Here is a 106,829-nt window from a genome sequence, read left to right as displayed (position 1 = left end):
TTTGACCCCTCGCTCCATTCTAGGGGTGGCCTCAGGATTGTGGTACCCATCAAATTTCGTATAAATCGGATGAGCCGTTCATGAGATATAAACTTTTTGTAGTTGTACCCCCCTAGTGACCTTTTCGGAAAACTCATGGAGTACCCCCAGGGGCATGGCAAAGAATAATCTAAAGTTTGGGGTTTAGCATTTATTTTGGCTGAGATATGGCAAAGTTGGTGTTTTCATAGTTTACAAAAAATATGCACAATTTGTATCGAAAAAATTTTTTCCATAAATTTTAGTCCGGTTCCTACGGTCCAAGTTTCCTCGGTCGCTGGTCTAGGAGGAGTTCAAAAAGTAGGTTTTTTGATAAATCGCGATTTTTCATGCATAAAAGTCTAGGCGGAAATGGGCGTGGCCTATATCACGTGATTCAGTTGGATCCAGGGAACTCGGGTGTGCGGTGTGGAGTTATAGGGCCAAACGCTTTTTGTCTGCTATAGCGCCACCTAGTGGTGGAAATGGGTCAATTTTGCGCCTGAGGTCCTTGGGGGTTTTGGACCAGTCCTGAAAATTGCAACCCCCATTTGCAGTTTAGGCTGCAGTCTGAGTTTCAAAAAATTATTACCACAATGACAGCCCTTTATAACTATTGCTACCGCCGCTTCCAGACTCACTTGGACCCCTGTTCTTCAGACTCTTGGACCCCTAAAAAATGTACATTTGCAGTAGGCTTCAGGTAATTATTACCACAATGAATTTATAACCTAGGCTTAGGCTCACCTGTGTCCTCAGACATTTGTCTGGACTCCAGCCCGGCCTCAGACAGACGACATTGAACGACAAACTAACGTATTCATCCCCGGCGTCATCCACTTTTATGGCGAATGAGGACGCAGTCAGTTCCCGAGTGCCCTCCCTGCCTCGCCTCGCCAAGCAAAGCTGGAGGTCAAACCAAACTTTGGAAACTAGACCTAACGGGGTGTCCGGGGAGAGAGCTGTCGATTCACGCAGCAATTTCAGGTCAGCCTCGGTGACGTGGGGATGGTGTTTCGCCTTGTCTTGGCCATTCTTTCGATGTGTTTTTATTATGGATTTGAACACCCTGTTGCTGGTGGTAAACTCTCTGTCCGCATAGAATTTGAACCTTGAGAAATGACGGTTCAGTGAGGCTCTGATGCCGGTCATCGTTGCCACACTGTACGGCTTGCCTACCGCGCTTTGAACTGTAGCATAAAAACGTCTTAACAAATCGTTTAGTTCTTGGGCGCTGCAGGTGTCCGCGTCAGTTGTCACTGTCAGCCTATCCTTCTGCTGGCTCTTCCACTCGGTGAAAACCTTCATAGCAAAGGCAGTTGCCTTTTTTGTGTTTGATTCCAGGGCCCCGTCTTCAATTGTAAGCAGCTCCTCATCTGTCAGATCTCAGAAACGGGTACCCTGGGCCTTGTCTTTTTCTTTTGTCATGTCATCCTCGTCGCTCTTCAACCAGTCCTCAAATGTCTTCCCTACTCCAAATATATTAAAATTGACAATGAATTTGTCCATTTTAAAGACAATGTAATATTTAGAACTAGTCTACAGCGAATAATGTTAGCTTAACTGTAGCTGACGTTAATAGTTTCTACAGTGACCACACCATGCTGCATCTGATCACTAATGTTAGTTTAATAAGGTAGTTGCTACATTGTATCTTGCTTGCAAAACTATGTATCGACTGACCCTCCAATAGATTTCAGACACGTTTTAGAAACTTTTTTAAACAAGGTTTATTTTTACAATGGACCTCATGTTTGAAATTTCTGTGATAGAAAAAATACAAGTGGCGTATTGATCTACTATTTGATGACGCTGTGCTCAGTCAGCGGGCAATACAGAGCGGGCAATATGCCGGGTTAATGCCCTCCTCCCAGCCAATCAGAATGAAGCATTCTTAAACGAAGTAGAATAAATAGTATTAAGTTGCTGTGAGCTGTAGCCAACATTCACCACTTCTAAACAGAGGCAGAACATAACGGAATCTCTAAGATTATTCCTTAACAGTGCTGTGCAATGCGAGAAGATCTCAGAGTTGAACTGGGCAGACACAGCAGTTTTTATCAGACTTTTAATAGCTTATGGTTTTGGAGATTTGCTGTGTAGTTTTTTTGAGTGAGAGATTTCAAAAATCGTGTGACATGACAAGTTTTTGTGTGTAAGCAGTTGGAAAAAACTGTAATATAAAACATTGCTCATAAAATGAGCTCCAGCTGCCTTTTTTTGTAGTTACCGCGGCAACTATTGCAATTTCCTGTTGGATGGAAACCAAGCTTTACAATTGTTTAAAACACACAAGCGCTTCAGGGCTGGATTTCATCAATCCTTTTGTTTTTGTACACTGAGACAGCAATTATAAACTGTTTAGATATTCTAATGACATGGCCTTAGTTGGTCTCTTTCGTGAGACTGATGCTGTCTCTGATTTGACTTTGACTTTTGAAAAATCAAAAGTAGCCCTCAGTATCTGGTGTGGCCACCAGCTGCATTAAGTAGTGCAGTGCATCTCCTCCTCATGTACTGCACCAGACTTGCCAGTTCGTGCGGTTGTTTTTGCCATCCTGTACCTGTCCCACAGGTGTGATATTCGGATGTACCGATCCTATGCAGGTGTTATGTGCATGTTCATTAATTGTTTATGATTCATTGAACAAGCATGCCCAGAGGAACATTTTATTGCTCAATGGTTGCTATTCTACAGCTCAGGAGACAAAACTGTGATTCTCAGTTCAGCCTCGTTTTTATTTCAATTTTGTCTGACCTATTTCTTATATGTTGCTCCTAAAATTCACTAGGAGAAATAGGTGAGACAGAGCAATATTTGCAGGAGTCATAGTTGAGACGTGATGGAGATAACTTGCTCAGTCTCGTTAATGGCTCATTTTGTTCTCATTTTTGTCCAACCCATGTCTTATATGTTGCTCCTAAAATTCACTAGGAGAAATAGGTGAGACAGAGCAATATTTGCAGGAGTCTTAGTTGAGACGTGATGGAGATAACTTGCTCAGTCTCGTTTTGTTCTCCTTTGGAAAAGAAAATGAGCAGTACCAGAGCTAATATTGAGCAATATATGAGTCATACATTTATATATCTATAAATAAATTTAAAAATGTCTTATATTTTAGATTCTTCAAAGTAGCCACCCTTTGCTTTTTTTGATAACTCTGCAAACCCTTGGTGTTCTCTCAATGAGCTTCATGAGGTAGTCACCTGAAATGGTTTTCACTTCACAGGTGTGCTTTGTCAGGGTTAATTAGTGGAAGTTTTTCCCTTATTAATAAAAAAGCAAAGGGTGGCTACTTTGAAGAATCTAAAATATGACATGTTTTTAGTTATTTCACACTTTTTTGTTAAGTACATAATTCCATATGTGTTCATTCATAGTTTTGATGCCTTTAGTGAGAATCTACAATGTAAATAGTCATGAAAATAAAAAGGAAACGCATTGAATGAGAAGGTGTGTCCAAACTTTTGGCCTGTACATTAATTTGCATTAAATATTCTATAAAATTATATTAGTTTGAACTACTTATACAGATTACATTAACAGGAAATGTTTTCCCCAGCAATGAATGTTAAAAGCGCTAGTCACAGAACAAATAATTAAGTTTGATTTATTGTTTTTGTAATGTCATTTTGTGGAACATGATGGAACATGACTCAGTTTCTCAGAATGATTTAAGGTATTTAAAATGGTTGCCAAACAATTTGAGGTGGACATTTGCTTGAAAGCTTTTTTTCTACACTATTTGATGGTCAACACTGGAGTTTTAAGTTTCAGAAGTCCCTTACAACTTCAGATTACAAATGTTTATAGATTTGACACTTGTAATAACAGCAACATGGAAAATAATAGCAGGCCTAACAGGTCATCTGTACTAGTTCATTTTGAAGAACCAATTCCAACAATAACACCTGGAAACCACAGAGCCAGTTTCATCAAGGCTACTTCAAATTTCTGAGGTAAAATGTGTAATTCAAATAGTTACTAATCAAATTAAAAGGAAATTGCTTTGCATTGATGAAGTAATCAAAATAAAGTAATCCAAACCACATTTATAATGGTTAACTTATAACAGTAAGCATTAACATTTCCAAAGTAACCTTCCTAACACTGAATGTAAGTGAGATTCAACACATTCTTTCTGTTGTGTGGCTGTGTGGAATTTCTTTGAATTGCCATGAATATAATTCCACTTCCTGTCATTCAAATTCAAATTCAACTTCCGGTGGGGCAGAGTCCATTCAATTCAAATTGCAATTTATGAATTGAATGGAGGCCAATTCTGAAATTCTGAATTTTGCACAAGCCTGGTGTGAACTTGCTGATTATGTCATTTCTTTTTTTTTTATTGGAACAAAGAACACAAAGTTATCATGGATGCTCAAACAGTATCACAACATAATTCCAACATCTTGATATACAATATCACACTTTCCTCAATGGTTTACATACATAATCCATTTTTCCCACAACTTGTTACATTTGTCAAATTTGAGCCTTAATATAAATGTAAGTCTCTCCATACTGTATATTTCGTTTACGATCCCTAGCCATTGATTGTTAGTTGGAGGGTCAACCTGCAACCATTTACGGGTTATTGCTTTCCTACTGCTTGCAAGCAATATTTTTAATAAATATTTATCCTTATCTAAAACATTTCCTGGTATTTTACCTAATTATATAGTATTGAACGAAAAATCAATCTCTACCCTCAATATTTTCTCAATTTTTTTTCCCTGTCAGGGAAATATGACTTTGGAGCAGTTTATATACAGTAAAAGGCCTAAAACCAATAACAAATAATAGGACAAAAAGAAATGCAACCAAATTGCAACTGTTGTGATTTTAAGTTTCTTATGCAATTTGGAAATTATTTTGTGATTTTTTTTTTTAGATTCTTTTTTGGGCTTTTCTGCCTTTTAATGGATAGGACAGCTAGGTGAGAAAGGGGGGGGAAGACATGCGGGAAATTTTCACAGGTCAGATTTGAACCCTGGACCTCTGCGGCGAGGCATAAACCTCCACGTATATGTGCGCCTGCTCTACCAACTGAGCCCACCCGGCCACGATTCTGATAATTTTATTAATCTGATCATTTATACTCTTTTCAGGCTTGAGAAAATATAGCCCATTTCCCGTGCTCCAGGAAGAGGTCTTACTCTACTTACCCTACATACTTTTAGCCTGGGGAAAACCCTGATGAACTTCCAGCAAATTTGAGATTTAGTCTGCAAGTCTTGGCCAAAAGCCCATTGAAGCCCTTTCCCATGACCGTTTAACAGATCTGGCCCAGAAAGTTATGGAGGCTCGGGGCCGGTGTTACAGTTTAATTAGTTTTTGATTTAACTGGTGATATGTGTTGCAGGCGGGGCTGCACCGCTGCAATAAACAATTCTGATCAGTTCGCCTCTTTTTCACATTCATTTGTTGGGGTCTTGTGAAACACGGTAGGATCGGGTTACTGGGACAGTCACGGTAGTTTTGGACCCAACAGACATACATGAACAAATGAGCCGTTTTTGTTACGAAAATATCACTCGTTGTCTGGAGAGTGTGTTAAGAATTCTCTAAAAGACGTGTTCTTTCTGATTTCTGGAGGAGGAAGGAGAGGCTATGGTCGAATTGAAAGTTAAGCAAAATGTTTAATGAAACTGCATGAAAACGACAAGACAAAACACAATCAAACATAAAACATGAAAACACTGCAGCTGACAGCGGACTGATCTCATGCTTCTCCTTGCGGAGTTACAGAAGAGCAGTCATGTGACATGACAAACAATACGCTGTAAACAGCGGACTTCAACATGCTTCCCCGGTCGGGGTCACAGATCGAAGTCCCGAATCTTTCTCCTGCTCCCACATTTATTCCTGTCTCTCAGGATAAAGACACACCTCTGATTTTAGGTTTACCCCAGGTCACAGACTAAGGTTGATTATCATGGAAGTGTTGATCCCACAGTAATATGCATTTCCTTTGTTCTAATCACGGCTAGCTCAACAGTTACTTTTCCTGTGGGGACAATGAGTCTCCTACAGTATGCTAAATGTCAGCAATGACCTAAACAATTCTTTAGAAGCTACAGAGGGTGTGAGCCAGACCAATGCTAATCAGTGTAGTTATTTGATTAGATCTAGCAAGTACATTGTTTTCAATACATAAGCCGGGTTTTAACTTTTTAACTTCAACAATCCCTCATTTTTCACACCTTTGGTGTGAAAACACTATGAATGTTAAATGAAAACAATGTCATTACATAAACATACAACAAAAATGTAGACATTAGCAAAATGTGTTTGATTTATACAAGAAATTATTTTTCATCTCTGACCTCATCTTATCTGACTCCATATATTGTATCAAGAAGGTTATTTTCTCTTAACAAAATATGTTTTGCTGGTTTTACTCACAGTGATTAGTGACTTGCATTCCATTTGAAACAAAAACAGAAACACTTAATTAAATCAGAAGATATTAAAGCTGTTGACCAGGTAAAGACAATGGAAGGGAAAACATTTTAGAAATCAAAGAAAACAAAACCAAATTCAAGTTTCCACACTGCACTTCAAATACTGCACAAGGAATAACTTGTCTCAAATCTGTAATGCAATCAGGTGGGCTGAAATCTATTCTATGGCAGAAAATATCTTTTATCTGGCTCAAGGAAAAAATGCATTAGGTTTGATCTTAATCTCAAAGGAGCTAAAAACTGATACACACACACTTCAATATATGCTGTCAGTTCAGATGGAGTGAGCACAAGGAAACAGTCTTCATCAATGACCTTTCTGTAGTGAAAGATGCAGACTTGTGATAAAAGTCTGAAATACAGATTTTGACAGTTCCTTATTCAATATTATCCAATCTGAAAAATTTGGGACAAAATCTCAGATCGCTGCTGGTTCATTCTCATGCACCCAGCACAGGCGGCAACGTCACCAAAAAACCTTAGCAGGCTATGGCGCACTCTTGACGTCACATTTGCGCGCCTAGCTTGGCTGCAGCTGCTGTAAAAAATGCTCTTATCCTCCTGAGCATGCTGGCCCTTTAACTGTTGAAACATGAAGGTGACAGATCAGAGGGGAGCCCAGGGTCTCCTTACTGCTGACCCAATTCTCCTCACTCCGCTTATTGGCGTTGGTGTCCATCTTACTGTGCTGGCATTCAAGCGTTACATCCTGTAGAAAAAAGCCATCCTTAGCTTTTTTGGTGTGTCAGCAGGCCCAGGGTCAGGGGGTGGGATCCAGTTTCCTTGCTCTGTCAGGAAACCACCGCAGGAATTCAGCAGCAGTGAGCACCGCTGGTTCTCTCCGTCGGCGTCTGAACCCGGACTGGGTTCCTGTAGGCACTCTGCTGGGCTGAAGTTGAAGTGCGAACATGGATCCTTGTGATGCGTCTCTCCCACTCCACTGCAGCGCTGGTGTCCAGCAGCACCTTGCATGAATCTGACCTGGATTCCTTGATCTCCTCGATCAGATGTAGTCATCAGGCTGAATGGCTTTATCAGCAGGAATCTGGAGGCTGCTTTCACCTATGAATAAAATTACTGACATGCCAACACACTGCCTTGCGAAAAGTCATATTATTGATAGTTTGTCCTTGATTTGTCCATTAATTTCTCATAGAGGAGAAATTTCCTTTGTCATCTGTGTTTTCCAAAGTCCTTAAGACAATGGGCAAAAAGATTTAGTCCATAACATAATAAATGATCCCCAAAAAAAAAATCATGAGTCCATTGTAAACATACAGTACAGATCATCAATTACAAAAACACAAAAAAACAAAAACAAAAAATAAAAACTCCTCTTCTCAAATGGGGGAATGGGCTGCGTGATTCATCTTTTACTATTACTTCAAACATTTTTAACAAACTTGATCAGCAAATTGCTATTTTTTGAGCAAATCAATTTCTATATAAGTCCTGTGTCATTCTTTTGTGGCACATTTAATACCCTGAGAAGAAGATTTGCATAGCACTCTGCGTGGCCAGCACAGAGGCTTTACAAATCCTCTGATCTCCCCCCATTTTTTATTTATTTTTTAACAAAATATTTACAACTAGGGAATAAAAATAATAAAAAATCAACAAACCATGAAGAAATATCAATGGAAAAGCTACTACCTTGATTCTCTCAACCCAATGATTTCTCAGAGACATCAGAAACATGAAAAAGAATAAAAATCAACAAAAACAAAAAAATAGTGGAAGATTAGCTACAGTAAGATCAGAATGCTTAAAAATACTATTAATTTATCTCCATGTGCCTGTTATTTATCATTTTTAGTGAAAAACAAACCAATTTTGAGTCAAGATGCACAAAAATGCCAAATATGCATCTACCAATTTATCCATTTGAAAACCCCTAAGGATCTTAAATTATGTTTGTTACAATTGTAGCTAATGTTAAATTGCTTAAAAGTAGCCCAATTTATTTCTCCTTACTGCTGAATTCATCACCACCCCCCATTGAACTCTCTTCCCAGGTAGAATGGGGGATTCACATCGGTGAGAGTGTAAATTCAAACAAAGGCACCTTTTGTCTTGGTTTTGTGTGAAATAAGAGAATGTGTGAAAAAATTAAATCTAACAGCTGCTGTTTTGACTTGCAATGGGCTTATCAATCATTCAGACACAATCCTACTCAAGGCAAAAACCGAAAAGAAAATAGATGATTAAAAATGAAATGCACTTATCTCAACTACCTGAACCATTGAGCAACAAACATTAATTCACAAAAACTCTGAGCAGACATTTTGCTCCCATTTTCAACTGCTAGCTGCTCTTTCATGCATTCACTGAGAAACTCCATTCAAACATTTCCACATCTTTCATACTTGCAGGGTCGACGCCCAACTCTTCAAAGACATATACCGATTAATCCATTTCCACTTTTTCAGCCATTCTCACTGCTTGAGTTTGCACGCTTTTTCACAAAATTCAAACCAGTCATCCAATCAAGAATATACTGTACTGCATTCACACTGCAATCTCCTCAGAAGATAGTTCTCTAGTTTACCGTATTTTCCATAGTCTGACCCCTGGTTTTAGTAGACGCTCTGTTGTAATGATTTACCAACCAGATGGAGTCGCTGTTCGTTATCAGGAAATGGAATTTCCAATGCAAAACTCAACACAAACGAACATCCGCAACCCCCACCGCTGAGCTGCTGCACGCTCTCAATTTAAACAAAACAATCTTACAATGAAATTATAACCACACTGCGCTTTCAATTTCAACACATCTTATTTACACAATGAGTTATTTTACAATCACAACCAACGCTGCTGAGCTGCACGCTCTCGATTTAAATAAAACAATCTTATTTACATTTTTCTACACAACACACACAGCGCAGAGTCGCTGCCGCGGACTCAAATCCCAACACCACAATTCTTTAAAATTTGTATTTACAGTAGGCCTTTCTTTACAATTCCTAAGTGTTTTCACACAATTCGACTATACCTATTATTAAATTGATTTTCCTATTCCCATACTATGGGCACGAGAAAAAACTGGGGGGTCTTCCAATGGCGCTTTATTTCCGCCGTCGCCGCAAAATCAGCTTTACCAAGTCCTACTTCCCCACAGCTGTTAAGCTGGCTTTGAAAAAGTCTTAATGTTTTCCTCCGTGCCTTCACATAAACTAATTCTCTGTCGCCGTCCCCCGGCCTTTTTATTTAAAATGTATTCTTTGGTTCTGACCCGGCCGATTCAAACGGGCTCCTACTTGCACACGACTCAAACGATTTCAACCTAATGTTGGTGCATCTTAAATTTTTAATTTATTCTTTGGTTCTAACCCGGCCGATTCAAACGGACTCCTACTTGCACGCGGCTCAAACGCTACCTCAGGTCTCCCGTCCTGGTCGGTTCCTTGTGCATTTTTCCATGGACCTTCTTTCAGGCTTTTTAAGCTTTAACCCATACAAATTACACAATCACATACATTGCCCTTGACTTATCACTCTCAACGCAGTTCTCAATTGGGCCTTACTTTATCAATAGCCTACTTGTACAGATTTTAATAGACTTACGAGTTTGACGCTGCTGATCTCTCCCACCTAAATCTTTCTAAATTAACTATTGCAGATTTTCGATAAAAACAGGTTCTGGCTCACCTTTCAATTTCGGGCCCTGTGTTAGAGATCAGCAGTCACACTCCAGTTTTTCAATTTCGCCTTTTTTTTTTTTTTCATCCTCCAAAGATCCACGTCAGCGGGGTCATCTGTTAAGAATTCTCTAAAAGGCGTGTTCTTTCTGATTTCTGGAGGAGGAAGGAGAGGCTATGGTCGAATTGAAAGTTAAGCAAAAGCTTTAATGAAACTGCATGAAAACGACAAGACAAAACACAATCAAACATAAAACATGAAAACACTGCAGCTGACAGCGAACTGATCTCATGCTTCTCCTTGCGGAGTTACAGAAGAGCAGTCATGTGACATGACAAACAATACGCTGTAAACAGCGGACTTCAACGTGCTTCCCCTGTCGGGGTCACAGATCGAAGTCCCGACATCACCTCATTTTCCAAATTATATTCCTGTGGAATTGTGGGTCTCTGATTAAAGACACACCTTTGATTTTAGGTTTACCCCAGGTCACAGACAAAGGTCGTTTCACATGGTAGTGCCGATTCTGTCTAATCGCGCCTGGCCCTGCAGGGAGTGGCTCCCCAAAACCAGAAACAATAGTTACCTTTCCTGTGGGGACAATGAGTCTCCTTCATATGCTAAATGTCAGACATGACCTGATTAATTCTTTAGAAGCTAGGTTTTAGGTGAGACACTCAAATGCTGTATTAGTGTACTTGATTAAATTTAGCTGCAGGCCCCATTAAACATTGTTTTCAAAACATGAGCTGGGTTTTAACTTTTTAACTTCAACAAGTGTAACGTTGTGTGTCTCTACCACGGTCTCTGACTGTAAACCACTGACACACCGGACACATCTTTTTGATTATCTAGTGACATTCACGCTTTAGTTAGTTATAACGCAGTGTCCAACCTATAGGTAGGCCTATTATAGATAACAAACAAGCTAAACCTGACCTTTCACCTTTCCACACATGCGCCTAACTAATATCCAAATCGCTATAAAATGGGAGTTTGACAGTCCTGTCCAATGATGAATGAGTAGTAGTGTGTAGTGTAGACTACCATAGTGATGAGAATGAAGCACATCCGTAGAATTCAATATAAAACACAATCAACGGGATAGAAGTTGTCACAAATGAATCTGGTATCAGTCGTTGCTATCTCCACAAACATTACGTGCGAACACCTCAGAAAGTATGTTTCACTTATCCCTGTATGAAAGCGTCTCAAACCAACTTGAAGTCAGATTAATAACGGAATGATAGGCTACAAATATAACACTGATAACGGAAACGTTTTGGAAAACACACTGACGTTTGCGGTAGCCAATTGTGAACAGGCATCGACACAGCCACCTACGTCGTCAGTCTTCGTTCTTGCAACGGCATCACAAGTTAATTCAGTAACCGTACAACATGGATTACATGTATTGAGATCTGTTAATATTTCAATACAGCCTGTAAGTAAAACATAAGCTACATATGAGGTTTGTACACCCAGCTGAATGCAGCGTGGAGACAGCTAAAATGTGATCCGCTCAGATTAACTTGTGATACATAGGCATTTAAAATTGAAATTTAATTATATTTCTGTAGGCTACGTAGATGTGTTATGTTAAAAGCTACAGGCTCATCACAACCACATTATTTAATATTCATTATGCCTACTCATTCATCCAGATAAGACAGCATCTCTATCATATTGCAACAAGTGCACATTACATATTGCACCACGTGGGTCGGAGAGAAACGTATTTTCAATTGCTCTGTATGTCTGGCACATATTGCAGAATTGACAAATAATGTTGACTTGACTTGAAGTGGCAGGAGTTTGATCCAGTGTGGGTTCAATAAAGTCTATCTTATGTTAATGAATGTCTGAATATCTGCAATATAAGTATTAGGAAACACTGCAATTACAGATATCTGCAATCCAATTGTTAATAGTTATCTTAATTTTAGATATCCACAATGAAAAAACAATATTCCAGATATAGTGTAATTTGAAATATTCAAAACTTCACTTTGCCTAGTAAAAATATTCACAAAGTAGAAGCCAGCTTCCAAATTCTTCTTTTATTTTGTTGACATGTTTGAGTCAAAGGGTTTTACAGAGGGGATTTTATTTTAGATATATCCTTTTATCACTGTATTTATCAGAATATGGTGTCAACAGCCATAAAAAGTCCATTTTCACCACGTTTGTAGGTATAAAATGTTACAGAAGTTAGGCTATGAAGGATATCTGAACAAACCTCTCTGTAAATGCCTTCAGAAGTACATAGGAGTGAATCTGGAAAGCTTGGTGTATGTAAGTGCTACTGAAGTTGAGTTTTCTGACTCGAGTATGAGGAAAAACCCATTTCGAGAAAACGGCCTTCAAAGATTATAAAATCCCACACATTTTGCAAGACATTACATGTAGATACAGTGTTGTTGTTTTTTAAAGATTATATTTTTTGGCATTTTAGGCCTTTATTTTGACAGGACAGATGAAGACATTAAAGGGGAGAGAGAGGGTGAACGACATGCAGCAAAGGGCTGCAGGCTGTATGGCGAGTGGATAGTGCCACGGATAACCTACCGAAGGACACTGTCGTGTGACTCTAACGTGTGGATTGTGTTATGGAAGTTTCCTTTGCAGCAGGGGAAAGAGTTTGAGAGTTTAGTAAATTGAAACATATAAGACAGACTGAGACTAAAACCAAGTTGGGTTTTTGTATTTTATTAAAAAACATATATATTTGCAAATAGGATCAACATGATTTCACAAAAGGCCGCAGCCCAGTGTGGAGTCAGTTTCTCAAATGAGTGCACAAGAACACTAGGCTTATATGCATCTTCAGAGTGATAACACACACGCACTTGGATTATTATGACGCTACAATTTTGACAGGCAATCTGATACAAATGAAGACAATCAGATGAATACAAGAGACATCTTGGAGCCATCTCACCTCCTCCTCCCTGTCGACTTTCACCCCCAGTTACATCTTAACTGGCATGGGAAAACTAGAGATAGTTTTAGGGTGACCTTGTACTTTTATCGGTTCAGGCTCACATAATGTTCCAGACTGCATGTCTCACAAAGTTAGAATGAAAATCTACATGTGGAAAATGAGATAAACTCTTTCAGCATTTGTGAGAGCAGTAAAGTAGAAATAAAACATAAAAATATAAGGAATTGTGCTTAAATGTAATTTTGCCATTACATTCCACCCTTTTGATTACAACCTAATCACAATACACAAATTACTTTAATGATTACATATATTTTTTGCAGATCGCGTCGTCCATGTCTTCTATTGTCAGAGGTTGCTAGCACTTGACAAATCGTTGGAAACAATCTTTACCATTGTTTCGTGTGTGTGTGTGTGTGTGTGTGTGTGTGTGTGTGTGTGTGTGTGTGTGTGTGTGTGTGTGTGTGTGTGTGTGTGTGTGTGTGTGTGTGTGTGTGTGTGTGTGTGTGTGTGTCCCCTTCTTGGCTGTTTTGAGCCTCTGTAAGAAGGAGCATTTAAACACACTGCTTTTCAAAGTTTGATCTATGTCATCATTGATTCAAAAATATTGCTTAAATGGGGTTAGTCAATTAAACAAGGTTCATACAGATAGTTATAGTAAACATTTTCTGTTACCACCAATATTCCATTAAAAATATGTACTTAAGGTACAAAAAAAACAGCAATATCGAAAAGTCCTCACATTTTTTGAAACTGGAAACGATCAAAGCAGTTTTTCTGTCAATCAATTAATTGATTTAGCAACTAATCATTTCAGTTGGACTTGTAGGCCTATATATTGGTCGGGCAGTTTGATGACAATAAAACATATTTCACAAACCTATGTTTGTGTACAAAAATCCTAATTCTTTTTAACCCAAATATGTCAAATTACAAATAGCATCTGTAAGCATTTGACAAAATTCTGATACTAACTTTTTTGTCTTTGAAATCCAAATTAGTTATTCCTAAAAATGACATAATTTGTCTTTGAAATCAAAAACCAACTGTTTGTTTATCACCTATATGAATTTCCCCAGTGTGAGCTAAATTCCCTCAGATGAAAGCAAGAAGTAGATCAAATATAATTGACTTCCGATTGAAAGTAACTGTTAATTTGAACTCCTATACAATCCATCAATAGGAAACCTATTATCCTAATTCAAAAGTACTTTTAGCTCTCTGGTACCAGCAGGAACTGGCCTGAAAGGCAACTTCTTGTTTTTTCTAAACTTTTAGGCATTTGAGTCAATTCAAGTTTTTATGTTGGTGTGCTGAAAGCTCCGAGACACAAGGCCTTGTGTCAGACTCCTCCTCGCTGGACACGCCTGCTGTAACCTGAGCCAGGCATCCAGTGCACTTCTCTCTAAAGCTCTTGTTTCCTCTAAGCTTTTCCTGACTGAATTGTTATCCCTTCTATTTATAAAGTATACTAGTATATTATATATTATTATCTTTATGATATAAAAGTATCATCTTTTACTGTTTATAAGAGTTATCTTTAACTTATATTATATTTTACTTTTCGTGTAAACATATAAATATGAGAGTAAATATTAAATGAATATGTGTATACCATTGTCTCAGTACATTATTCATAATGTACATCATTAAGCAGTCACATCAACCTTAAACATTTTCATTTAGATATTTAGTCTTAATCATATCTCCAAGTTGTTGATACATTTAATCATCATGGTTTCAAACCCCATTTCAGCACTCACACAAAAAATAGTTTACAGATGTTTTATGTCAGACTTTACCTAAAGCCAAAGTTATTTCTATCAGATTTTCATCAATCCAATTCAGATTCGAACAATGAAACGTACTTTAAACATTTCCTGACACATCAACTGAATACTTATCTTAAAAGTAAAAATAAGTACTTCTAATTATCTCCTCCTAATAATGCTTGTATTTTCAGAATGTGAGTCAGTGTGCTACTTAACTTCACAATGCGTCAGATGTGTCAGAGCAGAACGGTGCTCCCCCCTCTCTCAGTCCGTCTGCTGGTCCGAACCTCCAGACAGTTTTTACTGGTCCTGCAGCTGGAGGGGGGGTGAGATGGACGCGACTGACACAAATGAGGCGCCATGTGGCACAAAACAGAACTCCAAAAAGCATTATTTGTTCTTTTATCAATATTATCACCTGGAAAAATATCAATAATTATAAAACCGCATTTCTTTCCCTCATGCTGGTTTAACTCTATAAAATCCATACAAATTGTGCTAAAAAGGAAACACTGCTTCTGTAATTGTTCTCTTTTAGATTACTTTAACACAACCTTTAAAGTAAATAGTGAAAGTCAATCAAAACAAAACTAAATTTCCTTTTAGAATAGTTTTCAAATTTAAAAAAATTATGTGAACACCCCATTCATTAAACAACCAATTTATTATTGCTACTGTATCCCTTCTATTTGAGGCATGACAAGCTCATGACTCAAAACAACGCAGCACATATAAATCTGTTCAGTGGTTTAGCCATTAACACTGTCCTGTGTTACACAGCAAAACCTGAATAAAAGCAACACAAAATTCAATAAATCATTTCTTTTAAAAGAAAACCATTCACCAAAGTGTTTTCAACGTCATCAATTAATTTAGTTTTAACGTATTTGTGATATAGCAAATCAAAATACAAACAAAGTCTTTAGTGCAGTTTTACTGAAAAAAAAAAAAAACAACTCACTAGAGTACAATATTAAATTAACTGTTTTTAGGCTGAAATCTCATATCAACCTGTATTGGTTTCAATATAACCAATAAACTAAGACGAATTAAACAAAAATATGTTGTTTATTTTCTTTTTATCTTTAGTTTGCAACCCAAAGTTATACTAACCGTTGTCTGGTAGTTCTAAAAATCATTATGAATTAAAGTTTTTAGGCCTATAGAACAAACCTAAGTACTTCCAATTGACCTCTATTTATCCAATTTGTTACCTGATATGGGAAACATATCACATTCTATAATTTATGACAAAAACTATATCAAAAATCATTGCTGAACCATTTACTGTACATGCAACTCCTATTTTTCTCTTATCTCTGAGTGTGTGTGTGTGTGTTGCTATGGCCTTGCTGCTCTGTAAGTTTAGTCTACAGTGAGGGTTAACCAATCAGCTCACTGAGTGTCTCTGCTGCTCTCATTGTGGTTGTTAGCATGTCATCAGGAATTTGTGCCTTTTGCACTGAGACATAATACGTTACCAGTTGGTCCTCACACAGTGGTGTGTCTGGTGGGTGTCCTCTTTACCCAAGTCCAATGTGTGGAGGTGCTGTAAACAAAATCTCAAAAGGGTGACAGGTTAGAGTAAACTTGCTTGCGTGCACATTCTATACCTCAGTACAATAAGCAGAGCTTTTGTCAAATGTAAACATTTTGCATTTTGAATGCAAACCACTATACTTGAGATTTTGGTAGGAATTCTCCATTTTGGAATTATTTCAGTAAGTAGGGCTTTGGCTCCTACACTAGCTGACATTATTCTTGATCCAAAAAGAAATCATTTGTGAACCAATGTTGCTTCACCATTGTGAAATAACTGTTTTTCCCTCAATTGTATTTCCGTCATGCTAATCATACTTTTTACACCTGGTTTTAACCCATGTGTCAACTTTGCAAAATTTAGGAAAGAAAAAGCTGGATAGCTTTCTGTTAGGAAGAATGAGCTCTACTGCTTGTACTGAGAGATAAGATGGCAGAGGTCCAAATCAGATAGCATCAGAAACACCTACAACAGAGATGCCCACACGGTTAGAGTCTCTGAAAGAAGAACTGTTAACCTAAAAAAAAAATGAAATCAGGGTTAGTGAGAGGTGTGTCAGAGAGGTCAGGTCATGGTATTCAGACCACCTGTAGCTCTGCAACACCATTGTTTCTCTCGGTCAGCTGGTGTGTGGAGAAGAAAATCAGGGTTAAGAACAGTGCATCTGTTAGAGTGACATTTAGCAATCTAACAGAGTAGTAATATCTAAGGTACCTGGCCACAGAGAGTTTAATTCTGTTCCCACAAAATGTGTGATACAGAATGTGGAACAGGGCGTATTTAATACTTCGAGTTTGTACGTGCTAAAAGACCCATTTTCAGGAAACCCGTAAGTTTTGGACCAATACGGCAGACACTCCAGGCTTTTTTTTCGCACCATGGCACCATGGCATCCACCACGGTTCCCTTAGGGACGTGTGACCCGGATCTCCCCGACCCGTTACCCATCCTACTGGGAAGAAGTACTTCTATCCTACTTACAATCGTCACTGTAAGGCCCGGTTTCTATTTTATCTCGGAAAAACCAAACACGAAAAAACCTAACAGTTTCTGAAAAACTGTTTATTAGATTTACTTCAAAACCTAATTAGATTTGTCCCCCGAAAATCTATAAAGCAAGTCACACCCGTGCGTAGATCAGTTTTATGGTGTAAAAATACCACTGGAGTTCTCACAATTAGGTATTTTTCCCAACCCGTTAAAATACCACCAAAAACACACTCTATACCTATACAAACAACCCAAATGTTTATCCTATCTCAGTATCCAAAGTCAGTAGCCTATTTGTTTCTGGAAGTTTTACTTCAGCCAATTCAAATTACTCTTAATTCAATTTAAATTAGAGTGTGATCTTACCCTGCTGCGTGGAATTGCTTCCGTCTTAATAGATCAGTGTTGGGTCAGTAGAGCCCTCCGTGGTTTCTGATCCTCTCTCTCTGAATGCTTTTTGGGCGAGGTAGAGGCGAAGATCGTTGGATCTCGGATCGCGAGTCCTCAGTAAACCACGGAGTCCCTTTTATCTGACTCCCGCACATGATTATCCCATCCTCGTCGCCATTTGTTATGGAAGTTTCCTTTGCAGCAGGGGAAAGAGTTTGAGAGTTTAGTAAATTGAAACATATAAGACAGACTGAGACTAAAACCAAGTTGGGTTTTTGTATTTTATTAAAAAACATATATATTTGCAAATAGGATCAACATGATTTCACAAAAGGCCGCAGCCCAGTGTGGAGTTAGTTTCTCAAATGAGTGCACAAGAACACTAGGCTTTTATGCATCTTCAGAGTGATAACACACACGCACTTGGATTATTATGACGCTACAATTTTGACAGGCAATCTGATACAAATGAAGACAATCAGATGAATACAAGAGACATCTTGGAGCCATCTCACCTCCTCCTCCCTGTACGACTTTCACCCCCCAGTTACATCTTAACTGGCATGGGAAAACTAGAGATAGTTTTAGGGTGACCTTGTACTTTTATCGGTTCAGGCTCACATAATGTTCCAGACTGCATGTCTCACAAAGTTAGAATGAAAATCTACATGTGGAAAATGAGATAAACTCTTTCAGCATTTGTGAGAGCAGTAAAGTAGAAATAAAACATAAAAATATAAGGAATTGTGCTTAAATGTAATTTTGCCATTACAATTGACTACACCGTCGCCAGTGTACATCGTAGCTGATAAGTACGCCGCCACACCTAGCGTCGTCGCCAGACGTGCCCCTCCCCCCGAAAAAAAAAATTTATTGAGTGAGTTCAAGTTCAATATACAGCCTATAGGTTTAAATGTATTTCAATTCATTCAATATATGTTCCAGGCCCTTTAGCCATTATACAAGTTGCTCTAAAAGTAGCCTACTGACAGTATAAAAATAATACGATAAATTAAATTGTAGTATCTCATCAGCTTATGTGACCTGCGCACTGTTGGAAGAATGCGTAACTCTAACATTGATTGAACATCGGCGCCATCTACTGGATCATTGGCACTAATTGCCTTACTGTTTATAAGCTTAATAGATCTATTTACATGTAACTTTATGTACGTATGTGTATGTATGCATATATACACTTTATTATATACAACTTATATATGTAGCCTATAGTAGTGAAACGTTCATGTTTAACGTTACCTTGTTTATCTTTGTTTTTAGCCATAACGTTATGTCTGTTTCTGTGTTGAAAGCAACACCTAGCCAGACTCAAATTCCCTTGTGTTTACTTGGCCAATAAAGCAGTTTCTGATAAAAATCCGAAAAATACTGTAAGTTCTTTATTTAGTATCTTTGCAGAGACCCCCAATTTAAAAAAATTCGATTTGAGTCAAAGGCACCACGGTCTCGCTGTGTGGGCTGGCTCTCTGTTCTTTATCTAGCTAGTTGGCCTAGCTAAGACCAGCCAAATCACTGACTTATTTATTATGTAATGGGTAAATGTCAATCAAGCACCTTCATATTTGTTTTAACGTTGAATACCCTTAATGGTTAATTTGTTTGTATTTTTTGAGTGAATTGACGTTCATTTTGGGTAACAAGTGGACGCAACTATCACTAAGGCTGCAAGCTCCCCAGCTATATCAGCTGTTATTTTTATGATTTTTATCATATATCTTGTGACTATACCTTCGTTACGGTCCTAAGGAGGCATAAGACAGTTGCTGATTGTTGTTGATTTTGGTTAAATATGCCAAATTGCTATTTTATTTATGATTGTTGTTCAAACGGCATCTGTCTCTTGTTGCTATGGAGACATTTCGAGTGTTCATTCAGCAGTTTAATACTTTTTTTATAAGCATGATTATATTATTAGCCACACATTATGAGTAACACATAAGAACCAGAAAGTAAGCAAAAGAACACTAACAAAATGTGAATCTAAACAATGATAATATACTTTACTCTAGTTCAATATTAGGGGAAAAGTCACCCTGACGACGTAGACGTCTTTAGATAGTGAAGGCGTGTGTTTCACACGTTTGTAAGGCGACGTACTTAGTTTAGACGTCTTTAGTAGGCGTAAATTTAATGGGAATTCTAAACATACGCCGTCGCCACGTCGCCGCCGGAAAATGTTTGTACATGCACTCGCCGCCTAGTCTCCGCTGGTCTCTCGTCTGCAATCCCTATTAAATCAATTCCAAAATTCCACACGGTTTGGCGACGACGGGGAGGTTAACCTGCTCCTTCTCCTTCTCCTTGTTATCCTTTGAATGACACAATCCACTCGCCTTACAGGCTGGAGCCAAACCCAGGCCCGCTGCGTCAAGGAGTAAACCTCTATATAAGGACACCTTATATATACCAACTGAGCTATCTGGGCGCTAGTGTTTACTAATGTAAATGTCACAAATCAATCTGGGTGTCTCCACGGCTTGCAGTGAGTGCACACTCGCCAGACAACGGATGATATTTCGTAACAACAACGGCTAATGTTTGCATGCATGTCTGTCGGGACCAGAATTAATGCTCAGCAACTCGTTTCTATCATCAAGTTTCACAAGACCCCGACAAATGAATGTGAAATAGAGTTGAAGCAATCAGCATGTTTATTTCCTGGTTAGTCGGGAATGTGCCGCCCCCCTCCCCCTTTCGAATGACTGCAAAACTATTGCCACAGTGCCGGTCCTGATGAAGTCTCGGAGCCGCATGGTTTTTGCCATCTGGGTACTCACTGAAGCTTTAAATGTCAAATTACAATAATTTAGGATGAAGTGTTTTCGTTGCCAATCCACGCTGTATTACTCTATGTAAAAAACACAGTCAGACGAGCTCCTTCAGCATATGATGTTGTCATGTCAAGTTCTACGTCACCACATCTTCTGCAGTACATGATTGATAGGTGCAGAGACAGTGAGTGTAGCAGAGTCTCAGCTGGGTCAACTTGTCTCCTCTGCAGCAGTCGTCCCGCTCTCTGGTTCTGGACGTCGGAGAGGACCGCCTGGTGGTGACGGCTCGGCCCTCACTCTTCCATCTGGACATCTTCCATCCCTTCATCATCCACCAGGAGAACAGTGTGGCCCAGTACAACAGCAGCACTCAGGTACATTACACACACACACACACACACACACACACACACACACACACACACACACACACACACACACACAGTATACGCTAGAGATGATCTGATACCATTTTTTGCTTCCCAATTCCGATACCTGAACTTGGGTATCACCCGATGCTGATTACTGATCAGATACCAGTGTGTCATATATTTTATTATGTTTTAACAGCTGTATACTTCCATCCCTGTATGGATATAATATATGTTGACCTGGCTCAAGTTAAACTCTTTGTGAAACATGAACAAACCCAAACAATGAATGCCATAGAACTTTCTTTTATTATCCAGTTTGACAGTCAGTTATAACAGGAAAGGAACATAAATAAACTACTGTAAAGATTTTCTTCGGGGCTACATGGTTTTGATTGGCACATGAACTCCAAAACTTACCGATACCAGCCTTTTAGGCAGTATCGGAAGGCTTTTCCAATACTGGTATCGACATCAGAACATCTCTAGTACGTACTGCACACAATTTGTTTTCATCCGAGCCCTTATGTCCCCAGCACTTTTAACACACATCGACGGCCTTGGAAATGCTCCAGTACAAAACGGTTCAAGAGAGTGAAAATTCTGCATCTGTTCAATGTTGAGAACACAAAACCTTTCGAACCCAAACACGCACGTTGTAGCTTCTGTGCATTATCATGACTGTGCAAAAAATAAAACACACACATATACACATTAATTGCGATTAATTGCATTGTCATAGTTAACTCGCAATTAATCGCACATTTTTATCTATTCTAAATGTCCCTTGATTTCTTTTTGTCCCATTATTTTTTTTTTCCTTCTTCATTTTAATGCTCTTATCAACATGGAAAAGTGGATCGGGTTGCTTTGTGCAAATGTTTTTTTTTATTGAAAACAACATTGGCATATACTGTAGTGTTCAATTTCAACATTCTTGTATTGCATGTGAAAAAACTACAAAGTTTGTTAGGCCAAAAAGAACTTTAATCTCACGATAAAAAAAATTACGGCGTTAAAATGGGTTTGCGTTAACGCCATTAATAACGCGTTTAATTGACAGCACTAATATATATATATATATATATATATATATATATATATATATATATATATATATATATATATATATATATATATATATATATATATATATATATATATATATATATATATATATATATATATATATATATATATATATATATATATATATATATATATATATATATATATATATATATATATATATATATATATATATATATATATATATATATATATATATGTATATATGTATATGTATATATATATATATATATATGTATATGTATATATGTATGTATATGTATATATATATATATATATATATATATATATATATATATATATGTATATATATATATATATATATATATATATATATATATATATATATATATATATATATATATATATGTATATATATGTATATATATATATATATATATATATATATATATATATATATATATATATATATATATATGTATATGTGTATGTTACTCTTTAACAAAAAGGTCTATCTCTGTAGGGATCTTTTCCATAAGGTTATCAAAAACATCACTTTTAGTGGACGAAATCGAACATAAAAAACATATATTTGCCCTGTATGATAACGTTGGAGCCCGGTTCGTTGCTGCCGGTTACAGCGTCCTCGTTCAATACTGGACCATTTTCAAAGATTCTGTATATTGGTCACCTAGACACCAATGCATGGGGAAATAGGGTCCAGGTTGAAAAACTACAACGAAATGACCCTTTAACTGCCTCAACTCACCAATGGTCCGACTCATTTGAAGTTATTTTATTACGTGTACAGAATACAGAGAAGCACTTGTTGGTTAACGATGCTAATTAAGGTAGTATGTATAAAATCAAAAGAAAATCACGCAAACAACAAGAACGTCAGTTTTTGTGAGGCGCACAAAACATTGTTTTCACATTTCCAAGGCAATGTTGCTGCCAGTCCCACCACGAGCATTTACAGTATGTTCTTGTTCCATGTGAGCATATGCGCAACACTAGGACTTTAAAACTCCTGTATGTCAGGCAGCAGTTGAAGTGCCTCTCGGCAATAATTGTTCCTAGCTGCTTTGTTTGTAGTGAAGCAATTTGAATTTCTAGAGGCAGATAGTCCTCTGTCCATCACCTTACACGATGGAATCCTCGAAGTCCCGTTCTAGTCAAGCTAGTTTAAGGAACCCACTAAGAGTCCATCTGTATTTTGACTGGCCTGGTCTTCAGCAGGGCAGTTTCACTCCAAACTGGTCCAATACCGGCGTTTGGTCAGTGGCCCTCAGCGTCTGATACAGACGCACCATTTAGTGCCTGTATTAGACGCACCCGGCGTTCAACTAACTAACTAATTAAAACCCACACAGACTCATTGCCTTTCTCTATGGGGACCGATCATGCTTACTATTGTGCAAAGGCCTATTCTGAGCCAGGAAAAACCCTGGCAACTACTGTAGTGCAAAACTCCTGATTAGTGGGAGAGGTTGGGGTTGGTGGATGGGTCAAACAAACAGACTTTTACCCAGGAGACCGCTGTTTGCGTCCCGCATGAAAGCCAAAAGTAAACGCTGACTTTTTAAAAAGTTATGGAGCCTATGCAATAACTTTATTACCTTACGTTCCTTAGGTAACGTAACGCCACAAACGCAAGTTACATAGCAAAGGTTTAACCCAAACCACCATCTTTTCCTGAGCCTAACCAAGTACTTTTTGTTGCCTAAACCTAACAAAGTAAACATAAAACCAAAATAAACTTGCGTTTTGAGGTTTAATTTTTTTTTCAAGAACACTGCATGTAACAAGCGGAAAGTGACTTGCGGTCACCGACATGTCCATAGCGGACGCTAAAGCGGTTTCTAGAGCACCATAGTTTGAAGCGTGGGGCCACTGAACAAGTGTCGGCATTTGACGAGTAAGGAGTGAGAATGTCTCGTCTTCAGCTGTTCGGGGTAAGTCTAATAGTTCTTTAAACATGTTTTGTTTAAAATGCGTGCGGCCTTTGAAAGATTTCACCCTTGCAACCATGAAAATCACAAGTCACGGGTGTACTTTGTGCCTTCATCTCTCATTCCCCTGTCTGGCATTGCCATATTATCAGTCATTACATACATGTAAACAATATCAGGGAAGCGTGTGTTGATCCAGCGAAGCTACTCTGAGTCAGACTGGAAGGTTGCAGGTGAAGGGATGTCTGGTTCATCTGATACGCCTGTTGCGTCTGATGCGTCTTTGTCTGGTTCGTATAGTTCGCCTAGTTCGCCTATGTCTGGTTCGTCTGGTGTGTCTGATACGCCTGTTGCGTCTGATGCATCTGATGCATCTGATGCGTCTTTGTCTGGTTAAATCAGCTATGTCTGCAGTTGGTGCAGTGTCCCCATGTCCATGCTGCGTGTGCTCTGGTGACATCCGTTTTCAGTGCTGTCCTGTGAACACATGAAGATAAGAAGAACTATGTCACACGTGATAGAATTTTGTCTTTAAAAGGGCAGCCTCAAATGACATAAAAAATAAATACAGTATAAGAACATAAAAGATACCTATAAAAACAATGACCGTACAAACAGCGCAAAAACAAACGTAAAACTGAAAAAGTAATGGAGCAGGATATGTGGCTATTTATTTATATGTTCAGAATGGGTGGAAAGAACAAAGAGTACAAAAATGTTTAAAAAAAGTACTACTACTTTCATGAACTTTTACTTAAAAGGACAATTCCGGCGCAAAATGAACCTAGGTGTTAATAACATATGCGTACCGAGTTGAACCTTCTCGGATACTCGCTACTTGGAAAACAGTCATGACCAGACGAACGCCATGCAACCAGTAACCAGTAACCTAGCTCAAACACAGCGTTCGTGATTTGACTGCTCATGACTGTTTTCCAAGATGGCGTCCGCATGTAAACATTAACACTACTGTCTTTATAATCTAACTTTTTAATAAACTGTCTGTACACTTACAAAGTTCTCAATGTTTTGGTTTACATGTAGGGACCCTCATTATGCTACAGTTGAAGTGTGTTGCTATTTTGAGCCTTGTTAGTGATACAGAAATAGTGATTTACCCAAAGGGGTAAGCCAGCCTCCACAAAGCGTAGCTCCTATGGAGCCATTTTGTTGCCAACAAGCCGTCACGGCGTCACATTGTCCATTTCCTTAACTGTCTATGGATTTACCATGTGCCCCGAAAGCTACCGTTAGCAGCTAACCTTTGCGGTAGCTTGTTTAAAGCTAGAGATGCATTTGATTAGCATGAAAACATGTCCTAGAGAATGGTCGATTTGGTACACGTTATTAACCCCTAGGTTCATTTTGCGCCGGAATTGTCAAGTACAAGTAAAATTACTGGTATAAACATTTATTCAAGTAAAAAGTAAAGAAAAAATTTTTTACTCAAAATTAACTCAGAATAAAAGTTACTTAGTTACTTTTTAAAAAACCTCTGCTGGGGATTAGGGGGGATGGGGGTTGGATTGTACTGACTTTTTCCGGGTGTAGAGTTCTGTTAGGGGGGGCTTGGGGAGAGCCAATTATATTACCAGTCTAATTTATTATCCGGGCAAGTTTTGTTTTGTGTCCGATGGTGAGGACATCGTACCAGGTTGAGTAGATATAGTAGAGGTTGTTACACAGTACTGACAATGTTTTCATGTGGTGTACCGACACAACATATTTTTAATGTTTTCACTTGCCTGGGATTCATCTGAATCCGTGTCTATCGGCGGTATAGTGAACGCTGCGTCTGCTCCTTCAGAGGCCGCCTTTGATGCTCTGTCTTTGCATACATTCTCTGTCCATTGGAAGAAGGTTTTATTGTCCCATGCCGGTCCCATTGCTTTCAGCTTTGCAAGAGCCATCCCGCTAGTTATGCACACACCCACTCGATTTAACCATTTAAAACGTCTTCTTGAGCCACTATGGCACATAACCAGAGCATTCGTGTACATATGTGCTGACATTGACTCGCAGCGTGCGTTCAGGAGTATCGCCCCAGCCATTGGTAATCGGTATTTATTAATCCTTCTGGGGGGGTTAGGGCGTATTCTTGAAGTAGCGGTAGCGGGCTCAATGGAGACAGTGCTCGCGCACTGTAAAAACTTGAGAAAGGTCGGTGCGTTTGTCCTCCACTCTTCAACAACATTCATCCATTTAAAGTTCTTTAGGTCTTCGATGCTGGTCCGTCGGAGAATAGATGTGAATTTCCGGCTTGTTAGCTTCTTGCACTCGTTTCTGATAATATTAGTCATCTCGTGGACCATAAAATCAAACATTCCAGGGACAGACAGAAGTGCGTGTGGGATTCTGTGCAGAGTTCCTTGAACAATGTGGTGGAGTACCCTCTCCATGGGTCCACAGACAATCCGACTTTTTAGGGATTTTGCTGTTCTTATGGTGACCTTTTTGAAAACAAAGGATTGGAAACGTGTCAATGATTAGGCTGTACGACTGTCACCATTTTCTTTTTCAGCACCAACAAAAGATTGACACATGATTTCCATAACTGCTTGTCATTACATGTCCAACATTGGATGTTCAGTGTTGTGTCTGCATTTCCTTTTAATAACAAACCTTTGATTGCTTTTTCATTGGAGGTTTTGTGCTTGCAGACGGTGTTGGTGCACCACGTCCCGACGACCCGGCTTTAGTTGTTGCAGGGAGAGGCGACGGTGTGCTTTGACCAGGTTGTGTCGTGGTATAGCTGCCATCCAGTTGAATCTAAATAAGAGGGAGGAAGACTCTGTTATTATCATGGAAATGGTAACATCAACCCTCATCCTACCACTTCGGGTACCTGCAGACCCCAGAGGAATACTTTTTTGTCATAGCTCACAGGTGCTTTATTCAATCATTCCAATTGTTCATGAGTCTGTCAGGCAATTTGTTCCTATGGACCAAAAAAAGAAATAAAAGTTGCCTTGCCTAGCCCTACAACCTCCTTGTCTGTTACCAGGGCATAGATAACCCTGTTGTACCTGTCTGTTTTAGAGGAAGTCTAAAGTTAACTTAAACGCAGTGTTGTGGCAAAGTCATCTTTACTCAAGTCCCAACTAAGTCTCAAGTCATTTGGTCCAAGTCACAAGTTATTTTCTTTGGGGCAAGTCAAGTCACAGGTTATGTTAAGTTGAGTCCTTAGTTAAGGGAAGTCAAGTCCCAAATCAAATCACTTTTTTACTGTAGTATCAGCTCTTTTAGGGTTAGAGATAGATTGAGGCAAGATATTAGTAGGATCTTTGATGTTACGTGTTGCCATAGCAAGGAGTTGGACTGACAGCCAGTCATCCAATCATGACAAACGCATATCAGGGAGCTTTTTGAGTCGTCCAATCACGATTCACAGTTTGCGCTGCTGCCACTGCATAGCGTCTCAAGTCCCCATCTCTGCTTAAACGCACTACGACAGCTTTCAGCTCTCCTTTATATTCTATCGCAGCGGACGTTGTTTGCATGGAGGTTTGAAAAGTGTAACCACACTTGCGACTGCTTTACCGGCATTGCCGTGACTTACTGTGACTCTAACAAGCTGCAGAGGCGATGTAATGTTAGTTTTTGTCCTCTGTAGTTGCAACGTAATTTGGTCGGTACCCTAAAAAGTACAGAGTTTGGTACCCAACCCTAATTGTAATTGGGATAAAAGCTGCATGATGGTGGTTTCTTACAGGAGTTTGTTCTTGTATGTTAAATATGTTGGTAGGATGAGGGTTAACGTGTGGGCTAAAGTAGATTGAAAAGACAAATTAGATTCAATTGAAAAGGAAATGAATGAGTTACTATGAAGGGGGATGAAATAATACAAACCAGCAGTGGTTGTAAATTCAGGGCGGGGGCTCCGCCAGCAGAAGTCTGGACAGTAGGTTGCATCTGAAGCTGATCAGTCTGGACCAGCCTGGTCACACATTCCTGGATTGTTAAGGCAGACTGTAAGCAAACAGAACAGCTATTAATTAATTAATGGCAGTGTCTACGGAGTTAGTACATTCGTGGATAATTTTAAAAAGGCAGAGTAAAGACTGATCTAATCAACACAAAGTGCTTATTGTAAAATAAAAACACCAGCGCTACCCATAGATGCTTCTCCTGAGTGTAATTAATTTTTCCCAAACGTGGAATCACAATGAACTGCAGCACGGGACTTGAGTAAGATTAAGCTTTCCATTAAAGGAACAGTTAGATTTATATCTTGTCATCATCTACTCACCCCCATATCAGCCAAAGCTCCATTTGAGGTTTGGGTCTACGTAACATACAGCCCTTCGTTTTTGCCCTTTTCAGAACACTAAAGAAACAAGTGGGGCTGTAAGGATCTGGTATACAGTAATTCAATGATTAATGATCCAACAGCATCGATGCAAAGTGAAAATTGCTCCCACTTTCTGTTTATTCTTTTTATTTAAAGAATAACTTGTTTTTCATTTAAATGTCTAGAAGAGTTTAGTAATCAAATTGTAAAATCCTTCTTGAGTTGTCATCTATAAATGGGCATATTGATAATGTCTGGTATCGATCCCAGGACCCTGAATTGAATCAAACCATATCGTGGCAGATTTTGTGATATCAGCAAATATCGCATCGTTCTCCAATATCGCATCGTTCTCCAAAGAATTGATACAATACGGTACTTGGATTTATACCCCTAGAAAGATCTATTGGCTTCAACTTGTTTGCTCGCTAACTCAATGTGTGTTATGAGTAGAGCTGGATTTGAATATTCAGAAATGTGTTCGATGGATAGGTATGCGATTTTCATTTTTGGAATTTGAATATCAATTTTTTGGAGAAAAAAAAACGTGCATGCAGGCTGAAATTTTTGCTGTGGTGTTTTGTCGGCTAACTTATGCAGCGCTATGTCCTTCATCTCAGCCAAGAACGGAGAAGGAGTTTGTACGGGTCTGTATGGTTACACTGCATCAGCCTAGTGTCGTTTTCAGGCAATTTGAAGCTTCCAATATTTGCTGTTTATAAGTACCGAAGTGTCGAGGCTCCAAAAATTGGTATTCTGTAAAGCCCTAGTTACGAAGACACACAAACTAAGAGTTTTAACTGATATGTGGGGGAGTAGGTCATGATGGAATATTCATTTTAAAGTGAAGTTTACAAACCAGAACTGGCTGTGAATGCGGTACTGCTGGGGCCATGGTAACAAGAGTCTTCCTCACTGCTCCGTCATCAGACGACAGGGCCGTAGGCTGAGGTAGAGGCTGGGGCTGAGACCCAGGTTTCAGACTACAGATGGCAGACTATAGTAGAGAAAATGAAAGACATGACACGGTAACACATTTTAACTCGGCTTTGACAGTCAATACCAATTTCCATGGCATTTTATTTTGAACTGAGATGGTCTTGTTGCAATTTAAGAATATCTATTAGCTCATTACTTGGCAGGGTTTCTACAGGTGTTGTAAAACTGTAGGCTAACCTTAACTGAATCTGCAGACCAAACTACTGGAATGGTAGTTGCAGGTTTCTTGCCAGCTGCTTCATCATCAGTAGTCTGAACAGTTGGTTGAGGTGCATGCTGGTACTCCAGGTGGAGCTGGGATTGGGGCTGTGGCCTGCTACAGCACATATCCACAGCTGGATTTCGTGCTGTCTGGCTCACAGCTGCCTACAGTTTACAAAAAAAGAACTTCAGCATAGACAGAAGGATGTGACAGCTATTTTTGGTATTTGTGTTACGTGTTAACAACACATGAGATCAAATTGTACAAAGTGAGACGGAGAGCGTTCAGTAAATATAGTAAAAAAAGTGAATAAGCAAAATGTTCTGAGTGGCAGAAAATGTTTCACAGTCTGAATTATTTGGTAGTAAATGTAAGAACATTTGTTTCTCAATTAAATATTAATAAACGTCCGTAACATTCAAGCCATTGCCAAATGAGTTGCTACAAAGCTAATTTTGACTATCAGCTGCACACAACTCTCTCTGGATTTCTCAGTACGGCTATGTCCGGTAAATTTTGCACGCAGAAACTCAAGTGAAGATAATTACCTCTTCTGAAGAGTCCATGTTTTTTTAAACCTCTGTGTCCTCCTTGGCTACTAGCAACTGTGTGGAGAAGGGGTGGGGGTGGCGCGCGGTCATGGAAGGATTGTATCATAATGTTGTTGTCATTACTTAGAATTCCTCACGGGGGAGACAGAAACAACGCACTTTAGCTTTAATTATTGCACTTATGTTTCAAGGGCCCCACATATGCCATTTTCAACGCATTCTCATGAACGGGTTTGTACGATATTGTACAAAAATGTACGCACAACAATTAAGTTTGGGAAAAAGATTGTGCTTTGAATTTAAACACTCTCTGGTAACAAACACGTGTTTTCTGCTTATTATGTAATGGGCCTGTTTCACTTGATGCAAAGGTTTGTTTTTGTGATTAAAATAAATTTAAAATATTAACCTAACATCCGTCTTCCTGAGTGCAGAATTGCGGAAATGTGTTTATAGCTTTAATTGACAACGAAACACGTGCATATCAGGCAGACTGCATGCCGCAGCGCATTGAGCGCTCAGAGCGCAACAATGGAAGTCTATATTTCCACATAGTTGTCAAGGCCGATAGTGATGAACCTGTTGGTTATGTTCAATGTAGGGGTTGCGGAGTTATCATAAAATATGATAGCAAGAGGACTGGGAATTCCGCCACCCAGCGGCATGTGGATAACCTTTGTAAGTCACCTGGGCTACAGCAGCCGAGCATTGCTGCCTTTGGCATATGTTAATTTTATTTCAATTATATGATTGGGCCTATTGTGTGCGCCTGTGTTAACGTGTGCTTGTTGCCCCATGTGCGCGCTCACTCTGCTGATGCGCTCATCTGTTGAAATTTCTGAGTGCCTTACAGTTGCTCAATAAAAGCGGGCTTTCCACACAAACAAACGTAGCCTACATGTGTCATTAGTATGAGAAAAAAATTTGATTTTAACGGTGCCGGGTCGGGCTCGGACATAAATCTCTTGATGCCTGTCGGGCTCGAGCCGGGTTCAGTCACGGTTCTGTCGGACGCGGGCCGGGCTCGGACAGAAAAATTCGGCCCGATCCCACCCCTAGAAGGGAACTCCGCTCCCCAGCTTTACAGCGCTCTGTTTTATAACCCACCCATCCACCCTGACCTCCTCCCTACGTGGTCCACAGCATTCTTATGCGCCACACTGGCAGGTGTACCAGAATAGTCATGTAATAAAAAAATAAAAACTATGCTGAGAGTCTCTACTGTGCTTTTTTTTTGTCATTTAAGGGCACGCTGATTCTGTCCACTGCTGTCAGTGTCAGACTTTTGACAAGATTCTCTGCAAGACTTCTACATGTGTGGTGAAACTGTTGGCTCACCTTAACTGAATCTGCAGACCAAACTACTGGGACTGTAGTTGCAGGTTTCTTCTTCACTGCTTCATTATTAGAAGCCTGAACAGTTGGCTGAGGTGCATGCTGGGACACCGGATTGAGCTGGGATTGGGGCTGTGGCCTGCTACAGCTTGCCTCAACAGCTAGATTTCGTCCTGTCTGGCTCACAGCTGCCTACAGTTTACAAAAAAGAAGAATTTTAGCATAGGCAGAAGGACTTAAGTGACAGGTATTATTGGTGTTTGTGAAACTTGTTAATGACACATGAGATCAAATTGTACAAAGTGAGACTGGGTATGCAGTAAATATGTAGGTGGCAGCAAATATTTCACAGTCTGAATTATTATATTAAAAACTGTTGGAAAATTTGTTTCTCAATGTAATTCTTGCATTTAAAGGTGCACTATGAATTCCTGCATGACATCACTTCTATTGACGTTCCAAGTAAATATCAAAGAAAGCTTGCCCCTCCCCCATGTTTCCGTAACTGTCATGACTAACTGACTAACTGTCACTAACCCCACCCTCTCCCCCAACCATCTTGTCGGTGATTGGCTGGAGTGGTTTGTTGTATTTTGGTGCACAGCCTGTGCCCCTAGTGTTTGTTTGACGTTTACGACCTCTGTGTTTCTCCCGAGACCGGGATTTTTCACAGTGTATTCAGGGGGCAGGCAGCTAGCGGATCAAGGAGAGATGCCTATGATTTGAGACAAGAATGAAATTGCGCTGAAATCATGTAGGAACTCATAGTGCACCTTTAAGTTTTCTGGATACACCATACTCAAACATATGCATACATACTGTGGCTGAGACCAAGGTTTCAGACTACAGACTGACGATTACAGTACAGACAGAAAGAAGAAAGAAATATTAACACATTTTAACTTGGCCTTGACTGCAGACACCAATTTCCATGGCATTATATTTTGAACTAGGATGATCTAGTAGCCATTTAAGAATAACTATTAGCACATTTCTTGGCAAGATTTCTACATGTGTGGTGAAACTGTTTGCTCACCTTAACTGAATCTGCAGACCAAACTACTGGAACTGTAGTTGCAGGTTTCTTTTTCACTGCTTCATCATTAGAACCCTCAACAGTTTGCTGAGGTGCATGCTGGGACTCCGGGTGGAGCTGGGATTGGGCCTGGGGCCTGGTACAGTTCGTCTCAACAGTTGGATTTCTTGCTGTCTGGCTCACAGCTGCCTACAGTTTACAAAAGAAGAATTTTAGCATAGGCAGAAGAATGTAAGTAATGGGAATTATTGGTATTTCAACTGACATGATGGGTGAGCAGGTCATGACAAAAAGTGAAGTTAACAAACCAGAACGGGCTGTGAATGCAGTGCTGGGGGTATGATGACAAGAGTCTTCCTCGCTGCGCTATCATCAGATGACAGGCTATTTGGCTTAGGTAGAGGCCGGGACTGAAGCTGAGGTAGAGGCCGGGGCTGAAGCTGTGGCTGAGGCCGTGACTGAAGCTGTGGCTGAGGCCGTCTCTGAAGCTGTGGCTGAGGCCGTCTCTGAAGCTGTGGCTGTGGCTGAGGCTGTGGCTGTGGCTGTGACTGAAGCTGGGGCTGAAGCTGTGGCTGTGACTGAAGCTGAGGCTGAGGCTGTGGCTGTGGCTGTGGCTGTGGCTGTGGCTGAAGCTGTGGCTGAAGCTGTGGCTGAGGCTGAAGCTGTGGCTGTGGCTGAAGCTGTGGCTGAGGCCCAGGTTTCAGATTGCAGACAGCCAACTACAGTAGAGAAGATGAAAGACAAAAAATTTTAACAAATTTTGTATCTTTGCTTATGTGCTTTTAAGCTTTGTATGTGCTTTTTTAAGCTTTTTTTCTCTGTGTTTATTTACTTCTTGTCTGTTTTCTATTCCAACCCAACCTGCCAGGGACTACAGACTGAGATGGTCTGGTAGCAATTTGAGAATAACCATTAGCATACTTCTCTTCCTACATTTGTTTTGAAAATATTACCTACTTAAATTTCACACATGTATGCATGTATGCATGCAAGCTTGCTTATGTAACCCATAAGCTAAGTTAGGCTGTGTCTTTAACTGCTTGTTAATGTTCGCGTAAGCTAAGTAAGGCTGTGTCTTTAGCTGCTTGCTAATGTTACCGTAAGCTAAGTTATTCTGTGTCTTTAGCTGCTTGATAATATTACCAATAAGCTAAGTTAGGCTGTGTCTTTAGCTACTTCCTGATGTTACCGTAAGCTAAGTTAGGCTGTGTCTTTAGCTGCTTGCTAATGTTCCCCATAAACTAAGTTAGGCTGTGTCTTTAGCTACTTGTTAATGTTCCGCATAAGCAAAGTAAGGCTGTGTCTTTAGCTGCTTCCTAATGTTACCGGTAAGCTAAGTTAGGCTGTGTCTTTAGCTGCTTACTAATGTAACCGTAAGCTAAATTGGGCTGTTTCTTTACCTGCTTGCTAATGTTCCCGTAAACTAAATTAGGCTGTGTCTTTAGCTGCTTGCTAATGTTCCCCGTAAGCTAAGTTAGGCTGTGTCTTTAGGTGCTTGCTAATGTTACCGGTAAGCTAAGTTATTCTGTGTCTTTAGCTGCTTGATAATATTACCAATAAGCTAAGTTAGGCTGTGTCTTTAGCTGCTTGCTAATATTACCCATAAACTAAGTTAGGCTGTGTCTTTAGCTACTTGTTAATGTTCCGCATAAGCAAAGTAAGGCTGTGTCTTTAGCTGCTTCCTGATGTTACCCGTAAGCTAAGTTAGGCTTTGTCTTTAGCTGCTTGCTAATGTTACCCATAAAATAAGTTAGGCTGTGTCTTCAACTGACTTGGTGGTGAGAGATCATGACTGAATGTTCATTTTAAAGTGAAGCTAACAAACCAGAACTGGCTGTGAATGCAGTACTGCTGGGGCTATAGTAACAAGAGTCTTCCTCACTGATCCATCATCAGATGACAGGGCTGTTGGCTGAGGTAGAGTCTGTGGCCCAGGTTTCAGACTACAGACTGCAGACTACAGTAGAGAAGATGACAGACAAAAAAAATACATTTTAACTTGGCCTTGACTGTGTGTTGTGAAACTGTTCGCTTCAATGATTTCCATGTACTATCTTACATTTTACCATTAAATGAACAATATGCAACTATTCATAAAAGCAAAATAAAAACACTGACTTGAAATAGGGAGAATGGTGCCTCGGTTACTCATGTTGCACTATGTAACTTTGGTGAGCGCGTACGATCTCCCAGAAGAAATGCATAACACCTCACTGCACTAAGTCAGACACCGCCAACTGATTTGGGTGGGGTTTGGGTTTAATTTTAAGTGAAGTTTACAAACCAGAACTGGCTGTGGAGGAAGTTCTGCTGGGGTCATGGTGACAAGAGTCTTCCTCACTGCTCCATCATCAGACGACAGGGCCGTTGGCTGAGGTAGAGGCTGGGACTGAGGCTCAGGTTTTAGACTACAGCCAGAAGACTACAGTAGAGAAAATGAAAGACAAGTAACACGTTTCAACTTGGCCTTGACTGCTGATACCAATTTCCATGGCATTCCATTTTGAGCTGCAATGGTTTTGCTGCCATGCCAGACCTATCGCCACAGCACTGTGTCAGTCCTAGACTATCGTCTAGTAGCAATTTAATAGGGGTGTGGAAAAATATCGATTCACATTTGTATAGCGATTCAAGCTCTACCGATTCAAAATCGATTCATAGAATTCCAAAAGTATTTGTTTTTCTTTTTCGTTTAGTTTGTCCATCACCCAGAGATAAACATTAAAGACATGGACGAACAACAACCTAAAGTACTTAACATGCCAGTCAACCAACGCACTCTTTCAATGCTCTAAACTCACACCGAACTCAAAACTTTGCAGTTTTTAGTTGCAAAAGTTTTTATTTTTGTATGAAGACCTATAAAGTAATATCAAACTACATTTAATGTGTTGTGTTTCTTTTCTTTTAAATTGTATGTGTACTGCAATAACATGGGAAAAGTAACTACATTTACATACTGTGAATAGTTTGTTTTTTTAATCGATAATCGAAAAAAATATGAATCGAGACCTACCAACTCGATTATTAAATCAAATCGATTTTTTTTTTCCCCAAGCCCTAATTTTGCTTCTCAGATCTTTACATGCAACGTTAGGCAAAGAGGTGATGTAGGTAAATCGAGACGGCCGATATAATCTCTGGACAACTTTTGTATTAGGAAAGTCACAGAAAAGTTGTCATAGAAAACAACTTTATAGCTGGCTTACGTTATCCAGAAACATGATTATCAATGGCAGGACAGTAGGAGTCTACATTTAGCCTATATGTATCGAATCTTATTTTACAACAGTTGCAGGACCACAACAACTTGTGAACGCACCTTGGGAAAGCCCAGACGTCTCACAAGACTCTCGATGTGGAGCTTTTTTCCCACACCGCCATCAGTTGGAGTTGATTTCCGTTTTCTGGCTCGACCCCCAGTCGCAGTTGTTTTGGTATGCGCCACTGACATTGACTTGACCAACGTACCGATCCGTTCCGCTTCACATGAGCTTCTGTGGTATCGGTTTAATAAATTTCTGCAAGCTCCACATACGGCTAATAGGTCGTCTGTGGTTTCAACGACGAGTCCAGTGAGCTCCTCCAGAGCTAAAGTATAGGGAGGCTTCACCTCTCGGGCACCGATAATCAAATTATGTTTGTCTTTTTTAACAGTAAAAGGCTTCTCACATACTCGACATACCTCCTTTAATTTTTTATGTGTCGTTATGGTTTCGTTTTCTTCTTCTTTTATGTGTTTTAATGGCGGTTGGCAATCAACCGTATTCTTTTGCTGGGAGTTAGCATCGTTAGCCATTTTGCTTCTACTTCGTCTTCTGCTTCTATGGATTTATTGGTGGATGGCAAACCAACTTTAAAGGTGCACACCGCCACCTACTGAGTCGGAGTGTGTAGGATCATGGCATTAGATTTTATATGGATTTACCCATAGACTAGTCTCACATACCTATCTTCTCAACGCTGATCTAGTAAGGAAACAATAAAAAAAATATTTAATCAATAAATCACACCCTATTTCCTAATCCTGTCTGTATTAACCTACCAACCCCCTTCTGATTTCCCTAAAGTCCTGTCCTGTGCTCGGTGGTCCTTGTCTCATTTAATAGCCTTCTAATGTCTCCCTCTCTGAATTATATTATGCATGATGAGTTCTACATCTTCCGGAATGCTACACCACTGACAAGGATTTGATAGATTTTTCCATATACGTGGATTGAAAACCTATGTGTATTGCCCATATCTCGCTTCAAATGTTTTCAGAAACATATTTTAGTGCCTATACCATACAGCTGAAAAATCCAACAGTTTAAGAAGGCAGGCAAGCAGGCTGGCCCCAGCAAGTGTATATATGTGTGTGTGTGTGTGTGTGTGTGTGTGTGTGTGTGTGTACATTCCATTCAGGGCCACCATACCTCACGGGCCACCTCCAGGTGCCCCTTTATCTGAGATGTGTACAACGGCCCCTTGTTCAACACTATAGCCACACCTTATCATCCCTGTCCTTTTTACAGGATTTTTAGTTTCTCCAGATCTTCAAACCATGTTAGTGGAAGCTGTGTCATCTGTGAGTAATCCTGCAGTGAATTTCCTCCATGCACACATTTTGGGCCTGTATGGCACAGCAGCAGTCTGCAGATGTGAGCCAGTGAGGCACATTACCTATAGTAATTTGCTGACAGCACCATCTGAAGCACAGCATGAACTAAAGTAGGCCTATAGCACCATTGTGTAATCTGATGTTCCATTGGCACAACAAAGCAGTGTCAGAAAACACTATACAAATACAACGGCTGCTACAGAGTCAGCTCAAGGCTCTTGATATATCATGTCAGTGCTGGGGAGATACATCTGGCTCTAAGTTGATCTCTAAGAGATGGGTGCTTTTATTTTGAAAGTTACCGTATCGGAAGTGTTGTTGCTACGTTGAACACCGGTGCGACATCTCACTTCAACCAACTGGCACTGGTGGAAAGCAAGGTAAACACATTTTGTGTGTGTGTGTGTGTGTGTGTGTGTGTGTGTGTGTGTGTATAGAGAGGAAGGACACCGTAGTAAACACGCATTACCCACAGCAGCTAGTGAAATGGTTATAGAAAACAAAGAGGGAAGCCAGTCGTGCTAGTATGCACTGCTATTAAGGTAGCTATGCTAACTTCTCAGAACATGGACAAACCTCACAATGAGACACCGTGGTGAAGTTGGTTTTATATTGGACGTTGGCTATTCGACACATTAGAAAAATGAATTCTGCAGCTTTCCCTTTTGACCTATTGATGTCAAACCACTTTTGGTGAACTCCAACTGTCACGCATTGGCCGTGAGACACACGCATTTGAAAGGTTTCACACGCTCACACGCCACACCCCCGATTTCTCACGCTGAAGTGTCAACTCGGTCGCAAAATTACGAATCCCACTATGGCCACGCCAAGACCCGCCCTACAAAGCAGCTCGATTGGTTGGGGTTAGGACCAGTATGGACGCCTGGCCAATAGTATTGTGTGAATGCTATTGAAGAGCGGGTCTTGGCGTGGCCATAGTGAGAAAACATTTTTGCAACCCGGTCGGTCAAATGCCTGAAATATGAGTTTATCTATAGATCTACCTATTGAGCCGCTCGTGATCGACTAGTTATGTTTTGAGAGACGCTGAGGGGGTTCAGGAGCGATACTGGGAAACTTTGGGTAACTATTGTGCATCTCGAACCTCTGTGCATCTCTAAATGTAACTGTAAATAATTCATTAAATGTTTTGTAAAATGTACGCATGGCACAGAAGACGAGGGCCAAACATTACTGGGCCTTGGCACAAAAAAAGTTTGAGAAAGGCTGAGATATGACACATGCACAAAATGAGCCATGCTGTGTCTTTTGTCTTGCTGTTGGTATTTTTCAGTCTATTTTCTGCTGCACCTTATGGTGGGGAAAGAACTTGATTGAAGAATGAATTTCCCTCACTGCCTAATCTAATGAGATTTGGTCTTTGGCCACCAGTCCCCCTGGTGTCCAAAAAAATGGTTATTTCTATTTATTTAGTTTGAAAGGATTAGAATGTATGTAAATCAGTGGTTTTCTTTCTTTAGAATTCCAGTGGTCCTAGTAGATCCCTTTGGTAGACCAATGTTAATTTAACTTTGGGTCCCTGGTGCCTACACTGAGAATCACTTGTGTGTGTGTGTGTGTGTGTGTGTGTGTGTGTGTGTGTGTCTGTCTGTGTGTGTGTGTGTGTCTGTGTGTTGTAGTAGTAAAGAGAGAGAATGGGAGGTGGACCTGGTCACCACAGACCCAAATCTTCTCAGCTGTTGCTATTGTCATATGCTGCACTGTCTCTTCATGTGGCACATTATGTTTGGCACATTGTATGGGTCACTTCTTATATCATAACAAGGTAATATAATGTGTAATCATGTGATGACTGATTAACAGTAATGTAAATGCCCTAATACCTGTTGATACTACAACAATGCAAAGTTTGCAGGTTTGCACATATCATGTAAGTCTCGATTTCTCCATTTCTTTGCACAAAACTCTCCAGAAAGTGCCATTTAATGGTTTATTTTAAGCAAAATTTGGGTTCGCCCCACCAAATCTCACTTCAAGGTTTTTGGAAAAGTTGGCAGCTCTGTGTCTGACTGCCCAGTTGTTTCTTTTAAAGGTCCCATGGCATGACAATTTCACTTTATGAGGTTTTTTAACATTAATATGAGTTCCCCCAGCCTGCCTCTTGTCCCCCAGTGGCTAGAAATGGTGATAGGTGTAAACCGAGCCCTGGGTATCCTGCTCTGCCTTTGAGAAAATGAAAGCTCAAATGGGCCGATCTGGAATCTTCTCCTTATGACCTCATAAGGAGCAATGTTACCTCCCCTTTCTCTGCTTTGCCCGCCCAGAGAATTGGGCCCGCCCATGAGAGAGAGACATCATGGCTTTCAAACGACCAAAGTGGCAGTTGGTCCACCTTGCCCCCCACCCCCACGCGCGTCTGACAAGAGCAACTCCTATAATCGATAAACGATTTAAAAAACGAACGTTAACCGAAATACAGCGTGTGTCCCACCTTAAACTATAGCGTGTACGTTATTGGTTGATATCACCACTGGTGCTGAGCCTCCTGAGTTTATAGCTATTCCAGTGCTTTTCATAGTGAGGTCCGGGAACCCCCCAGGAGTCCTTGAGAGGGGAAATACTGTATTATCACTAATTCCAGATTGTGTGACTATTTGGTTCATGGGTTGCATACACTTTGTGAAATAAAACATCCAAAAGCAAAAATCTTATTAAATGGGGGGTCTGGTCCGTGTCAGTTTAGGGGTCCTTAATGTGAAAAAGTTTGGATCCGAATCACAAGGCGGATACACAAATTATTTTTCACTTTCGTTTAAAGGTCCCATGGCATGAAAATTTCACTTTATGAGGCTTAATAGCTTCAGACACAGAAATGGCACATACTAAGGAAAGCTCATTGTGGGACTGGCTTTAGTGGCTGTAGTTCTGCACCAAGGCTGAATTTCGGGAAAGAGACTTCAGATACAGTATTAGGGAACCACTAAGGTCTATATAAAAGAGACTTCAGATACAGTATTAGGGGACCACTAAGGTCTATATAAAAGACACTTCAGATACAGTATTAGGGGACCACTAAGGTCTATATAAAAGAGACTTCAGATACAGTATTAGGGGACCACTAAGGTCTATATAAAAGAGACTTCAGATACAGTATTAGGGGACCACTAAGGTCTATATAAAAGAGACTTCAGATACAGTATTAGGGGACCACTAAGGTCTATATAAAAGAGACTTCAGATACAGTATTAGGGGACCACTAAAGGTCTATATAAAAGCATCCAAAGAGCACCATGTCATGGGACCTTTAACATTGTGAGATGTGGGATTTGTGCTACATGGCTATGTGGTGTGAGAATAAATGGGAGAAAATGAGTTACAGACTGGGAAAAATCCACACTTCATTCACAGGTTGTCATGCACACAGAATAAGGCTCACTGTGGTTTACATGCCAGTTAAAAACAAGAATTACATAAGTTTTGGGCATAGAAGTCACTCTCTTTGCTGCTTAACATGCAACTTTATGATGCATTTAGTACTAACAGCAGCCAGCAGGTGATAAAGTTAGTTATCAGTTTTTTTTTACTTCTGAACAATGAAGAATACGAGCTGTTTAGAGGGACACTGTAAAGCAAACAGCTGTTTTATTCAGGTGAAACTACTTTAGAGTTGACTTTTTGTCTGGGCTGAATTACTTGGTGTGTGTCGGATCAGTGCGTGGACTACCGTACAAATTATCCTTTAATTGTTAAATGTTGTTTTTGAAAGTTGAATTCATTAACTGATTTTTGGCCGTAGCCATGACGACAGACTCCTCACTCCTCAACTCCGAGATGGACTTTCAGCAGCAAGAGGAGCTGTATCAACAGCTGCTGTTACAGGTAATATTGCTTTAAAGTGAACTGGTTACTTTTTTGCATAACAACACAAGAGCGAATTACAGGGTGATGGTTTAACAGGATCAAAAGCAGAGAATTGTCATAAAGTTACTGGCTCAGTACTGTCAGTTACACATCATTATCCTTAGTAATAGTTAACGGCTGTGCAGGAAAATCTGTTTTGCAGCTCTCCTATTTAGTTAGGTTTTAGTTAAATACTTTGGTTTAAGTCTATTTTAAATTTAGTCTGGGAATCACTTTTGATTCCAGATGAGGCAGGATTTCCTGGAAATGTCTAATACGTATAATAAGACTCCTTCCTCTTTCCTTGTAGTTTTTCAATACCTCATTCTTTCTATGTTTATTTTTTGATCTAGCTGAATAGGTGTACAGTTTCCCCAATGTGTCTCCAAACCATTAACTTTAATCAACTGCTGGCTTTCTATTTAGACAATGGGAAAGATGCAGACTGAAAACCCAGACTCCAAAGTAATCCGACCACAACCTGGTAAGTTGCTCCAAATTCAAGTTACATAAAATCTTCAAATTTCCAAGACAGTGACACAGTTTGTTCATGATATGAAGTATTGTGGTTGTGGCTTTTCAGTCCTTCCAGGATTTCCAAAAAATTGCGATTAAAAAGTCGGGATGTCTTTTGTATGTTGCAATTAAATTGCGGGAGACAGTGAAACTTGCCTTTTTTGTGTATAGTTCTTTAAAAATAAAAAGGAAACTTGTTTTGGGGAGAATAACATTACTCTAGGCTGAGATTTCCTAGTAACCTTTCCAAAAAGGCTCAGTATGCTACAAATGGGAAAGATTTCATAGGAAAGATGGCGCCAGTGTGTCTGGCTCGCCGTTTTACCTTGGCAGTCTTTGTTCTGTTTTTGTGGTTTGTGCTGTCTGTCCTCTCCATGGTGCTCTGCTGCTTGTGCCGTGTTGCAGCTGCAGATGTTGTTGGACGTTGATGGCGAATACGGCTGTGCTCCAAAGTGTGAGCGCGGCTAAAGTGGTAAAACAAGTTTATGGTATTACCAGTGTTGGTGGGGACGACGGTCTGACGACATTGGTCTGTCTACGGTCACACTTATAAAATCCCCAAAAACTGCCATACTGACTTTTGTTTTATCAACAATTTCCTCGCTTGCTGCGGCACTCACTTTCCACTTATCACTCCACGCCGGTTCTGTTATTGAAGAACACGAGACAGCGATGTGGCGCAACCAAACTTGATACTGTTACATGATTGGCTGTTAGAGTGTCACTCCCTACGTTGCTAAGTTACCAGAGAGCGAGTGCCTTTGTTCATGCAACCAAACTTGCTTCACAATCTCTGGTTTCTTCTGATGAAGAAAAACAAGTTATCGAACATTTTATCGACCGCATTTTCTATTAATATTGATTACGTGTCTATCGCGAGACATATCGTTATCGTTTTATCGCCCAGCCCTACTTTCAACGCCTTGTCGCTCGTCGCGGCCTTGCTCCAACTAGCAGCTGGTTGATAACTGTTGTAGGCCCGTATGAGGAGCGACATGGTCTGCGCACCTGCGTGCCTCGTTCCCGAAGTCCTGGTGGAAGGAACCACAGCAATCTTTGGCCGCTGGGCCGGTCAGCTCTTGCGGCTGACATCTCGACTCTACCGACCAAATGTGCACTGATAAACGCAAGGTCGGTAATGAACAAAACTTTCATCCTTAAGGACTTCTTCATCACACAAGCTGTGGATGCACTGTTTTTTAACAGAAACATGGATTCCCGTGGGTGAGTCAGATGCCTTCACAGACCTCTTACCCTCTGACTGTACTTTTTTAAATTCCCCAAGGACCACTGGACGTGGAGGAAGAATAGCGACTGTCTTAAAGAGCAGCTTACATTGTAAGCTTTTGGCACCGTCTGTTTTTTCATCATTTGAATTGAGCTCGTTTGTCTTAGGCCGATTGGATCCTGTACTATGTGCAGTGATATATCGCCCGCCGAAATACAACAAACATTTCATAAAAGAGTTCTCTGATTTCTTGGCCAGTATTATGACCGACTATGACAGAGTTTTAATTGTTGGTGATTTTAATGTACATGTTTGCTGTCCCTCTAAACCACTAACTAAAGATTTTTTTAGATATGATTGATATTTTTAACTTTTTTCAACATGTCAGTGGAACAACACAGGAACAGGGGCACACGTTAGATCTTGTGTTATCCTATGGTTTGCCCATTTTAAATATCCAGACACAGGATGCTGTATTTTCCGATCACATGCCGGTTTTATTTGATTTTACTTTGTCTTGTCTTAAATCTGAAAAAATTGCCCCTGCACACCTAGGCTGTGTGTTTAAGCCGACCACTGCGGCTCAGTGGGTTTTTCATAACTCATTTCAGTCTGATACTGGTCTCGTAACTGACACAGATAAATTAACTTCTTCCTTTCTTTCTACATGTGCTAGCACTCTTGATATTGTTTCTCCTCTAAAAGTTTTGCAACCAAAACCTAAATCTGAGCCATGGTTTAATGACACTACCCGTGCAGCTAGGAGAGAGTGCAGGAGAGCAGAGCGTCGGTGGAAGAAAGACAAGCTTCATGTATTTTATGAAATTTTAAAGGAAAGCTGGAGAACATATCAAAAAATAGTGAAAGCTGAAAAAACTAGATATCTAAAAGAACAAATTGTCCAAAATTTAAACAAACCACGTGCCCTTTTTAAAAATATTGATTCAATTTTAAATTCACCCCAATCCTCTTGTTTGGAAGCCTCTTCTGAAGTCTGTGAGAATTTTTTACATTATTTTTTGGACAAGATTGCTTGTTTTTTTGCACAATTGCAATCCTCTTTAGATACAAATGGTATTTTAGATATTTTTCAGTCTGGTTTTAAAGCTTTTCATAGTACTGAGACTGCACTTTTAAGAGTTTTTAATGATCTTTTATTAACTACAGATCGTGGGGACGCTTTTATTCTTGTGCTTTTAGACCTTACTGCTGCTTTTACAATTGATCATGCCATTCTTATCTCTCGCCTAGAGCATTGAGTAGGCATCCATGATACTGCCCTGCAGTGGTTCAAATCATATTTATCTGACCGATTCTTTTCTGGAAAACTTGGTGACTCTACATCATCTATAGCTCCCCTTCTATGTAGAGTCCCTATAGGCTCAGTTCTTGGACCACTACTGTTCTCCTTGTACCTTCTCCCTCTTGGAAATATTTTTAAAAAACATGGTATTTCCTATCATATTTATGCGGATGACTCGCAAATTTACATACCACTGAGAAAAGATGCAAATGGTTTCCTGACTCCTTTACTTGAATGTCTCAAGGATATTAAAACCTGGATGTCTTTTAATTTTTTGAATTTAAACAAAGAAAAAACTGATGTCATTGTGTTTGGACCCAGCCGGGTTTGTGACTCCACTCCCGTAAACCTTGGTTCCCTACAGCAATATGTAAAGATAGTTGTTACCAATTTAGGCATTAAAATTGACAGTGATGTTAAGCTTGACAAGCAGATAAACATGGTGGTTAAATCCAGTTTTTATCACCTGAGGCTTTTAGCTAAAATTAAACCTGTGTTATCTTTTAAAATTTTTGAACAAGTGATTCATGCTTTTATTTCGACCCGTTTGGACTACTGCACTTTACATTGGCGTGAACCAAACTTCCCTTTCACGCCTACAGTTAGTCCAAAATGCAGCTGCTCGTCTGCTAACAGGAACACGGAAACATGAACACATCACTCCAATTTTGGCCTCACTCCATTGGCTCCCTGTATATTTTAGAATACATTTCAAGATTTTATTGTTTGTTTTTAAGTCACTAAATGGGTTGGCACCTCAGTACATTTCTGAGCTCTTGCACATTTATACCCCGTCAAGGTCATTGAGGTCTGGGGATCAGCTGCGGCTGAACGTGCCCAAGACCAGACTGAAGACCAGAGGCGACCGCTCTTTTTCAGCAGTTGCTCCCAAACTGTGGAATGATTTACCACGACACATTAAAGGTGCGCCCACCCTTCACACCTTTAAATCTCGTTTAAAAACACATTTTTATTCCTTGGCTTTTGATTCACCGTGAGAGCTGCTGTGGTCTTCGTTGTCGCTGTCATTGTTAGTGTTATTTTATTTATTTTGTTGTTCCTTTTTGTTTTATACGTTTATCTCTGTAAAGCACTTTGGTAACCTTGTTGTTTGTTTAAATTGTGCTATATAAATAAAGTGGATTGGATTGGATTGAAATGTTGGTATAATATGAAAATGGCTGGTGGATTTAAGACAAAAAATAATAATTTTTTGAATTAATCAAATTTGAACATATGTGTCAGTGGCTTGTTGATCTTTACATGGTTAGTTAATTCCCTATCCTGGGCTGGGACACACATTCACACGGTTTGATAAAGTACTTATTGGACTTTAACTTATCATTGCACTTACAATATCGAGCGTAGCTGTCCTCAATTTAGGCCATCGTGTACATCTCATCTCCGTTTTTTCCTGCATCCACCGTGTGTGTTGTTTGTGTGTGTGTGTCTGTGGGTGTGTGTGCAAGCGCCAGTTGCGCGGGGACGGACGGACGGACGGACGGAGCAGCAGCCCCACCCGCTGCAGAGAGCCGACAGCCAGGATTGAAACGGCAGCAACTTCAGCGACTTTTAAATCGTTAGAGTCTATATTGACGTTAAAACAGATACAGGTTGGCAGGACGGTCTGAAATGTTTTGCACGGTCTTCCTCTGTACGTTTTGTTGGTAAAATCAACCCGTTCTCACTCCCGCTTGGTCATTGGCTCTCAGAGTGCACGTGGGACTGCTGGGATTGGTTGAAGTTGCGGGAAACTTCAGGTTATTGGTCAAATTTGCAGAAAAGTTTGCGGTGATTGGTCAAAATTGCAAATCGCACCAAATTCGCAGTGATTGGTTGAATTGGCGCGAATTGGCGCCATTGCAAAATCCTGGAGGGACTGGCTTTTTTTTTTTCTCTTGATCTTTCTCTCTCCCTTCCTCCTCCTCCACCACCCCACCCACCCCCCAACCCCACTGTCTTAGGCATGTGTGTGAAGACTGTCTCAGAGCCAGGCAAGCAGAAGGTCTTTGTCAACATCTGTCAGTCAAACTCTGTCCCGTTGCCACCTGAACTCTCCAGAGAGGAGCTGGTGGAGCTGCTCCAGTCAGAAGATCCAAGCGGCTTCAGAGTTCCCATGAGCCTCGGCGAGCCACACGCAGAAGTAGACAACAGTATGTGACTAAAGTCGCACGACACATACTACATTTTGTAGTGACTTCATTCGGAGTTCAAAGTGTAACATTTTCTTCATTGTACTCCATTCCATTGGTATGCAGTTCAACTCTGACCCGCTGAACAGAAATCTGCACGCTGGCGGCGTTTTTATTCATCTGACCTTTTCAGTGTGCAACAGAAAATGATTCATTGTCCAAATAATAAAAAGGGCCTAAATCTTTCACAAAGCTGGTGTCAGGGCAACATCTAGCTCACACAGCGTGCAGAGTGCTTGGCAGCGGAACGGGGTCAAATCCAACCCGGCGCTGTTTGCTGCATGTCGGCCCCAAAGTTAGTGTTACTGCCAAACTATTTAAATGTAATGACGTATCACTGCAAGAAACATACAGTACAGAATGAGTTTAGCACGTCAGGGTATGTTAGTAATGGCACTTTCCGTGGCAGCAGCTTCCATGGTGGTTTGCAGTCTTGTAGTTAAACCTCCCTTCTATTTAGGCCACTGGGTTCAAATAATTAACCATGGCTTTAAACTCTGGCACAAGAGTAATGTGTAGACATTTCCTTTGTAGTCACCATAATCTCTGAAATGAGTACTCCCAGAGGCACTGCACGCAAACAAAAGAAGATGATGTTCTCTTCAAGTTCACGCCAAGTGATTCATGTGAACTTGTTTTCTTTGAGGCTTACATGGACCTAAAGGGTTATTCAAAAAACTGCAAGCTGGGGCTCATCACATCCTGGTCGGAGCCAGGAGTGGGGCCACAGGGATATTGGCTAACTTAAAAAAAAAGAAAAAACGAGGGCCTAAGGTGTCCCTGTTCAAAATGCAAAAATGGGAGAGCAGTGGGGGGGATAGTTTCCCCCACTTCCACTGACTTAGGGTGGCAGATGGGCTATTCTACACCAAATTCCATTCTCAAATGTAGCGCTTTGTTTCTTTAAATATTTATCAGTTAGGCCTACTTTTCCATTTCCTTTTCACAGTCCACTTGATCCACATCTGTTACTCTGTTTCAGACTCTCAGGGTTGCACAGCATATGATGTGGTCATCAACCAGGAGTTCTTCCAGAAGTGCCAGGTGTGTGTGTCTGTGTTTTTTATTTTATTTAACCTTTATTTATCCAGGTAAACTGTTTGAGAACAACTTCTCATTTACAAACATGACCTGTGTGTGTGTGTGTGTGTGTGTGTGTGTGTGTGTGTGTGTGTGTGTGTGTGTGTGTGTGTGTGTGTGTGTGTGTGTGTGTGTGTGTGTGTGTGTGTGTGTGTGTGTGTGTGTGTGTGTGTGTGTGTGTGTGTGTCATATTTGTACTCTTGGGGGTCTACTAGAATAGGGTTACATGCTTTGGGCCCAGTCTGGATCAAATTGATACAGATTTGGAAATCTCATGTTTTTCTATCCAGGATCACACACACACACACACAGCTCGTTGCTGTCTCCACTCACTGATGAAGGAGCCCATTCATGCCCCCTGACAAATTACTACTTTTATGCCAGTGTTTTTAAAGGAACATTGGACTGTAATGTAATGTAATGGACTGTTGGACAAATACCAAATTTCTTGTTTACCAGAGCCTTAAATGGAGCCAACAGTGTAGCCTACTGGCTTAGCAAAGAACAACAGGTAGGCAAAATACCAGTGGCCACAAATAGCCATTGTTTGTTTTAATTTTAAGAAAGAGAAAAACTGTAATAAACAAACATTTTACATTCTTTATTTTGTTATAATGTTTTTTTTTGTTGTTGTTTACCATATCTCATTATATGTGACATGCTACACATAAGCTTCAAATATGAAGAAATGTATATATCATCAGTAAACATTGATTTTGTGATCATTCACTTAAAAAAAAAAAAAAAAAACACTGATTTTATTTGGTTCGAAAAAATCACAACTGGATCCACCCTTCTGATGGGATCAGGATAATCCTGTTTTTTTTGGATCAAATAAGTCCCAAACCGAGTTCAAAGTTTTGAAAAACCCAAAAGGCAGGTTTGATCCAGATCAAATTTAAACTCTGATTATGTGATCTGATTTTGGTTTGCAATCCCTCTTTTGCTTTTGAAAAACCCATTTCCAAGATTTGATCCAATCCGAAATCCCACTGGATTACTTTAAATAAAAACTGGGCCCTGATGTTCATAAATCATGTGTCTCTGTCTGAGCTCTTTGCCCGCCTTCCTGAAAACAATATTACGAATCCCACTATGGCCACGCCAAGACCCGCCCTTCAATAGCGTTCACACACTACTATTGGCCAGGCGTCCATGCTTACATGTACAGGTCCTATCCCCTGACCAATCCCCTAACCCTAACCTTAACCACTCGAGGTGAAATGCCTAACCCCAACCAATCGAGCTGCTTTGTAGGGCGGGGCTTGGCCATAGTGGGATTCGTAATTTTGCTTCCTGAAAAGCCCAGTCTGCTCTGATTGGTCAGCTGGCCCTCTCTGTTGTGATTGGTCAACCAAATTCAAACAAGCCACTGAGCAGGCTATTCTTGCCCAGGTAGCACCAGTGGGCAGCACATATGAAAAATTGGGCTGGAATTCTCAATCAGTGACCTCACTAGTTGAGGAATTTGAGGATAGATCATATTCACAATATATTAGAATATTATGTGAATGTGTGCTTCCAGTCAGAGGAAATTTGATTTGTATTACCGTAGCAGTAACTGCAATAGTACGCTGAATAAAAAAAATTAAAAAAAATTAGAAATTTAGAAAATAAAATTGTTGTCTATTTTAAATTAGCTGAGGTAAATGTGAAACATCGAACTTTGTCATTGCGTGTTGTGTTCCTTTGAATCATCTGGGTTGTGGCGATCTTCTCTGATTTTCCACGCTTAAACAACAGATGCCAATACGTAAATATTGTTAAGCCTCCTGTCGGCTGTGGTATAGATGCTCGGTGAGAAGAAACAAAAGTCCTAACCTTCCAAATGTGTAACAACATGAAATGTGTATTTGTGTCTTGTAGATGGATCCCTTGTTCCAGCAGTTTGTTATCCTGGTGTCTTTAGAGGGTTTGGAGAACAAATACAATCTGGAGCTAAGTAGAGGTGTGTGTGTGTGTGTGTGTGTGTGTGTGTGTGTGTGTGTGTGTGTGTGTGTGTGTGTGTGTGTGTGTGTGTGTGTGTGTGTGTGTGTGTGTGTGTGTGTGTGTGTGTGTGTGTGTGTGTGTGTGTGTGTGTGTGTGTGTGTGTGTGTGTGTGTGTGTTCTTGAGAGCAGATGTTAACTTTGTTTTTTGCGTTTCTGCAGACTGGAAGGTGCTGAAGAACAGAAAGTTCTTGGGTTCTGTTAGCGAGCAAAACATCCGGACGAAGAGCAGGCCAGTGATTCAAGAGCTGCAGCCTCAGTACGTCCGTCTGACTCTCTCTCTCTCTCTCTCTCTCTGAGTGACAAAACACGAGGGACATCCGGAGCCTGTTGCAGGGTTCTTTTTTTTTTCTTCTTCTATCAAGTCATCTGGAGAAAAGAAACAAATATGCATATTGGCATCTGTTTTTTCCACAAAGACACAGTAAACAGTTTTGGAATCTCGCTTTGATGAGGGTCAATCACAAACACATGTCTTTTAAAACTGCCACGTTTCATTTTTTTAAGTTTCTTTCGCCTTATAAAATGAACTTTAATAAGATAAAGCTCCTAAAATCAGGATAATTGCATGTATGGTTGTAGTTTACGACCTGCAGGGCTCCTGTTATCTTTAAAGTCTATAACACTACAAAGACTATATTACACCATAACTAGTGTGGGAATTTCCAGCGTATTGACTAATGCCACTAGCTGAACGAAAACAGCAGTGTTTTTTTGTTGTTTTTTGTCAGTGATTTCTGTGATTTGTATCACATGCTCCTATCTCCCACTTTGTCTCTTCTCCTACAGGGAGAGCTCCACTGTTATAGCCAAAAGGTAAAGCTCTTCTTATCTGCCTCTTTGACGTATTATTCAAAGTCAGAGCAACTTGTGCGACAGGTTCATAGCTTTTACCACTGTTGTTTTTCTTTGTGTTTCCAATTCTGCTTTGTCTTTCTCCGTGTCTGTTTTTAATCTTTTCCACTTCCTCACCATCTCCAGACCACAGTTCACCTTGCTTGTAGAGCCCCCAGCTGGTGATCCAGAGTACCTCATTGCAGAAATAAATCTACCCGGAGTGGTGAGACAAATAACACACACACACACACACACAGTATCAGTCAAAGGTTGGGACTTTCTTATTCTTGGCAAGTGTGTCCAGACCTTACCCAGACTTTTAATGTACATAAACTCTTGTCGTCTCTCGTTTATTCTTGTAATAGCCTATTATTACTTTATTTTTTACAAAATATCACAACTTTTCCAAATCACAGAGAACACAGATATATTTTGAATGTGCACAAAGTTTTGAACATGAACAGTTCAATTAATCAATTAATGTATCATTGAGGTTAATAATTGTCATATGCACATTTAAGGAGGTTTCGTCCCCAACAAAAGATGGAAAACAGGAGGGAGAAGTAAATGATGCCTAGGCTACATGTGTGCTGACTCAGATATAATTAGAAAAGTCGATCTACAGGAGAATAAATAGATGAAAGCAATACAGAGTGCCTGAGAGCCTTATTGCAATATATTCCATTATGTTTTTATGTTTGGATTGTAATCTAAGTTTCTCTTTACATAAAGATATTTGCAGCATAAAGTAACTCCTAAAGTAAATCCTTCCTCTGTAATCCAGAATAAGTATGAACATTAAACATGCATTTGTAATTCTGTAGAATCCTATTTTCTGTAAATAAATAATCGGTTCAGATGAAGTCTTCTCTTTGCCAATCCACGCCGTATTAATCTATGTAAAAAAAAACACAGTCAGACGAGCTCCTTCAGCATATGATGTTGTCATGTCAAGTTCTACGTCACCACATCTTCTGCAGTACATGATTGATAGATGCAGAGACACTGAGTGTAGCAGAGTCTCAGCTGGGTCAACTTGTCTCCTCTGCAGCCGTCGTCCCGCTCTCTGGTTCTGGACGTCGGAGAGGACCGCCTGGTGGTGACGGCTCGGCCCTCACTCTTCCATCTGGACATCTTCCATCCCTTCATCATCCACCAGGAGAACAGTGTGGCCCAGTACAACAACAGCACTCAGGTACAACGCACGCACACAAGCCACAAAAGCCACACAAGTAATGTGTGTACTGCACACTAACAGGCCCAAACTGGTGGGTAGGTAGGTAGGTGGGTGGGTGGATAGATAGTTAAGAAGGTAGGTAGGTACGTACTTCATTGAGGTAGGTAGGTAGGTACGTACTTCATTGAGGGAGGTAGGTACGTACTTCATTTAGGTAGGTAGGTACGTACTTCATTTAGGTAGGTAGGTAGCTAGGTACTTCATTTAGGTAGGTAGATACTTTATTGAGGTAGGTAGGTAGGTACGTACTTCATTGAGGTAGGTAGGTGGGTAGGTACGTACTTCATTTAGGTAGGTAGGTAGATACTTCATTGAGGTAGGTAGGTAGGTAGGTACGTACTTCATTTAGGTAGGTAGGTAGGTAGATACTTCATTGAGGCAGGCAGGCAGGCAGGGTTGGTGAGTGCGTGCTTCATTTAGGTGGGTAGGCAGGCAGATGCTTAATTGAGGCAGGCAGGCAGGCACGCACTTCATTTAGGTGGGCAGGCAGATGCTTCATTGAGGCAGGTAGGCAGGCAGGTTGGTGAGCACGTGCTTCATTTAGGCAGGCAGGCAGATGCTTCATTGAGGCAGGTGGGTAGGTTGGTGAGGCACGCTTCATTTAGGTAGGTAGGCAGATGCTTCATTGAGGCAGGCAGGCAGTGCACTTCATTTAGGTAGGTAGGTAGATACTTCATTGAGGTAGGTAGGTACGTACTTCATTTAGGTAGGTAGGTAGATACTTCATTTAGGTAGGTAGGTAGGTAGGTTGGTAGGTACGTACTTCATTTAGGTAGGTAGGTAGGTAGATACTTCATTGAGGTAGGTTGGTAGGTACATACTTCATTTAGGTAGGTAGGTAGATACTTCATTGAGGTAGGTACTGTAGGTACTTCATTTGGGTAGGTAGGTAGTAGGGCTGGGAAAAATTCATGTTGATACACTTTAAATATATATTTTTAAAATATATTTACAGTTCACAGTTATTTTGTTTTAAATGGAAGGGGCGGGGGGGGAATCGAATCAAATCGTAAATCGAGTTTTTTATTAAAAAAATTTTTAGGGAAAAAAATCGCCCAGCTTTAGTAGGTAGGTAGGTACTTCATTGATCCCTGAAGGGGAAATTCAAGATCCCAGTAGCTTAAACACATCACACACAACATACATCATAAACGGGATGATAAAATAACAAAATAATATAGACAATAAAAGAAAAGATAGATACTAAATAAATAAAAAATCCACATGAATGTACTAAGGATACACTCGGATAACTTCAGATTATGATACTGGTCGTTATGTCCCTATCACTTTATAAAATGGAAGCTTTTTTTGTAAAAGATATATATATTTGAATGCGCAGAAACATTTGAACAAGAGCAGAAACCTTGCTGAAACACATCTGAGCCATTCAAGTCCAGGGGTTTATAAATTAATTAAAACTACTAGAGATGCGCCGATAGACCGGCCGGTTTTCACGTGATCGGCTATGACCGGCGACCGGCAGGTCAGTCTGACATATGCCGCTCAGTGCTACAATTAACTGACAACATAAGTTATACGAGTTACAGTTCTCAAGGACGCCCACACACACGCGACAGCACAGTCTCTTTTTTTCCTTTCTCTCAACTTTTCCGCAGTGTGTTGCGCGTACCCACTCGCGGTATGAAGCGCGTGTCTGCGCTATTCTCGCACATGTAGGGAACCTCGTGAATTAACCTGCAACATGTCAGCTGTTTGGGAATTATTCAGCGTGTGTGCAGAAGATAACAAGTTTGCAATATGCAACACCTGCAAGGAAAAAGTAGGGCGTGGAGGGACGAAAAGAAGGAAATGGTTCTAACATTGCACTTTAGATGTGTGTGAATTTCCCACACCAGGAGTAATTTATATAGTTCTATTTTATAGTGATCCATTTTCTGTTAAACAAAAGATAGAAAATAAATATTTGTGTGTCCTGTAAAGTGGTTAGAAAAAATTAAATCAGAATCGGCTAAAATCGGTATCGGCTGGCCTAACTCAAAGAAAATCGCAATCGGTCTAGAAAGTTGTAATCGGTGCATCTCTAAAAACTACACATTATTTCTCTTAACATACTGTACACTTTGTTCTTGTCTTCTTTTCCCCAGATTCTTACAGTCACTATGCCCGTGGTGTCTTCATGAAACTGCGTAAATAACGTCCAGTTATTTATGTTTTGTTCCAAAATGTCGCTGTCATAATTAAAGTGTGTTTATTTTATAAAATCACATTTCTGTTGTGTTATTTGATTCAAGACTTCTATCCCCATTAAAACGGCAGAAGGTCCCAAAGTCAGGTAGCATCATGGACCCGTTTCAGGAAGGAGGTTTAACAAACTCTGAGTCTAACCGGGGATTTCCACTGGATGCAGAAAGGCTGCGGACCGGCTCCGCTGTGTGTCGGCTGCGTGCTCCGCCGTCCGCCAATACCCACCGGGTCCGGATTTGTTGCGGAACGGCTGCGGCCATGACTGACAGCTGTCGTCACGAGGACCCACAATTTCTCGCGAATTAAGGTAGAATAGAACCACAAAACCAACAACAGTTAGTTTCCATCCAGAGGAGGAGAGGGGAAACAGCTCTGTGCTGTGTTTTCAAGTTGTAGTGCAGGGAAAATATGATCCGCCATGAGCACGGTGGATTTTATTTTGAAAATTAACGGGATGTTTATTTTGTTTCTGTGCTCGACTTCCTGTCCCGCACTATCTGCCGTGTGCTGAATTGCTGCGGAGCTCTTCGTCGTCAGTCAAAAATAGAAGCTCTGCGTATCTGCTCCGGAGAGCTGCGGACTGACGGAACTGGGACGGAGTAGGGACGCAGACGTTCCACAGTCAGTGGAAATACACAGATTGACTTTAACGGAAACCTAATGACTCCGTCGACGTTCTGCATCCAGTGGAAATTGATGGTAACCCTGAGCTCTGAGCTGATTTACCCTGAGATGGGAAACTCTGAGTTTTTGGTTCCAGAAGAGCTGATTTGAGTTGGTTCAATCAACTCAAGAGTAGGGCGCCCGGATGGCTCGGTTGGTGGAGCGGGCGCCCATATATAGAGGTCTACTCCTCGACGCAGCGGCCCCCAAGTTCGACTCCGACCCTGCGGCCCTTTGCTGCATGTCATTCCCCCCTCTCTCTCCCCTTTAATTTCTTCAGCTGTCCTGTCTATAAAGGCCTAAAAATGCCCCCACCACTATAAAAAGGCAGCATGAATGGAGCCATGATACTATGATTCACCACGGCAACGACCACAAACAAACTGGTCGGCGGAAATAGTCATTCGCACATACAGCGAGTTTGACCATGTATTTCGTTAAAAAAGCAACACTGCGGCTGCTGCAAAAGAGAGAGAATTTGCGTGGGACAAAATTGCTGCTAGAGTAAATGCTTAAGTTCCAATATAGTGTATTAATATATTTAATCACAATACACAATACAACATAATATTACTGGTGAAATGGTATTGAACCTATAATCTATTTAATTTAGGTGCAATCCTGCGGGCGAAAAAGTCCTAGGTCTACTAATCCCATTCTGAGGCTGCAGCACCATCATTACCAGAATTATAATTCATATTATTTTATTTCAAAGGGTTTACATCATTCACCTGCAATACTGTGGAACTCCTTTTTAATGGCTCTTACTGGTTTGTGTCCGAGGAACACCACAAAAACATTTCACGAGTCACACTCTTCTGACGGCTCTACATACAGTGGCTTTACGAATATGCTGCGCATCACCAATGTTGTAAAGAAAACTGCCATTTGCTAAAAAACATAATGCAACACAAATAATCTGCTGGGATGTAGAGCATATCCACGATGGGTGACGATAGTGATATGAGGACGGATAAGGTTATGTAGGCTACATAACTGATAGACTGGGAAGAAAAACAATAGCGCTCAAACAGGTAGGCTAGTATCTGGAGATGAAAATGCATCTATAGTCGGGGCCTCAATATCATCTCCTGACGCATGTTTAACTCCCTGCGAAGTAATACAGCTTCTTCATCAACGGGATCATCGACAAAAGGAAATGCCATGTTTTGAGAGAAAAACAAAAGTTTTATAGTCTGCCTAACATGGTTAATAAACCAACCCAACTGCTCTAAAATGCACCTGGTACAGACTGAATGAATGAATGAGGAAATGAAAGAGCGCTGTGTCAACAAACTCTGTTTTCACTAAACCTGCTTTCTGAAACGGACCCCAGGGGTGTCTCTACGTACGGCAGTTTGAAATCTGCAGACAACATAGTATTAAAACTTTTTACAAGTCTGCTAACAGATTACAGGCACCAGTGCCTAAACGACCAGTATCTACCGGAACAAATAGCAACGTGGATTTGGGTGCCACTTAAATGCCTGCGCTGTTCTCTAATGCTCCGAAACGGACTTACGTACAACAGTCTGAAGTTTAAGACACAAACCTGCTGCATTATATGGCCACTGCTTGCCATTGTTGGAAAAACAACAGGCGGGACAATGGTGCATTTACTTGAAACTGAAAAGTCTTATGGTGCATTTAAAGTTATAGTAAAATACCCTTTCCATCTAGTGATTTTTCCCCTCATTTAACAGCAATTAACTGGTGAAAAAAGTTATTACATTTTAAATAAATCATTTAAATTTGACCATATGGCCTTAGCAATTAACAAGATGCCTTCGATGTCGCCGACTTGTTTTGTGCTCCATTTTTTTTGTTTTATCTTTTTTTTTTTAAGTATCTGTCCAGACACTGTTCAGGCACCAGCACGTTTTTTAAAAGTATCGTTTTAGCACCGGCATCAGAAATAATCCAAACGTTAACAGGTAGAGATGACACTTAAATGCAGTCAAATCTTACTTTGATGTGTTATTGAGGAAAAACAAGTAGTATAAGGTTCTGATTATGTTTTCCACCAATAATAATCCCTTGCCAAGCTTGTTATTTTTTTTTACAGCATAGCGTACATTCCCGCAGTGACAGTTGGAGGTTTCCCCTCATCTGCTGTTGGCCAGTTGGCCTCTGAGCAGCTCTACTGAAGCCCTGCTGAATCTCAGGCATACTGTGGCTGTCGAGGGAGGGGGACATGCTTCTCTTTCATGTTCCACACCCAGATTGTCTACAAGCTTTAGCTTTCAGCAGCAGGAATCAGCAGAAGTACAGTACCCTACAGCGTCCAAGTTTTCACCGCCCACATGAAAATATATCACATTTACCGGAATCCCCAGAGTTTTGCAAATCAGTCGAAGGAGCCAGTTATGACCTTTTTATGAATATGAATGACAAGACATTATTGTGGTGGAAAAAATATCTAATTGACTGGCTCTTTACCTTCATAGAAGAAGAGAGGCTTTTATTAATCCCCAAGGGGAAATTATATTGTCCAATCTTTTGTTACATATTACACACAGGCCTGAAATACACACACAGGACCTTATACATGCACTAATGGAGAAATGTCACATAAGTTGGGGTTTTGTTGCCTTGCTCAATGGCACATTGGCAGTGCCCAGTAGGTGAACTGGCACCCTTCCAGCTACCAGTCCACACTTTGTACTTGGTCCGTACCTTGAACCAGCGACCCTTCGGTTCCCAAGTCAAGTCCCTACAGACTGAGATACTGCCACCCCCTAATAGGTAAGTAGTACAAAGTCACACTTAATCAAAAAAGTTACGTGTGAAAGTTAATTCTTGAATTTGGGGACAGTAGTTTCCACCACCTCTGGTGGCCTTCCTCAGGTTCACTTCTCTGAGGAATCCGTTTCCACCAGTTTGGAGCAGAACCATTTGTAATCAAGGATGTGTCTTCAATGGAGGCGGTTGCACAATGCACAACTAAGGTAAACATTGTTCCTTTCTCCATCCTCTCTTTCCAACCTGCAGACTATGACACTGCCACTGATGTCAAGGTACGCACTTTGAGGTCAAGGAAAACCTGCTATTTTTTTTTTGTTACAGCTAGGAACCAACTATTCGGGATCTGAACCGATTTATTTTTTGGTTCAAATTCATGTGTGTGAATTGGAATGGAACCTGTTCCATGTTGGTGAAAAAAGGAGTATCCGTGGAGTCAAGAAAACAGGAAACTGAGCCTCTCTCTGAATCCTTAATGAAATAAATACTCTTTAAAGTAGAAAATGTCAGTGTCCACCATTTCCACTTCCCGGTGATCGATACTGTGGAAAACAAAAGCGCTATCCTTTTCCTGTTGTAGTTGCACAATGGTTGACGCACTTCCTTTGTGCCGGAAATCAAGCCTTCATTTTACCAGGAGGTCGTACCTGGTGGCAGACAGGATTGCATAGTGAAAGCAAGGCTTATAGGGTGCCAATCTAAACTCCGATGGTGCCATCAATTTATCACATTTACATTGTCAACATTTACTTCATGATTACTGTATCTTTTAAATGTAGCTACTTACACTTACCAGTGGCTTCAATACATATCTTTGGCCGTAGATATAAATAGAGGAACATTTTAATTCTGCTGTGTGACCTCTTTAACACTTCCATTTAGAAATGTGGCAAGCACAGTGACGTCAACAACAAGAGGTCAGACCACATCAAGACAATCACTTTGAAAAGCAGTGTCATCACTTATTGCCTGTGTTCTTTCTATGTGGAGTTCCGTCTGTGAACTGGAAACCTTCCCTTTCGTGGAAAAAGTGAATGAGTGAAGTCACTCTTCTATTACTGGATCAGGTCTGGTCATCCCTCTGCCTATCGCTCCCCTCCCTTACTCCTCTTTTCTCTCTCTCTCTTCCTACTGTTGCTGAGCATCCACATCTGTTGGGCTGGCTCGTTAAGAAGTGGGTGGGACCAGAAGTAAAAATGTCATAACTTTTTTTCCCCATAGGCACCGCTGACAATGTTCGGTTTTCAGATCGATAATAACTGGCATTGCCAAAAGAGATGGTCCTGAAATGTTCCTGGATAAAACCGATGAAGTCAAACGTGTTAATAAGTGAACTTTAGAGGTGCTAGTAGCCAGGTTGTGTTACTTTTGGGGAGAGCCAGGCCAGCTCTATTTTCTAATACTAGGTCAGGAAGAGAATAAGCGCATTTCCCAAATGTGAAGCTATTTTTTATTTTTTTTTGTAGTTGCAACTGCTGAGGCGTATGGGTACTGCAGTATGTAGTAGCATTTGATATTATTTTATCTGTCCCTCCTTCCTCTTTTCTGAGTCTGTCACCGTGAAAACCGTAATCAGGTTTTGACACCTCGAGTGTTCGTCGGTTACAAACCGACCGTTAACACCAGATAACCTCTCACAGGTCCAAACCAGACTCCATTTCCAATTCAGATCATTTAATCGTCAGTTAACATACTATCTTCAATTCAACATCACCTGTTCTATAATAATAATAACCATAGGGTTTGTTTTTTTTCTTCTGAAGAATAGTGCGAGAAGACTTCCTGTTCAGGACTCACAGATTAAACACCAACTGTTCACACTGATCCCTGCTTTGTTTTCTCCAACTCTAACATCTCTACAGTAAACTCTCTAAAGTCTATGTTGTTATTGAAGCGGGAGATCTGGGTTTTCTCTGGCTCGGAGCATTAAGTGGGGGGTCTATTTAGCCCACATGCACCTTCTGCTTCCTCGCTCTATGAGCACTGTAATTTCATTACATTTCATTTCAATTTTTATGGATGAAATAAACTTGACTTGGCTCCACTTCCGGTTTCCTCCTCTGGTCGTCCATCCGTACCTCAGCTCTGTCTGACTCTTGTTTTCATTTCCTACTCACCACAGCTTGTTCAGTGGAAGATTTAATGAATGAAAGTACAATAACCATTGTCTCTTAACAAACTGCTTCTCCTCTGTCGCCTCTCGCTCTGCCAGTTCTCCTCTGCCAGCATTCTCTCCTTCCATCCGTCACACCCTCCCTCTTTATTTTGTCATCCCCCTCTCCACCTGCCCTGTTGCACCCCTCCATTTGCCTAGTGAGGTCATCCCTCTGTTCTCCTTAATCCTACGAGGTGCTCGTCTTTCTGCCTCCGCTTAATCCGCCTGTGGCCCCCAGCCCTGACCACAGACACACACACACACACACACATTTGCGCACACAGACTCACGGTTATTCTTGTAAGGTATACTCGGACATCCAGTAATTTTCACAGCATGCATACACACCCACATTCATACAGACCACACACACACACACACACACACACACACACACACACACACACACACACACAGTGCCCCTCGACCCCTCTGTATAAAATTCCCTCTCTCTGTATAATAGCCATTCTGTCTGTCTCTGTCCCTCTGTCTGTCTCTTGTGTCTAGTGATACCACACCTTCATACAGGTACGTCTGTCTGTCTGTCTGTCTGTCTGCCCTTAAATATGTGTCCTCTCTATTGTCTTGTTCTCATAAGACAGTAGATTGAGATTAATGTATAATTTTTCAAGCAGCTGTTTTCCATTCATCATATTGGACACTTCGTTGCATCTTTTCAGTTTTGTCAGTACTTTGAAAACTCTTCCTTGCTCCAGCATGAGACACACTGCCAATCAGCCAAAAACTAAATTTAACCAAATGTTATGGTACTTTCAGGATTTCCAACGTTACCTGTGTGTGCTGAGCTTGATTTTTTGCGATTGCATAATTTGTCAGTACACTACTTCTCAGCAGCAGTCTCAAATCTTGGGTGTCTGAGCATCCCTGAAAGCACCACAGTGGAAGAATCTCTATTGACAATAGACTATCAATTATCTATCTCAAGCAAGATTCAAGTATCAGCAAGTTAATTTCATACTGTTGTGAAATGAATGGAAATCAATGGCTTACCTAACTGTAACCGTGGTAATGGTCCATTTTTGTGACTTTAAACCATACATTCCATTCTTGAAAACAGAACAATGGCAAAAAAAAAAGAAGCTGTATTTAATATGCGTCTGTCTCTGTTTTGAAAAAAGTAGACCATAGTTAATGGGTCTTTTCACCCTAAAAAGTAAACTCATTACTAAAAAAACCAAACATACTTTCTGATTTACTCCTTCACTTATCTAGCAAGGGCAAGGATTTATGCTTAATGTTATCAAGTTTTTAGATAGCTGTCGACAGGATAGAAACGTAGATAGATAGATAGATAGATAGATAGATAGATAGATAGATAGATACATACAATGTAAAAACATCTGTGCTTGCAAGTGTCGATAGACACATGGCTGCCTTGTGTAGATTGTCCCATTTTACTAGCATTCATCATCTCCACTTCTGTGTGTCTGTGTTAGCATAGCAGGCACTCAGACTGACATGTGCAAACCACACAGCAGCTTTATTATGTATATTGGGTTATTTATATGTCCTGTGGTCCAGTAGCTGGGTTATGGTATCATTCTGTAGACCAGACACAGGATGAGGTCTAACAAAGCCCCAACAAGGTTCCAACTTGGCCACTTGTGCCAAACTATGTCCATATTTTTTTTTTAAAAGCTTTCAACAGATGAAATCATCAACACCACAGCACTGTTATAGCTTGCATTTCTTTCTTTAGTGCTTGTCATAAAATGTCTGACAGCTACTTTGCGGCTTTAATGAGTACCGTACTCTGTGTCTGTGTTACTGACTAATACACTTCGGGGACATTTCAGACTAAATATCAATTAACATGGTGATAGCTTGACAAAACAGATTTTAGGTGAGTGGTTAAGAGTAGGGAAAGTTTCCAGGACATGGATGTAAGTCTATGTAATGTCCTTAAAACTGTATAGTCTAGCACCCTTCACATTGTTCCTTTGCCTTTATAGTCACTGCCAAATACACAAATGCTAACAGTATGAGCTCAGGCTAGCTGACTTTAGCACTCAGAGGAAAGCAGAGGGTAAACAGGTGTTTGCATACAGTAATGCAATCTGTGCACTTTGGGGTGTGTGTGAATATTACAGTGGCTAGTTCAGGTCAGTATCAAGTTCCCTGGTTGGAACAATGCTGAGTCATTTCTAAATTTTGATGTCAAGCAACATAGTGGCTATTCTCCCAAATAGTTTTTTGACGTGAATAAAAGACATTACAAAAACCAACACTTTTCACTCTTTTAACACTTCTCTCTCACTCCGCTCTACAATTTATTAATAGCCAACGATACACTAATGAGGTATTTTTGTACACCCATTCACCTTTACCACACACACACACACTCATATTGCCCTTGACTAAAATTAACCCTGCTAAGGCCTGAGGCTGTTGGACTCCTCTCCCAAATCCCCTGCCGCACCCCCTCTTCTCTCCATTAAGCTCCAAACGGGCGGTTTCTGACTGTACCGACACAGGTGCTGAAATGTGCACCTCTCATTCATCCAGCCATAATTTCTCCCCTCCGTCACTCTCTCCATCCATCATGTACTTATTCATAGGTCTTACCTTCACACACCTTTTGAGTAAGTCCTTCCCTCTGCTTTTAATATTATACTCACAGAGCATTTATGCAAGGCTATAGGCCCTAAACTCCAACTGATTATTATGTTGATACTTAAGTTATATATATATTTATTTATTTATTTATTTAAGTCCAATATTCACTGTCTCATAAATATATATATATATATATATATATATATATATATATATATATATATATATATATATATATATATATACATGAGACAGTGAATATTATATATATATATATATATATATATATATATATATATATATATATATGTATATATTTATTTATTTAAGTCCAATATTCACTGTCTCTATTTATTTAAGTCCAATATTCACTGTCTTTTAGCTCTGTTTTTGGTCTCAGCCAACTCCTGAGGAAATAATCTGTCTCTTTAGCTGCTAAATGCTCTACTGTATTCACCAGTTAGTTGCTAACTGCTTGCAACACTAGGTTTATCAGAGCTTTTTTTTTGTGATGAAAACAGCTTTGTAGCTATGGCCACAAATAATGCTATGACAGCGGTGAGAGTGAACCAAAACCGTAAAGTCAGCTAAACAATGAGCTGAAACTCCCTATAAAGCTCTGTTAAGCCGAGCGAGCTGCAGGTTCAGGTGATAATTCTCTGCCGGTTCATCACCGTGACCCCTCTCACATCCATTTACTACATACGCTATTATAAAAATATTGATTATAGCTGCTCAAATCAACAGAAAAGCAAGTAATAAAACGTGTGGTTCTATGTTATGAGACTTTCAGACTATTTCTTGCCGGTGCAACTCTCTGGAGCACTATTTCTTAAAGATGCTTGATAAGAAAGGAATGAAGGATGTGAAACGAGGAAACAATTTTAAAATTGAAGTTAAAAACTGGGAAGACTAGAACTGCTTTATAAACCTCTATATGAGCAGAAAGCGAGAGAGGATTAATAACAGCACACAGAAGATTGGAGAGTTACTGAGTTGCAGTTGAAAGGACTGCTGGTGCGCAGCTATGCCAAGCTACTGGCTCTGGCATGGCAAAGGGCACGACAACAGACAAGTGAGAGAAAAGCCAGAGCATTCGACGACTTCAAGCGCACAGTCACAGGGTCACTCTAAATTCTTCCTTATGACAGAAAGATAGACCGAGCGGAGGAGAAGGTGGGAGGGCATGGGGGTGTGTAGAGGGATAATGGAATGAAATTGGGGTTTCTGATCAAGTTATTTTCTTTTAAAATCCGACTTGAACAGAAACAGACTCTTACAAGCAACTGTTTTGTTTCGGTTTGAGCTTTGGAATAATTCCACGTCAAAACACAGTGTAGTGTTTGGCCACATAATAGAGTTAATGGGACCTTTGAGCTGTGTCAAAGCACTCCAGCCAAACTGATGGCAGATTCCCTGGAGTTTATCAGTTGCTCAGTGAACATGTCAAACTATGAACCCAGTTAAGATGAAGGTCATCTTTCACAAACCTTGATGTGCAGTGTTTTAAACTAAATCTAATTTTTCAGAAACACCAGGACATAGGGAGCAAGGGTGAGGTCAAAAAAGTGGGGGGGGGGGGGGGGGACAGAAACTACTAGAAAGAGAGAGAAACTCTATCTCCTCTGGTCTTTCTGCGTTTAACCCTTGTCACATTCTCACCTGTTGACGCTTCATCAATCTCCCTGCTTCCCCTGCCAGGAAGGTGTCAGTGCACAGTGTGTCTGTCTGTCTGTCTGTCTGCACGTGGTTTTAATGCCAGGGCAATGGCAGCTTAGTGGGACAATTTATAGCCTAAAACCGTGACAGTGCGCATTGAATCGCTCAGTGCTTGTCTGTCTTTTTTCTATCTCCAAAATGATTAATCACACTCACGTACTAATGCACAGCCAAGCTTGCATTTACGTCACGTGGGCTGCTTGGTATTTTAAAAAACATTTGTTTTTAAATGTTCTTTATCTAGTAGCCAGTATCTTTTTTTTTTTTTTACCAAACACACCTATTAAGTTGTAGCTTTAGACACAAAGTCCAGCTGAGGCTGATGAGAATGGCATTAGTTTTGCAGGCTTTTCTCATGAACCATTCATACATGTAGATATGAAAAGTAAAGCACTGTTATCCGTATGCATTCCGTGAATTTTTTGCTCTATACATCGCAGTGACTGTTGCTGCTGTATAAAAACGCTGTGGACTGCGTAGGGAGGAGGTCGGGGTGGATGGCTCAGTCATAAAACACAGCGCTTTCAAGCCTGGGAGCGGAGGTCACTTCTCGGGGAAAACAAAAGACTTTCACCCAGGGAACGTGTGTTTGTTCCTTGGGATTGTTTAAATCCAAACCACGGTCTTTTTCCTAAACTTAACCGGTTTATGTGCCTATAAACTTATTTGTCACCGGCGCATGTTGTCACTTTTTGTGGACTAAACTCAACTGCATCTCACGGTGCCCTAACCCTAAATAAAAGGTATTTAAAAGTTATAGGAATAGGGCAGGTGTGGAGGTGACCTTTTATTCAAAGTTTTATACTCCCGCTGACCGTCCTGTCCGGTGGTTCTTTTAACCCGCTTTTAATATCTGTGTCACTTTTTATATAGGTTTTTAGATAACCAAACCTGGTTTTTAAGGAGGTTTTAAAGTGTGCTCCCCCTTGTGCCCGTGCCCCTCGTAGCACCTGGGGCGCTGTGTTTTAACCCCAACCTAACCTCTAACCCATAACCCAGTAACCGGCTCCCGGTAACCTTTTGTCTGCTAAACTCTACCTACTGCCGCTGATACGACAGACAGCTCATGGAGCTCTGGAGCCGGCATCATTTGACCAGCCGGTGGTCGCCTAAATTTGTAGGATATCACACAAATTGCTGTGCAGAAATTTTCCTACGATATTGTACAAACCTGTTCATAAAAATGCAATGTTGTTCATAAACTAAAGTATGGGACAACTTCAAATTTTGACCAAATTATGGTGCTAGATGAAGGTGAGGAAATCCCTAAAAGCTGTTACACTTCATCCTGAAGGGAACAAAAATGTCTGTACTAAACTTCTCTTCTCCTCTCCTGACTGTTGTTTTTGTAGTTCAGATGATTCTATTCTACTTATTCATTCATGTTCTACTTGATTTGTCATTTGTTTCTCTTTATTGCAGCCATGTCAGATGTAGAAGAGGAGTACGAGTGAGTAGAGCAGCATCCCTCCGTTGTTTATTTCAGTGAAAATGCATTTTACTCCCATCTTTATAAATATCATTTAAGTAGTTGTAAAAAAAAAAAATTCCCAACTTGTATATATGTTCGTGCATTCTTTCCTTTGTATTTTTAGCTTTATTTATGAATGATTTGTTCTTTTAATCTATCCTATTTATTTTTTCTTGTATATTCTGTATGTGTGCTGTGTGTCTGATATTTTGTTGCTGTAGCACTGAAATTTCCCAATGTGGGATCAATAAAGTCTCTGTAATCTAATCCCTGTAATGTTAACTGATAAATCCCTGTAATGTTAACTGATAAATGTGTTTCTCTGTTCCTTTTCCTCCCATCCCTCCAGGGAGCAGGGTAAGTTGTGTCTACATTTGTCACACACTTTGTGTCTCTCACAAACACAATGATCAACATCAATAAAGCTTTTTTTATGAGACATGAAACTATATTCATTTCTCTGGGTCTCCTTCTCCCAGAGGCTGAAGAGGAGCCCGAGCCTGAAGAACAGGAGGAGACTGAGCAGGCAGAGGATAGAGGAGGTAAGGAAGACTCCCAGAATGCAAAGCAGTCGTACAGGACAGTTGCCTGTTGTATAGCAAAAGTCTGGAGATAAAAACTGGTTTGGTCAAATGCGTTGAAAAGACTATTCAAAAAATGGGAACAGTAAGACAGATTAAAAGGGTTGCGATTGTGATAGCATTTCTTACAAGATACATGTCTTGTTCTAAAAAAGCTCTCAAACACCCAAGCAATTGTTTCCTCTCTTTTTCATAACGCTGCGTTTTCACTGGCAGCTGAAATAACGGAACAGTGGTGCGAGCGGTATGAGCGTTGACGTCAAAAGTGTTCACCGCTCTCCCTGATCTCCCAAAGTTACTCTGGCGGTACGTGCAATTGTTAGCGTTATTTCCACGCTTCCCATTCATTTCCATGGGAGCAGCCGCGCAATGCATTCTGGTAGTTCTCGCGGGGGACTTTGGAGAAGAGAGGCGTTGAGTCGCCCGCTACTCATATGCATAAAGTTGAATCCAGGCATCTTCATGCAAATGAGGAGTGGGAAGCTCGGCGCCTCTCAAAATGTTAGGATTAGGGAAATGGCGGACCCAAAAATGCAGAGATAACAGGGCAGTGGTGAGTTCGAGGATTTAATAAATAAAAAGGGATACAACAAAAAGAGTCCTGAAGAAAGCAGGCAAAAATAGTACCAAAAACCGTTGAGGAATAGGGTGACCAGATGAGAATGGGTAAAATTCGGGATGAGATGGGGGGCCAGGGCAATGTTGGGAAGCAGGGCGATCCCATCTGTGAAAACAACGCGTATAAGGACATGTACCATGGGTCAACTTTTGCAGAGCGGTAACCAATGAGAAGGCAGACTCGCGAAAGCAGCTCTAATATTTTCTCCCGTTTAAACATATATGCTATATTTAAAAAATCCTTGCAATTTAAAACAATATGATGTTCCTGTACATGTAAATAGCTTACTTTATGATACGTCTCTGTATGACTACAGGGATGTTAATAGCTAGCTTGGCAGAGGGTTGGTTTTCCTGTTGAGCTTTTATACATATATTTTTCTTAGTAGTAGTAGAATTGTAGTAACATTAGCATTGTAGCAATGACAACTAGCTGGTTGCTTGCAATACATGATGTTATTTAAACCAGACTAAAAACAACTTTTTAAGCGGCAAAGTGTGTGACTGGAGTAGAAAACTTACCATATGGTTTGTGATGAGCCAGATAGAACGGCAGCACGGTGGCTCAGTGGTTAGCAGTTCTACCTCACAGCAAGAAGGTTCGAACCCAGGCCTTTCTGTGTGGAGTTTGCTTCCCACCATAAAGGCATGCATGCAACTAGGACTACAGTTAGCTGACTGACTAACACTGGTGCATTTACAGAAATGTTGATTAATGTGCATTGATTCCTAATCAAAAATAAATGAATCTTAATCAAAAATAAAAAAATCTTAAACTGATTCTCTGACTCAACACCAACAACAAATTTTTAGCCAAAAGTATAACGCGTACACCATCTGCATCATGTTGTGGTGACATAATTCCGCTTGGAATTGCATGACCGAGACAGTTGAAAAAAGCTGCCTGTGGAAATCCAGCGTAACTGTGTGAGTTATGGGTGATGCTGTAATAAATCTGACCTATCAATTTCCCCTTTATCCTGCTTTCCCATTGGCTGGTTGGGCCACTGTGCTGGTCAGACGGGCTATCAGAGCGGCACGAGTACCAAGGTAGGGTGACAAGCATGCCCATCATCACTCACACACACAGACACCATTTCACACCATTTAGGACTAGACCTAAAACCCAATGCAGGGAAAAGTTGTATCTAGAAGAAGATGCATTGTATTTTAATACCATTTTAATACCATACAACTATAAATGGAGAAATAAGTCGTCATGACTCATACAGTCCCACGTGCAAGGATAAAAACAGAGGCTCAGTCCTTACCGCAGCGGCCGAGTCCCTCTCTCTCCCCTTTCCTGTCTTCAGCTGTTGTGTCAAATAAAGGCCTAAAAAATGACCCAAAAAAATCTTTAAAAATAATACTTTGCAACAGATAGTTAGTGAATATTTAGTGAATATAGTGGTGTATATTTTTCTCAAGAATGGTGGAGACCAAAACAAAGCTAAAAGGAGAGTGAACACTGAACTTACATTCATGACATGACCAGAAATCTGTATGTGCATGTACTCAATTATCCATATGTGCATTATGTAATACTGAATGTTCACAGAATGTTCCACAAAACTACATTTCCCTACAGCCACAGTGAGTGGTACATATAAGTGCCAGTGAAGGCTGTGGCTCTCAATGCTTGATGGGAAATGATAGTTTTAAAGAAAAAGTTTAACATCGTGGGAAATATTTACTTTCTTGCTGAGAGTAAGATGAGAAGATCGATACCACTCTCAGACGTAAGAGTCGTATCAATCTTTTAATCTAATTTTGGGCAAGAAAGCGAATCAGCATATTTTCCAAAATATCTAACCCTTTTTTTCAATCTTGCTGCCTATGTAGTACCATATAATAACTTGGGACTTCTTTCAAACATTCCACACTTCCTCCTCCCTCCTTATCTCCTCATGTTCCCCCCCTTATCTTTGACTTGTCACTTGATTTTTCCATTCTTTTGATTTTTGCATCTCGATCACCTGGTGTGTGAATTTCCTCCTCCCTTCCTTTGGTTCTTTACGTCTTCATTTCTTAATTCTGTATGTATTTCATTCCCATCTCAACTTATTTTGCTACCTTCTATCTTCTAACTTTTCATTTTCACCTGTATACCTGTTTTTCCTTTGTTTTTTCTTTACTTCCTTTCCTCATCCCATCCTCTCTTCCACTCTCTTCTACCTTTTCTATTCCCTTGCTTTCCTCATGTGTACTTTTCACCCATTATCAATGACTCTTTTGGTGCTCCATGTGTTGTTTTTGTTACCCTCCTTCCATCTTTCATTCTGTCTTCATGTAGTTTCTCCATCAGATCAAGATGCCCAGGAGGAAGGTGAGAAATGGTGGACGTGTTGAAGGGGTTGAAGTCCTGATTTTCTTTTTTAAGCTCAGCACCATGTTGGTCACTTTTTATTTACCTCAGGTTAATTATCCAACATATTTAAATGATCTACAGCCAATGGACATGGCCTTTTATTTTATCAGGGTTTCCGCGGGATCTTAAAAAGTCTAAAATTTAAAAATCAAAATTGTAGGCCTTAAAAAGTTTTACATTTGCTGAAGTATTGTGTTCAAGGTCTTACATAATTTTAAACAGGTCTTAATTTCCCTACGTCCATGCAACGCTACCTCTAATGCTAATTTTTGTAATCATTTTTTAGCTTTCCGGTTATTGGCACGAAACTCTTAGATTGTATCACAGACATAAAAGGGATTTTATTCTTTTTCTATGGGAAAGTTTAAGTTTAGTGATACTTAGGGCTTACTTGATGTTGTGTTAAAGGTCTTAAATTTCATTCATTATGGTCTTAAAAAGGTCTTAAAAAGTCTTAAATTTGACTTGTTGAAACTCTGTTTATGGAGTAATTTGGTCTGCTAAATAAATAAAAAGCTGTACCTATTTACCTTTTATTCATTCCTTTATTTGGATATCCATTAGCAACCATCACAATGTGAAAATTTACATGCATTTAAAACAAGACATAAAGTGCAAGGAAAACCTACTATAATCACCCTTATTTTTTAAGAAAATATTTAAGAATGTCCTAATAGACATGGTCAAAAAAAGTCATGTGTTACCCTGATCTGGAAAGCAAAAGTGTGTATAAAAATGATGTCCTTGCTCTTTTGTTTTGTTAGAACTAATAAAAACTGCTAAATTGCCTTTTCTTTTCTCAGTCGCATGCTTGCTGTGTTTTCAGTCACATTAACAACTTTATTAACAACTTTCAGATTTTCTAATTCTCCTTCCGTATATTTGGGGGAACATTTTTGAATCACTCATATAATCAATATTTTTTTGCTTGTCTTTCTCTCTTTCATCAACAGAGGAGCGCCCCAAACCCAAGTATGTTCATATTATTTTATTATGTTTGCATGGTTATGTTTTCAAATATGTCACATTCCCTTAATCCCTTTAAAAAAAAAAAAAAAAAAAAAAAAAACTGTCATTTTGTGCATCCTTTTTTTCATCAGACCTTTGGTGCCTCAACTTGCCCCTCCAAAGATTCCTGAGGGGGACAGGGTGGATTTTGATGTGAGTCATGAAAAGGGGATCAAACCAGATCACTTTTATTTTCTTAGTTTTTGACTTTGCATCTGCGTCATAAATGAAATGGGAACCACGGCTGTTAACCCTTGGGCTGCATGATCTCAGTTTGTGGGGACTTAGCTTAGGAACCGAAGGAGTTGCTGGTTCAAGTCCCCCGTACCGACCAGCGGCGAAGCCAGACGTTGTAAACAATTGGGGCTCAGCCCAGACCTGGGGGGGGGGCATCTATTGTTCAAGATATGTGATAATAGAATGCCTAAAAATCTGTAAATCACTTGGGATAGTTGCCAAGGAAAAGAATCATCCTGTAGAGCCTACATCCATTTTGTACCTAATTGTTCTCCAACGGTCTTCATCATTCTGAAACCATAACACAACAAATGTTGAGGAGGACTCCTTTTCACTCCTGCCACATAAAAAGAGGCAAACATTGTCTTCAATTGAACCATATCTAGTGAGTTCTATAGAGATGCCCATATGGAAATAAAAACTCCCTTCTCCACCAGGACATCCACAGAAAGCGTATGGAGAAGGACTTACTGGAGCTGCATACTCTGATCGACGTCCACTTTGATCAGAGGAAGAAAGATGAGGAGGAACTCATCAGCCTCAAGGAACGAATCGTAAGTTCACTTAGATGCACTAAGACACTTTCTGGCTGTTACGGCCACAGCAAATAAACACTATGGAAAATGTGACCATCAACATATTTTAACACCAAACTGGAGGGTAGTAAAAGCAAATCAAAGTTTATTCACAAATTAACTGCAATTAATTAAACCAAAACTATGGGAGTCTGGAGGTCTGGCCAAAAAGAACAAAAGAAGGGAAGAAGCCTGAGCCAACCCATCAAGGGCCGTCGGATCCAGAACATCTTCCCCTAACTTAGGAAGTGATAACTAACTAACAGAAACAAAGCCGCGAAAACTAGACTACCAGACCTCCATCTTCAAAACAAGAAAAGCACAAAAGAAAAGATAACAAAAGATAAAAAAAAAGAAACAACGCGTTCCAAGCTGCTGCAGTCACTGCCCTCCTGGCATTCCAGCCTCCCAGCCTTTTATTCCCAGGAGCGGAGCCACCGACAGAGACCAGAGAATCAGGATCACCTGGGTCGAAGAGAAAAGAAAAAGCAGGGCAGGGAGCACGTAACACTGGTTAATGTTGAAACATGAGTGGGGCACTAAACACGCGATCCAGTGGAAACAGAGATTGTCCAGCAATAGGTAGTCTCGCATTGCCAGACCTTCCTCCACAGCACTGCGCAGGAGGGTCTGGCTAGACCACAAAGCATTCCGGGATGCTTGTGCTCCGGTTTATTGGCATTTCTTTAAACTGATCACACTCTTGGGTGGTGCTAAGCGCCGGAAGGAGCAGAGGTGCCTCTGCAAAATAGCCTCGGGGAGGAACTTGTTTTGGTGGAACATGTGTACGTTCCAAGGTTGTTTTAGTCCCGCAACAGAAAACTCCGATTGGACAGATAGTCTAGCTAGCTGTCTGGATTTACCCTGCAGAGATCTGAGGACCAGTTAACCATAGTCCTCATACATCGACCGGAGTTGCAGAATGTAGAATTTGTAGAATGTCAACACAAAAGACTACATTGTCGATATAGACTAAGCAATAGGAGAACATGGTTTTACTGCACGTATCTTCACAGCAGTGGTAGAAAGTTGCTATGTACATTTAGTCAAGTATACTTAAGTACAAATTTGAGGTACTTTACTTGAGTGTTTCCATTTTCTACCTCTTTATATTTCTTTATAACATATTAGAGAGAAATATTGAATGTACATTTATCAGACCGCTGTAGTTACTACTTGCTGTGTTTTACAGATAACGCTATTAGATATTAAAACCATGATAAGTTTATAAATACGATGCATTGTTTGCATTAGTAGTTCCACCAAAAACACGTCCACTCTAGACTTCTTAGATGGTTCCAATGAAGTAAGTGACTAGAGAAAAGTAAAAAAAAAAAACTAACCGATTAATTATCTCTCAGATTTATTTACTAACCCAGCCCCTAGGTAGGGGATAATAATGCCATATATAATAGTATATCAGTCACAGGTGCCATTTTTACTGCAAAACATGTACTTATGCTATACTTTTATACACTTTAATGTACATTTGACTGATAATACTTCTGTACTTTTAACTTGGGTAGGATATTAAATTCACGATTGTTACTTGTAATAGAGTATTTCAAAATAAATACTTCTTCCGCTACTGCGGCAATGTGAAGGATCGATGTTGCTAAATAGTTAATAACGTATTTGTCAGTAATCTTTGAATGAGTTTTAAAAAAAAATACAGTCCCCCCCCAGTCCCCTCTGTAATGAATTAATGATTAAATGTACTTTTTATCCCAATGTTGCTTCATGTTTAATAAAATGCACCAAACGTTTTATGGCTTGTTTGCTTTGCTTTCCATCAGGAGCGTCGTCGGTCCGAGAAAGCTGAGATCCTGAGGGTCAGAGCAGAGAAGGAGAAGGACAGACAGAACAGGATTGCGGTAACACACACACACACACACACTCATACTCACACAAAATTTTACAAATATATCACCTAGTCCACACATTCTTTACATTGGCTGTAAACAGCCTAAAATTGTTTCTCATAAATGAAACCATTGTTAATTTATAAAATGTAAAAAGCTGCTCAACACAGCATATTATCTCCCCTTCAGGTGTGAAACAATATAATTCAGGGGTGGAGCCAGACGTTCCCCCAGCTATATACTTTTGAAAGATAATTGGTAATAGAATGCTTAGAAATCTGTACATCATTTGGGAAAGTCATAATAGTTGGCAAGGAAAAGAATCATCCTGTAAAGCCTACATCCCAGAGGTGGTTCTGGGGGGGGGGGTACACAAAGGTGGCCAGTGCCCCCGTAATTTTAAGCCTTGACCCCCTCTGGCCCCCCTAACTGTGGCAAATATTTTGATACATTTTTAACCCCACATTTATCCCCAAAGCGGGGGTAATGTGCAGTGCAGAAATAGATCAAATGTAGGTTAACACTGAGCTACTTTCATCCAATGTTAAGTCAGCACCGTGAAAACACAGTGAGTTTGCAGCCAATTAAATTGCCTGCCTGACCATATATGGAAGTTAACGTAACTAGTAGTGGGACACGCACAAAACGGAGAAACTTTTTTTATATATGTTTATAGAGAGAGATTCAACGTGGAGAATGTGTAAATCTTTATTTAAATATTAAAAACAACTTTTTTGTAGTCAGAATTAACTCATAGGGACATTTTTCAAGTTTTTGTCCATCCTTCTCCGTTTTTCAGGAGGAACGTCACAGAAAAGAGGAAGAGGAAGCCAAGAAGAAGGCTGATGATGACATCAAGAAGAAGAAAGTGCTGTCTGGCATTGGAGCCAACTTTGGAAGCTTCTTGGCCAAGGTCTGCTGTTATTCTCAGTAGAGCTCATGATAACCCTGATGATGATGATGATGATGATGATGATGATGATGATGATGATGATGATGATGATGATACAGATGTTGACTGTGCACTGTGTGTCTTCCCATCCCAGGCGGAGACGAGGAGGGGCAAGCGTCTGACAGGCAGAGAGATCAAGAAGAAGACTCTGTCTGCGAGACGACAGTCGCTAGACATCGACAATTTGAGAGAGGATGCACTCAAGTGAGTTTTGGATTTCTCTGCATGTTGCAGGCGTGTGAATGGGGCTGTAGTAAGAGCGATATTGAGTATCTAAGGAGTTTGACTGCTGGTTTCTTTTTTTCCCTTTCAAAATCAAAAACACAAGCGCAAAGGTGTAAGGCATGGAATCAAACAGTTTGTGTCTCCGCTCCTAATGCCAGCTTCAAACGTTAGCGTGTCTAGCTAACTCATATCCTTTTCCCACCAAAATCTACGTCTATATGCAGGTTTTTAAAACCTAACCTAACCTTGGCTAAAAATAGCCAAAAGACTTCTCTCCCATTGCTGTTCAGTTTTTTTTTTTTTTTTTTTTTTATTGTGTCGCATTCAACTTCACGAACACGATGGAAAACAGTGTTAACTTTTCCTGCTACAGCTTCCCGATACAGTGCACAAAATTGTGAAACTCAGACCGATCACTCCGCATTCACCGTCACTCTCTCAAGGTACAGTACGTGTCCACAGGTAGCCTCACTTCCATGCTTCCAATTCATTGTCTACGGAAGGAGCCAGGCAATGCATTGTGGTAGCATCTCGACGACTTTCGAGAGACAGGGCGGTGAGTTGCTCCTCATTTGCATAAAGTTATGATTGAGGCTACTCTTTTGAACTCGGTGCCGACTAATTTAATGGATGCGCGCTGCTTGGGCGGAGACGGGCGGAATTTGTGGCCCAGATCACGGAAGTTACAGGCAAAGTTGACCCGCATCATAGCAACTTGCGTCATAGCATAGCCATAGCGTCACGCCAGAAAACGGCCAACCGCGTGTCCTGTTTCGGATCCAATCTTGAGCCAATAAATACCCGCTCGTACTGCAGAGTCATTTGACCCGGGATTGAATGTCGATTCCCACTGCAGACAAAAGCCAGATGTTAGTGGGTGTGGGTGGGTTTTTTGACCCGTGGGATAACTTACTACCGAATACCATTTTTGGTGTTGAGCACTGCCAGTGCTGTGCCAGAAAGCAGTGCCATTAACTTTACGGCACGGCCAACACCAGGCTGCTCTACAATTCAACAGCACAGACCTCTGCACACATCAGACTGCTCAGTTAGAACTCGCCACGCTGAGACTTTCTCTCAGCTGAGATGGACAGCATAGCGCTGCACTGTTTCACTGTTTGTACTGCATAAATTAGCCAGCGGCTAGCGTAAAGAAACGCAGATGGACTCGGGCATTTAACAAAATAAAAAAGAAAGAATCATAGAAATAAAATAGAAGAAAAAAAAAAACTTTCTTAATTTGTTCTTTGTGTTTCCAAGGCAACGGGCCCAGGAGATGTGGAACTGGATCTACCAGCTGGAGTCTGACAAGTTTGACTTCATGGAGTACATGAAGCACCAGAAATATGAGGTACCGCTGGTACCTTGCTAAGTCATGTTTTATAGTGTTTCTGTAGCTGTCCTGTACCATGTCATATACTATCTATCTATCTATCTATCTATCTATCTATCTATCTATCTATCTATCTATCTATCTATCTGTCTGTATATCTATATATCTATCTAGCTATCTATCTGTCTGTATATCTATATATCTATATATCTATCTATCTATCTGTCTGTATATCTATATATCTATCTATCTATACAGTATATATATATATATATATATATATATATATATATATATATATATATATATATATATATATATATATATGTGGGATAGGTTTTTTTATTGCATTACTGGAATCACTTTACTTTCATTTTGCGCACTTGGAATTACTTTCTGCAAAAATGGCAAAAAGAAAAAAGCTTATTTAACTATATTGCTGCATTTTTATGCTGTCTGTGACATTTACTGAGGTGGCACATGCATGCAACAAAGAATTGCACTTATTTTTGTTGTAGTGGAATCTTGGTTTATGCAATACAGATAAATAAATACAGGAAGTAATTTGTCAAGCATTTGCTACTGTAGTTGTATGTGACGCTCTGCTCCTGCCTCTCCTTGAAGACGTTACTTGGGCTCTGGGATTTTTATATAATGAAGATAACTTTTTTTCTGACATTTTATGGGCTAAAAGTGTATAGAAATACTAAACAAAAGTGTACTGATTCCTTTCATAATGGTTTTAATTATTTTTCCTGTTACCTTAAATTCCTGCCTCCTGCAGATCACCGTGCTGCTGAACCGAATCCAACATGCTCAGAAATTGTGAGTAGTCACTTTTCTACAAAATATAAAATATGATAAACTGCAGATAGACTACAATCCCAATTGCAACACATTCTCACTCCCATCTCGTAAAATACGGACGCTTGGTCTAGGGCTGCCACCTCTTAGTCGATTAGTCGACTAATCGGTCGTTTTGGTCATAGTCGACTAAGATTTCTTTAGTCGATTAGTCATTTTTTATGCTTATTCATGCTTAATTACTTATTTCCAAGAAACTTCTGAGCACATTTATGGTAAACACAAGATTTAAAGTGGTGCTTTTGCAGGATTAATTGTGGAGAAACTCAGTTTTACAGATGGTTAATTAACTACATTTATTTTGTGCTTTTCTAATCTTAACCACCTCTCAAAGCGCACAGCTCTGTCAATTAAATCAACTAATCCAGCGGTGTCAAACTTAACTTCAGTGAGGGCCACACTGGAAATGAGAATCACATCAAGGGCCAGATGTAAAGTTTAAGAAAAGTCAAATATCTTTGACCGTATTATGTCTTATAAAGTCTTCTCACTTACAGTTTGGTCGACATAAAGTCCTGAAAAAGTCGGAGAAAAGTTCCTTAGCCGTCATCGCAAAAGCATCAAAAATGTCTGAAAAAGTGACAAAAACAATGAAAAAAGCCGCAAAAAAACTCTGAAAAAGAGGCAAAAACGTTGAAAAAAGCATCCGCAAAAGTGACAAAAACTTCAGAAAAGTGACAAAAGCTATGTGTGCCAACATTTATGGTGAACCTAAATTGATATGAGGGCCGGATCAAAAGCTGCGAGGGGCCGGATTTGGCCCGCGGGCCTTGAGTTTGACACCTGTGAACTAATCGATTAGTCGACAAAATTGTATAAGTGTTAGTCGACTAAGAATTTCTTTAGTCGAGGACAGCCCTAGCTTGGTCAGGTGCCTTTGTCGTTGTTATTGACTCTAAAAGTCTCCTTTAGCGTCATATAACGCGCTTTAACTAATCGCGCTTGGTCGGGACTATTGGCGTCCCTTTTGACGCAGTTAGGTTAAGGAAAAGGTCACGGGTTGGCTTACGTTTCCGTGACTCGCCAAAACGGGATGGTTGAGTTTAGGGAAAGGTCGTGGGTGGGCTTACACTTCCGTGACAAACGGCAATAACGGGACGGTTAAAGACACACTGTGTTTAAACCATCCACCACCCCGACCAACCTCCCTACACAGAATTTCCCCCTTACATACTAAACCCCGTGTACATGCTGCTCTCCCCGGGGCGTTCTACAAACACGCTGAAGGGCGTTTTTTTTCGTCGCTTTAGACGCTGACAGCCACTGTCCAAACGTTTGTATTTTACGAGTCCGGAGTGAGAACGTGAGAACTGACAATCCCTGTTACAGCCGGTCCTACTTTCCTTCTCTTTTCCTCTCACAGTAAAAAGATCCATGGCAAAGGGAAGGTGGGCGGTCGCTGGAAGTAAAGTGGGGTGAACACTGATGAAAAGTGGAGGCAGTATAGGAATGGAGAGATCACACATTTCCCCTTCGATGGTCCTCTGGTGCCAGAGCCGCTCTCTAGGCCTTTCCTGTGTGTGTGTGTGAAAGATATTGAATGTTTCTTGATAAGATGTATTGCTAATAAAACAAAATGCACTCAGTTTGGATTTGTAGTTCTTTTCTTCATCTAATGTGTGCGGATCGCAACGCCAGAATATATATATACTGTATGTATATATATATATATATATATATATATATATATATATAAATATATATACAGTATATATATTGCTTTGACCCAGTAATAATATCATCATATTTATTTTGGGTCATCAATTAAACCCCAAAAAGCAGTTGATTCTTTTCAGTCATGTCAGTGTGACTTTCTCATCGGTCAGGGACTTAACAAAAAAAAAAGTATTTATTTGTCCAGTGTTTTTTTTACTTGTTCACCAAGAACAACATACGGTTATTTTGACCGACTTTAGGTTATATAATTCATTTTCTAACCTTACAGTAAATGTCCACTGCTGCAGCTGCGTGTTTTGAGTAATCTTCATGGTAACTGGATTTCAAGAAACGTCTTTACAGCACTTACTCTTCAGATTTTAGATGACGTGAAATGTACACGGCTTAAAGAGATCTGAAATACTTGTTGTTTATGACCATTTAAAATAGACAGAGAAAGGGATATGCTGTAAAATAACGGCTGACAAGAAATTATACCTCATTATAAAACACTATATCTTCTGGACTTTTTAAAAACTTTTTTAAATAGCTTATTATCTGTGGGTTTACGTTTAGTTTAGTTTGGTTTCCTTCCGTTTCTTCTCCTCTCCTGTCTGTGGTAATTATGTTTCCCCTCCCCCTTTAATTCCAGCCTCACATGTTAGGCTCATTGAGACTCAGACAAGGACTACAGAGGACACACCGTTAATCCAGTCACTGCATCGAGTTAGAACACACACACACACACACACACACACACACACACACACATGCACAAACCTCATTGAAATCAAATTTAGCAGCTGAGCGCTGCGTTGCCTTTGGAATGTGAAGACCACAGTTTGTCCAGAAAAAGCCTGCACATTCATGATTGGATTACTGGAACAAATGGCAGGAATAATCGCAGGGTCCAGGATTAGTTACCCTCAGAAAATTACAGTTAACGCTTCAGTTCTTCTGATTTACGGTATAAAAATCCTCCTGATTGTATTAGAGGATATAATCCCATTCGGAAGCATGATATATCATAATCTTTTTTTCTGGTTCAAATAGAGGGTTTTGTTTTTTCAACAAGACATCTTCAACCCCAAATTATGCATTCAAGTGATTCTACTGTGTGTGTGTTTGTGTGTGAGAGTGACTTTCTGCTTGTAAAATGCAATTGAAACGATATCATGCGAGTGAAAGGATATCCTGTTCGCATGTGAGGATATGCTAGCACACGTGTGTGGGTGGGTGTGCACACATGTGAATCCAATCCAACCGTCAAACCATCTGTCATTGTTTGGAAATAATTTATTTATTCAGCTATTTATTTACAATCACATTGCAAATATCGAAATAGAAACCACAAACAGCTTTCCATTTTTAATGATTAACAACACACACACACACACACACACACACACACACACACACGCGCATAAATATCAATGTGCACACTCACCAAACACACAAGATCTCCACTCATTCAAACACAAGCACAGAAAGAGACACAAAGAGAAACAGAACAATAATCAGTAAAAACATGTAACTAAATGCAAAACATTTCACAAGGAAAAATCAAGTTTCGACAGTTTGGAAGATATGAGAGTTATCAGGGTAAACAGGAGGAAGTCATAAGGAAAGAGGAAATAAAGAAGAAACACACTTCAGCTCTGCAACAGCGGTTGAGAGCTACTCTAACAGAAAGGATGGATTTTTGGTGAGTATTTTATAGAGTATTTCTTTCATAGCAAGCTACAGGTGTTAAGGAAATACATATTAAAGGGGGACTTTCCCATTTTTAGACATAAAATTCACTGTACTCATCATAGGGAGAACACTTAGCCTCTGAAAACAGTTATATGTTTTCTTTCACTGTGGAGAAGCTTTTGAACATCTCACAAAAATAACCCTGATGATGCGCATCGTTTAACAGAAAGCATGTGTCAAGAAATGGGGGCATTGATAAAGACGCATAAAGACTTTTCAAATCGGAAAGTCGGGAGAACCTCACCAGCCCCAAAAGCATGTCTGCTCCGTGCGTTAACAGTACTGAAAGCTGTAGTAATATTCTGTTTATTAACAGTCTTCTGAGTCTCCCAATTTTATGGAAATTCAATACTAAATTTCCGGAGAACCCCTTTAATATTTAAATAGGTGTGTTGTTTGCCAAGTAAGTCGGTGACCGTAAATGTGCAGCGTTTCAGTGTATGCATGAGCTAATGCAAAAACATTTAGCTGCATTGTGTCAAAACAATATAAAGCACACATGTAGTCATATAAAGAGATCCCAAAATGAAATATTACAAAATGAATGATGATGTGAAACAGAAACAAATTAAAGAATACTTTTCAACAGGTTATTTCATAATACCTACAGTTGTTTCAAATGAAAATGTGTGTGTGTGTGTGTGTGTGTGTGTGTGTGTGTGTGTGTGTGTGTGTGTGTGTGTTTAGCGGATGGGGGCCTTCAGAGCAGCATCCACCTCCTCCTCTGGGCACAGCGAGTGCCACTGGGCCACTGGCCGCCTGGGATTGGCCAGCATGTCTGACCAGTGGCGCAGCCCGACACCTGAGGCGCCGTAGCCGATCCAGAACTTGCCAATGGCGTCGTTGCTGCCAAGCTTGTCATAGTCATACACAGTAATTATCACCTGGAGTTTCTGTACGCGGAGAGAGCCGAGGAGGAGAAGCTATGGTTAGACCAAATTCTTCTGCATGTACAGTAGGGCTGCACGATATGAGGACAATATCTAATTAAGATTATGTAGACTGATATTGTGACTGTGACATGATTCACGATATTGGAGGGAATCATTTTTGTATCATTCTTCTCAAATATTACAATTATTATAGGTTGATTTTAGGTTTTTTTCTTTAATCTGTAGGACATGTTTTGTAGGCTGGGACGTCTCTGCAGCACCACAATACTTAATTCAGAATGGTTTGACAAATATTTTGCCTTTAACAAATATTGCACCCCCCCTTCGATTTTGATATTGCACTAGTCCATATTGGGATTTCAAAAAAATTGAGATTAATTGTGCAGCCCTAATGTACTGTATATATTTCAATTAGGCTGAAACTACTTAGCCTGTAAAAACTGTTGCATAATATCTGCTGTAGCTAATGGGCTTCCCAACGTTCCAATGTAAAGAAACAACCCTGATGATGTCACATGGGTTATTTCGGCTTAAGCTTGGGCTTGTGCCTTAAACTTTTCACAAACTGGAGGTGAAAGAAGTAGGCATTTAGGGCGATATAAGGGTCCGTTGTTGAGATATTTCAGTGTGGACCAAAGTGGTGGACCAACTGACCTGACCCACAGTGCCAGTCCTGAAACCGCTAGCGTGGCTAATAATGTAGCCGTAAAAGAATGGAATCTTAATTTGAAACAATTAACTGAATGCAAGCTGAATACTGCTTTTATGATGAGCGAGAAGAACAAGTAAATGTCAAAGGAAATGTGTGTTGTATTTAACTCAAATGTACAAACCTGGATCATGGAGAAGGGGATCTCAAAGCTAAAACTCTCATTGAAGTAAGGATTCAGAGTGTTTTGTTTGACTGACGTCTTCTTCTTCTTTATTCGCTTCCCATTGTGCTGCAACACCACCTTAACAAAGGGATCTGAGAGAGAGAGAGAGAGAGAGAGAGAGAGAGAGAGAGAGAGAAACGACATCAGGCAGTGGATCAGGAGAGCCAGCAGGAAAACCGTGATGGTAGGTGTCCACTGCCAACTTGCCAAGCCTCATTTGCATGCTTCCCATTCATAAGTCTAAGGGAATGTTATGTCTCATCAAGTCTGGGCGCAATGCATTCTGGTAGCGTTGCGGCAACATTCGAATAGCTGGGCATTGAGTTTTATTTTATGCAAATAAGGAGCCGGCAGCTCGACTCATCCTCTCTCAGGAACTCATGGAAATCTTTTCAACTGACCGTTGTCGATCTGAAATGAAGACAGATTCCGCAACTGCATAGCCTGTGTCTCCCAAAAAATGTTTTCAGAAACATCGGTTAACTGTTTTTCATAAAATAAGAGGCGCCATGATGGTCTGTTTTAAAATTCGGGAGCAGACAGCCCCACGTGAAGCATTCGTCCAATCAGCTGCAGCCATCGCGGTTGTAGGAGGGTGTAGTCTGTTTTCTTTGCTTGTCAGTGGTCAGTGAAAAGAAGCCCACCAGCGTGGAATGCTGGGAAGCGGGGGCGATGATTGCCGGAAAAATAACGCCACAGTGGACGTGAACTGTAACTGCCATTCAGGCAAGTGTGTGTTTTTACCTGACAGTCCTCCAACATCCATCTTCTTCAAGTTCTTGGCTTCCATGATGTTAACTGTGAGCTTACCGGCCGTAGGGACGTAACGAAGAGAAATGCAGATATCACCTAGCTTCTCTTCCTGTGAAGGACATTACATATACATGGATGAGTTATCATATTGCCGAGGGCTTTGGTTGCTTTAAATGTTGGTAATGACTGTTACATTTATTGTATTTTTCAGTGGATGTAAAAAAAAATCATCTACCTCCTCTTTCTCTCCTCCGCTCAGATCCTTCCATTCGTGGATTGGCTGTGCAAGGTCTATACTGTTCATGGGAATCTTGATCTCGCCGATGGTGTCATGCTTACCAAAACGGTCAAAGTCAAACACCTGCAGCACCAGAATCTGACCACCCAACTCATTATAGGGTATCTGGAAAGGGATCATATAAAAAAAAGTGCTTAAGATGCTTTGATGTTCATGCTGGACAGTTTACAAATGCTACTGATAATATGATCAAAACAATTTCAATGTAAAGTTTACTGTTCATTCATTCACTGCCCTCCAGTATTGATGTACAGACCTTAAATGTGAAGGTCTCATTGAAGACCGGACAGAGGTTCTTGCGCTGGACTTTGGTCTCAAATTTCTTCTTCTTGTCCGGCAGCATGTAGACTTTGACATAGGGATCTGAGGTCCCCCCTATATCCATGGCTGGGAGGTCCTGAGCCTGGAGGATGCCAACTATCAGCTGGAGAAGGACGGGGAGATAAGATTAAGCAAAGATCCACTATACTAAAGAAGCACATTTCAAGCAGCGCCAATGGTATGAAACAGTATGCACTTCCTGTCTCCTAAATGGGCGTGACCTCTTGAAAGTGTAGTTAATGTTGTGTGGATGGATGAAAAGTTGTATTTGTATAATTTATGAATACTTTCTTTTGCTAACATGTAAAAGACATATTTAGCATTGCGGAATACGTTTTTTTTTTACCACATTCACCAACGTTAGTTGACATTAGCTTATCAGTGTTGCCACATCTTGCGAGAGTTTGTTCTTGAGATAGAAATGGGTCAGAACAAAGTTAATTTTCTCCTGATGTTCCATATTAGTGTCAGCATATGTGGCTTGTGAAAAATGGTCACCAAAGTAAAAATATTTACTTTGGTGACTATGAGGCAAAAGAATCGGTAATAATCTGTGTTCATGTTCACTTCTCCCATTGGAATCAATACACTCAGGACCTGCCGGTAGACTCCTAAAGAGGCGTGGCAGCGGAGAAACCCACGTGACACAGATAGAGGAAATTACTCTGAGTTGGGGCGTCGGTCCTAAACTGGTTTAAGCATTCCTGGGTCCTAAATCCTGAAATGAAGCTAGCTTTTCAGAATAAAGGGTGCCATCTTTACTGGCTACGTCTATGGTTTGGGCTCATTAATTCTTTCATTTCTGTGTTTGGGAGGTTTGATATTGGGGTGTGCTTGCAAAATACTACGTGCAGGTATGTGTACCTGGTTATCAGTAAAGTTATAGTCCAGTGAGTACTCCAGTTTGCCTAAGCTTTCCTTCTCCTCATCTTCCTTCCCTTCCTCTCCCTCCTGGAAGAAACACAGCATAGTTATCCATTAACAGAAAACAGCATTAAGGTCACACATTTCAAAATACGTCAATTTTGACCATACAGTGAAAATGACATGAGATAGGAAAGGGTTTTAAATATTCTGCGGAGGCCTGGGTCTTAAAAATACACTATGGAGAAATATTTTAATGAGCGTGCCCCCATTTTCTTTGTCAAAATGTCAACAAGTTTTAATCAAAAATTGTCTTTGCAATGTTTAATGAGCATGAAATGCATTCACGTAACACTGAATGTTAACACTACTAGAGTTTGTATAGTTTGTTTACAAGAAAACTCACATTTATGGTTCCACTGTGGTTTCCTTTTCAAAAAGAAAAGAAATTCCAGCACACACTTTTCACCTCTGCATTTGATTTATTTGGTCGGTTTTAGTTGGTTTTGGTTGTTTTTTACTGACCAAATAAACCAAATGCAGAGGTGAAAAGTGTGTGCTGGAATTGTTTTTCTGTATTTCTTTTGTGGTGCAGGGAAGTAATTCCCTGCACCACAAAAGAGACAAAGCAAGTGGTGTGTGTGTTGCTTTCTACTCATCCACTGTGGTTTCCCACATAATAGCATAATAGAATAATGTTACATTCCACATTCCATTCTGTGAGTCTCAAGAAAGTCGCTCACGTCCGTTTTGTGTATCCTCAATTGCAACACTGTTTTCCTATCTGTGTGAACAGACCTTGAGACAATCCTGGTCAAATTGTTTCACAACACATACTATCAGTAATCACGGACAAGCATTAGGCCTATAAGCATTGATGAAAGAAAATACTAATTGTTTTATCCTTTTGGTTTTGCAACAAGTATACATTTTATATTTATTCTTGTGACTACAAGCTTCTGCAATCCCAAGGGAACAGCAGCTGTTACTCTGTCATCCATTTTGCCTTTTGTGCCCAGTTTAAGCTGTCAGTTCGTTACTACTAGTCTCAACATGGATAAAAGCCAAACAGCTGTGGACTGTGAAGCAGTGATTGCAATCAGATACAAAGAGTGGAGCTCTAACTGCTGCTAACTCTATCGGTTGGCCTGTGGAGATGGTAGTCAGCCATGTACTGCTACACATGTTTCCAATTGCATATTTTCACCCGCCTTTAAGGAGTAGTTCATTTTGAGAAATATGCCTATTTGCTTTGCTAAGAGTTAATTGAGAAGATCAATGCTACACTCATGTCTGCACATTAGAGAAATATGATGCTGCAGCCAGCAGCTGGTTAGCTTAGCATAAAGGGGAAAACAGCTAGCCTAGCTCTGTCCAAAAGTATCAAAATCCACCTATCAGCTAGTATTATTTATCCCGCCAAATCAAGGAGGAACCACTCAAAAAAATGGATGGACTCTTTAGAAGAGGTGATTAATTAATGAATGTGTATGTCCTTTTCATCTCCAAAAACGCTGCTGTCTTTTTTTCTGCGGAGACATAAAACACATCACTCGAGCTTCTGCACTCGGAGGTCGCCTGACTACACCATTTTGTAAACATACTGAGAAATCCAGAGAGAGTTGTGTGGAGCTGATAGTCTTAATTAGCTTTGTATCAACTCATTTGGCAATGGCTTGAATGTAACAGACGTTCATTAAAATAAAGTAGTTGTGCACTTTAAACTCAGTCTAATTACCAATTACTCTCAACTCTCTCAACCTCAACATTTCTCACCTTCTTATCATCTCCAGCCTCTCCATCTTTGTCCTTCTTCCTGCGCCCTCGTCCTCCCTTCCTCTCTCGGACCTTCTTGGGCTTCTTGGCACCGAAGCACTTCTTGTAGATGCAGAATCCCATGCAGGCGATAAGGGCAAGGACTACAACCACAATGGCTCCCACCGCCCACATGGGCACTGAAGAATGGCGGAGAAAGGCATGTTTGCACCGTGTAGGTTTATAGGAAACAACATACACGGTAGACGACTGACGGACAACACCCTTTGGACAGGAAAAAAACTATGCTATGTGCTACTTCTGCTATGGTGATGTTATATTGTTTACAAAGAATGGAATTAGATACAATTATTTTGTGTCTTTTCTTTTATGTAATTATTGTTGTAATGCATGTAGCTTCTTGTAACATCTCAGTAGGATTTCATGCTCTGATCACATAATTCCGTGTGTTGTTGCAACATTAGCTTCTTGTTGTCCAGATCGGCCATGTTTTTTTTCTTTGTGTGAGAGCTTCGTAATATCAGGTAGTAAATTCTATTGTGGATACAGCAAAAAAGTTAAAATATTTCAACTTTGAATGGCAATGCCGTCTACCGTTGCCATAGTCTATATCCACGACATTTCAGGAAAATTACCCTGGATGTCCTTCATTTCATCAGGATGTCCGTCACTTTCCTCTTTCATTGTGTTGTAATTTTAAACTCCAGTGGATCTATGAGGACTATGGTTAACTGCTCCTCAGATCTCTGCAGGGTAAATCCAGACAGCTAGCTAGACTATCTGTCCAATCTGAGTTTTCTGTTGCACGACTAAAACAACCTTTGAACGTACACATGTTCCACCAAAACAAGTTCCTTCCCGAGGCTATTTTGCAGAGGCACCGTTGTTCTGTCCGGCGCCCAAGATGATTGTGATTGGTTTAAAGAAATGCCAATAAACCAGAGCACATTTTTCTCCTGTCCCTGAAAGCTGTGTGGACTAAGTGAGACTACCATGGCAACGGGTGGAGTATACATGCTGCCACCTGTTTACCCCGGCACCCAGTATACGAGAATGTTGATGATATATGCTGTTTGGGCGTTTTAGTTTAAACACAAATTAGTTCTTCTGCTGGAGACCCTCCTTCGCAGTGCTGTGGAGGAGGGTATGGCAATGCAAGACTACTGCTGCCAAGTATTCTCTGCTGGCCTCACCTAATTTTAGCGCCCTGCTCTCGCCCATTAAAATGATATCTGGTTTGCCGTCTATGATCTGCCTGAATCCACGCACAGTCTTGTTTCTTAAATTGAAGCTCAAACCTGCAATAACTAATGTTTTTTTGGCCACTTCAGAGCAGCAAAAACATTTGTTCTGTTTTTGGTCTCTGCCAACGGCTCTTTAGCTGCTAAATGCTCCACAGCTAACTGTGTCTGTCTGCTGAGCAGGTAGTGTACAGTGGGTTTTTAGAGCTTTTTAGCTGAAAACAGCTGCTTGCTGCGGCCGACAACATCGCTACAAGAGTGGTGAGAGTGAGCCAAAACAGTACAGTTGCAGCCGGACAGCTAAATAAGGATCCTAAACTCTAAAATGGGAGGAGGAGCCGATTCTGGTGATAAGCGACCCCTTTCACATAGTCATTTTATACATTGTTATTGTAAAAATATTGATTGTAGCTGCTTTAACCATTGGGTCACCACTGTTGGATTAGCAAAATCTCTGACATATCAAAGACTATTCGATCATTTCCTTTTCAAATTCTTGAAAAGTTCCCATAGGGGTGGAACATTTTGCGTGTCGGGTATGCCTTTAAAATGGTGGGGATTCAGCCTGAAGTCCCTGATTAATTGCAGTGTGATACAAAAGTTTATTTGCATAAAAAGTAAAATGTATCACTTATTATCTCATAAAGAGTTTATACCGGTATTAGTGCTATTTTTTATCATTTGTAACTTTTCATATTTAAATCTTTTGGGCGAAAGTGGGCTTCCGTAAGATTTGCTAAGAAGCCCAAGAGTGTAGCCTTTTTTTTAGCTGGTGAAGGGTGTGTCTCTATAATACTTCCATAATACTACATTCCTCTACTATAACAACTGTTGAACTTCTCTTGCAGAAGGCATTTAAACCTCGGTCAATACACAGCTGTTTTTCGCTACCTGTAGAAGACACGCATGAATGGTGCAAGACAAGAGATGGACTTACTCTTGAGTTTATGATCTTGAAGAGCAGAGCAGAGTGGTCACATGAAAAGATGAGAGAGGACAGAATAGAGAAATGAAAAACATGAGAATTGAAAATGAGATGACATGATGGCTTGATGATGGTATGTAGGTAATAGATTGATTCTTTTTTAGTTTGCATGTGTCTGTCTGCATACACGGGTTCATCTGTTAAACTGGCTTTAATTTTTAACCGACTAGAACAATACTATTGCCACACAAGCAATCGGGGCCTCACTGGGGGATTTAATATTTCACTTTGGAAAGTGTGTGTGTGTGTGTATGGGGGAGGGGGGGGGGTTGGGTTGGGGGGTCCAAAAAAATCAGTTTTTTTTCTAGACTTAACAAAGCTCCTCCAGATCTGCAGCAGACACATTTTGCAGATGTGTAAAATTGGTTGACCTCCCCTATATTTTAACTAAACAGGGCATAATTTATTGTACATACATTGCTTGTGCTTAAACAACTTAGTCTTTGAGAACACACACAATTTAACTTAATTTAAATGTGCGACAACAGCTATGAGCATTATTGTGTTTGCATTGTCCTTATGTGTGTATTTTATGCATTTGTGTTTGTGCTCACTTGGCAGGTGCGTGAGCTCATTGAAGAACTTGCTCTTCATGCTGGCAAACTGGTGGTTGGAGCGGTGCGAGGGGGATGATTGAATTGGTGGGGGCTCCCGCTCCTCCTCCTCGGCCGCCCTGCGGAGCCGCGCCCCGGCCACGCTGACCAATCGCATCTCTGCTCTGTGAAATCAAAGGAGAGCAGACAACAAACGGTCAACAACTTTATAATCTCCAAATCAATTGTGGTGACATTAAAACTACAACAAAGAGCTAACAACACATTTGTTCCCTCTTCAGATGTGTCCTTCATTTAAACATCATGCTATTTGACCTTTCACCTGGCTTTAATCTCTTTAATCCTCTCTTGCTCGCTTCCATCTCATCCCTCTCACTATTCACTCTTTAGTTTTAAGCTTTAAGCTCACAAAGACAAACTATACTCATAAAGGGAAAAAGGTTTTTATTTTATTGAGGTTTTACTGAAAAAGAAGTAGATACGTGGTGAGGAAATCCAGTGGTAAAGGAAGTACTCAATTTCTTTTACTTTAGTTAAAGTAGTAATACCATAATGTAAAAATACTCTTGCATTCAAAATGTAACATGTATTCAGCATTTAAATGTTATCACTTGTTGAGGTGGAGTTAATTCTAACTGCTTTATGTTGGGTAGTTTAAGCTGTAACAGTGGTTAGCTAATCATATATTTATATATATTTATTATATTATATTTGTAACAAAACTCTCAAACTGCAGAGTAGCATGTAATTTGTACAATATTATCCCCTAAATTGTAGTGGAGTAGAAGTATAAAGTAGCATAAAATGGAATTAAGGCTGGAAGTCAAGTGCCTTTATAATTCTACTTAAATACAGTACTTTAGCTACATTAGCATATTTTAGCCAATTTATGCAAAAGTTTCAGGCGAAAGTAATACAATATGTTTTGGACTATACCATTTTACAAACATGATTTTATTATTCAGGGAGAGGGTTAAAAACACAAATGCCCTATCCTAATTATTAAGTAAAATAACTACATTATGTTTTTGTGCTAATGCAGAGCAGCTGAGTGGGAAAAAAATGTCCATGTCAGCTTCCAACTTGTAGTTCAGAGTCGGAAAAATTGGGAATTTTTGACGCCCCACTATCTCCCAGATGGTGATAAGAACTACAGACATGTCAACAAACTGTTGGTAGAATGGCTGCAAATGCACCACCGGAGACAGTTTTATCAATAATAACACTCATTATTAATAACATAATTGATTCAGCTAATTTTATAGGACCTATAATTACATTTTTACACGTGGTAACTAACTGCTACAAATACGGAAGACAACAAAAGTAGCTAACTTAGGCTATTTATCTGATGTGGCTACCAGGTTAGCACTGGGGCTAACCACTTTAAAATAATGCACAAACACTTCCAAGTCGGAATAAAGGATGTTTTTCCTGATCTTCCCATTTTGACAACATTGTGTGAGGTACGTCACAAGCTAGTTCTTTAGCAAACTGGCTAGCAAACAACCAGTCACTGGCTGGATAGCTTTTTGGCTAACGTTAACCAGAGATGTATTTAGTACAGGGCTTCAGTACACTTTGGAGGTATTTGTATTTGTACTTAACCCCGACTATTCAAAATTAAGTGGACTGCAAATCGCAGTCAGCTAGCTAAACTTCAAGCATGCATTAAAGATATAAAATCCTGGATGACCTACAATTTTCTGATGTTAAACTCTAACAAAAATGAAGTTATTGTGCTGGGCCCTAAACACCTCTGAATCTCGTTATCGAAAAATATAGTTACTCTGGATGGTATTGCCCTGTCCTCCAGCACTACTGTCAGAATTCTAGGAGTTATTTTTGATCAGGATATATCCTTTAATGCCCATCTAAAACAAACCTAAAGAACAGCCTTTTTTCATCTTCGTAACATTGCCAAAATTAAGAATTTCCTGTCTCAAAACAATGCTGAAAAACTAATCCATGCATTCGTTACTTCCAGGCTGGACTACTGTAATTCCTTACTGTCAGGTTGCTCAAATAAGTCCCTTAAGACTCTCCAGCTGGTCCAGAATTCTGCAGCACGTGTTCTCACAAGAACTAAGAAAAGATATCATATTTCTCCTGTATTAGCTTCTCTGCATTGGCTCCCTGTAAAATCCAGGATTGATTTTAAAATCCTTCTCCTGACCTACAAAGCTCTAAATGGTCTAGCACCATCATGTCTAGAGCTCCTAGTACCTTATTGTCCCACTAGAGCACTGCGCTCCCAGAATGCACTCTAGGAACTTGTGGTTCCTAGAGTCTCTAAAAGTAGAATGGGATCCAGAGCCTTCAGCTATCAGGCTCCTCTCCTGTGGAACCAGCTCCCAGTATGGGTTCGGGGGGCAGAAACCGTCACCGCATTTAAGAATGAACTTAAATCTCTCCTCTTTGATAAAGCTTATAGTTAGGGAGTGAGGAGTTGCAGTGTCCACCTAGCCCGGCCACCTGCTTCTCTTCATAGTCGCAGATTAATAATATAACAAAAGTAGAGGGAGGCAGGCCAGTACAGCCCGATCTGGCAGGGGAGAGTTCTAACCCCGAGCAGGCTCCTCTCCTTAACCTGTCTCTCTTAGTTACGCTGTTATAGTTCTAGAGTGCCAGGGGACTTTCCTTACCTCTTTTGACACACTGAGTTGCTCTCTCCTCTCCCTTTCCATTTGTTCGCATCCCGTCCCAGAAATGCTTGTTACTAACCTAGCTCTGAGGAGTTTCCTCCCCGGAGTCCTTTTGTTTTTGTTTTTTTTGTTTTTGTTGTTGTTTATATTTCCTTGGAGTATATTGAACCAAGATCTTGGTTGCAGCTGTCGCCGTGGTCCTGCTGCACTTCCTGCTAAGCTCTGCGGTGCCCTGCAATGTCATGCTGCTTCCTGCTGAACCCTGCTGCTTCCTGCTACGTCCATCCATTCTCCGCTGGGTCACGCTACATCCTGTAATGCCCTGTAGCGCCCTGATATGACATGAACTACTACGACTACCATTTGAAGTCACTGTTCCATTATCTTTAATGTGACTATTATTGCCACTGTTCATCCCATCCCCAACCGGCACCGCCAGACACTGCCTACCAAGAGTCTGGGTCTGTCCGAGGTTTCTTCCTAATAGGGAGTATATCCTCGCCACTGTCGCACTGCTTGCTCTTGGGGGACTTATTAGAATTGTTGGGGCTTTGTAAATTATAGAGTGTGGTCTAGACCTACTCTATCTTTAAAGTGTCTCAAGATAACTCTTGTTATGATTTGATACTATAAATAAAATTTAATTGAATTGAAATTATTTTGCTCTTTTGTTAAATTGCTAGATGTGGTGTTCATATTTCATGGCTCACCTTTGCTCTTCCTTGTCCTGCAAATAGTGAAAATGGCTATGAACGTGTTGTTTAAACGCTCTGGCCAACAAAATACAACCTATTTAGGGATCAAGTAGTTTCCACATTAACACTTAAAGCTCATGAGCACACCTAAGGACCATTTACACAGCACACAGTTTGACTGGTCAAAGCAGGAAATGCACAGGTGTTACTAATAACATTAACAAGGCCAGCCATGACAGTGTGACAATGAGCAAGCACAATATTAGGACCCTGAAACTGAAGTAACTAATTAGAATTCAACCATCACTAATTTTATTATTTACACCTCTACTTTTTCTACTGTAGCATGTCAAATGTCTTCTGCCTATTAAGTACACAATCCCAATACAAAGACAATCTTAACAAAATTGAAATTAGAATTTGTAAAACTATTCCTGCTTTGTTTTATTTCCAATCCCCATGTTGAAAGAGTTCATATTACGCATAATGTGAATTAAGGTGTATAAATTGCAACTAGAAAACATACCTTCTGCCAAATCCCTGCCTGTGGCCCTGGGTAGAAGCAATAAAATAATCATGAGAATCTCTTAAGGACTTCTGTGCCCTGTAAAGAGTTCAGCTTGTCAGTTGTCAGTTGCACACAGGCTGACATTTAAACACACATATGCCCCACCCACAGTGGACATCCCTCTGTCGCTGCACAGCGATGTAACAGGATTAATTGCCAAAGGTAATCCAAAAATCCCTCGGCTTTAACAAATTAAGTACAGTTTGCCTCTCTGCATCTCCTCCCCTTTCTCCGCCCATTCCACCATTATCTCTCCTTCCTCCCTCTCTTATGTTGTCCCCGTCTGTCTGTTATTTATCCTCCCTCGTGACAGCTGGAATAAAGACATTACACACACAGATGTACACATCATATTCACGAGATGTGATTCAGGTGGCGAGCTGTGTTACATCAACCCTTTTACCTCCCTGGACTGCATTAGCAGAGGATTTGAGAGGGGGACCTGAGTGTGTCAGTGTGTGTGGTAGCTAGCTAGCTGAGCTTAATTAGCATAGATAGATTGATAGATAGATAGTGTAGATAGATAGATAGATAGATAGATAGATAGACAGATAGATAGATAGATAGATAGATAGATAGATAGATAGATAGATAGATAGATAGATAGATAGAAAAAACAGGGGAGATAGGGGGAAACAGCTAGCCTGGCAGTGATAAAAGGAAATCAAAATTAAATGAAACAATAACAATTTGTTTTGGCCAGGCACAGTAACTTCCTGGAGTCTTTGGTAGCGGCCTGGCAACTGCCCAGAGCCAAGAAATAGTCCGCCAGTTGTACAAATGATATAGTTTTTAGTGAGCTTTAGAGATGCAGGTAGGCAGATTTGGTTTACTTCAGACCAAAGGGGTAAGCGAGCGTCTGGCAAGCGTAGCTCCTATGGCGCCATTTTGATGCTAACAAGCACTCATCCCCCCGTTTGCATCCCATTGACTGTCATTTATTTTGACGCCACTTTGACAGCGAATAACTTTACATCTGAAGCGTTTAAAGACTATTTGTCCATTGTTTATTTCTAAAGAAACATGACAATGTATAAAAGGTTCCATTACCTTGTATCTCACGTTATGGCTCCGTAGCAGACGTTTTTGTAAAAATAGGCTAACGACTGGGTCATTACTGTTGCATAGTAGAGGAATTACCGTATAGTACAGGAGAAGCTCACAGGCAGTTTCGACTTACATTAGCTGTTTAAGTTCAATTACTAATGTTTACTAGCATTTTAGTTAGCAATAATTAGCCTGTGTCCATGTTATGTCCTAACATATACCTACGCTCTCCGTCTCTGTAAGATTGGGAATGATTGAGATTTCTCTTGGCACAGCTACCAGAAGACTTACAACTTTCAGACACGTTGCTCACGTCACATCTACATCTTCAAGCTCAGTTGGAGGCTACGCTCAGCCATCACCGGAAAAGTGCTTCTAATATCCTTCATGGTCTGTCCAGAGCAACGGGATATGTTGGTCCATTCTATATATACTGTCTATGCTTTAGACAAAGCCAAACTAGCTGTTTCCCCCTTGTTTCCAGTCTTTATGCCATTCGAAACTAACAGATAATTGCTGCTAGGTTTTAAGCGTCCGTGCACGCAAGTGTTTTTAGCTCCAGTAGAAGAACGAAACATTGGCATCAGTGTCAGTATTGTCAAAGGTCTCCGTTTGCGGCCACAACCCCGCAGATTCCAAACCAAAACGCGTCAGAAGTGTTTTAAATTTTTTTAAACAATATTCGTTTTTAAACCAAAATGTAGCAATGTGGGTGCCTGGTTAGCTCACCTGGTAGAGCAGGCGCCCATATTTAGAGGTTTAGTCTTCGACGCAGTGGCCACGGATCCGACTCCAACCTGCAGCCCTTTGCTGCATGTCATTCCCCCCTCTCTCTCCCCTTTCAAGTCTAAGCTGACCTATAGAAATAAATGCCTAAAACAAGCTATATAGATAGATATACAAGATAATATAATATATAAAATGTAGCAATGTAGTGTATAATGTAGTAAATATAGCCTGAATTATCTGATCTATTGGATACATACACACAGACAAAAGCCTTTTAGGCACATCATTTGTATTTTCACAGTAGTGTTTTTTTTTATCAATTTGCACTACTGAAATCCACAAATTTAATTGACATACATTTCATGCTACACTGATACCATATCATGAAGATATATGGCAGATGGAAGCTAGGTTGGGTGTTTTACTCTCCATTACATCCCTGATGGTCAGGGTTTGACTGATAAGGGATTGTTTTCAATTCAGTAGCATTTTGTGTCTTTATGCAATATTGTAGGGAGAGGGGGGGAGCATTGACACTTGTAGGTATGTTGTATGGCAAAATTCACTCTGTAGTGCCAAATATGTCCATAATAGGAATTAAGTATGGTTTAATCGGATCATTTTAAGGGCAAATGAATATAATATATATATATAAGTATATGTATATACTGTATATATATATATATATATATATATATATATATATATATATATATATATATATATATATATGCACTTTAACTGTCTGATTGCAAAACCCCTGAAAAGTTTTGGAAGGAGCAGCCAATATACAAAATAAAATACAATTAAATGAATTAAAATAGCTAAATGGACCTCAATCATATCAATCAATACCATATCAATACCCACTGAACTCTGTCATTCTGCTGTTTCTGCCCGGACTCTGCATGTTGCATAATGACATTTTAGCTCAAGTTCAGGACACCCCAAAATCAGGATGATGACCACAGTTGTTATTTGGGTCATAGCAGATTAAGGCTGGACCGCTGCCAAAATCTTACATCAGTGAGTCAGAAACCTGATCAAGTTGATGAAGGAATATGTGTCTCTGTCCGGATATTGCACGATGGGGTAATCACCCTGCTGATATGAGAAAATTCCCAAAAAATATATTATTTTGCATCCTGGTTCATAGTTTGGAAAACCAAAGATTAGAAGACAAAATGAGAGCAAAGAGAAATATGTGGTGAGGTTGCTCTGGGGTAAAAAGAATGCAATGAATCTGGTTCAAAGCTAAATTAGAAGATGTTTAGGTTCTTAAAAGCAAAGGCTAATATAAAAAGATATTAAAAACTAATGCCACAGACAAAAAGGTCTGTCAACAGGGACATGATTTGTCAAAATATGACAACAACCTTTTATATTAAAGGAGAACTCCGGGCAATTTTTATGTTAATCTTAATCGCTATAAATATGTGAGTACAGTCGATAGCAACAAAAAAAAAACAGAATCGGTCCTGGCAAACTGGAGTTGTTGCAGATAATGCCCATAGCTCCCAGTGAGCTAAAACAGCACTTTTGGGGGCATATTCTAAAGAGTGCCTCAGTTTGCTAGGACCGATTCTGTTTGTTTTTTTTGCTATCAACTGTACTCACATATTTATAGCGATCAAGATTAACGTAAAAATTGCCCGGAGTTCTCCTTTAACATACTGTAGGAAATAACAGTGTTTGACATATTTAACAAAACTCACATCATGAACAATAAAACGTGAGTCATTGTGTTGCAAAGATCCACCAACGCTTGCAAGGTAATGGCACAAAAAGCTGAGAGAAAAGGTTCTGTATCAAAATGACTGTCACTGTATTATATCTTCCAACCCTAAAGCAAAGACTTCGGGGGTTAAAACACATTCACTGGGTGGCATTTTACTGGTTAAAGCTGAAGAAACTTAAAAACACTTTAACTTAATTATAACAGAGCCACCGTTGATGTTATTAGTAACACCTGTGCATTTCGTGCTATGACCAGTCAAAATGTGGGCTGTGTAAATGGTCCATGAGTGCCAATGGTATGTCCTCATATGTGTGTGTGTGTGTGTGTGTGTGTGTGTGTGTGTGTGTGTATGAGTGTTTTACATTATGCCACTTTGGATGTTTACTCTTGATCTCCTTTTGTGAACAATTTACAGTATAGTGATGCAAATCAAAGCTTGATTGGAAGCTTTCAGACACATCTCTCGTGTCTCTATCTCATAACACTTAGTGCAAAACCAAAATGTCATTCCTGGAGGAGCAAGAGACCACCAAAAGCAATGTGTTAACTCTGAAGACTGTGGCATGTAGTTCTTAGAGGCTCTATTTTTAGCAATACTACACGGACAGAGACGGACAGACAGACAGACAGACAGACAGACAGACAGACAGACAGACCGTTATTTCAATGTGTCTAGCCTATAAACATGGCTGTGCCTGTGATTATCAGGCAATTTCATTTTACCTGTGGTGACCTGTACAAGTGATGCTGCTTGATCATTTTAGACAAGATAACTGCAGTTAAAATAAAGGCTTTCGACTGTTTGCTGTAGATTTGCAGCTTTGTACAAAAAGCGCCAATAAACCTCACAGTAGCCTTTCTCAAGGTGCAAACAACCATCACCAAGCTGCACGATTTAAAGGTTATAATACCAGACACAATGTCAGAAACTTCATACAGGCTGTAGAGGTAAACATCAGTATTGCGGGTGATTGCACGTGAATACAGACTCTGTAAATAGCCGTGCATAAGCCTCCCTAATCCACTTCAACTAATCTTTGCCAGGTTTGGAAAACATCCTGCACAATGCGTAAAATCAAATGTTTCTCTCCTGCAGGAACTTTCACAATGAAATGCGAATGAAATGAAATTGTCAAATGATAGAGAATGAAATAAAAATTTGCTTTAAAGTACAAAATCAAATAGATTAACATTAACCTTGTGCTCCCTGTGAGCATAGCTGCCTCTTAACAGATTTACGGAACGACTGTAATACACAGAGAGAGATTAAACTGCAGCTGAAATTAGTCATTAATGGAAAATGAATCATGTTTCATGATCGAGTCATTCTCAAGTAAAAGCACAAAATATTTGTTGTTCTTCCTATTTAACCTGTTATTAAACCAGCATGTTTGAAGTGTTAAAGTAAAGTGATTTAAATACAGGCTGTTAGGAGGTTTGGGGAACGGGTTAAGGGAATGAGCTTATTTTTCCTGGTATCTTTTGTACGTTACTGCACAGTTTGTGTGTTTGATTAAAAATTAATTAAAAAAACAATTGAGGAAAAAACAAAAAATTGTTGTTTCAAGCTTATTGAATGCAATGGTTTGCTTCCAGCTCTGTTTCTCTGTTTTCAATTAATTGTAAATTTAACACGTTTAAGTTTTTTTGACTGTTTGTCTGAATCGCCCCACATAAAACACATAATTTGGCCCTGGTAACTAATGAGCTAATAACTCTAAAATGATACACAGCAAAACAGAATATAACTCACCTTTGTAGTGTCAGTCCCTCTCTTTGGTTATTTTATTTATGTTTTGCATCCAAATGTGCTCTAGACAAATCCACCACCACTGACTGATTAGAAGTCGTTGCACATAACACCCCCTCTCTCTTCCCCCTCCCCTTTCTGTGTTAATCTCCACAGTATCCCTCACTGCCAACGACTTACTGTCCACCTACACTGCAAAAAAAGTCTATCTTCAAGAGACAGTTCATCTAACACTATCCCTTTAAGTCTCATTTCTCTTAAAATCATTGACAATTTTGTTTACTGTATTCTGGTACTTTGTTTTCAGATACAGGTGTCACTCTGTTGAAAAAGTGAATTTAATACAAATCAGAAAGACTTGCGTTTCAGTAGGTTAAATAGTTTTAACCGTCATGGTGAGGTCACCAGCCAACCAGGTAAAATGTGAAAGTGGCTGGTAGATTCACTACACGTTGTTATGTGTATACTGCTGGACAAAAAAGTTCATTTTTAACCCTGATCATGTTTAAAATGATTGTTTTCTTTTCCAAAAAGAAGCGGAATTAAAGAGAGTCAAAATCCTCTGTCGTGGGAATTATGTAGTTGGAAGTCGTTCAAAGTATGTCAGTGCTTTCAGTTAAATTGCTGAGTCAGCTTCAGCACCCCAGACAGTGGTGGTTCCATTCAACACCCTGGACAGTGGTGGCTCCATTCAGCACCCTGGACAGCAGTGGTTCCATTCAGCACCCTGAACCGGAACCAACTGAATAGAGCTGCCAGTCATCTTCGCCATGATCTTAATATTAATAACTTTATTTCTGTTGCAGCTTTAAAAACAGAGTTTACATAGTGATTTGACAGAGAAAAGCCAGACAAACGCATATCAAGAAGTCAATATAACGACGGAGAGCTAAACAGTGTGACCAAACAATGGCAAGACAAAACTTGGGAAAATAAAACCAGGTAGTCAAAAGGTGCAAAACATAGTAGAAAGAAGACAAAATAAAAAAAAAAAAAAAACAAAGCAAATAAAATAATTGACCCCTGAAGGATGGGACTCTGGCAGCACTGACTGAGGTGATGCGGTGAAGTATCTGTGGCTGACTGGGACTAGGTCATAGTATACTATGTTGAAATAAGTCATAAAAAGTCATTGTGTAGTATGTTGAAAGTCATAAAAAAGTCATAGCATAATATGTGGGAAAAAGTCATAAAAAGTCATAGTATGTGGAAAAAGTCATAGTATAGTATGTCGATAAAGGTCATAAAAAAGTCTTAGTACAGCATGTCAAAAAAGCCATAATATGTAGTATGTCAAAAAAAAGTCATAGGAAAGTCATAGTATAGCATGTCAAAAAAAGTCATAAGAAAGTCATAGTATAGTATGTCGAAAAAGTCACAGTATAGTATGTTGAATGTCATGAAAAGGACTTAGCATAGATGTTGAAAAAGTCATAAAAAGTCATAGTATAGTATGTTGAATGTCATGAAAAGGACTTAGCATAGATGTTGAAAAAGTCATAAAAAGTCATAGTATAGTATGTCAAATAAAGGCATAAGAAAGTCATAGTATAGTATGTCGAAAAAAGTCATAGTATAGTATGTCAAAAAACGTCATAGTATAGTATGTTGAAAAATTCATAAAAAGTCATAGTATAGTATGTCAAACAAAGTCATAAAAGGTTATAGTACAGTGAGGAAAATAAGTATTTGAACACCCTAGTATTTTGCAAGTTCTCCCACTTGGAAATCATGGAGGGGTCTGAAATTGTCATTGTAGGTGCATGTCCACTGTGAGAGACATAATCTAAAAAAAAAATCCAGAAATCACAATATATGATTTTTTTAACTATTTATTTGTATGATACAGCTGCAAATAAGTATTTGAACACCTGTCTATCAGCTAGAATTCTGACCCTCAAAGACCTGTTAGTCTGCCTTTAAAATGTCCACCTCCACTCCATTTATTATCCTAAATTAGATGCACCTGTTTGAGGTCGTTAGCTGCATAAAGACACCTGTCCACCCCATACAATCAGTAAGAATCCAACTACTAACATGGCCAAGACCAAAGAGCTGTCCAAAGACACTAGAGACAAAATTGTACACCTACACAAGGCTGGAAAGGGCTACAGGGAAATTGCCAAGCAGCTTGGTGAATAAAGGTCCACTGTTGGAGCAATCATTAGAAAATGGAAGAAGCTAAACATGACTGTCAATCTCCCTTGGACTGGGGCTCCATGCAAGATCTCACCTCGTGGGGTCTCAATGATCCTAAGAAAGGTGAGAAATCAGCCCAGAACTACACGGGAGGAGCTGGTCAATGACCTGAAAAGAGCTGGGACCACCGTTTCCAAGGTTACTGTTGGTAATACACTAAGACGTCATGGTTTGAAATCATGCATGGCACGGAAGGTCCCCTGCTTAAACCAGCACATGTCCAGGCCCGTCTTAAGTTAGCCAATGACCATTTGGATGATCCAGAGGAGTCATGGGAGAAAGTCATGTGCTCAGATGAGACCACAATAGAACTTTTTGTTCATAATTCCACTAACCGTGTTTGGAGGAAGAAGAATGATGAGTACCATCCCAAGAACGCCATCCCTACTGTGAAGCATGGGGGTGGTAGCATCATGCTTTGGGGGTGTTTTTCTGCACATGGGACAGGGTGACTGCACTGTATTAAGGAGAGGATGACCGGGGCCATGTATTGCAAGATTTTGGGGAACAACCTCCTTCCCTCAGTTAGAGCATTGAAGATGGGTCGAGACTGGGTCTTCCAACATGACAATGACCCAAAGCACACAGCCAGGATAACCAAGGAGTGGCTCTGTAAGAAGCATATCAAGGTTCTGGTGTGGCCTAGCCAGTCTCCAGACCTAAACCCAATAGAGAATCTTTGGAGGGAGCTCAAACTCCGTGTTTCTCAGTGACAGCCCAGAAACCTGACTGATCTAGAGAAGATCTGTGTGGAGGAGTGGGCCAAAATCCCTCCTGCAGTGTGTGCAAACCTGGTGAAAAACTACAGGAAACGTTTGACCTCTGTACTTGCAATAAAGGCTACTGTACCAAATATTAACATTGATTTTCTCAGGTGTTCAAATACTTATTTGCAGCTGTATCATACAAATAAATAGTTAAAAAATCATATATTGTGATTTCTGAATTTTTTTTTTTTTTTTTTTTTTAGATTATGTCTCTCACAGTGGACATGCACCTACGATGACAATTTCAGACCCCTCCATGATTTCTAAGTGGGAAACTTGCAAAATAGCAGGGTGTTCAAATACTTATTTTCCTCACTGTATATCATGTCGAAAAAAGTCATAAAAAGGCATATTAAAGCATGTCGAAAAAAGTCAGAAATAGGTCATAGGATAGTATGTTGAAAAAGTCAAAAAGAAATAGTATAGTATGATGAAAAAAGTCATAGTATAGTACACGTATGTCTAAAATGGTCATAGTATTGTATATTATAAAAAGTCATATTGTAGTATGTTGAAAAAAGTCATAGTATAGCATGTCTCAAAAATAAATGAAAAGGCATAGTAAAGCATGTCGAAAAAAGTCATTGCCACGTCCCCACCTGCCGTGGCTTCCGCACAGTGACAGTCTGGTGTGTATGTGTGAATGGGTTTTGTTTTATTTCTTCATTTTATAATACCTGCTGTGTGTTTGGTGTGTTTTGGTTTTCTGTCTGTCTGTGTTCCTGTTTCCAGCTGCATGTTCCACAGAGTGTGGACACCACCCCCCCTGCTGACTCTCCTCACACCTGGCACCAATCCCAATCAGCGCACCTGCTACTCATCCTGCTTCATTCAACTGCCTTCAAATACCAGCCTGACTTTCCTCTCCCTGCCGGATTGTTGCTTACCGATGAGTAGGCGTATTCACCAGCTTTTGAGATTTGTATTTAGTCTAGTTTCTTGTTTTTGTATTGCTCTGTTTCCTGACGTTACTAACTGGAATATCTCTGTCCTAGGAATAACCCACCTTCAGATCATCTGCTGCCAATTACCACGCCACGCACTGGAACATCTTTTTTGCAGCCGCACTGAAGAACACAGCCCAGCACCCCTTCTGCCAGCCCAGCCTCGGACCCAGCACCCCACTGCCGGCCCACAGTCACCACTTCAAATAAATAATTGTTTATCACCTACTCCAGTCTGCGCCTGAGTTCTGTACCCCACTCATGATAGTCATGAAAGAGTCATAGTGTGTAGTATGTTGAAAAAAAGTAATAAAAGTCATAGTATTTCATGTCGAAAAAGTCATAGTATAGTATGTCGAAAAAAGTTATGAAAAAGTCACAGGATTTAATTTAGAAAAAGTGATTTTAAAAAATCATAGTATAGTATGTCTAAAAAAGTCATAGTATAGCATGTTGAAAAAAAACATAAAGTCATAGTATTGCATAATGAAAAAGTCATAGTATAGTATGTCAAAAAAAGTCATAAAGTAATAGTATACTATGTAGAAAAAGTCATGAAAGGTCATAGCAAAGCATGTAAAAAAAGTAATCAAAAGGTCATAACAGCATGTTGACAAAGTAATAGTATAGTATGTCAAAGAAAAGTCATTAAAAAAGTTATGGTATAGTATGTCGAAAAAGAATCTAAAAAAAGTCATAGTATACTATGTCCAAAAAAGTTAGAAAGAGGTCATAGTATAGCATGTTGAAAAAATTAATCAAAAGGTCATAAAATAGCATGTTGAAAAAGTCATAGTATAGTATGTTGATTGAAGTCATGAAAGGTCATAGTATAGCATGTTGAAAAAAGTCATAAAAAGGCATAGTAGAGCATGTTGAAAAAAAGTCAGAAGGAGGTCATAGTATAGCATGTTGAAAAAACGTCATGAAAAGGTCATAGCATAGAATGTTTAAAAAGTCATAGTATAGTATGTCGAACAAAGTCATAAAAGGTTATAGTATAGCATGTCGAAAAAAAGCCATAAAAAGGCATAGTATAGCATGGCGAAAAAAATCATTAGAAAGTCATAGTATAATATGTTGAAAAAGTCATAAAAGACATAGTATAGTATGTGGAAAAAGTTAAAAAATGACATAGTATAGCATGTTGAAAAAAAGCCATAAAAAGGCATTGTATAGCATGATGAAAAAAGTCATGAAAAAGTCATAACATAGCATGTTGAAAAATGACATAGTATACTATTGTCGTGGAAGTTTCCTTTGCCGCAGGGGGGAGAGTTTTCAGAGTTTAGTAAATTGAAACAAATAAGACAGACTGAGACTAAAACCAAGTTGGGTTTTTGTATTTTATTAAAAACATATATATATTTGGAAATATAGGAGCAACATGATTTCACAAAAGGCCGCAGCCCAGTGTGGAGTTAGTTTCTCAAATGAGTGAACAGAACACTAGGCTTTTATGCATCTTCAGAGTGACAGCACACACGCACTTGGATTATTATGACGCTACAATTTTGACAGGTAATCTGATACACATGAAGACAATCAGAGAAATGCAAGAGACATCTTGGAGTCATCTCACCTCCGCCTCCCTGTAAGACTTTCACCCCCCAGTTACATCTTAACTGGCATGGGAAAACATGAGATAGTTTTAGGGTGACCTTGTACCTTTATCGGTTCAGGCAAACTCACATTTCACACAATGCTCACATTATGTTCCAGACTGGATGTCTCAAAAAGTTAGAATCAAAATCTACATGTGGGAAATGAGATAGACTCTTTCAGCATTTGTGAGAGAATTAAAGTAGAAATAAAACCTAAAAATATAAGGCATTATGCTTAAATGTAATTTTTCCCATTACACTATGTCGAAAAAAGTCATAACAAAGTCATAGTATCGTATATCGAAAACAGGGATTAAAAAGCCATAGTAAAGTATGTCAAAAAAAGGGATAAAAAAGCCATAGTATAATATGTCAAAAATATGAATTAAAATGCCATAGTATAGTATGTCGAAAAAACTTTTTGAAAAAGCCATAGTATAGTATGTAGAGAAAAGGGATTAAAAAGCCATAGTATAGTATGTTAAATAAGCCATAATATAGTATGTCAAAAAGAGTGATACAAAGCCATAGTATAGTATGTCGAAAAGAGTGATGAAAAGCCATAGTATAGTATGTCATAAAATGGATAAAATATATATACATAGTATAGTATGTCGAAAAAACTTTATGAAAAAGCCATAGTATAATATGTCGAAAAAAGGGATTAAAAGCCATAGTATAGTATGTCAAAAAGAGTGATAAAAAGCTTAGTACAGTATGTTGAAAAAAGCCATAGTATAGTATGTTAAAAAAAGCCTAATAAGCATAATATAGTATGTCGAAAAGAGTGATAAAAAGCATAGTATAGTGATAAAAAGCATAGTATAGTATGTTGAAAAAGGACATAGTATAGTATATCAAAAAAAGCCATAGTATAGTATGTCGAAAACAGGGATTAAAAAGCCATAGTATAGTATGTCGAGAAAAAGGATTAAAAAAAAGCCATAGTATAGTATGTCAAAAAGAGTGATAAAAAGCTTAGTACAGTATGTCGAAAAAAGCCATAGTATATTATGTCAAAAAGAGTGATAAAAAGCCATAGTATAGTATGTTAAAAAAAAGCCATAATATAGTATGTCGAAAAGAGTGATGAAAATCCATAGTATAGTATGTCAAAAAATGGATAAAAAAGCCATAGTATAGTATGTCCAAAAAAGGGATAAAAAAGCCATGGTATAATATGTCGAAAAAAGGCATAAAAAAAGCCATATATAGTAAGTCGAAAAGAGTGATGAAAAGCATAGTATAGTATGTTGAAAAAAGCCATAGTATTGTATGTCAAAAAAAGGGATTAAAAAGCCATAGTATAGTATGTTGAAAAAAGGGAATAAAAAGCCATAGTATAGTATGTCAAAAAAGGACATAGTATACTATGTCGAAAAAAGTGATAAAAAAGCCATAGTATAGTATGTCGAAAAAAGCCATATATAGTATGTCGAAAAAAGTAATGAAAAGGACATAGTATAGTATGTCGAAAAAGGACATTGTATAGTATGTCGAAAAAAGGCATAAAAAAGCCATAGTATAGTATGTCCAAAAAAATGATTAAAAAGCCATAATATAGTATGTTAAAAAAGCCATAGTATAGTATGTTGAAAAGAGTGATAAAAAGCCATAGTATAGTATGTCGAAAAGAGTGATGAAAAGCCATAGTATATTATGTCGAAAAAAGGGATTAAAAAGCCATAGTATAATATGTCGAAAAAAATGATAAGAAAGCCATAGAATAGTATGTCGAAAAATGGATAAAAAAGCCATAGTATAGTATGTTAAAAAAAGTCATAATATAGTATGTCGAAAAGAGTGATACAAAGCCATAGTATAGTATGTCGAAAAGAGTGATGAAAAGCCATAGTATATTATGTCAAAAAAGGGATAAAAAATCCATAGTATAGTATGTCCAAAAAAGGGAATAAAAAGCCATAGTATAGAATGTTGAAAAAAGCCATGGTATAATATGTCGAAAAAAGGCATAAAAAAGCCATAGTATAGTTTGTTAAAAAAAGCCATAATATAGTATGTCGAAAACAGTGATAGAAAGACATAGTATAGTATGTCGAAAAGAGTGATAGAAAGACATAGTATAGTATGTCGAAAAAAGGCATAAAAAACCCATAGTATAGTAAGTCGAAAAAATTCATGAAAAAGACATAGTATAGTATGTTAAAAAAAAGCCATAATATAGTATGTCGAAAGAGTGATAGAAAGACATAGTATAGTATGTCGAAAACAATCATAGTATAGTATGTCCAAAACAGTGATAAAATAGTCATAGTATAGTATGTCAAAAAAAGTGATAAATGAGTCATAGTATAGTATGTCGAAAAGAGTCATAGTATAGTATGTCGAAAACAGTCATAGTATGTGGAAATAGTGATAAAAGAATCATATTATAGTATGTCTAAAAAAGTGATAAAATAGTCATAGTATAGAATGTCGAAAACAGTCATAGTATAGTATGTTGAAAACAGTTATACTTTAGTATGGGGAAAAAGTGATGAAAGAGTCATAGTATAGTATGTCGAAAAAAATGATAAGAAAGCCATAGAATAGTATGTCGAAAAATGGATAAAAAAGCCATAGTATAGTATGTTAAAAAAAGTCATAATATAGTATGTCGAAAAGAGTGATACAAAGCCATAGTATAGTATGTCGAAAAGAGTGATGAAAAGCCATAGTATATTATGTCAAAAAAGGGATAAAAAATCCATAGTATAGTATGTCCAAAAAAGGGAATAAAAAGCCATAGTATAGAATGTTGAAAAAAGCCATGGTATAATATGTCGAAAAAAGGCATAAAAAAGCCATAGTATAGTTTGTTAAAAAAAGCCATAATATAGTATGTCGAAAACAGTGATAGAAAGACATAGTATAGTATGTCGAAAAGAGTGATAGAAAGACATAGTATAGTATGTCGAAAAAAGGCATAAAAAACCCATAGTATAGTAAGTCGAAAAAATTCATGAAAAAGACATAGTATAGTATGTTAAAAAAAAGCCATAATATAGTATGTCGAAAGAGTGATAGAAAGACATAGTATAGTATGTCGAAAACAATCATAGTATAGTATGTCCAAAACAGTGATAAAATAGTCATAGTATAGTATGTCAAAAAAAGTGATAAATGAGTCATAGTATAGTATGTCGAAAAGAGTCATAGTATAGTATGTCGAAAACAGTCATAGTATGTGGAAATAGTGATAAAAGAATCATATTATAGTATGTCTAAAAAAGTGATAAAATAGTCATAGTATAGAATGTCGAAAACAGTCATAGTATAGTACAGTATGTTGAAAACAGTTATACTTTAGTATGGGGAAAAAGTGATGAAAGAGTCATAGTATAGTATGTCGAAAACAGTCATAGTATGTGGAAATAGTGATAAAAGAATCATATTATAGTTAGAGATGTTCCGATACCGATACTGGTATCTGTATCAGCTCCGATACTGCCTAAAACGCTGGTATCGGTATCGGGAAGTACTGGAGTTTATGCACCGATCAGATACCACGTAATAAAGCCATGAAGAAAATCTACGTTAAAGTAGTTTATTTATGTTCTTTTTCCGTTATAACCGACTGTCAAACTGGAGAATAAAAGAAAGTTGTACAACATTCATTGTTTGTGTTTGTTCATGTTTTACAAAGAGTTTAACCTGAGCCAGACAGACAACAAAGATAGAAATAATATCACATCCATAGGGGATAGTAGTATACAGCTGTTATATCATATCACATCCATACAGGGATAGTAGTATACAGTTGTTAAAACATAATAAAATATATGACCCACTGGTATCGGATCGGTACTCGGTATCGGCCGATACGCAAGTTCAAGTATCGGAATCGGTATCGGGAAGCAAAAAAGTGGTATCGGACCATCTCTAATTATAGTATGTCTAAAAAAGTGATAAAATAGTCATAGTATGGTATGTCGAAAAAAGTGATAAATGAGTCATAGTATAGTATGTCGAAAACAGTCATAGTATGTGGAAATAGTGATAAAAGAATGTCTAAAAAAGTGATAAAATAGTCATAGTATAGTATGTCGAAAACAGTCATAGTATGTGGAAATAGTGATAAAAGAATGTCTAAAAAAGTGATGAAAGAGTCATAGTATAGTATGTCGAAAACAATCATAATATAGTATGTCCAAAACAGTGATAAAATAGTCATAGTATAGTATGTCAAAAAAAGTGATAAATGAGTCATAGTATAGTATGTCGAAAAGAGTCATAGTATAGTATGTCGAAAACAGTCATAGTATGTGGAAATAGTGATAAAAGAATCATATTATAGTATGTCGAAAAAAGTGATAAAATAGTCACAGTATAGTATGTCGAAAAAAGTGATAAATGAGTCATAGTATAGTATGTCGAAAACAGTCATAGTATAGTATGTTGAAAACAGTCATACTTTAGTATGGGGAAAAAGTGATGAAAGAGTCATAGTATAGTATGTCGAAAACAGTCATAGTATGTGGAAATAGTGATAAAAGAATCATATTATAGTATGTCTAAAAAAGTGATAAAATAGTCATAGTATAGTATGTCGAAAACAGTCATAGTATGTGGAAATAGTGATAAAAGAATGTCTAAAAAAGTGATAAAATAGTCATAGTATAGTATGTCGAAAAAGTGATAAATGAGTCATAGTATAGTATGTCGAAAACAGTCAAAGTATAGTATGTTGAAAACAGTCACACTTTAGTATGGGGAAAAAGTGATGAAAGAGTCATAGTATAGTATGTCGAAAACAATCATAGTATAGTATGTCCAAAACAGTGATAAAATAGTCATAGTATAGTATGTCAAAAAAAGTGATAAATGA

The 106,829-nt window shown here is 39.5% G+C and overlaps 4 protein-coding genes across 11 annotated transcripts; 2 read left to right on the top strand and 2 right to left on the bottom strand.

Moving 5' to 3' along the window:
* Window positions 1–25,629: 25,629 nt before the first annotated feature.
* On the bottom strand, window positions 25,630–36,157 carry LOC114570196 (flocculation protein FLO11). The gene is made up of 11 exons (XM_028600450.1): window positions 35,666–36,157; window positions 34,628–34,765; window positions 34,169–34,300; window positions 32,652–33,062; window positions 32,344–32,532; window positions 31,311–31,499; window positions 29,397–29,585; window positions 29,080–29,217; window positions 27,779–27,898; window positions 26,552–26,698; window positions 25,630–26,379 (listed from the first exon to the last, which is right to left on the bottom strand). The coding sequence occupies exons 1-11, from the start codon at window positions 36,140–36,142 to the stop codon at window positions 25,630–25,632; spliced, it is 2,880 nt and encodes a 959-aa protein (XP_028456251.1). The 5' UTR covers window positions 36,143–36,157.
* Window positions 36,158–37,189: 1,032 nt separating this feature from the next.
* Window positions 37,190–53,414, top strand: pih1d1 (PIH1 domain containing 1). 4 transcript variants are annotated; one of them, XM_028600598.1, is made up of 11 exons: window positions 37,190–37,323; window positions 40,704–40,786; window positions 41,234–41,291; window positions 45,819–46,007; window positions 47,029–47,090; window positions 48,993–49,074; window positions 49,275–49,371; window positions 49,902–49,928; window positions 50,094–50,172; window positions 51,001–51,144; window positions 53,295–53,414. In XM_028600598.1, exons 2-11 carry the CDS (start codon window positions 40,706–40,708, stop codon window positions 53,328–53,330), a joined length of 855 nt encoding a protein of 284 aa, XP_028456399.1. In that variant the 5' UTR covers window positions 37,190–37,323; window positions 40,704–40,705; the 3' UTR covers window positions 53,331–53,414. The 4 variants fall into 4 exon arrangements, with proteins under 4 accessions (XP_028456399.1, XP_028456400.1, XP_028456401.1 ...); XM_028600599.1 differs by lacking the exon at window positions 37,190–37,323 and adding an exon at window positions 37,901–38,029; XM_028600597.1 differs by lacking the exons at window positions 37,190–37,323; window positions 40,704–40,786; window positions 41,234–41,291 and adding an exon at window positions 42,210–44,778.
* Window positions 53,415–59,412: 5,998 nt separating this feature from the next.
* Window positions 59,413–76,930, top strand: tnnt1 (troponin T type 1 (skeletal, slow)). Of its 2 annotated transcripts, XM_028600213.1 has the most exons (15): window positions 59,413–59,482; window positions 64,673–64,700; window positions 65,071–65,078; window positions 65,201–65,263; window positions 66,941–66,970; window positions 68,214–68,246; window positions 69,242–69,260; window positions 69,389–69,449; window positions 69,971–70,087; window positions 71,905–71,982; window positions 72,770–72,883; window positions 73,017–73,126; window positions 74,408–74,498; window positions 75,265–75,305; window positions 76,708–76,930. In XM_028600213.1, the coding sequence occupies exons 2-15, from the start codon at window positions 64,675–64,677 to the stop codon at window positions 76,751–76,753; spliced, it is 837 nt and encodes a 278-aa protein (XP_028456014.1). In that variant the 5' UTR covers window positions 59,413–59,482; window positions 64,673–64,674; the 3' UTR covers window positions 76,754–76,930. The 2 variants fall into 2 exon arrangements, with proteins under 2 accessions (XP_028456014.1, XP_028456016.1); XM_028600215.1 differs by lacking the exon at window positions 68,214–68,246.
* Window positions 76,931–78,311: 1,381 nt separating this feature from the next.
* Window positions 78,312–96,595, bottom strand: syt5a (synaptotagmin Va). 4 transcript variants are annotated; one of them, XM_028600593.1, is made up of 12 exons: window positions 92,274–92,311; window positions 91,182–91,207; window positions 90,671–90,687; window positions 87,316–87,479; window positions 86,714–86,728; window positions 84,536–84,714; window positions 82,760–82,846; window positions 81,831–81,998; window positions 81,512–81,679; window positions 81,268–81,385; window positions 80,482–80,615; window positions 78,312–79,648 (listed from the first exon to the last, which is right to left on the bottom strand). In XM_028600593.1, exons 4-12 carry the CDS (start codon window positions 87,470–87,472, stop codon window positions 79,439–79,441), a joined length of 1,236 nt encoding a protein of 411 aa, XP_028456394.1. In that variant the 5' UTR covers window positions 87,473–87,479; window positions 90,671–90,687; window positions 91,182–91,207; window positions 92,274–92,311; the 3' UTR covers window positions 78,312–79,438. The 4 variants fall into 4 exon arrangements, with proteins under 4 accessions (XP_028456394.1, XP_028456396.1, XP_028456395.1 ...); XM_028600595.1 differs by lacking the exons at window positions 90,671–90,687; window positions 92,274–92,311 and adding an exon at window positions 96,491–96,539; XM_028600594.1 differs by lacking the exon at window positions 90,671–90,687 and having other exon boundaries at window positions 92,274–92,286.
* Between the last annotated feature and the right edge of the window lie 10,234 nt (window positions 96,596–106,829).

The sequence above is a fragment of the Perca flavescens genome, chromosome 15 (assembly GCF_004354835.1).
Source record: "Perca flavescens isolate YP-PL-M2 chromosome 15, PFLA_1.0, whole genome shotgun sequence".
Taxonomy (NCBI): domain Eukaryota; kingdom Metazoa; phylum Chordata; class Actinopteri; order Perciformes; family Percidae; genus Perca; species Perca flavescens.
This window is presented reverse-complemented; position numbering and strand designations above follow the sequence as displayed.

Excerpts from the sequence above, each read along its gene's own strand:
- LOC114570196 (XM_028600450.1), bottom strand. The coding sequence starts at position 36,142 with ATGGCTAACGATGCTAACTCCCAGCAAAAGAATACGGTTGATTGCCAA. Across the intron at positions 29,586-31,310 it reads GGTCTGCAGATTCAGTTAAG|GCAGCTGTGAGCCAGACAGC; the intron begins GTGAGCCAACAG and ends TGTAAACTGTAG. Across the intron at positions 27,899-29,079 it reads CGCATTCACAGCCAGTTCTG|TCTGCCTTAACAATCCAGGA; the intron begins GTTTGTAAACTT and ends GTTTGCTTACAG.
- pih1d1 (XM_028600597.1), top strand. The coding sequence starts at position 44,382 with ATGCTTTTATTTCGACCCGTTTGGACTACTGCACTTTACATTGGCGTG. Across the intron at positions 49,929-50,093 it reads TCCACTGTTATAGCCAAAAG|ACCACAGTTCACCTTGCTTG; the intron begins GTAAAGCTCTTC and ends CACCATCTCCAG. Across the intron at positions 51,145-53,294 it reads AGTACAACAACAGCACTCAG|ATTCTTACAGTCACTATGCC; the intron begins GTACAACGCACG and ends TCTTTTCCCCAG.
- tnnt1 (XM_028600213.1), top strand. The coding sequence starts at position 64,675 with ATGTCAGATGTAGAAGAGGAGTACGA. Across the intron at positions 69,450-69,970 it reads GGGACAGGGTGGATTTTGAT|GACATCCACAGAAAGCGTAT; the intron begins GTGAGTCATGAA and ends CTTCTCCACCAG. Across the intron at positions 70,088-71,904 it reads TCAGCCTCAAGGAACGAATC|GAGCGTCGTCGGTCCGAGAA; the intron begins GTAAGTTCACTT and ends GCTTTCCATCAG.
- syt5a (XM_028600592.1), bottom strand. The coding sequence starts at position 87,472 with ATGCGATTGGTCAGCGTGGCCGGGGCGCGGCTCCGCAGGGCGGCCGAG. Across the intron at positions 82,847-84,535 it reads AGGCTGGAGATGATAAGAAG|GAGGGAGAGGAAGGGAAGGA; the intron begins GTGAGAAATGTT and ends TGTTTCTTCCAG. Across the intron at positions 79,649-80,481 it reads TCCCCTTCTCCATGATCCAG|AAACTCCAGGTGATAATTAC; the intron begins GTTTGTACATTT and ends CTCCGCGTACAG.